The sequence below is a fragment of the Ranitomeya imitator genome, chromosome 7 (assembly GCF_032444005.1).
Source record: "Ranitomeya imitator isolate aRanImi1 chromosome 7, aRanImi1.pri, whole genome shotgun sequence".
Taxonomy (NCBI): domain Eukaryota; kingdom Metazoa; phylum Chordata; class Amphibia; order Anura; family Dendrobatidae; genus Ranitomeya; species Ranitomeya imitator.
The window spans coordinates 58,430,297-58,574,475 of record NC_091288.1 but is presented as its reverse complement, the minus strand read 5'-3'; the positions used below and the strand labels follow the sequence as shown (position 1 = coordinate 58,574,475).

The 144,179-nt window shown below is 48.1% G+C and overlaps 1 protein-coding gene and 1 long non-coding RNA gene across 2 annotated transcripts in view; one reads left to right on the top strand and one right to left on the bottom strand.

Moving 5' to 3' along the window:
- LOC138645854 (uncharacterized) overlaps positions 1–38,439 on the bottom strand; it is a 47,186-nt gene extending 8,747 nt beyond the window's left edge. Inside the window, exons 1-2 of the long non-coding RNA XR_011314781.1 lie at positions 38,306–38,439; positions 35,368–35,429 (exon numbers count right to left, since the gene is read on the bottom strand). This is a non-coding gene — a long non-coding RNA (uncharacterized lncRNA). The remainder of the gene's footprint in view (positions 1–35,367; positions 35,430–38,305) is intronic.
- Positions 38,440–77,015: 38,576 nt separating this feature from the next.
- TRAF3IP1 (TRAF3 interacting protein 1) lies at positions 77,016–140,802 on the top strand. The gene is made up of 15 exons (XM_069733300.1): positions 77,016–77,312; positions 86,341–86,409; positions 100,943–101,104; positions 102,102–102,245; positions 103,656–104,198; positions 106,642–106,719; positions 107,318–107,393; positions 109,167–109,187; positions 119,559–119,628; positions 120,403–120,486; positions 120,749–120,881; positions 120,965–121,001; positions 122,512–122,579; positions 134,112–134,335; positions 138,330–140,802. The coding sequence occupies exons 1-15, from the start codon at positions 77,190–77,192 to the stop codon at positions 138,493–138,495; spliced, it is 1,998 nt and encodes a 665-aa protein (XP_069589401.1). The 5' UTR covers positions 77,016–77,189; the 3' UTR covers positions 138,496–140,802.
- The last annotated feature ends 3,377 nt before the right edge of the window (positions 140,803–144,179 follow it).

Below are 144,179 nucleotides of genomic sequence, written 5' to 3'. Positions count from 1 at the left end.
AAAGTCGGGGACCCACACAGCGTCTGCGATTAGCGAAATGTTGAGCCTTCTCCTGGGACAAGGTCAAATTGTCCACTACATGAGTCCAAATCTGCTGCAACCTGTCCACCACAGTATCCACACCAGGACAGTCCGAAGACTCAACCTGCCCTGAAGAGAAACGAGGATGGAACCCAGAGTTGCAGAAAAACGGCGAAACCAAGGTAGCCGAGCTGGCCCGATTATTGAGGGCGAACTCAGCCAAAGGCAAAAAGGACACCCAGTCATCCTGATCAGCAGAAACAAAGCATCTCAGATATGTTTCCAAGGTCTGATTGGTTCGTTCGGTCTGGCCATTAGGCTGAGGATGGAAAGCTGAGGAAAAAGACAAGTCAATGCCCATCCTACCACAAAAGGCTCGCCAAAACCTCGAAACAAACTGGGAACCTCTGTCAGAAACGATATTCTCTGGAATGCCATGTAAACGAACCACATGCTGGAAGAACAATGGCACCAAATCAGAGGAGGAAGGTAATTTACACAAGGGTACCAAATGGACCATCTTAGAAAAGCGATCACAGACCACCCAAATGACTGACATCTTTTGAGAGACGGGAAGATCTGAAATAAAATCCATAGAGATATGTGTCCAAGGCCTCTTCGGGACCGGCAAGGGCAAAAGCAACCCACTGGCACGAGAACAGCAGGGCTTAGCCTGAGCACAAATCCCACAGGACTGCACAAAAGAACGCACATCCCGCGACAGAGATGGCCACCAAAAGGATCTAGCCACCAACTCTCTGGTACCAAAGATTCCAGGATAACCAGCCAACACCGAACAATGAACCTCAGAGATAACTTTATTCGTCCACCTATCAGGGACAAACAGTTTCTCCGCTGGGCAACGATCAGGTTTATTAGCCTGAAATTTTTGCAGCACCCGCCGCAAATCAGGGGAGATGGCAGACACAATTACTCCCTCTTTGAGGATACCCGCCGGCTCAGATAAACCCGGAGAGTCGGGCACAAAACTCCTAGACAGAGCATCCGCCTTTACATTTTTAGGGCCCAGAAGGTACGAAATCACAAAGTCAAAACGGGCAAAAAACAGCGACCAATGAGCCTGTCTAGGATTCAACCGCTTGGCAGACTCGAGATAAGTCAAGTTCTTATGATCAGTCAAGACCACAACGCCACGCTTAGCTCCTTCAAGCCAATGACACCACTCCTCGAATGCCCACTTCATGGCCAGCAACTCTCGATTGCCCACATCATAATTTCGCTCAGCAGGCGAAAACTTCCTGGAAAAGAAGGCGCATGGTTTCATCACCGAGCAATCAGAACTTCTCTGCGACAAAACAGCCCCTGCTCCAATCTCAGAAGCATCAACCTCGACCTGGAATGGAAGTGAAACATCTGGTTGACACAACACAGGGGCAGAAGAAAAACGACGCTTCAACTCTTGAAAAGCTTCCACAGCAGCAGAAGACCAATTGACCACATCAGCACCCTTCTTGGTCAAATCGGTCAATGGTTTAGCAATACTGGAAAAATTGCAGATGAAGCGACGATAAAAATTAGCAAAGCCCAGGAACTTTTGCAGACTTTTCAGAGATGTCGGCTGAGTCCAATCATGGATGGCTTGGACCTTAACAGGGTCCATCTCGATAGTAGAAGGGGAAAAGATGAACCCCAAAAATAAAACCTTCTGTACACCAAAGAGACACTTTGATCCCTTCACAAACAAAGAATTAGCACGCAGGACCTGAAACACCGTTCTGACCTGCTTCACATGAGACTCCCAATCATCCGAGAGGATCAAAATGTCATCCAAGTACACAATCAGGAATTATCCAGGTACTCTCGGAAGATGTCATGCATAAAGGACTGAAACACTGATGGAGCATTGGCAAGTCCGAATGGCATTACTAGATACTCAAAATGACCCTCGGGCGTATTAAATGCAGTTTTCCATTCATCGCCTTGCTTAATACGCACAAGATTATACGCACCACGAAGATCTATCTTGGTGAACCAACTGGCCCCCTTAATCCGAGCAAACAAATCAGATAACAACGGCAAGGGGTACTGAAATTTAACCGTGATCTTATTTAGAAGGCGGTAATCTATACAAGGTCTCAGCGAACCATCCTTCTTGGCTACAAAAAAGAACCCTGCTCCCAATGGCGACGACGATGGGCGAATATACCCCTTCTCCAAGGACTCCTTCACATAACTCCGCATAGCGGCATGCTCAGGCACAGACAAATTAAACAGTCGACCTTTTGGGAATTTACTACCAGGAATCAAATCGATAGCACAATCACAATCCCTATGCAGAGGTAGGGCATCGGACTTGGGCTCATCAAATACATCCCGGTAATCAGACAAGAACTCTGGAACCTCAGAAGGGGTGGATGACGAAATAGTCAGAAATGGGACATCACCATGTACCCCCTTACAACCCCAGCTGGACACAGACATGGATTTCCAATCTAATACTGGATTATGGACTTGTAGCCATGGCAACCCCAACACGACCACATCATGCAGATTATGCAACACCAGAAAGCGAATAACCTCCTGATGTGCAGGAGCCATGCACATGGTCAGCTGGGTCCAGTACTGAGGCTTATTCTTGGCCAAAGGCGTAGCATCAATTCCTCTCAATGGAATAGGACACTGCAAGGGCTCCAAGAAAAACCCACAACGCCTAGCATACTCCAAGTCCATCAAATTCAGGGCAGCGCCTGAATCCACAAATGCCATGACAGAATACGATGACAAAGAGCAGATCAAGGTAACGGACAAAATAAATTTTGACTGTACCGTACCAATGGTGGCAGACCTAGCGAACCGCTTAGTGCGCTTATGACAATCAGAGATAGCATGAGTGGAATCACCACAGTAGAAACACAGCCCATTCAGACGTCTGTGTTCTTGCCGTTCAACTCTGGTCAAAGTCCTATCGCACTGCATAGGCTCAGGTTTAAGCTCAGGTAATACCGCCAAATGGTGCACAGATTTACGCTCACGCAAGCGTCGACCGATCTGAATTGCCAAAGACATAGACTCATTCAAACCAGCAGGCATAGGAAATCCCACCATGACATCCTTAAGGGCTTCAGAGAGACCCTTTCTGAAAATAGCTGCGAGCGCACCTTCATTCCATTGAGTGAGTACGGACCACTTTCTAAATTTCTAACAATATACCTCTATATCATCCTGAGCCTGACACAGATCCAGCAAATTCTTCTCTGCCTGATCCACTGAATTAGGTTCATCGTACAGCAATCCGAGCGCCAGGAAAAACGCATCGATATTACTTAATGCAGGATCTCCTGGCGCAAGAGAAAATGCCCGGTCCTGAGGGTCGCCACGTAAAAAAGAAATAATGATCAAAACTTGTTGAACTGGGTCACCAGAGGAGCGAGGTTTCAAGGCCAGAAATAGTTTACAATTATTTTTGAAACTCAGAAATTTTGTTCTATCTCCAAAAAACAAATCAGGAATAAGAATTCTTGGTTCTAACATAAATTTCTGATCAATAGTGTCTTGAATCTTTTGTACTCTTGCCGAGAGCTGATCCACACATGAAGACAGACCTTTAATGTCCAACGCTACACCTGTGTACTGAACCACCCAAATGTCTAGGGGAAAAAAAAGGCAAAACACAGTGCAGAGAAAAAAAAATGGTCTCAGAACCTCTTTTTTCCCTCTATTGAGAATCATTAGTACTTTGGGCCTCCAGTACTGTTATGACGAGGTAATTCAGTACCACAATGGACATAGAAGTCAGAGCACATACAGTGATCTGACAATAACCCAAAAACATAGAACAAGCTCTGAGACGTGGGAACTCTGCTGACCGCAATCCCTAATCCTCTCCAACAACACTAGAGGCAGCCGTGGATTGCGCCTAACGCTCCCTATGCAACTCGGCACAGCCTGAGAAACTAGCTAGCCTGAAGAAAGAAAATAAGCCTACCTTGCCTCAGAGAAATACCCCAAAGGAAAAGGCAGCCCCCACATATAATGACTGTGAGTTAAGATGAACAGACAAACGTAGAGATGAAATAGATTTAGCAAAGTGAGGCCCGACTTACTAAACAGAGCGAGGATAGGAAAGGTAACTTTGCGGTCAACACAAAACCCTACAACAACCACGCAAAGGGGGCAAAAAGACCCTCCGTACCGAACTAACGGCACGGAGGTACACCCTCTGCGTCCCAGAGCTACCAGCAAGCAAGAAAAAACAAAATGACAAGCTGGACAGAAAAAAACAGCAAACAAAATAGCAAAGCGGAACTTAGCTATGCAGAGCAGCAGGCCACAGGAACGATCCAGGAGGAAACAGGTCCAATACTAGAACATTGACTGGAGGCCAGGATCAAAGCACTAGGTAGAGTTAAATAGAGCAGCACCTAACGACTTCACCACATCACCTGAGGAAGGAAACTCAGAAGCCGCAGTACCACTCTCCTCCACCAACGGAAGCTCACAGAGAGAATCAGCCGAAGTACCACTTGTGACCACAGGAGGGAGCTCTGCCACAGAATTCACAACAAAGGGGACTCTGGAATTGCCTTCAGACCGACCGGACGCTGCCTGCCCTGTCATCTGGCGCTCTGGGCTGAGGATACCATCTGAAGTCTGTTGTGAATTCAGCTTTTGGGCTCCCTCCGGTGGTTGTAGAGGGTAATGCAGTTGTGCCTGGACTGCAGGAGTGGACAGGTGTATCTACTAATTGCAAGGCTGACTGGGGTATATAGCTTTGCAGGATCCTTTAGTCAGTGCCAGTTGTTCATTGTTCTTGAAGGATTCACTTCCCTGCTGGTCTCTCCAGTTTGATGTGTTTTTCTACAAAGATAAGTCCTGGCTTTGTTTTTGCTGTCCACCTGCTGTGGACCTTGGAGTTCTGTGCATTTTCATGTTTTTGTCTTGTCCAGCTTAGTCTGTGAAGGATTTTTTGCAGCCTAGCTATTTCTCTGGAGATGCAGATATACCCCCATGTCTTTAGTCAGATGTGGTGATTCGTATTTTCTGCGGTGGATATTTTCTAGTATTTTTATACTGACCGCATAGTACTCTGTTCTATTCTTTCTTTTTAGCTAGTATGGCCTCCTATACTAAAATCTGATTTCATATCTGCGTATGTTATTTCCCTCTCCTCTCACAGTCAATATTTGTGGGGGGCTATCTATCCTTTGGGGATTTTCTCTGAGGCAAGATAGGTTTCCTGTTTCTGTCTTTAGGGGTAGTTAGATCTTAGGCTGTGCAGAGGGGTCTAGGGAGTGTTAGGTACCCCCCACGGCTACTTCTAGTTGCGCTGCTAGGTTCAGGGTTTGCGGTCAGTACAGGGACCACCTGCTCCAGAGTCTGTCTCATGCTGCTCCTAGGCCACCAGATCATAACAGTACAACTGGCCTACAATGAGTTAAACGCATCTTAGAAGAAGGGAAGGAAAGTGCTGAGCCATTTTTTTTTTCTGTAGTCTGTTGTGTCTTTCCTTTCCTCTTTACCTCTGGGTGGCTGCGGAGTCTAGTTTTAACATGAATGTTCAGGAGTTGGTTTTTCAGGTGGATCAGCTTGCTGCTAGGGTACAGGGTATTTCAGATTTCATTGTTCAGACTCCTGCCTTAGAACCTAAGATTCCCACTCCTGATTTATTCTTTGGTGACAGATCCAAATTTTTGAGTTTCAAAAATAACTGTAAACTGTTTTTTGCATTAAGATCCCGGTCTTCTGGTGATCCTATTCAGCAGGTTAAAATCATCATATCTCTGCTGCGTGGTGACCCACAGGATTGGGCATTTTCCCTGGAATCTGGCAGTCCTGCTTTGCTTAATGTTGATTCGTTCTTTCAGGCATTGGGGTTGTTGTATGATGAGCCTAATTCTGTGGATCAGGCTAAGAAAATCTTATTAGCCCTGTGTCAAGGTCAAGAAGCGGCAGAATTGTATTGCTAAAAATTTAGAAAATGGTCTGTACTGACTAAATGGAATGAGGATGCCTTGGTGGCAATTTTCAGAAAGGGTCTTTCTGAATCCGTTAAAGATGTTATGGTGGGGTTCCTCACGCCTGCTGGTCTGAGTGTTTCTATGTCTCTGGCCATTCAGATTGATCGGCGCCTGCGCGAGCGCAGAGTTGTACACACTGTGGCGTTGTCCTCTGAGCGGAGCCCTGAGCCTATGCAGTGTGATAGGATTTTGTCTAGAGCTGAACGTCAAACATTCAGGCGTCAGAATAGTTTGTGTTTTTACTGCGGCGATTCTGCTCATGTTATTTCTGATTGCCCTAAGCGTACTAAGAGAATTGCTAGTTCTGTTGCCATCAATACTATACAACCTAAATTTCTGTTATCTGTGACCTTGATCTGCTCATTATCATCATTTTCTGTCATGGCATTTGTGGATTCAGGCACCGCTCTGAACTTAATGGACTTAATGTGCCTCCAGTTTAGGAGCTTCCTATGTGGGCTGCGTGAATTGGTAGTCAAGGCTGGTTCTGTAGTGCCAGTAGGCCAAGCTCCCGCTGTAGGACTGTTGGGGTTCGGTAACTGCGGCTGCCTCGCGGCCTAGCTGTTCTCTCCTCTCCTGTGGACCTTCGAGTCCACCGCCTAGTTCCAGCACCGTCAGATGGTTCCGGGCAGAGCCTTTGGCTTAGGTGCCTCCTCCTGGGTATCCGAGTTCCGCCAACGCCAGGCAGTCCTCGGTAGTGCTTTTAAGCGCGGGCACCTACAGCTTAGTAACCGGGTTCCAGCACCGTCAGCTGGTCCTCGGTGCCATTGGCTCTTGCACACTGGGGCGACGCATCCGGGTTCCAGCACCGCCAGCTGGTTCCCGGCAGTGTTTTTGTCACGGGCACTCCCTCGTGCCCAGCCTGGTTCCAACACCGTCAGCTGTTTCCGGGTCCTGTCAAACTCACTGAGACACCTATGCGTTCCCCCGTCGTGTTGCGGTCGGGTTAGCCAACTCCAGGGTGCCTCCAGTTTAGGAGCTTCCTATGTGGGCTGCGTGAATTGGTAGTCAAGGCTGGTTCTGTAGTGCCAGTAGGCCAAGCTCCCACTGTAGGACTGTTGGGGTTCGGTAACTGCGGCTGCCTCGCGGCCTAGCTGTTCTCTCCTCTCCTGTGGACCTTCGGGTCCACCGCCTGGTTCCAGCACCGTCAGCTGGTTCCGGGCAGAGCCTTTGGCTTAGGTGCCTCCTCCTGGGTATCCGAGTTCCGCCAACGCCAGGCGGTCCTCGGTAGTGCTTTTAAGCGTGGGCACCTACAGCTTAGTAACCGGGTTCCAGCACCGTCAGCTGGTCCCCGGTCGTGCCATTGGCTCTTGCACACTGGGGCGACGCATCCGGGTTCCAGCACCGCCAGCTGGTTCCCGGCAGTGTTTTTGTCACGGGTACTCCCTCGTGCCCAGCCTGGTTGCAGCACCGTCAGCTGTTTCCGGGTCCTGTCAAACTCACTGAGACACCTATGCGTTCCCCCGTCATGTTGCGGTCGGGTTAGCCAACTCCAGGGTGCCTCCAGTTTAGGAGCTTCCTATGTGGGCTGCGTGAATTGGTAGTCAAGGCTGGTTCTGTAGTGCCAGTAGGCCAAGCTCCCGCTGTAGGACTGTTGGGGTTCGGTAACTGCGGCTGCCTCGCGGCCTAGCTGTTCTCTCCTCTCCTGTGGACCTTCGGGTCCACCGCCTGGTCCCAGCACCGTCAGCTGGTCCCGGGCAGAGCCTTTGGCTTAGGTGCCTCCTCCTGGGTATCCGAGTTCCGCCAACGCCAGGCGGTCCTCGGTAGTGCTTTTAAGCGCGGGCACCTACAGCTTAGTAACCGGGTTCCAGCACCGTCAGCTGGTCCCCGGTCGTGCCATTGGCTCTTGCACACTGGGGCGACGCATCTGGGTTCCAGCACCGCCAGCTGGTTCCCGGCAGTGTTTTTGTCACGGGTACTCCCTCGTGCCCAGCCTGGTTCCAGCACCGTCAGCTGTTTCCGGGTCCTGTCAAACTCACTGAGACACCTATGCGTTCCCCCGTCGTGTTGCAGTCGGGTTAGCCAACTCCAGGCTGCCTCCAGTTTAGGAGCTTCCTATGTGGGCTGCGTGAATTGGTAGTCAAGGCTGGTTCTGTAGTGCCAGTAGGCCAAGCTCCCGCTGTAGGACTGTTGGGGTTCGGTAACTGCGGCTGCCTCGCGGCCTAGCTGTTCTCTCCTCTCCTGTGGACCTTCGGGTCCACCGCCTGGTTCCAGCACCGTCAGCTGGTTCCGGGCAGAGCCTTTGGCTTAGGTGCCTCCTCCTGGGTATCCGAGTTCCGCCAACGCCAGGCGGTCCTCGGTAGTGCTTTTAAGCGTGGGCACCTACAGCTTCCCCCGTCGTGTTGCGTGTTATGCTAGCAATCAGGTAACACAGTGTGCAGTAATCAGCGCACATACAGTGATATGGCTATAACCCAAAAACAATAGAACAAGCTCTGAGACGTGGAATCTCTGTAGACTGCAATACCTGAACCTATCCTCACACAACTAAAAGCAGCAGTGGATTGCGCCTAACACTACCTATGCAACTCGGCACTGCCTGAGGAGCTGACTAGCCTGAAGATAGAAATACAAGCCTGACTTGCCTCAGAGAAATACCCCAAAGGAATAGGCAGCCCCCCACATATAATGACTGTTAGCAAGATGAAAAGACAAAACGTAGGAATGAAATAGATTCAGCAAAGTGAGGCCCGATATTCTAGACAGAGCGAGGATAGCAAAGAGAACTATGCAGTCTACAAAAAACCCTAAAGCAAAAACCACGCAAAGGGGGCACAAAGACCCACCGTGCCGAACTAACGGCACGGCGGTACACCCTTTGCGTCTCAGAGCTTCCAGCAAAAAAGAATAGACAAGCTGGACAGAAAAAACAGCAACAAAAAACAAAAAAGCACTTATCTAGCAGAGCAGCAGGCCAAAGGAAAGATGCAGAGCTCAGATCCAACACTGGAACATTGACAAGGAGCAAGGAAGATAGAATCAGGTGGAGTTAAATAGCAAGGCAGCCAACGAGCTCACCAGAACACCTGAGGGAAGAAGCCCAGAGGCTGCAGTACCACTTGTGACCACAGGAGTGAATTCAGCCACAGAATTCACAACAGTACCCCCCCCTTGAGGAGGGGCCACCGAACCCTCACCAGAACCCCCAGGCCGACCAGGATGAGCCACATGAAAGGCACGAACAAGATCTGGAGCATGGACATCAGAGGCAAAAACCCAGGAATTATCCTCCTGAGCATAACCCTTCCATTTGACCAGATACTGGAGTTTCCGTCTAGAGACACGAGAATCCAAAATTTTCTCCACAATATACTCCAATTCCCCCTCCACCAAAACAGGGGCAGGAGGCTCCACAGATGGAACCATAGGTGCCACGTATCTCCGCAACAACGACCTATGGAATACATTATGTATGGAAAAGGAGTCTGGGAGGGTCAGACGAAAAGTCACCGGATTGAGAATCTCAGAAATCCTATATGGACCAATAAAACGAGGTTTAAATTTAGGAGAGGAAACCTTCATAGGAATATGACGAGAAGATAACCAAACCAGATCCCCAACACGAAGTCGGGGACCCACACGGCGTCTGCGATTAGCGAAAAGTTGAGCTTTCTCCTGGGACAAGATCAAATTGTCCACTACCTGAGTCCAGATCTGCTGCAACCTATCCACCACAGAATCCACACCAGGACAGTCCGAAGACTCAACCTGTCCTGAAGAGAAACGAGGATGGAACCCAGAATTGCAGAAAAATGGAGAGACCAAGGTAGCCGAGCTGGCCCGATTATTAAGGGCGAACTCAGCCAACGGCAAAAATGACACCCAATCATCCTGGTCTGCAGAAACAAAACATCTCAGATATGTTTCCAAGGTCTGATTGGTTCGTTCGGTCTGGCCATTAGTCTGAGGATGGAAGGCCGAGGAAAAAGATAGGTCAATGCCCATCCTACCACAAAAGGCTCGCCAGAACCTCAAGACAAACTGGGAACCTCTGTCAGAAACAATATTCTCAGGAATGCCATGCAAACGAACCACATGCTGGAAGAACAAAGGCACCAAATCAGAGGAGGAAGGCAATTTAACCAAGGGCACCAGATGGACCATTTTAGAAAAGCGATCACAGACCACCCAAATGACCGACATCTTTTGAGAAACAGGAAGGTCAGAAATGAAATCCATCGAAATATGTGTCCAAGGCCTCTTCGGGACCGGCAAGGGCAAAAGCAACCCACTGGCACGTGAACAGCAGGGCTTAGCCCTAGCACAAATCCCACAGGACTGCACAAAAGCACGCACATCCCGTGACAGAGATGGCCACCAGAAGGATCTAGCCACTAACTCTCTGGTACCAAAGATTCCTGGATGACCAGCCAACACCGAACAATGAAGTTCAGAGACAACTTTACTAGTCCACCTATCAGGGACGAACAGTTTCTCGGCCGGACAACGATCAGGTTTATTAGCCTGAAATTTCTGCAACACTCTCCGCAAATCAGGGGAGATGGCAGACACAATGACTCCCTCCTTGAGGATACTCGCCGGCTCAGATAACCCCGGAGAGTCGGGCACAAAACTCCTAGACAGAGCATCCGCCTTCACATTTTTAGAGCCCGGAAGGTACGAAATCAAAATCAAAACGAGCAAAAAATAACGACCAACGGGCCTGTCTAGGATTCAAGCGCTTGGCAGACTCGAGATAAGTAAGGTTCTTATGATCAGTCAATACCACCACGCGATGCTTAGCTCCTTCAAGCCAATGACGCCACTCCTCGAATGCCCACTTCATGGCCAGCAACTCTCGGTTGCCCACATCATAATTACGCTCAGCAGCAGAAAACTTCCTGGAAAAGAAAGCACATGGTTTCAACACTGAGCAACCAGAACCTCTCTGTGACAAAACCGCCCCTGCTCCAATCTCAGAAGCATCAACCTCGACCTGGAACGGAAGAGAAACATCTGGTTGACACAACACAGGGGCAGAGCAAAAACGACGCTTCAACTCCTGAAAAGCTTCCACGGCAGCAGAAGACCAATTAACCAAATCAGCACCCTTCTTGGTCAAATCGGTCAATGGTCTGGCAATGCTAGAAAAATTACAGATGAAGCGACGATAAAAATTAGCAAAGCCCAGGAATTTCTGCAGACTTTTCAGAGATGTCGGCTGAGTCCAATCCTGGATGGCCTGGACCTTAACCGGATCCATCTCGATAGTAGAAGGGGAAAAGATGAACCCCAAAAATGAAACTTTCTGCACACCGAAGAGACACTTTGATCCCTTCACGAACAGGGAATTAGCACGCAGTACCTGGAAAACCATTCTGACTTGCTTCACATGAGACTCCCAATCATCAGAGAAGATCAAAATGTCATCCAAGTAAACAATCAGGAATTTATCCAGATACTCACGGAAAATGTCATGCATAAAAGACTGAAAAACAGATGGAGCATTGGCAAGTCCGAACGGCATCACTAGATACTCAAAATGACCCTCGGGCGTATTAAATGCCGTTTTCCATTCATCTCCCTGCCTGATTCTCACCAAATTATACGCACCACGAAGATCAATCTTAGTAAACCAACTAGCCCCCTTAATCCGAGCAAACAAGTCAGATATCAATGGCAAGGGATACTGAAACTTAACAGTGATCTTATTAAGAAGGCGGTAATCAATACACGGTCTTAGCGAACCATCCTTTTTGGCTACAAAAAAGAGCCCTGCTCCCAGTGGTGATGACGATGGGCGAATATGTCCCTTCTCCAGGGATTCTTTCACATAACTGCGCATAGCGGTGTGTTCAGGCACGGACAAATTAAATAAACGACCCTTAGGGAATTTACTACCAGGAATCAAATTGATAGCACAATCACAATTCCTATGCGGAGGTAGGGCATCAGACTTGGGCTCTTCAAATACATCCTGAAAGTCAGACAAGAACTCTGGGATGTCAGAAGGAATGGATGACGAAACAGACAAAAATGGAACATCACCATGTACCCCCTGACAACCCCAGCTGGACACCGACATAGAGTTCCAATCCAATACTGGATTATGGGTTTGTAGCCATGGCAACCCCAACATGACCACATCATGCAGATTATGCAGCACCAGAAAGCGAATAACTTCCTGATGTGCAGGAGCCATGCACATGGTCAGCTGGGCCCAGTACTGAGGCTTATTCTTGGCCAAAGGTGTAGCATCAATTCCTCTCAACGGAATAGGACACCGCAAAGGCTCCAAGAAAAATCCACAACGTTTAGCATAATCCAAATCCATCAGATTCAGGGCAGCGCCTGAATCCACAAACGCCATGACAGAATACGATGACAAAGAGCATATCAAGGTAATGGACAGAAGGAATTTGGACTGTACAGTACCAATGACGGCAGACCTATCGAACCGCCTAGTGCGCTTAGGACAATTAGAAATAGCATGAGTGGAATCACCACAGTAGAAACACAGCCTGTTCAGACGTCTGTGTTCTTGCCGTTCATCTTTAGTCATAGTCCTGTCGCACTGCATAGGCTCAGGTTTACTCTCAGACAATACCGCCAGATGGTTCACAGATTTACGCTCGCGCAAGCGACGACCGATCTGAATGGCCAAGGACATAGACTCATTCAAACCAGCAGGCATAGGAAATCCCACCATGACATCCTTAAGAGCTTCAGAGAGACCCTTTCTGAACAAAGCCGCCAGCGCAGATTCATTCCACAGAGTGAGTACTGACCACTTCCTAAATTTCTGACAATATACTTCTATATCATCCTGACCCTGGCACAAAGCCAGCAAATTTTTCTCAGCCTGATCCACTGAATTAGGCTCATCGTAAAGCAATCCGAGCGCCAGGAAAAACGCATCGACACCGCTCAATGCAGGGTCTCCTGGCGCAAGAGAAAATGCCCAGTCCTGAGGGTCGCCGCGCAAAAAAGAAATAATAATCAAAACCTGTTGAACTGAATTACCAGAAGAATGAGGTTTCAAGGCCAGAAATAGCTTACAATTATTTTTAAAGCTCAGAAACTTATTTCTATTACCAAAAAACAAATCAGGAATAGGAATTCTTGGTTCTAGCATAGATTTCTGATCAATTGTATCTTGAATCTTTTGTACATTTACAACGAGATTATCCATTGAAGAGCACAGAGCCTGAATATCCATGTCCATAGCTGTGTCCTGAAACACCCTAATGTCTAGGGGAAAAAAAAGACTGAAGACAGAGCTGAGAAAAAAAAATGATGTCAGAACTTCTTTTTTCCCTCTATTGAGAATCATTGGTTTGGCTCCTTGTACTGTTATGCTAGCAATCAGGTAACACAGTGTGCAGTAATCAGCGCACATACAGTGATATGGCTATAACCCAAAAACAATAGAACAAGCTCTGAGACGTGGAATCTCTGTAGACTGCAATACCTGAACCTATCCTCACACAACTAAAAGCAGCAGTGGATTGCGCCTAACACTACCTATGCAACTCGGCACTGCCTGAGGAGCTGACTAGCCTGAAGATAGAAATACAAGCCTGACTTGCCTCAGAGAAATACCCCAAAGGAATAGGCAGCCCCCCACATATAATGACTGTTAGCAAGATGAAAAGACAAAACGTAGGAATGAAATAGATTCAGCAAAGTGAGGCCCGATATTCTAGACAGAGCGAGGATAGCAAAGAGAACTATGCAGTCTACAAAAAACCCTAAAGCAAAAACCATGCAAAGGGGGCAAAAAGACCCACCGTGCCGAACTAACGGCACGGCGGTACACCCTTTGCGTCTCAGAGCTTCCAGCAAAAAAGAATAGACAAGCTGGACAGAAAAAACAGCAACAAAAAACAAAAAAGCACTTATCTAGCAGAGTAGCAGGCCAAAGGAAAGATGCAGAGCTCAGATCCAACACTGGAACATTGACAAGGAGCAAGGAAGATAGAATCAGGTGGAGTTAAATAGCAAGGCAGCCAACGAGCTCACCAGAACACCTGAGGGAAAAGCTCAGAGGCTGCAGTACCACTTGTGACCACAGGAGTGAATTCAGCCACAGAATTCACAACAGTTGCGGTCGGGTTAGCCAACTCCAGGGTGCCTCCAGTTTAGGAGCTTCCTATGTGGGCTGCGTGAATTGGTAGTCAAGGCTGGTTCTGTAGTGCCAGTAGGCCAAGCTCCCGCTGTAGGACTGTTGGGGTTCGATAACTGCGGCTGCCTCGCGGCCTAGCTGTTCTCTCCTCTCCTGTGGACCTTCGGGTCCACCGCCTGGTTCCAGCACCGTCAGCTGGTTCCGGGCAGAGCCTTTGGCTTAGGTGCCTCCTCCTGGGTATCCGAGTTCCGCCAACGCCAGGCGGTCCTCGGTAGTGCTTTTAAGCGCGGGCACCTACAGCTTAGTAACCGGGTTCCAGCACCGTCAGCTGGTCCCCAGTAGTTCCATTGGCTCTTGGACCTTCGGCTACCCATCCGGGTTCCAGTACCGTCAGCTGGTTCTCGGCAGTGTCTTTTGCTCTTGTACCTTCTGCTCCCCATCCTGGTTCCAGTACCGTCAGCTGGTTCCGGGCAGAGCCTTTGGCTTAGGTGCCTCCTTCTGGATATCCGAGTTCCACCAACGTCAGGTGGTCCTTGGTAGTGCTTTCAGGCACGGGTACCTCCTGCTTAGTAACTGGGTTCCAGTAATGTCAGCTGGTCCTCGGTAGTTCCATTGGCTCTTGGACCTTCGGCTACCCATCCGGGTTCCAGTACCGTCAGCTGGTTCTCGGCAGTGTCTTTTGCTCTTGTACCTTCTGCTCCCCATCCTGGTTCCAGTAACGTCAGCTGGTTCCGGGCAGAGCCTTTGGCTTAGGTGCCTCCTTCTGGGTATCCGAGTTCCGCCAACGTCAGGCGGTCTTTGGTAGTGCTTTTTAGCACGGGTACCTCCTGCTTAGTAACCGGGTTCCAGTAACGTCAGCTGGTCCTCGGTAGTTCCATTGGCTCTTGGACCTTCGGGTAGCCATCCGAGTTCCAGTTCCATCAGCTGGTTCTCGGCATTTTCTCAGCCTTCTTGTACCTTCTGCTACATTTCCAAGTTGAAGACCCTAAAGACGACGACCCGGAAGACCACCCCTAAGATGACGACGACAACCACTGAGATGACGACGACCCTGGAGATGACGACCCTGAAGACCACCCCGATGACGACGACGACGGCGGAGATGACGACGGCGGGACGACGACGGCGGAGAAAACGACGGCGGAGACAACGACGGCGGAGACGACGACGGCGGAGACGACGACCCTGGAGACGACGACATGGAAGACCGAGAAGCAGAAGAACAAGAGGCTGCAGAACAAAGAGCAGAAGAACATTAAGCATAACACTTAATATCAGAGCAAAATATATTATCTAAATTATATGCAGAAGAAGACTAAGCAGTGTATGGGGGTGAGTCCGTTCCTCCTCGTGGTGCCCCTGGATAAAGCCTGATGCTGCAGGCCAAACTGAACGCGGACAAATGTAACTTTTGTGACTGGCAGAACGGAAGGTGTAATCTTCAAACTTTTATAGATAACAACTACGGGAATGCCTGTCACAAATGTGAATATGATGAAAAAGTAGAATAGGAAGAATAATAATAGTTGGATAAAATGAATATGAAGAATGTAATTAAAAAAAAAATAGAAGATTTAGAAGAAGATGAATAAGGTGAAGAAGTTGATGTCAAAGATGCTGATGATAATGAAGATGAAAGTGGGAAAAGTAAAAAAAAAAAAAAAAAAGGGGGGGGGAAGGGCGTGGAATAGTGAAACATCAATATTTAAAAAAAAAAAAAAATAGTCAATATCTTTGTCAATCCTAACGTCTTTAAAAAAAATAAAATAATGCTATTCTATTTGATTGGGCTACGCCTCTATGACTTTAATGTCTCCGCCACCTCCCCAAATACATCCTGCATTATTCTTAGTTGTTTTCCTTCATGTAGAATGAACCTACAAGGAAAGAAAGGGTTTATTTTAATTCCGATATTTTGGTCCCATTGACTTGCATTGGGATCGGGTATCGGTATCGGCGATATCCGATATTTTTTGAATATCGGCCGATCCTTTCCGATACCGATACTTTCCGATATCGGAAGGTATCGCTCAACACTAGTTACAACCATTTATTTAATCCGTTCATCATGTACAGCACCATGTACATACTGGTGTTCTTTAAATTAAGTTCTGTAATAATTAACAAATTCATGTATAAAACTTCAAAGGAGTTAGGTACTGCTGTTTCACACGAAAATTAAATTACAAACATGAGTGTACTTACTTATTTGTCTCTGTGCCTCACGTGGCTGCTGCTCATAATGTGGGAATAGGGACTCACATACACTCCTCCATGCTGCCTCTTTTTGGGCCCTGTTGGCATAGTTGGGATCTCTCTGGTCCCAAATTACTGGCCTTTATTGCACCAAAATTAGAAGCATGTCCACATTGATAATGTGAGCCATGGTGAATCTCACTCCGTGGAGGCGTGCAGCAGACTTCCGGGTTCACTGTCTGGCTTTGTCAGCTAATTAGCATGTCTCACCTGCCTGATTGAGGCCTTTGGACATTTCTGGACATCTGCCAGAGTGTAGCGTATTTCTCGCAAGTCACACGCATGGTCCGTATGCATTCCGTATTTTGCGTGCCCCCATAGACTTACATTGGCGTATTTTTTGCGCAATACGCTGACAAACGCAGCATGCTGCGATTTTGTACGGCCGTAGAAAGCCGTATAATACGGTTGCGTAATATACGGCTGATAGGACCTGACCCATTGAGAATCATTGGGCCATGTGTAATGCGTGTTTTACGGATGTATTTTATGCGCTCATACGTCCGTAAAACTCGCTAGTGTGACGTCGGCCTTACTGGACACCCGAGGGCCATGGACTGGGTCAGCCATCGTGACATCCCCCAAACCACAGGACCCGGTGCCGAGTACCCCATTGCCCTACTCTGGGGGCGATTCATTTTGGCGTCATGAACAGGATGTACTCAAGCCTGAAAAATCTGGTCATGTGCGCCAAAGAACTGTGATTTGCTTAAAGACTGTGTGTTGCAAAAATTGCCGCCAAAATCCGCCATTGCCGCGCCGTGTGGAGCGTGAGGGGAGGAGTCATACCTTCGTGGGCGGAGCCAGCCAAAAAGAGCGCAAAGCAAGAAGATGGGTTCCTGTTATGGACCTGGTGGTTAGGAGCACCCGAAATGACCTGATGGTTAAACTGACACAGGACAAGCTCTGGGAAGTGGGAACTCTGCTGACCGCAACCCCTAATCCTATCACACACACTAGAAATAGCCGTGGAGCGTACCTAACTCTGCCTAGATGCCTCTTCACAGCCTAAGAGCTAACTAGCCCTAGAGATAGAAAATAAAGCCTACCTTGCCTCAGAGAAATTCCCCAAAGGAAAAGGCAGCCCCCCACAAATATTGATTGTGAGTTAAGATGAAAGTCACAAACACAGAAATGAAACAGATTTCAGCAAAGGAGGCCAGACTTACTAAACAGACAGAGGATAGGAAAGGTATCTTTGCGGTCAGCACAAAAAACTACAAAAAGACCACGCAGAGTGTGCAAGAAGACCCCCACACCGACTCACGGTGCGGAGGTGCCACTCTGCATCCCAGAGCTTCCAGCTAGCAAGGCAAAATCATGATAGCAAGCTGGACAAGAAAACAATGAACAAATAAATAACTAGCAGGGACTTAGCTTCTGCTGGAGAAGACAGGTCACCAGAAAGATCCAAGAGCGAACTGAACCAGTACAAGAACATTGACAGCTGGCATGGAGTATCGATCTGAGTGGAGTTAAATAGAGCAGCCAGCCAAAGAATAAACTAAGTCACCTGTGAAAGGCACCTCAGAACCAGCAGCTCCACTCACAGCCACCAGAGGGAGTCCATGGACAGAACTCGCCGAAGTACCATTCATGACCACAGGAGGGAGTTCGATAACAGAATTCACAACAGTACCCCCCCCTTGAGGAGGGGTCACTGAAGCCTCACCAGAGCCCCCAGGCCGATCAGGACAAGCCAAATGAAAGGCACGAACTAGATCGGCAGCATGAACATCAGAGGCAACAACCCAGGAATTATCTTCCTGACCATAACCCTTCCACTTGACCAGGTACTGGAGTTTCCGTCTCGAAATACGAGAATCCAAAATCTTCTCCACCACATACTCCAACTCCCCCTCGACCAACACCGGGGCAGGAAGGTCAACGGAGGGAACCATAGGCACCACCTATCTCCGCAATAACGACCTATGGAACACATTATGGATGGCAAAAGAAGCTGGAAGGGCCAAACGAAATGACACAGGATTGAGAACTTCAGAAATCTTATAAGGACCAATGAAACGAGGCTTAAACTTAGGAGAGGAAACCTTCATAGGAACATAACGAGACGACAACCAAACCAAATCCCCAACACGAATTCGGTGACCAACACAGCGCCGGCGGTTAGCGAAAAGTTGAGCCTTCTCCTGGGACAATGTCAAATTGTCCACTACATGAGTCCAAATTTGCTGCTACCTGTCCACCACAGAATCTACACCAGGACAGTCCGAAGGCTCAACCTGCCCTGAAGAGAAATGAGGATGGAAACCAGAATTACAGAAAAAAGGCGAAACCAAAGTAGCCGAGCTGGCCCGATTATTAAGGGCGAACTCAGCCAAAGGCAAGAAGGACACCCAATCATCCTGATCAGCAGAAACAAAGCATCTCAGATATGTTTCCAAAGTCTGATTGGTTCGTTCGGTTTGGCCATTTGTCTGAGGATGGAAAGCCGAAGAAAAAGACAAATCAATACCCATCTTAGCACAAAAGGACCGCCAAAACCTCGAAACAAACTGGGAACCTCTGTCCGAGACGATGTTCTCCGGAATGCCATGCAAACGAACCATATGCTGGAAAAATAATGGCACCAAATCAGAGGAGGAAGGCAATTTAGACAAGGGTACCAAATGGACCATCTTAGAGAAGCGATCACAAACCACCCAGATGACCGACATCCTTTGAGAGACAGGGAGATCTGAAATAAAATCCATGAAAATATGCGTCCAGGGCCTCTTCAGGACCGGCAAGGGCAAAAGCAACCCACTGGCACGAGAACAGCAGGGCTTAGCCCGAGCACAAGTCTCACAGGACTGCACAAAAGAACGCACATCCAGTGACAAGGAAGGCCACCAAAAGGATCTAGCCACCAAATCTCTGGTACCAAAGATTCCGGGATGACCAGCCAACACCAAACAATGAACCTCAGAGATAACTCTACTAGTCCATCTATCAGGGACAAACAGTTTCTCCGCTGGACAACGGTCAGGTCTATCAGCCTGAAACTTCTGCAGCACCTGCCGCAAATCAGGGGAGATGGCAGACAAAATTACCCCCTCTTTGAGAATACCCGCCTGCTCAGGAACACCCGGAGAGTCAGGCACAAAACTCCTTGAAAGGGCATCAGCCTTCACATTCTTAGAGCCCGGAAGGTACGAAACCACAAAATCAAAACGGGAGAAAAACAGCGACCATCGAGCCTGTCTAGGATTCAACCGTTTGGCAGACTTGAGATAAGTCAAATTCTTGTGATCCATCAAGACCACCACGCGATGCTTGGCTTCTTCAAGCCAATGTCGCCACTCCTCGAATGCCCACTTCATGGCCAACAACTCTCGATTGCCAACATCATAATTGCGCTCAGCAGGCGAGAACTTTCTAGAAAAAAAGGCACATGGTTTCATCACCGAGCCATCAGAACTTCTCTGAGACAAAACAGCCCCTGCTCCAATCTCAGAAGCATCAACCTCGACCTGAAACGGGAGCGAAACATCCGGCTGGCACAACACAGGGGCAGAAGAAAAACGACGCTTCAACTCCTGAAAAGCCTCTACGGCCGCAGAGGACCAATTGATCACATCAGCACCTTTCTTGGTCAAATCAGTCAACGGTTTAGCAACACTAGAAAAATTAGCAATGAAGCGACGGTAAAAATTAGCAAAGCCCAGGAACTTCTGCAGGCTCTTCACAGATGTCGGCTGAGTCCAATCATAAATGGCCTGAACTTTAACAGGGTCCATCTCGATAGTAGAAGGGGAAAAAATGAAACCCAAAAATGAAACCTTCTGAACTCCAAAGAGACATTTTGACCCCTTCACAAACAAGGAATTCGCACGAAGGACCTGGAACACCATTCTGACCTGCTTCACATGAGACTCCCAATCATCCGAAAAGACCAAAATATCATCCAAATATACAATCATAAATCTATCCAGGTACTCTCGGAAGATGTCATGCATAAAGGACTGAAACACAGATGGAGCATTAGAAAGCCCGAATGGCATCACCAGGTACTCAAAATGGCCCTCGGGCGTATTAAATGCTGTTTTCCATTCATCGCCCTGTTTAATACGCACAAGATTATACGCCCCTCGAAGATCTATCTTGGTGAACCAACTAGCCCCCTTAATCCGAGCAAACAAATCAGACAGCAGCGGCAAAGGGTACTGAAATTTGACCATGATCTTATTAAGAAGGCGGTAATCAATACAAGGTCTCAAAGACCCATCCTTCTTGGCCACAAAAAAGAACCCTGCTCCCAACGGTGATGACGACGGGCGAATATGCCCTTTCTCCAAGGATTCCTTTATATAACTCCGCATAGCGGCGTGTTCTGGCACAGATAAATTGAACAGTCGACCCTTAGGAAACTTACTACCAGGAATCAAATTAATAGCACAATCACAATCCCTATGAGGAGGTAGGGCACTGGATTTGGGCTCATCAAATACATCCCGGTAATCCGACAAAAACTCAGGGACTTCAGAAAGAGTGGAAGACGAAATTGACAGCAATGGAACATCACCATGTACCCCTTGACAACCCCAGCTGGACACAGACATTGATTTCCAATCCAATACTGGATTATGGACCTGCAGCCATGGCAACCCCAAAACGACCACATCATGCAGATTATGCAACACCAAAAAGCGAATATCCTCCTGATGTGCAGGAGCCATGCACATGGTCATTTGAGTCCAGTACTGAGGCTTATTCTTGGCCAAAGGCGTAGCATCAATTCCTCTCAATGGAATAGGATACTGCAAAGGCTCCAAGAAAAAACCACAGTGCCTGGCAAACTCTAAGTCCATCAAATTCAGGGCAGTGCCTGAATCCACAAATGCCATAACAGAATAGGACGACAAAGAGCAAATCAGAGTAACGGACAAAAGAAATTTAGGCTGCACCGTACCAATGGTGGCAGACCTAGCGAACCTCTTAGTGCGCTTAGGACAATCGGAGATAGCATGAGTGGAATCACCACAGTAAAAACACAGCCCATTCTGATGTCTGTGTTCTTGCCGTTCAGTTCTGGTCAAAGTCCTATCACATTGCATAGGCTCAGGCCTATGCTCAGAGAATACCGCCAAATGGTGTACAGCTTTGCGCTCACGCAAGCACCGATCGATCTGAATGGCCAAGGACATAGACTCATTCAGACCAGCAGGCTTGGGAAATCCCACCATGACATCCTTAAGGGCTTCAGAAAGACCTTTTCTGAAAATTGCCGCCAGGGCACACTCATTCCACTGAGTAAGCACAGACCACTTTCTAAACTTCTGACAATATACCTCCGCTTCATCCTGACCCTGACACAAAGCCAGCAAGATTTTCTCTGCCTGATCCACTGAATTTGGTTCATCATAAAGCAATCCAAGCGCCAGAAAAAACGCATCTACATCACGCAATGCAGGATCTCCTGGCGCAAGGGAAAATGCCCAGTCTTGAGGGTCGCCACGCAACAAAGAAATAATGATTTTTACTTGTTGAACGGGGTCACCAGAGGAGCGGGGTTTCAAAGCAAGAAACAGTTTACAATTATTTTTGAAATTCAGGAACTTAGATCTATCCCCAGAAAATAAATCAGGAATAGGAATTCTAGGCTCTAACATCGGATTCTGAACTACAAAATCTTGAATGCTTTGTACCCTTGCAGTGAGATGATCCACACAAGAGGACAGACCTTGAATGTCCATATCTACACCTGTGTCCTGAACCACCCAGAGGTTAAGGAGAAAAGAAAGACAAAACACACTGCAGAGAAAAAAAAATGGTCTCAGAACTTCTCTTATCCCTCTATTGAGATGCATTAACACTTTTGGGCCAGCTGTACTGTTATGGACCTGGTGGTTAGGAGCACCTGAAATGACCTGATGGTTAAACTGACACAGGACAAGCTCTGGGAAGTGGGAACTCTGCTGACCGCAACCCCTAATCCTATCACACACACACTAGAAATAGCCGTGGAGCGTACCTAACTCTGCCTAGACGCCTCTTCACAGCCTAAGAGCTAACTAGCCCTAGAGATAGAAAATAAAGCCTACCTTGCCTCAGAGAAATTCCCCAAAGGAAAAGGCAGCCCCCCACAAATATTGACTGTGAGTTAAGATGAAAGTCACAAACACAGAAATGAAACAGGTTTCAGCAAAGGAGGCCAGACTTACTAAACAGACAGAGGATAGGAAAGGTATCTTTGTGGTCAGCACAGAAAACTACAAAAAGACCACGCAGAGTGTGCAAGAAGACCCCCACACCGACTCACGGTGCGGAGGTGCCACTCTGCATCCCAGAGCTTCCAGCTAGCAAGGCAAAATCATGACAGCAAGCTGGACAAGAAAACAATGAACAAATAAATAACTAGCAGGTAGTGTTGAGCGATACCTTCCGATATCGGAATCGGATTGGATCGGCCGATATTCAAAAAATATCGGATATCGCCGATACCGATACCCGATCCCAATGCAAGTCAATGGGACCAAAATATCGGAATTAAAATAAACCCTTTCTTTCCTTGTAGGTTCATTCTACATGAAGGAAAACAACTAAGAATAATGCAGGATGTATTTGGGGAGTTGGCGGAGACATTAAAGTCATAGAGGTTTAGCCCAATCAAATAGAATAGCATAATTTTTTTTTTTTTAAAGACGTTCGGAGTGACAAAGATATTGACTATGTAAATTTTTTTTTTTTGTCAGATATTGATGTTTCACTATTCCACGCCCTTCCCTTTCTTTTTTTTTTACTTTTCCCACACTTTCATCTTCTTCATCATCAGCATCTTTGACATCAACTTCTTCACCTTATTCATCTTCTTCTTCATCTTCTACCTATTTTTTTTTTTTATTACATTCTTCATATTCATTTTATTCAACTATTATTATTCTTCCTATTCTACTTTTTCATCATATTCTCATTCGTGACAGGCATTCCCGTAGTTGTTATCTATAAAAGTTTGAAGATTACACCTTCCGTTCTGCCAGTCACAAAAGTTACATTTGTCCGCGTTCAGTTTGGCCTGCAGCATCAGGCTTTATCCAGGGGCACCACGAGGAGAAACGGACTCACCCCCATACACTGCTTAGTCTTCTTCTGCATATAATTTAGATAATATCTTTTGCTCTGATATTAAGTGTTATGCTTAATGTTCTTCTGCTCTTTGTTCTGCAGCCTCTTGTTCTTCTGCTTCTCGGTCTTCCATGTCGTCGTCTCCAGGGTCGTCGTCTCCAGGGTCGTCATCTCCGCCGTTGTCATCGTCATCGGGGTGGTCTTCAGGGTCGTCATCTCCAGGGTCGTCGTCATCTCAGTGGTTGTCGTCTCTGGTGTCGTCGTCATCTCAGGGGTGGTCTTCCGTGTCGTCGTCTTTAGGGTCTTCAACTTGGAAATGTAGCAGAACCGCAACATGACGGGGCAACGCATAGGCATCTCAGTGAGCTTGCCACTATCCGGGAACCAGCTGACGGTGCTGGAACCAGGCTGGGCACGAGGGAGTACCCGTGACAAAAACACTGCCGAGAACCAGCTGGCGGTGCTGGAACCCGGTTACTAAGCTGTAGGTACCCACGCTTAAAAGCACTACCAAGGACCACTGGCGTTGGCGGAACTCGGATACCCAGAAGGAGGCACCTAAGCCAAAGGCTCAGCCCGGAACCAGCTGACGGTGCTGGAACCAGGATGTGGACCAGAAGGTCCACAGGAGAGGAGAGAACAGCTAGGCCGCGAGGCAGCCGCAGTTACCGAACACCAACAGTCCTACAGGGGGAGCTTGGCCTACTGGCACTACAGAACCAGCCTTGACTGCCAATTCCCGCAGCCCACATAGGAAGCTCCTAAACTGGAGGCACCATGGAGTTGGCTAACCCGACCGCAACACGACCGGGCAACGCATAGGCGTCTCAGTGAGCTTGCCACTACCCGGAAACAGCTGACGGTGCTGGAACCAGGCTGGGCACGAGGGAGTACCCGTGACAAAAACACTGCCGAGAACCAGCTTGCGGTGCTGGAACACGGATGCCTTGCCCAAGTGTGTTAGAGCCAATGGCACCGAGGACCAGCTGACAGTGCTGGAACACGGTTACTAAGCTGTAGGTACCCGCGCTTAAAAGCACTACCAAGGACCGCCTGGCGTTGGCGGAACTCGGATACCCAGAAGGAGGCACCTAAGCCAAAGGCTCTGCCCGGAACCAGCTGATGGTGCTGGAATCAGGATGTGGACCAGAAGGTCCACAGGAGAGGAGAGAACAGCTAGGCCGCGAGGCAGCCGCAGTTACCGAACACCAACAGTCCTACAGGGGGAGCTTGGCCTACTGGCACTACAGAACCAGCCTTGACTGCCAATTCCCGCAGCCCACATAGGAAGCTCCTAAACTGGAGGCACCATGGAGTTGGCTAACCCGACCGCAACACGACCGGGCAACGCATAGGCGTCTCAGTGAGCTTGCCACTACCCGGAACCAGCTGACGGTGCTGGAACCAGGCTGGGCACGAGGGAGTACCCGTGACAAAAACACTGCCGAGAACCAGCTGGCGGTGCTGGAACACGGATGCGTTGCCCAAGTGTGTAAGAGCCAATGGCACCGAGGACCAGCTGACGGTGCTGGAACACGGTTATTAAGCTGTAGGTACCCGCGCTTAAAAGCACTACCAAGGACCGCCTGGCGTTGGCGGAACTCGGATACCCAGGAGGAGGCACCTAAGCCAAAGGCTCTGCCCGGAACCAGCTGACGGTGCTGGAACCAGGATGTGGACCAGAAGGTCCACAGGAGAGGAGAGAACAGCTAGGCCGCGAGGCAGCCGCAGTTACCGAACACCAACAGTCCTACAGGGGGAGCTTGGCCTACTGGCACTACAGAACCAGCCTTGACTGCCAATTCACGCAGCCCACATAGGAAGCTCCTAAACTGGAGGCACCATGGAGTTGGCTAACCCGACCGAAACACGACGGGGCAACGCATAGGCGTCTCAGTGAGCTTGACACTACCCGGAAACAGCGGACGGTGCTGGAACCAGGCTGGGCACGAGGGAGTACCCGTGACAAAAACACTGCCGAGAACCAGCTGGCGGTGCTGGAACACGGATGCCTTGCCCAAGTGTGTAAGAGCCAATGGCACCGAGGACCAGCTGACGGTGCTGGAACACGGTTACTAAGCTGTAGGTACCCGCGCTTAAAAGCACTACCAAGGACCGCCTGGCGTTGGCGGAACTCGGATACCCAGGAGGAGGCACCTAAGCCAAAGGCTCTGCCCGGAACCAGCTGACGGTGCTGGAACCAGGATGTGGACCAGAAGGTCCACAGGAGAGGAGAGAACAGCTAGGCCGCGAGGCAGCCGCAGTTACCGAACACCAACAGTCCTACAGGGGGAGCTTGGCCTACTGGCACTACAGAACCAGCCTTGACTGCCAATTCCCGCAGCCCACATAGGAAGCTCCTAAACTGGAGGCACCATGGAGTTGGCTAACCCGACCGCAACACGACGGGGCAACGCATAGGCGTCTCAGTGAGCTTGCCACTACCCGGAACCAGCTGACGGTGCTGGAACCAGGCTGGACACGAGGGAGTACCCGTGACAAAAACACTGCCGAGAACCAGCTTGCGGTGCTGGAACACGGATGCCTTGCCCAAGTGTGTAAGAGCCAATGGCACCGAGGACCAGCTGACGGTGCTGGAACACGGTTACTAAGCTGTAGGTACCCGCGCTTAAAAGCACTACCAAGGACCGCCTGGCGTTGGCGGAACTCGGATACCCAGGAGGAGGCACCTAAGCCAAAGGCTCTGCCCGGAACCAGCTGACGGTGCTGGAACCAGGATGTGGACCAGAAGGTCCACAGGAGAGGAGAGAACAGCTAGGCCGCGAGGCTGCCGCAGTTACCGAACACCAACAGTCCTACAGGGGGAGCTTGGCCTACTGGCACTACAGAACCAGCCTTGACTGCCAATTCACGCAGTCCACATAGGAAGCTCCTAAACTGGAGGCACCATGGAGTTGGCTAACCCAACCGCAACACGACGGGGCAACGCATAGGCGTCTCAGTGAGCTTGACACTACCCGGAAACAGCTGACGGTGCTGGAACCAGGCTGGGCAGGAGGGAGTACCCGTGACAAAGACACTGCCGAGAACCAGCTGACAGTGCTGGAACCCGGATGCGTTGCCTATCCAAGATTGTCTTCCTAGAGCCCCAACTAGCAGTGTTGGAGCAAAGGGTAAGCAGGGGGAGCAGAGTGTAGGCCGAAGCCTGCACTGGAGGCAGCTTTGTGTCTGCGTTGCGTTTGCAGGACACGTTGCCGGCTACACAGCGGGGGAACAGCTGGCGTTGCTGAACCCCTCTGACACATTGGCTGGTGTTTTTCTCTGTGCAGCTAGCACTTCCGGGCAAAAACTGGCGGTGTTAGAGCCCAGGGTCTGAAGGAGGAGCAGAGTGTAGGCCGAAGCCTAATTGAGCCAATTTCAAAGGTAACCTTTAACCCACCCTCAGGTGTTACAATGTAGAAGAGCCACACCTTGTGCAGCAGTAATGCTCCACAAGTGAAAGGTTGCTCTTTAAATTTTGCTCATTGCACACGCAGAATGAAAGACGTACACAATTTTTCCCATTGTACAGTAAAACTGTATTGGAGGCATGACTTGTTTTTTTAAGGAGACGCAGCACAGGTGTCCAAAATAACGCCTTGGTGCTGGGCGCATCATCCTGAGCGTTGTTATTTGCTGTACAGGAGTCTGCGCTCTTGTGTTAGCCCTTGGCCATGCCCTGTTGGCGCTGCCCGTCTTCTGACCTCATTTCATGTTGGCCGGTGCGGTTAACGATGGCCATGGTTTGCAGGACACGTTGCCGGCTACACAGCAGGGGAACAGCTGGCGGTGCTGAACCCCACCTACACATTGGCTGGTGTTTTTCTCTGTGCAGCTAGCACGTCTGGGCAAAAACTGGCGGTGTTAGAGCCCAGGGTCAGTAGGAGGAGGAGAGGAGCAGAGTGTAGGCCGAAGCCTGCACTGGTGGCAGCTTTTGGTCTGTTGTGCCAGCGTGGCTTGTGCTGGACACGATGCCGGCTACACAGCAGGGGAACAGCTGGCGGTGCTGAACCCCACTAACACATTGGCTGGTGTTTTTCTCTGTGCAGCTAGCACGTCCGGGCAAAAACTGGCGGTGTTAGAGCCCAGCGTCAGCAGGAGGAGGAGGGGAGCAGAGTGTAGGCCGCAGCCTAATTGAACCAATTTCAAAGGTAACCTTTAACCCACCCTCAGGTGTTACAATGTAGAAGAGCCACACCTTGTGAAGCAGTAATGCTACACAAGTGAAAGGTTGCTCTTTAAATTTAGCTCATTGCACACGCAGAATGAAAGACGTACACAATTTTGCCCGTTGTACAGAAAAACTGTATTGGAGGCGTGACTTGTCTTTTTAAGGAGATGCAGCACAGGTGTCCAAAAATTAAGCCTTGGTGCTGGGCGCAGCCTCCTGAGCGTTGTTATTTGCTGTACAGGAGTCTGCGCTCTTGTTATCCCTTGGCCATGCTCAGTTAGCGCTGCCCGTCTTATGACCTCATTTCATGTTGGCTGGTGCGGTTAACGATGGCCATGAATCCCAGACCCACAGTGTCTTTTCATAAAGTCACACTGCAGGGCTGGGATTCATGGCCTTGCGCAGTAAATATGTTTGCCGCTCACTCATGTCCTTACACCTGCTTCAGACTGGGCGGCCTCAGCTGATCCCTTATCGCATGCCGCGGCCATGAGGCCGCACAGTCTGAAGAAGGCGGAAGGAGGGGAGTGAAGACAGGCGAAGATATGCACTGCTCGTGCCCATCAATCACACCCTCGCAGTCAAAATATATCAGACAACGAGGAGCGTTGTGTCGGGCAGGGCTGACGCACAGGCACAGGCAGAGGCAGCCAACCAATGATGTCCGAAGACGGCCAGCGTTACCAAGGGGGGTGCTGCGTGTCATTTAAAAAGGAGAATCACACCTCAGGGATAGTGTAGTGGTCTCTAATGAGACACATTTTGTACGTGTTGAGTTCCACGTGGGCAAGGAGAAAAAGTCAGCCACCTTGTACAAATGCAGCATTACTGCTGTACAAGGTGGCTGTTATACATAGAAACACCTGGGGGGGGCAGGGTCCCTTAAATTTCAGTTCAGGTGCCTTCGTGGCGTTTGTAGGACACGTTGCCGGCTACACAGCAGGGGAACAGCTGGCGGTGCTGAACCCCACTGACAAATTGGCTGGTGTTTTTCTCTGTGCAGCTAGCACATCTGGGCCCCAACTGGCGGTGTTAGAGCCCAGGGTCAGCAGGAGGAGGAGAGGAGCAGAGTGTAGGCCGAAGCCTGCACTGGTGGCAGCTTTTGGTCTGTTGTGCCAGCGTGGCTTGTGCTGGACACGATGCCGGCTACACAGCAGGGAAACAGCTGGCGGTGCTGAACCCCACTAACACATTGGCTGGTGTTTTTCTCTGTGCAGCCAGCACGTCCGGGCAAAAACTGGCGGTGTTAGAGCCCAGGGTCAGCAGGAGGAGGAGAGGAGCAGAGTGTAAGCCGCAGCCTAATTGAACCAATTTCAAAGGTAACCTTTAACCCACCCTCAGGTCTTACAATGTAGAAGAGCCACACCTTGTGCAGCAGTAATGCTACACAAGTGAAAGGTTGCTCTTTAAATTTTGCTCATTGCACACGCAGAATGAAAGACGTACACAATTTTGCCCATTATACAGTAAGACTGTATTGGAGGCGTGACTTGTGTTTTTAAGGAGATGCAGCACAGGTGCACAAAAATAACGCCTTGGTGCTGGGCGCAGCCTCATGAGCGTTGTTATTTGCTGTACAGGAGTCTGCGCTATTGTGATCCCTTGGCCATGCGCTGTGAGTGCTGCCTGTCTTCTCACCTTATTTCATGTCGGCCGGTGCGGTTAGCGATGGCCAATGAATCCCAGACCCGCAGTGTCTTTTCATAAAGTCACACTGCAGAGCTGGGATTCATGGCCTTGCGCAGTAAATATGTTCGCCGCTCACTCATGTCCTTACACCTGCTTCAGACTGGGCGGCCTCAGCTGATCCCTTATCGCATGCCGCGGCCATGAGGCCGCACAGTCTGAAGAAGGCGGAAGGAGATGAGTTAAGACAGGTGAACATATGCACTGCACATGCCCATCAATCACACCCTCGCAGTCAAAATAGATCTGACAACGAGGGGCGTTGTGTCAGGGAGGGCGGACGCACAGGCACAGGCAGCCAACCAATGATGTCAGAAGACGGGCAGCGCTACCAAGGGGGGTGCTGCGTGTCGTTAAAAAGGAAAGTCACACCTCAGGGACACTGTAATGGTCTCTAATGAGACACATTTTGTACGTGTTTGTTGAGTTCGAAGTGGGCAAGGAGAAAAAGTCAGCCACCTTGTACAAATGCAGCATTACTGCTGTACAAGGTGGCTGTTATACATAGAAACACCTGGGGGGGGCAGGGTCCCTTTAATTTCAGTTCAGGTGCCTGCATGGCGTTTGCAGGACATGTTGCCGGCTACACAGCAGGGGAACAGCTGGCAGTGCTGAACCCCACTGACACATTGGCTGGTGTTTTTCTCTGTGCAGCTAGCACGTCCGGGCAAAAACTGGCGGTGTTAGAGCCCAGGGACAGCAGGAGGAGGAGAGGAGCAGAGTGTAGGCCGAAGCCTGCACTGGTGGCAGCTTTTGTTCTGTTGTGCCAGCGTGGCTTGTGCTGGACACGTTGCCGACTACACAGCAGGGGAACAGCTGGCGGTGCTGAACCCCATTGACACATCAGCGAGTGTTTTTTCTGTGTAGACAACACTTCCAGGTGACAACTGACAGTGTTGAAACCCAGGGAATCAAAGAGGAGCAGAGTGTAGGCCGAAGCCTGCACTGGTGGCAGCTTTTGGTCTGTTGTGCCAGCGTGGCTTGTGCTGGACACGATGCCGGCTACACAGCAGGGGAACAGCTGGCGGTGCTGAACCCCACTAACACATTGGCTGGTGTTTTTCTCTGTGCAGCTAGCACATCCGGGCAAAAACTGGCGGTGTTAGAGCCCAGGGACAGCAGGAGGAGGAGAGGAGCAGAGTGTAGGCCGAAGCCTGCACTGGTGGCAGCTTTTGTTCTGTTGTGCCAGCGTGGCTTGTGCTGGACACGTTGCCGACTACACAGCAGGGGAACAGCTGGCGGTGCTGAACCCCACTGACACATCAGCGAGTGTTTTTTCTGTGTAGACAACACTTCCAGGTGGCAACTGACAGTGTTGAAACCCAGGGAATCAAAGAGGAGCAGAGTGTAGGCCGAAGCCTGCAGTGGAGCAAGTTGAAAGGGAACCTTTAACCCCCCCCCCAGGCATTTGTTGCTGAAAGAGCCATCTTGTACAGCAGTAATACTGCACATGGAAAATGGTGGCTCCTAAAATTATGCTCCTTGCAAACGCTGAAGTACACACTCATATAATGTGTCCCCTCACACCGTTAAACCGTCCCGGAGGTGGGACTTTCCTTTGTAATGTGACACAGCACAGCCGTCATTCCAACCCCCTTGGTGCCGTGCGCCACCTCCTCAACGTTGTTTGGTTCTGTCACGGAGCCCGCGCTGTAATGTTATCCCTTGGCCATGCACAGTTAGCGGTGCCCATCTTCTGACATCATTTAGGTGTCAGGCTGGCAGTGCCTGTGCGTCCAAGCTGCCCGAGATCCAACCTCGCAGTGTCATCTAATGTAATCCCACTGCGGGCCTGGGATCCATGGGCATGCGCAGTGCATATCATCGCCTCTCACTCCCCTCCTTCCTGCTTCTTCAGACTGTGCGGCGTCACGGCCGTGGCATGCTATTAGGAATCAGCTGACGCCGCCTAGTCTGAAGAAGCGTGAAGAAGGGGAGTGAGAGGCTAGTATATGCACTGCGCATGGCCATGGATACCAGGCCCACTGTGGGATCACAGTAGACGACACTGCGAGGTGGGATTTCGGGCAGCGTGGATGCACAGGCGCAGCCAGGACAACAACAAATGATGTCAGAGGATGGGCAGCGCAAACTGTGCATGGCCAAGGGATAACATAACAGTGCAGGGTCCATGACAGAATCAAACAACGCTAAGGAGGCAGCGCACGGAGCCAAGGGGGTAGGAATGACGGCTGTGCTGCGTCACATTACAAAGGAAAGTCCCACCTCCTGGACGGTTTGACGGTGTGAGGGGACACATTACATGAGTGTGTAGTTCAGCGTTTCCAATGAGCATAATTTAAAGAGCGACCTTTTCCTTGTGCAGTATTAGTGCTGCACAAGGTGGCTCTTTCAGTAACAAACGCCTGGGGGGGGACAGGTTCCCTTACATTTTTGTTGTGCCAGCGTGGCGGTCGCATGACACGTTGCCGGATACACAGCTGGGGATCAGCTGACGTTACTGAACCCCAATAACAGAGGAGCGACTGTTGACTGTGCAGACAGCACTTCCAGGCACCAACTGGCGGTGTTAGAGCCCAGGGACAGCAGGAGAAGCAGATTGGAGGTATTGCCGCACACACAGCTGGGGATCAGCTGACGTTACTGAACCCCAATAACAGAGGAGCGACTGTTGACTGTGCAGACAGCACTTCCAGGCACCAACTGGCGGTGTTAGAGCCCAGGGACAGCAGGAGGAGCAGAGGAACAGAGTGTAGGCCGAAGCCTGATTGGAGCAAGTTGAAAGGGAACCTTTAACCCCCCCCAAGACGTTTGTAGCTGAAAGAGCCATCTTGTGCAGCACTAAGGATGCAAAAGGAAAAGGTTGCTCTTTTAATTATGCTCCTTGCAAACACAGAAGTAAACACTAAAAATGTGTCCCCTTATACCGTAAAAACCGTCCCGGAGGTGGGAATTTCCTTCGTAATGGGACGCAGCACAGCTGTCATTCCTATCCCCTTGGTGCCGTACGCTGCCTCCTCAGCCTTGTTTTAAGCTGTCACGGAGCCTGCGCTGTTCTGTTATCCCTTGGCCATGCCCAATTTGCGCTGCCTGTCTTCTGACATAATTTGGTGTCAGGCTGTCAGTGCCTGTGCGTCCACGCTGCTACAGATCCCACCTCGCAGTGTCGTCTAATGTATTCCCACTGCGGGCCTTGGATCCATGGGCATGCACAGTGCATATCCTCGACTCTCACTCCCCTCCTTCCCTCTTCTTCAGACTGTGCGGCGTCACGGCCGTGGCATGCTATTAGGGATCAGCTGACGGCGCACAGTCTAAAGAAGGCGGAGGGAGATGAGCGAGAGCCCGAGGGGAAGATATGCACTGCGCATGACCATGGATCCCAGGCTCGCAGTGTGATTCAATCAGAAGACACTGCGAGGCGGGATCTCGGGCAGCGCGGGCGCACAGGCGCAGCCAGCCTGACACCAAATTATGTCAGAAGACAGGCAGCGCAAATTGGGCATGGCCAAGGGATAACAGAACAGCGCAGGCTCCGTGACAGCTTAAAACAACGCTGAGGAGGCAGCGCATGGCACCAAGGGGGTAGGAATGACGGCTGTGCTGCGTCACATTACGAAGGAAAGTCCCAGCTCCGGGACGGTATAACGGTATCAGTGAACACATTTTATAAGTGTTAAGTTCTGCGTGTGCAAGGAGCTAAACTAAAAGAGCTACCTTTTCCTTGTGCAGCATAACTGCTGCACAAGGTGGCTCTTTCAGTAACAAACGCCGGCGGGGGGGACAGGTTCCCTTACATTTAGGCTGTTGTGCCAGCATGGCGGTCGCAGGACACATTGCCGGCTACACAGCTGGGGATCAGCTGACGTTACTGAACCCAATAACACTGGGTCGTATGTTTTGACTGTGCAGCCTGCACTTCTGAGCCGCAACTGGCGGTGTTGGAGCCCAGGAATAGCAGTTCAGGTGGTAGAAAGATGAACACATCAGGAGACCTGGATGACACCCAATTACTTAATCAGGCAGAGGAGTGGCAAATTCCTGCGAGATCCAGGCCTGGTTCATTTTCAGGAAAGTAAGCCGGTCAACGTTATCGGAGAATAGTCGCATGCGACGGTCTGTTAGTACACCACCTGCGGCACTAAAGACACATTCCGATAAGACACTAGCCGCAGGGCAAGCCAGCACCTCCAATGCATACTGGCTTAGCTCTGGCCATGTATCCAGCTTAGAGACCCAAAACTTGAACGGGGAAGAGCCGTCTGGGAGTACAGTAAGAGGGCAAGCCATGTAGTCTGTCACCATCTGACGGAACCGTTGCCTCCTGCTGACTGGAGCCGCCGGTGATGGTGTAGACATTTGGGGCGGGCACACAAAAGTTTGCCACAGTTGTGCCATACTGGGCTTGCCTTGGGCAGAGGCACTGCTTCTGCTCCCTCTTTGTGCAGAGCCTCCCCCACTGCCTCGACGCACTGAGCTGCTTTGTAAAGCACTAGCAGCACTCCTCTCAGTTGGACTGGAGAAGATGATGGAACTCTTTTTTTATTATAAAATATACAAAACATCAATAAATACACAATAACATTAAGAAACCAGGAAACAAAACTAATGTAAACATAAACCAGCTTTTAGAAACATTATTCCAATGTCCATCAATTCTCTTTACTAGAGTCCAAAGAGACTTATACAGCCTCAACAGGACCCCCAGCAGGAACCTACCTCTACATACCAAACTTATGAGATAAGAAAAAGAAAATATAACTCATTCACCCACATTCACACATCCCCCACACATGCATAATTTAAAAAAAAAATAAAAGTCTGGCCCATGCTGCCCAAAAAAGAAAAAGCCTCCTTGGCCATAACTACTAACTATACAGTACTAACTATACAAACTATACACTATACCACTGCAAAACACACAAAACGACTCCCACCAACGTTCCACGATCTACCCTCCTTAAGAAGGGATCAATCGCGAACACGTGTAGAAGTGGGCTCTGAGGACAGCCCTGACGGACCCCGGAGCTCACCTCAAAAGGGTGACCAACCCAACCGTTCACGAGCGGGAAAGTCTCAGCCCCCTCATACAAGGTCTTTAACCAATTGACAAACCTCCCCGGCAGACCATACCTCAGAAGGACAGACCAGAGGTACTCATGATCCACCCGGTCAAAAGCCTTTGCCTGGTCTAAGGACAGCAAGTATCCCTTCCAGCGGCCCGCAATGCCCTGCTCCACTGCCTCTCGGACACCGAGCACAGCACTAAATGTACTGCGGCCTGGAACAGAACAATGCTGAACCCCCGAAAGGAGCCGGGGTGCAAACTTCACCAGCCGATTAAACAACACCTTTGCCAGAATCTTTCGGTCCATATCAAGAAGCGCTATGGGACGCCAATTCTCGATACGGGACGGGTCCTTACCCTTTGACAAGATAATCAAGGCGGACTTCCTCATTGAACTGGGAAGAGCACCCGAGGAGAGGCACTCATTAAACACCTCAGTCAAGAGGGGGACCAATGAGTCCCTAAAAGTCTTGTAAAACTCGGATGTTAAGCCATCCGGACCTGGCGATTTTTTGGGCCGGAGCCCATCAATGGCCAGTCTCACTTCCTCTACCCTGATTAACTCTGCCAAAACATGAAGAGAGGGGTCATCCCTTGGCTCAGGAACGGTTTCAGCCAGGAAAGCCGACATCCCATCTCGATCCAGATCCCTCTTTCTCAAGAGGCTCGAGTAAAAGGACCTGACCACCTCCAGGATCCCTGATTTGGATCTGTTCAGGGAACCCGTACTATCGATCAGTCCTGTCACCACCTTACAATTCACTGACATCTTACAGTTTCTGTAAGGGTCGGGCGAGCGGTACTTCCCGAAGTCCCTCTCAAAAACTAAAGATGCGTGCCTATCATATTGACACCTCTTGAGCAAAGATTTCACTCTGGAGATTTCCTCTCGGTCACCTCCAGTCGAAACAAGCTGCTCGAGTTTCCTCCTCAGGTCTTGATACAAGCGATGCCTGTTCAGACTTCTGAGGCTCGAGAGCTGACGGAAGAACCCCGCCACCCTTTTCTTGAAAATCTCCCACCACTCAGACTTAGTACTACAGAGATCCAAAAGCGGTACCTGGCCCTGAAGAAAGGCCTCAAAAGATTGTCTCACCTCCGCTTCTTCCAGAAGGGATGAATTCAGCTTCCACAGCCCTCTTCCCATCCGGGGTGTCTCTGTAACATTCAGAGAAAAGAAAATTAAACAGTGATCGGAGAACTCCACCTCAACGGTGGACACTGCAGAAAAGATGGCGTCCTCCTTCAAAAAAAACCTGTCTATCCTAGACCTACTGCTACCCCTATGAAAGGTGAAACCCCCGTGACCTGGGGTGTGCCGAATGTGGACATCCACCAGGCGAGCCTCACTAGCTAAACTATTTAGGGCTGTACTATCATAAGCCAGGCGGCCTCCGGGACCCCCCCTATCACAGGATCTCGTAATGGTGTTGAAATCCCCACCGAAAACCACCTGCCGGCTCGTAAAAAGAAAGGGCTTGATCTTCATGAAGAGACATTTGCGGTCCCACTTGGACTGTGGGCCATAGATGTTTATGAGCCGGAGCTCCTGTCCCCTCATGAAGACGTCTAAGACCAGGCACCTCCCCATTTCTATCTCAATAACCCGTCGGCATTCCACCTCAGCGGTCTTAAAAAGGACTGCCACCCCGCTATACGGCTCGGCCGCAAGAGACCAGTATGAGGGCCCACACCTCCACTCCTTTCTAGCCTTGTGGATGACCCCCATGTCCGTTAGTCTGGTCTCCTGCAAAAACAAAATTTCAGCCTCAATTCGGGTGAAAAAATCAAAGGCCGCAAATCTAGCCGCATCAGACTTAATGCTGGCGACATTAATCGACGCCAGAGTCAACGGGGTGAGTTCCGCCATCATGGGTGATTAAGTTAGACGGCCCTCTTCTTCCCCACCCCATCTTCCTTACTTTTCCCCTCCGAAGAGGGGACTGGGTCTGACATGTTTTTCCTTTTTAAAGAAGATGAGGTATCCATTTTACCGGTGTCCTCGCCTCTGGGTTCCGGGTCAGTCCCCCCTCCAGAGGAAACAACGTCCCCCGGAGGACAGACTGCGCCGCCCCCCGAAAGCCCCCCAGGCGCCGCCCCCGGCCCCTCACCCTCGACCTCCGACTCAGCAGAGTCATCGAGGGCTTGGAACCGGTTGGAGAGGGCAATCAGAGGGGAGCCGGTGAGCCCTTCCGTTGGCACACCTACGGTCAGGGGAGGGGGCGAGGGACCAGAAGGCTTAGCAACCCTCTTTTTCCTCTTCCCCCTTTTTTTGGTACGATCTTTGTCCCCACCCTGCTTTAATGTCGGCTGATCCGTGACCTCCTCATCCACACTTTCATACTGGGAGGAGTTGTCGGAGTCAGCCCTGTTGTCCTCCCTCTCCATCCTCCTGATCTCCTCGCACACCTCCACCTCCCCCGGAGCCTCAGCGACAACAGCCGACACCCCAGAGGGGGGAGCAGACATTACCCCAGTTGCCTGAGGCTCTCCCTGCCCCCCACCCCCGTGGCGCACTTCCTGCCTCCTCTAGTGGGCAGGACCCCGGGCTTTGTCTTTCCTCACTGGCCCCTCAGCCCCTCCCCCTCCACCACCACCTACCACGGCAGAGGCCGAACCGCCAGAGGTTTCCCCCTCACGGCCTCCCCCCGACCGGCCAGCAGCAGCATTGGAGAAAGAGCGAGGGCAGCGGCTGTACGGGTGACCCAGATCACCACACAGGTTACACCTTATGTCCTTACAGGATGAAGCGAGATGGCCTACCCCGCCACACAAGGCTCATTTCTGCAGCTTGCGCTGAAGTGGCGGGGATCACCGCACCTGTGACAGACTTTCGGCTGCCCCTGGTAGAAGATCAGGATCCGGTCCCTTCCTATAAATGCCGAGGAAGGGATGTGGGTGACAGTACCCCCTGAGACCTTCAACTTCATCATGAAGGTCCAGCCCCCTGACCAAATGCCAAACTCGTCCAGATTTTTTTTAGGGACGTTCGTGACTTCCCCATACCGGGAAAGCCACGTTAAGATGTCAACACCAGAAAGTGACTCGTTGCATGTTATCACGGTCACTTTCTTCACGCCATTTTGGTGAGACACCGCTTGTACAGCGAAGTCTCGCCAGCCGGGCCCCTCTTTCACCAGCTCGTAATTTGACCAGAAGAGCTCAAGCCCCTCCGGCCGCACGAAACTGATGTCGAAGAAAATGGTGGCCGCAGGATGAATCAGGGCAAAGATGTCAACCACCCCAAAGACCATCTCCAGGAGGAGCTCCACCACCCTACTCCTGGGTGGGCAAGCTTCACTGCCCCTCCAGCGAAGACGGACTACATTCCTCCTCGCCACCCCCTGCCCGGCTGTCGGGAGGGACCATACGGTTTCCCCCTCCCTTCTATCTTGGAAGGCGGCCAGGCCATGTCTCTCCAGCCAGAAAGACAGGTCCACCTCTCTTCCCTCTACCAAGATCGACCGCTCTCCGCTTTTTAGGGCTTCCAGAAAACGGCGCTGCAAAACGCCGTCCCCGGAACCCAGAGGCGAGGAGAGCCCCCTGTGAACCCCCTGGAGCCCCAGCCACCACCCTCGCAAAAGAAAGGGGGAGGGGAGCGACTGGGGGGGCAGATGTGCCAGCCTCCCCCTCACCTCCTACATCCAGGCCACCATCTGCACCACCGACATTCGCACCGCCATCCGCACCATTCACACCTGCAACATTTGCGACACCACTCATACCCTCCCCCACATCCCCAACACACAGCACACCATCCATACCGTCATTCATATCCTCATTCGCCGCGGCCACATTCACCCTGACATCATTTTTATTTTTGTCAGTATGCTTTTTTTTACTGTTATCCTTCTCTCCTGCTGGGGGCCCCTGCTGTACACTGCCTGGTACAGCACCGCTCCTTTTTCCCAGGGGTGCCGCTGCCCCTTTAAGGGCCGTGGAGCAGTGCTCAGCAGTCATTCTGCTCTGCCCGGGCTCAGGAGCAGCAGCACCTCCTGAGCTCTTAGCAGACACCATTTTTTTTTCCTTCTTACTTGGAGCAGGGCTGGTCTCTGCCTCCGGACCCTGCTCCACACCGGGACCACGGGCAGATTTATCTTCAGGCACCAGAGCCCCCGCACCACCAGATGACGGTAAGTGGGCAGGGGACCCCGGCACCCCTTTGCCGGCTTTTACCGCCGGATTAATCTTCCTGCTTGCATTTTTTCCCTGAGTGGGCGGAGCCACTCGCGGCCGACCTGCCGAGGCCACGCCCCCACCGCCGGCCGCGATCACAGCGGGGGGGTCCCGCGATCACAGCGGGGGGGTCCCGCGATCACAGCGGGGGGGTCCCGCGAACACAGCGGGGGGGCCCCGCGTTCACAGCGGGGGTCCCGAGGCCACGCCCCCCCGCCGGCCGCAATCACAGCGGGCCAGGCAACATTCAGGGAAGCCACGCCCCCCTCACAGGCCCCAGACACGTGCATGGAGGGGACAACGGGGGCAGCAGCTGGGGAAGCCACGCCCCCCGACGCCACCCGCACTGGAGACCCCAGGGTACACCCAGGGCCCCCCACGGTACTGACGCCAAGAGGCATAGCCCCCGCACCAGCCGCCACCACCACCGCTGACCCCCTCAGCACAGGCCACTCCCCCTCGGCGTCCAGCGGCGGCGGGACCCTAGGCACAGACCCATCGCTGGATCTGCGCACGGGGGCACCCGACCTGGCCACGGACACCGCCAGAGGAGCGACCAGCACCCTGCACTGTGTCTTAGCCTTTGACGCGCCCTTTCCTGATCCTGATCGCCGGGCCCCCGAAAAAGATCCAGCCTTATGAGCGGATCCGCATGTGGGGGACCCGGACACCCCAGCTCTCGCCGCCAGAGATGCGGTCCTGGCTGCCATTTGCACACCAGGTGCCGGGCCAGCCCCCCCTGCCACAGAGGACTTAAGGTACCTTCACACATAACGATATCGTTAACGATATCGTTGCTATTTGTGACGTAGCAACGATATCGTTAATGAAATCGTTATGTGTGACAGCGACCAACGATCAGGCCCCTGCTGGGAGATCGTTGGTCGCTGAAGAAAGTCCAGAACTTTATTTCGTCGCTGGACTCCTGCTGACATCGCTGGATCGGCGTGTGTGACACCGATCCAGCGATGTCTTCACTGGTAACCAGGGTAAACATCGGGTAACTAAGCGCAGGGCCGCGCTTAGTAACCCGATGTTTACCCTGGTTACCATGCTAAAAGTAAAAAAAAACAAACACTAGATACTTACCTACCGCTGTCTGTCCTCCAGCGCTGTGCTCTGCTCTCCTCCTGTACTGGCTGTGAGCCGGAAAGCAGAGCGGTGACGTCACCGCTCTGCTTTCCGGCTCCCAGACAGTACAGGAGGAGAGCAGAGAAGCAGAGCGCAGCGCTGGAGGACAGACGGCTGTAGGTAAGTATCTAGTGTTTGTTTTTTTTTACTTTTAGCATGGTAACCAGGGTAAACATCGGGTTACTAAGCGCGGCCCTGCGCTTAGTTACCCGATGTTTACCCTGGTTACCGGCATCGTTGGTCGCTGGAGAGCGGTCTGTGTGACAGCTCTCCAGCGACCAAACAGCGACGCTGCAGCGATTCGGATCGTTGTCGGTATCGCTGCAGCGTCGCTAAATGTGAAGGGGCCTTTAGCCCGAGCACCACCACCATTAACTCCATTAACTCCGGCACCGCACTCCATATCACTGCCTGAATCCGAAGCACCACCACCAGGCATGGTGCCCCGATCCGGGCAGATTTTCCTCTCCCCGCTCCCTCGCTGTGGACCCACAACAGGGCCCGAGCCGGGGTGGGCAGCGGGTTCCGCACAACGGGACAGGGGGGCCCCGGGAAGGGGGGCATAGACAAACTTCTCCACCACCGACTCCTTTGCCTTCTTACGCTTTTTACGCTTTTTCCCCCTCCCGGTTGCCTCATCCTCGCAGACCTCATCCCCAAACAACAGCTCGCCAAACCGTGCTGGGGATTCGATCTGCCGCACCTGCTGCAGGATGAGGCAGCCCCCCTCACTGCTAGTACCACCACCATCCTCCCCCTCGCTCCCGCTTTCCTCCGAATTACTGGAGTCCGACGGGAGGGCCACTTGCTCAGGGGCTATCCCGCTATACGATACCTGGGTGCTCTCACCTCCCAGGCCTTCAGGTGGGTATGGCGCAGATGGATCGCCATCTTCCTCCTTTTCCTCTACCTGGTAGGGGTCTCCTGACCCCTCAGGAGACCCACCGGTCATGGCCCTAAACCGGTCATCATTCCTTAGCTTCTCTTCGAAGGGGCCGCTTCCCGCCAGAACCTGCGCCCTCCGATCTTCCAGGGATGTTATCGACCCCCTCAGCCTCTTTACCGTGGCGGCGACCTCTGCTCTCCTTGAGGAAGGGAGCCTGCATTTAGCAGTCACCCTAGCTCCCTTCAACTCCTGCCGGAGTATCCTCAGCTTTTTGGCGGCCTCCTCGTACTCGTAGAGGTGTGCGTGTACTCGGGAGCCAAAGGTGGTCATCGGCTCCCCTGCCGCCTTAGAGCCCCATATCAGGGGGCCCACCGCCGCACCTCTACTGGCCGCCTCTCCTCCACCTCCTCCGGGAGGAGGAACCGCCTCGGCCTTAGGGGTCCCGGTCTTCTGGGGCCTGCGGCCCCCCGAACTCCTGCCACTTTTTCCCATGCTCCTGGGACTGGCTGGATGACACACGGGGCTACCTGATGGTATGCAAGGCCTCCCACCCCCAGCCGGCTTGCACCGGGGGGTGGGAGCCAGGGGCTCAGCCCCGAAGCTCAGTCCCAGGAACAGTCCCTGCTTCCTGGGAAGGGGCAGGCAAAGACTCCCAGATGAAACATCTCCCTTCCCAGGAGCACACGATCCACAGCAGACCTCAGCCAACACCCCGCTAAGCAGCCCCGCCTCTTCCTCTTCCTGGGTGGAGCTCAGAAGATGATGGAATTCACCAGTGTGTCGTGGTACTCCCGCATTTTACGCTCCCGGGTCAATGCTGGGATGAGGTTTTGGACGTTGTCCCGGTAGCGAGGATCGAGGAGGGTGAACACCCAATAATCAGGCATGTTGAGAATGTGGTCGATGCGGCGGTCGTTTCTCAGGCACTGCAGCATGAAATCCACCATGTGCTGCAGACTGCCAACTGCCCCAGAAACGCTGTCCCCTGCTTGAGACATGATCTCTGCCCGCTCGTCATCACCCCACCCTCGCTGTACACACTGACCACTGGACAATTGTGTCACTCCCTCCTCTGGACGGAGCTCTTCCTCCTCCATTGACTCCTCCTCATCCTCCTCACAAAGTGGCCCCTGCGTACCCCTTTGTGAGGAACCACGTGGCGCTGACTCTCCAGAAGCTGATGGAAAAGGTGACTCCTCATCCTCCACCTCTTCCACAACATCATCCCTTAACGCTTGCAAAGTTTGTTGAAGCAGGCAGATAAGGGGGACAGTCATGCTGACTAGTGCATCATCTGCACTTGCCATCCGCGTGGAATAATCGAAAGGACGCAAAACCTGGCAGACGTCCTTCATAGTGGCCCACTCTGTGGTTGTGAAGTCTGATCGGCGCTGACTGCGACTTTTTAGCGCCTGATGCAGCTGGTACTCCATTACTGCTTGCTGCTGCTCACACAACCGCTCCAACATATGTAACGTGGAATTCCACCTGGTAGGTAGGTCACATATGATGCGGTGTTCCGGAAGGCGGAATCGGCGCTGCAGAGCAGCAATGCGGGATCTTGCCAAGCTGGAACGCCGCAAGTGAGCACACTCTAGGCGGACCTTGTGCAGCAGTGCATCAAGATCCGGATAGTCCCTCAGAAAACTCTGCACAACCAAATTGAGCACATGTGCCAGACATGGGATGTGAGTGAGGTTGCCAATGGCCAAAGCTGCCACCAGATTTCGGCCATTGTCACACACTACCATGCCTGGCTGGAGATTCGCTGGCACTAACCACACATCGCTCTCCTGCTTGATGGCATTCCAGAGCTCCTGCGCTGTGTGGCTTCGATTCCCCAAAGAAACTAGTTTCAAGACGACCTGTTGACGTTTGGCCACGGCTGTGCTCATGTCGGTTGTAACAGGTAAACGTTCACGGGTCCATGTGGAGGTGGACTGTGATGGCTCCTGCAGCGATGATTCTGAGGAACTTGTGTATGAGGAGGAGTCAATACATACAGACTGGATTCCTGCAATCCTTGGAGTGGGCAGGACACGTCCTGCGCCACTCGCACGATCTGTACCTGGCTCAACAACATTAACCCAATGGGCAGTGAGGGAAATGTATCGCCCCTGTCCATGTTGACTGGTCCACGCATCGGTGGTGAGGTGGACCTTGCTACTGACGGCGTTCAGTAGCGCATGTTTTATGTGTCCCTCCACATGCTTGTGCAGGGCAGGGACAGCTTGCCTGCTGAAGTAAAAGCGGCTGGGCACCTTGTTCTGTGGGACTGCCAATGCCATCAAGTCACGGAAGCTGTCAGTCTCCACCAGCCTGAATGAGAGCATTTCCAGTGACAGAAGTTTGGCAATGCCTGCATTCAGAGCCTGTGCTCGGGGGTGGTTGGCCGAGAATGCCCGCCTTTTCTCCCATGCCTGTACTACCGATGGCTGTAGAGTAGACTGGGAGTGTGAGGATGACTGGGAATGTGGTGCTGTGGGTGGAATTACACTAGGTCTCTGGACAACAGTCCCAGAGGTTCTTCCATGGCGATCCTGGGAGGAAGCCAAACCAGCTGTGCGTGAGCTGGAGGAAGAGGCAACACGAGCTGAAGAGGTGGTAGCTGCTGCTGTTGGTTGGCCTAGGTCTTCAGTGTGTTTTTGTAACTCCACCGCGTGCCTGGTCCGCACATGTTTCCACATATTTGTGGTATTGAGGTTGCTGACACTTTTACCTCTTTTGACTTTCTGATGACACAGCTTGCATTTGACAAAACAAATGTCATCTGCAACTGTGTCAAAAAAGGACCAGGCACTGCAAGTCTTGGGAGCACCCTTTTTGGCTTTTGAAAGAGACAGGCTCCTAACGGGTGCCAAAGTAGAGGCTACAGGCTCCGCAGTCTTCCCCCTCCCTCTCCTTCTTTGGCCCGTTAGGGGAATCTCTTCCTCAGAGCTGCTCCCACCACCTTCCTGTTCCTCACGCCACGATGGGTCAAGGACCTCATCATCTCCACTACCCTCTGCCACCAACTGCTCCTCCTGGGTAGTCTCGGCAGCACAGTACGCACCAGAAAGCGGCACCTGAGTTTCATCATCAGATGCGTACTGCGCTGTGGTCACCGCAGGCACTGGCCCACCCGCCTCTTCAGAGTCAGAGAGACAAAGCTGTTGGGCATCACTGCACACTGCCTCTTCTTCCATTTCTCCAATACTGCTTGGCTGGCCCCCTGTTTCCAAGCCAAGAGATTCAGAGAACAGAAGTAGAGACGGCTCCTGTCCTGGGCTCTCTGACTGCCTGGCCAATTTGGCAGGTGGTGAAGAGACAGATGGCTGCTCTCCAGTGGTCTGTGCCTGAGAGGATGTGGCACTACAACCGACAACGGCTTCAATTTGATCTTCACGCAGCAGCGGTGCACGGCGCTCTCCGACAAAGCTGCGCATGAAGGACTGTTCCCTGCTGAAACTGAGTGATGATGAGTCACCGGTGCCCGCAGCAGGCACAGAATCACCACGTCCTTTCCCTGCTCCTCTCCCTGCTCCGCGCCCACGCCCACGTGCCTTACTCCCTGCCTTCTTCATCTTGGTTGACAGATAAAGATAAGCAGAAAAGTACTAAGGCCTTAGTGTGCTTATTCCTGAAATGCTCCTCCTAACAGGTGTAAGAAACACTAATGTTGTAAAGTGTGGACTAGACTTTATTATTGATAAAATGTGGCCTACACAAGTGTTAAGTGGTGTTTGGTGAACTTTACTTTTTTTTTTTTCTGCAGATCGGGCTACAGAGCGACTTTAACTCACACGGGGACCGTGCAGACAGCCGTAAACGGCGCTGCAAGGCCCAAAAACACTCCTCTAGGTTATCCTATGTAGTGTTTTTCCACTATTTAGCTGGAGACGGGTGGAAAGACACTAATAGGAAATTTTTGTAAAAATTTTCAGCAGGCTGCACTATTTGAAAAAAAGGAAAAGTTTTTTCACGGTATGAGGCAGTGACGCACCCTGAGCTGAATACAACCGGCTGTGGCTGCACACAGACTACAGGGCGAGCTGCGCTCACACGGAGACCGTGCAGACAGCCGTAAACGGCGTTGCAAGGCCCAAAAAACCCCCTCTAGGTTATCCTATGTAGTGTTTTTCCACAATTTAGCTGGAGACGGGTGGAAAAACACTAATAGGAAATTTTAGAAAAAAAGTGCAGCAGGCTGCACTATGAGCAAAAAAGGACAATGGATAGAACTGTATGAGGCAGTGTGAACCCCCCCTGAGCTGAATACAACTGGGTATATGGCTGCACACAGACTACAGAGTGAGCTGCACACACACACACAGAGACCTTGCAGAACGCTGTTAAAACAGCGCTGCAAGGCAAGAGCAAGGTGAACAGTGAACAACACACAGCGTTTGCTAAATTAGCCTTGGAAAAGCAAAATAAAGCAATTAGCTATCTCAACTGGCCCTCAGTTAGAACACAGCGTCCTGTCCCTAACTGAAATCACAGCAGAGTGAGCGCAAAATGGCGGCAGCGTTTTTATAGTACATGGTGACATCATTTCAGCAGCCAATCACAGCCTTGCCAGTAGTTACATGCCCACCATGCTAAACCGGATGTGCCCACACTTCCATTCATTCCTCATTGGCTGCTGCGTGCAGTTTGAATTCTGGGAACTTCCGATTCCGGTATCCGATACGCGGGAAGTATCGGAATTCGGTATCAGAATTCCGATACCGCAAATATCGGCCGATACCCGATACTTGCGGTATCGGAATGCTCAACACTACTAGCAGGGACTTAGCTTCTGCTGGAGAAGACAGGTCACCAGAAAGATCCAAGAGCGAACTGAACCAGTACAAGAACATTGACAGCTGGCATGGAGTAATGATCTGAGTGGAGTTAAATAGAGCAGCCAGCCTAAGAATAAACTAAGTCACCTGTGGAAGGAACCTCCGAACCAGCAGCTCCACTCACAGCCACCAGAGGGAGTCCATGGACAGAACTCGCCGAAGTACCATTCATGACCACAGGAGGGAGTTCGATAACAGAATTCACAACAGGTTCCGTGCTGCTGCCTGAAAAGCTGGAAGTGGAGACGCCGTGCAGCAGAGCCGCTAGAAAAGACGCTGCAAAGTGCCGATTCCAGAGAGGAGCCCCGACTTCCACCAGGTTAGCAGAGGGGAGAAACGGCCATGTCCGATCCGGGAAGGGAAGTGGCGGTGGTCGCAGCCGCAGACCTGGAAGCGCCTCCAGGCCCCGCAATAGACGCAGCCGCAGGCCTTGTACCGCCGCCGGGTCCCGCAGAGCTTGCCGCTTCCATCAGCCAGCCGGACACCGCCATGGCTACAGCGGCCATAATGCCCTTCTCCATGCCATACATACCTGGGGCAGCCTGGCTCCGGCGATACTCTGGAGAATCGCATACATTAACTGACTTTAAAGAAGGGATCTGCAGCCTGCTTGAGTTCTATCCCCTGACAGAGCCTCAGAAGGTTCACATGGTAACGTACCAACTGTTTGGAGCGGCTAAGAGAGAGGTGAAGTCCTGGCCCGCTGCGGATAAAAAGACCGTGCAGCAGGTCTTTGCAAAGCTTAAAACCACCTTTGACACCCGCACCGCTACAGAAATTAAATTGATATTCTACGGTTGCAAACAGAGGCAGCAGGATAGCTTACGGGACTATGCCCTTAATCTCCAGGAGGCACTGCGGGCAATCAAACAGGATGATCCAAACAGCATGCAAGATGAGGATAAACTCTTAAAGGAGCGGTTCATCGAGGGACTCCTGTGCAATAACCAAAGGGCCCAACTGCACCTCCTGGTCATGCAGAATCCTGACCCGACCTTTGCGCAATTTAAAAACAAGGCCATCCAAGTGCTACAGGAGGAACAGCCCAGCCGTGCAGTACTTCCTAGGCGTCAAGCCCTCACGTACCACCAGGAGGTGGCGCCAGATCCTCAAGTTTCTGCTGAGGCTGATGCCCAGATCCTGGAAGACGATTCCCATGCAGGACTAAGCCTCCAGGTGCAGGAGCTGACCAAAAGCATTGCTGCCTTAGCTCGGACCATGCAGTCCCTACAGGAGGCCCCCAAGGAGAAGATCTAGCTGGCTTCCAGATCGGAGGATGTTCCCTGGCGACGACAGAGGAGGATCCTGCCGACCAGAGGCAGAGACGACAATCGCTTTCATCAGGACAGACGACCCATCTGCCGCCGCTGCAACCAGGCAGGCCACATTGCAAAGTACTGTCATTTAAACGAGCAACCCCTGGGGCAGAGGACCAAGCCCCAGGAGTAGGACAACCAGGCCCACAAAATTGGAGAGCCAAGTACATTGGAGGACGACCTGTTCTCCCCATTGTGATCAACGGTATCCCCATGAACGCTCTGTTGGACACCGGTTCTCAGGTGACAACTATGCCTTACATCCTTTATAAATGTTATTGGGAGGACACCGACATTACTCGTGGCCCTGATGATGATTTCACCATAGTAGCCAGTAACGGTCAGCCATTGCCACAAGTGGGGTACAAAGAGGTCACCATTAAAGTGGGGCGGGTAGAATTGAAGGCCCAAGGAATTGTGATTGTTGATATTGACGACGTGAATGTAACCCCATGATGACCATTGGTACTAATGTCATAGAAAATTGTCTTGCAGAGGTTATTGTCTTGTTGCAGCAGGTGGCCGACACAGCTGGTTACAGTGAACAACATGCCCTGCAGAAAGAGATCCGAGCTCTGATGCAGAGACAGCAGATAGAACTGACTGGTGGAGAAATTGGCCGTGTCACCATGAGTGATTCGATCCCCATTACAATACCCCCCAGGAGTGAAATGTTAATATGGTGTCGGGCAGCAATAGGCCTCAGAGGTAAAGACTATCAAGCCCTGGTAGAACCTGTGTATTCAGATAGTAGGCCCACCCTCCTGACATCCAGAGGGGTGGTTGAAGTCCGCAAGGGGAGGGTGCCAGTACGTGTCCTTAATTGTGGAGAGGAAGAGGTCCACCTAACGAGATATGCCACACTTGCCAAATTGTTTGCTGTTGATAATAATGTGATACAGGCAACAGAACCCTTGGTCCCGTCCAACCAGGTGGAGGACAATGGCTCTGCAGGACAAACGGAAGATTTGTGTCAGAAATTACACGTGGGCACTGACTCTACCCCATCGCACCAAAAACAAGGGGCCTACAGGGTGGTTCATGAGTATGAGCGGGTATTCAGCAAGCACCCCCTAGATTTTGGGCAGGTAAAAGGGATTCGACATCATATCCCCACAGGAAATCATCCACCCATTAAAGAGAGATACCGTCCTGTACCCCCAGCTCATTATCAGTGTGCCAAAGACATGTTGCAAGAGATGAAGTAAGCTGGGGTAGTTAGAGACAGTTGTAGCCCCTGGGCAGCTCCATTAGTCCTCATCAGGAAGAAGGATGGCACGATGAGGATGTGTGTTGATTATAGGCAGATAAACCGCATTACACACAAAGATGCATACCCACTGCCCAGAATAGAAGAGTCATTAGCTGCTTTAAAATCTGCTAACTACTTCTCCACCTTAGACCTCACCAGTGGGTACTGGCAGGTTCCCGTAGCGGAGGAGGACAAAGAAAAGACGGCCTTTACCACGCCAATGGGTCTCTGTGAGTTTAACTACATGCCGTTCAGACTGTGCAATGCCCCAGGAACATTCCAGAGGATGATGGAGTGTTGTCTGGGACACAAGAATTTTGAAACCATCCTGCTGTACTTGGACGATGTCATCGTCTTCTCCAAAACCTATGAGGACCACCTGAAGCACCTGGCAGAGGTGTTCGAAGCTCTGTCCAACTTTGGCCTAAAGGTAAAACCGTCCAAATGTCATCTATTAAAGCCCAAAGTGCAGTACCTGGGCCATGTGAGTGCCGAAGGAGTGGCCCCAGACCCTGACAAGGTCACTGTGATCAGAGACTGGCCGAAGCCCAGCAACCTCCATGAAGTCTGACAGTTCCTTGGGTTGGTAGGCTACTACAGAAGATTCATCAAGGACTTCACCAAGAAAGCCGCGCCATTGCAAGACCTGTTAGTGGGCCAATCCAAGAAAACCAAGGGTAAGAATACCCCATTTGACTGGAACGATGGACTAGAGGGATCCTTCACCTGTTTGAAGTTGGCGCTGACGGGAGAAGAGGTACTGGCCTACCCTGAATATGACCAACCGTTTGTGCTGTATATGGATGCCAGCAACATGGGACTGGGAGCTGTATTGTCCCAGGTCCAGAAAGGCAAAGAGAGGGTAATTGCTTACGCCAGCAGGAAACTTCGTCCCACTGAAAGGAACCCTGACAACTACAGTTCCTTTAAGCTGGAGTTCCTCGCCATTGTTTGGGCAGTGACGGAGAGGTTTAAGCACTACCTGGCCTCAGCAAAATTCACCGTCTTCACGGACAACAATCCACTGACACACTTGGACACAGCAAAACTTGGTGCCTTGGAGCAGCGGTGGATGGCCCGGTTGTCCAATTATAATTTCACCATCAAGTACCGGGCAGGGCACAAGAATGCGAATGCCGATGCATTTTCCAGGATGCCCAACTTGCCAGAAACGGGAGAAGACTCGGAAGCACTCGAAGAAATAGAGTTGCCAGCTTTCCATCGCCCCAAGGCCACTCAGTATTCCCATCATGTGAGGAACGGGCGCAGGAACAGGCAGGACGCCACGCTTAATCCCCTGCCCCACCATGGATGGGCAGAGACCCAGGACAGTGACCCCACGGTCCGTCGGGTGAAAGAGCTCCTGACGCAGGCAGGTTCACACCCTGGCCCGGATGATCCACAAGAGACGCAAGAACTGTGGAAGGGGAGAGGCAAGCTGTTTATCTACGATGGTAAGCTGTGCCAAAGAAGCATCGACCCACGCACCCATGAGTTGTTATGGCAAATAGTAGTCCCAAAGCGAGATGCGCCAATGGTTCTGGAAGCGTACCACGATGGAGCAGGACACTTCGGATCGAGGAAGTTGGAGAGTCTACTTCGTGGAAGGTTCTACTGGGTAGGCATGAAGAAAGCCATCGAAAAGTGGTGCAGAGAGTGTGGCCCATGTAGCCTATGCAGGAAGGACCGTGACAGCCAAAGGGCTCCTCTACAGCTCATCATCACCAAACGGCTCGAACTGGTCGCGCTAGATCATGTGAAGCTAACACCCAGCCGCTCAGGCTATGTCTACGCCCTAACCATCGTGGACCACTACTCTAGATTTCTGGTAGTTGTGCCTGTCAAAGATCTGACGGCAAGGACAGCAGCCAAAGCCTTCCAGCAGTACTTCTGTAGACCGCATGGGTACCCGGAAAAGGTACTGACTGATCAAGGACCAGCCTTTGAAGCGGAAGTGTTCCAGGAATTCTGCAATTTATATGGGTGTAAAAAGATCAGAACGACGCCGTATCACCCACAAACCAACGGAATGTGCGAAAAGATGAACCAAGTGGTAATCGACTTACTGAAGACCTTGCCTGTGGAGGAACGGAACTTATGGCCAGCAAAGTTGCCCGACTTGGTAGACATGTACAACCACATCCCAGTGAATGCCACCAACTGTACCCCAGCATACCTGATGAGAGGAAGATCCAGCAAATTACCTGTTGATCTAGACATGGGGGTCCTAACCCCGGAAGATACCTCGCCAGATGCAGATTGGGATACAGAAAGACAGCAAAGGTATTGCAACGTACAGGAATACGTGGAAAGAAGTCTAGCCCAAGCCAGACAAAAACAAGAAAGGGACTACAACCAGCATGCACCTGCAATTCCCTTGTCACCAGGTGAACAGGTGCTCAAACGGAAAAGGAGACTACACAAACTTGACGACCAATGGGAAGCAGAGCCATATACCATCCTGCCATCCAACTTTGACAATACAAAGGTCTGTCTCATCAGCAAAGATGGAGGAGAAACTTCGACAGCAGTATCCAGAGACCACCTCAAAGTATGCCCTGACAAGTTGAGAGATAAACAGATCCAAGAACATCTCCAACCGTGGAAGAGAAGATGATACACACTGTTCTTGGAGATTTTCCCCAGTCTAGGACTCAAATAAATCAGGCCATCGTGGTACCTGTTTTGACGTTTCATCAGCCGAAACCGCCACAACCAACTGTGATGCCAGATCATCTTGAGCCAAGAGAGATTCTGCACCAACAGATTCCAACAGCCGATGCGATCCCAGCCGTAGCTCAACACCAGCAGACTCCAACAGAGGATGCTATGCCAATAGTTGAATCGGCAAGTCCACCCTCTGCTATCGGTGAATCTGCCATGCCTACAGTTAGTAGAAGCAGTCCTGAGAGCTCCAGCATACCAGTGCTACCTAGACTCACTAGAAGTGTAGCCAAAAGACAGTGCACTACACCAGCGTTAGCAAGCACAGCAGACCCTGTTAGGTCATTAGCAACCCCTGTACTGCAGAGGTCTACACATAGCACCAAAAATCAAACCCCAATTCGCTACAAAACTTGGAAATATTAAAGGGCCACTGTCACCCCCCTCCAGCCGTTATAAACTAAAAGAGCCACCTTGTGCAGCAGTAATGCTGCATTCTAACAAGGTGGCTCTTTTAGTTTTTTGTTCATGTATTCCCAAAATAAAGCGCTTTGAAACTTATCTAAAATACTTGTCTTTCGCCAGGGAGGCAGGTCCTCACTCCCCAGCTTCAACCGCTACTCTGCCATCACTCCAATCTTCAGGGGCTTTCGGCGCCGCCCCCTCTGCGCTGTTTTAGCTTCAAAACCGGCGCCTGCGCTGTGTACAACTGTATGGGGCAGGCGCAGTAAGCTCTGGCCGTCTCACGTCCCAGCCAGGCTTGCAGACTGCGCCTGTGCGGGCAGTGCGGCCACCCACCTTGGGAATCCCAGCCCCGCAGTGTTATGCATTATGCACAGTGCGGGGCTAGGATTCCTGGGCATGTGCACTGCGTGTGTCAGCCTGTCACCCAGGTCCCCCGCCTTTCAGCGTCTGTATATTCAGCTGATCGTGCCGCCTCCTCCTAGCAATCGCCGGGAAAGAATTGCTAGGAGAAGGCATGATCAGCTGAATATACAGACGCTGAAAGGCGGGGCACCTGGGTGACAGGCTGACACACGCAGTGCGCATGCCCAGGAATCCTAGCCCCGCACTGTGCATAATGCATAACACTGCGGGGCTGGGATTCCCAAGGTGGGTGGCCGAACTGCCCGCACAGGCGCAGTCTGCAAGCCTGGCTGGGACGTGAGACGGCCAGAGCTTACTGCGCCTGCCCCACACAGTTGTACACAGCGCAGACGCCGGTTTTGAAGCTAAAAAACAGCGCAGAGGGGGCGGCGCCGAAAGCCCCTGAAGATTGGAGTGACGGCAGAGTATCGGTTCAAGCTGGGGAGTGAGGACCCGCCTCCCTGGCGAAAGACAAGTATTTTAGATATGTTTCAAAGCGCTTTATTTTGGGAATACATGAACAAAAAACTAAAAGAGCCACCTTGTTAGAATGCTGCATTACTGCTGCACAAGGTGGCTCTTTTAGTTTATAACGGCTGGAGGGGGGTGTCAGTGGCCCTTTAATGGTTGCTGCTGTTTGTTTGAAAATGTATATATATATATATATATATATATATATATATATCTTTGTTACAGGTTTAAAATGGACAGTGAATTACTCAAAAACTTTCATTATAATTTTAAAAGGGATCCCTTTGTTTACCCGGGATCCTTGTTGTTTCAAGTTTGCACTCACTGAACTGGGAGTCATGAACTGTGCATAACCAAGACTTTTGCAACATTCAAGTGTTCCTCACCTCCCATAAAGGGAAGCACCACTTTTGCACAAGTTGCTTATAGCATTTCAAAATTGTATGTATTTTGCTAACATGTATTGTTGTTCTTCTTTTCCCAGTCCCGGAGTACTGGATTTAACAGGGGGGAGTGCGGCGCCCCAGTGTCCTGGTCGTCGCAGTGATGTCATTATCCTTTCAGGGAAGAAGTGATGTTATGTCTGAAGGCAATGAAAGACAACCACATTCAGGTATCACACACATGCAACATGTTCACACTCCAGACCAGAAGGGGGAGCTCTAAGCCTGTTTAGGGTGAGCTTCCCTACTTACATCCTGATCTGGAGGGAAAAGAGTTCAGTTCCTGTCAGGAGACAGAAGGAGAGGAGCTCTGCTGGCATGACGTGCTGTAACTCCTGGGAAAAGACACTAAAAGGTGAACATACTGCAGAGAGTGTGCAGGAAAGCAGGGTACAGGAGAGAGAAATACCAGAGGGAGATCAGCCAGGAACAAGCTGCTCCTTTCTGAAGCGCAGGAGGCGGTAGCCAGGGACACCGAGGGAGCAACTGTCTCTAAGCCTTGCTCAAGAGACCAGCAGGGCAGTCAATTCCAAGTTGGCTGTCCGACCTTAATACCTAAGCAGACATGGTGGCAACTTGTGGGGGTCGGGGCATCTCTAGGGTCCCTATAAACAAGCCTCAGGCCATCAGTCATACGGGTTTGTCCTATCCACACCATCTGGGGGACAGAGAGGAAGAAATAACATCTAGAATATCTACAAGAGTTGTGAGGACCTTACCAAGAAGCTCAGCAGGGAGGTACTACAACACACAGGTGCTAGAAGGAAGGCTACTGATTTCCACCTGGATAAGGGGACTCTGGAATTGCCTTCAGACCGACCGGACTCTGCCTGCCCTGTCATCTGGCGCTCTGGGCAGAGGATACCATCTGAAGTCTTCAGTAAACAAGGTAAAAGACTGCAAACCTGTCTCATCATTCTTTACTGCACCTTGCCCATATATAAACTCTTTTACTGGACACCCCTGAGGGCCACGGACTGGGTCAGCCACCGTGACATCCCCTGAACCGCAGGACCCGGTGCCGAGTACCCCATTGCCCTACTCTGGGGGCGATTCATATATATATATATATCAGGGGAAGATACTATTAGAGCATTAACTTAGGGTGCCTCACTGTCCTGTAAACGCACACACACCCGACGCATGTTTCGGAAATCACTTCCTTCGTCAGGGGGTGGCGTTCATGCAGGCTTACCGTGTTTATATAGTGTACGTCGCTAATGATGAGAGCCAAGACATCTGCGGCGCATGTGCAGCCAAGAGGACCCAGGAACTCCTGCCCACACATCACGTGACTGGACGCACAGGAATGAGTTGCCTGGCGTTTCCAAGGTACCCGCAATGCGAGAAGCAGGAGCGTCCTGAGCGCAAGCCCCGCATGCGCACTAGTCAAGCAGTACATCATGGGCAGCAAAAAAGTGTGTGGGCGCTATTGACTAATAGAAAAAAGGGGGGGGAGGGGGCATATATGCAATGCACAAAAAATTCATAACCTCAATGCACTGAACAAATATGACCGCTGCTCAGTATAATATAACAATAGTTATAGAGATTACAGACATGGCAGGAATTACATAAGGCTATAACAATGCCAAATAATAGAAAAGAAAGATATGAAATACATATAAATCACCACAAAATCTACAAAAGAATAATGTGAAATATATATTAAATAATGGAAAAAATAAATAATAAATAAAAAATAGTAAAAAAAAATGTATGATAAAAAAATGTAAACATGCATCAGAAATTGCAGACTGTGTAATTGCTCAATCAGTGAATAATAAACATATTTTTATATATAGTGCACTGGCCAGTGAGAACAGACACTGATAGTGATAAAAAATAAAACAAAATATACATGCACCAGAGACAGCAGGCTGTGTAATTGCTCAATCAGTGAATACTAAACATATTTTTATAGTGCACAAACCAGTGGGAACAGACAAGCATATGCAAATAATTAAATAAACAAACCTAAAAGTAAGAGAGAGACAATTATATAGCAATCAATATACAGAAAAATCTATATAATTATTCATATCTTTCTATGTCTCACAGAACTATACATTACTAGACAAAATATATAAACATATACTATAACCGTGCCAATATAAAAATATATAAAAAGTGCCAAATCATCTCTTTCTCTTCTTTATATGGTAGGGACCAGAAGTAGGTCCATCCTATTGTGGCGACCACGTCATAATCCCTCCTTTTGCCAATCCATATCCATAGCTATGACATCATTATAATAGGAACGACGGACCACAGGCTAATTCCATTCACGGTTCACTATATCAGGTACGTATACAAGTATACCCTAAAATAAAAATCACAAAATAAAATTATTAAAATCTATTGACTATTTAATATGCAATAAAACCGCCTAAAAATTAATGATACCAGAAAAAAATAAAGATAAAAAGATGAATAACGATAGAATATTTACAAAAAAGGGGCAAAGCTTATATTTTCGTTTAAACCATAAGGAGAGATGGTTTCTAATGTCCAGATCCATTTAGATTCCAATTGGGCTAGGGGTACACTAATTTTACCTCCCCTCTCCCTAGGTTCAATTAAATCTATGCCAATCACTTTTAGTAGGGTAGCATCACAATCATGATAGATTTTAAAATGCTTAGGAATCGTTTTTAAAAGGGAAACATCATCCACTTCCCTTGCCGCTTGTATTCCTAAGACACATTCCCTATGTACATGTGAGGATTAATTAATTGTAATTAATTTTACAGCAGGAGCCTGCTAATGCAGCTGGGCTCCTGCCTGTAAAAAGTGGGGAATGAATGGAAAGCAGGGGAATGTAGCTACCTGGCATAACCTCATATGAACTAGAGTGTGAGAAAATATTCTGAAAAATTCCCACGCTCTAGTTCATATGAGTTTATGCCAGCAGGGGGCACAGCACTGCAAGTCTAGATAGCTCCGTTCCCCTGCTTTCCATTTATTCCCTAGTTTTTACACTCAGGAGCACAACTACATTAACAGAGCTCCTGCTTGTAAAATTATTTAACCCCTTCTGATGGATTTACATCATGGGACTTAACTGTAATGCCGGAGAGGTATGGGATATTGTTGTTTTTTTATTTTAACTTTGTTTCAGGTGAAAAGGGTCTTCGATTGGATTGAGTGTTTAATAAACTATTACAACACCATGTGTCTTTATTTCATTAAAATACTTTTTTACTAATGTGTGTGTGCTTTTTTAACCCTCTATGAACATAAGATTAATAATGGATAGGTGTCTTATTGACACCTCTCCATTATTAACCTGGCTTAATGTCACCTTACAAAAGCAAGGTGACATTAACCCTTTATTACCCCATATCCCACCACTACACGGGAGTGGGAAGAGAGAGGTTGAGTGCCGGAATCTTTCAGATGCGCCTTTTCTGGGGTGGCTGGGGGCAGATGTTTTTAGCCGGGGGGCCAATGACCATGGTCCCTCTCTAGGCTATTAATATCTGCCCTCAGCAACTGGCTTTCCCACTCTGGTGGAGAAAATTGTGCGGGAGCCCACGCCATTTTTTTCCGTGATTTAACCCTTTATTTTAACAACTAGAGCTCCCAAATTTTGCACACAGACACTTCTAAAATTAGTAGTGCGGAATATGTAAAAATATAAGGGATATGAAATGGTTTACTGTATGTAAACCATGTCTCATATGTCGGGTTTGGGAAGGAGATAGCAAAAGCCGGCAATTGAATCACCGGCTTTTCTGCTATCTAGCGCTGTATTAAATATAAATATATGTACAGTGCCTACAATTAGTATTCAACCCCCTGCAGATTTAGCAGGTTTACACATTTGGAATTAACTTGGCATTGTGACATTTGGACTGTAGATCAGCCTGGAAGTGTGAAATGCACTGCAGCAAAAAAGAATGTTATTTCTTTGGTTTTTTTTTAAATTGGGAAAAGTTTTTTCAGAGGGTCATTTATTATTCAACCCCTCAACCCACCAGAATTCTGTTTGGTTCCCCTAAAGTATTAAGAAGTAGTTCAGGCACAAAGAACAATGAGCTTCACATGTTTGGATTAATTATCTCTTTTTCCAGCCTTTTCTGACTATTTAAGACCCTCCCCAAACTTGTGAACAGCACTCAAACATGGTTAACATGGGAAAGACAAAGGAGCATTCCAAGGCCATCAGAGACAATATCGTGGAGAGTCACAAGGCTGGCAAGGGGTACAAAACCCTTTCCAAGGAGTTGGGCCTACCTGTCTCCACTGTTGGGAGCATCATCCGGAAGTGGAAGGCTTATGGAACTACTGTTAGCCTTCCACGGCCTGGACAGCCTTTGAAAGTTTCCTCCCATGCCGAGGCCAGGCTTGTCCGAAGAGTCAAGGCTAACCCAAGGACAACAAGGAAGGAGCTCCGGGAAGATCTCATGGCAGTGGGGACTGTTATGTTTGCTAATGACAGGTGTTATGAAGGCAATCCAGAAACACAGTGTGCTTAGCGATCAGAGCGCACACAGTGATCTGACAAATACCCAAAAATACAAGAACGAGCTCTGAGACGTGGAAACTCTGTAGACTGCACACCTGATCCTATCCTAAACACAACTAAAAGCGGCTGTGGATTGCGCCTAACAACTACCTAGGCAACTCGGCACAGCCTAAGAAACTAGCTAGCCTGAAGATAGAAAAATAGGCCTGACTTGCCCCAGAGAAATTCCCCAAAGGAAAAGGCAGCCCCCCACATATAATGACTGTGAGTAAGATGAAAAGACAAAACGTAGGGATGAAATAGATTCAGCAAAGTGGGGCCCGATATTCTAGGACAGAGCGAGGACAGTAAAGCGAACTTTGCAGTCTACAAAAAACCCTAAAGCAAAACCACGCAAAGGGGGCAAAAAAAAACCACCGTGCCGAACTAACGGCACGGCGGTACACCCTTTGCGTCTCAGAGCTTCCAGCAAAACAAAAGACAAGCTGGACAGAAAAAAAGCAACAAAAAAGCAAAAAGCACTTAGCTATACAGAGCAGCAGGTCACAGGAACAATCAGGAGAAGCTCAGATCCAACACTGAAACATTGACAAGGAGCAAGGATAGCAGCATCAGGCGGAGTTAAGTAATGAAGCAGTTAACGAGCTCACCAGAACACCTGAGGGAGGAAGCTCAGAAGCTGCAGTACCACTTGTGACCACAGGAGTGAATTCAGCCACAGAATTCACAACAGTACCCCCCCCCTTGAGGAGGGGTCACCGAACCCTCACCAGAGCCCCCAGGCCGACCAGGATGAGCCGCATGAAAGGCACGAACAAGATCGGAAGCATGAACATCAGAGGCAAAAACCCAGGAATTATCTTCCTGAGCATAACCCTTCCATTTAACCAGATACTGGAGTTTCCGTCTAGAAACACGAGAATCCAAAATCTTCTCCACAATATACTCCAATTCCCCCTCCACCAAAACCGGGGCAGGAGGCTCAACAGATGGAACCATAGGTGCCACGTATCTCCGCAACAACGACCTATGGAATACATTATGTATGGAAAAGGAGTCTGGGAGGGTCAAACGAAAAGACACAGGATTGAGAACCTCAGAAATCCTATACGGACCAATAAAACGAGGTTTAAATTTAGGAGAGGAAACCTTCATAGGAATATGACGAGAAGATAACCAAACCAGATCCCCAAAACGAAGTCGGGGACCCACACGGCGTCTGCGATTAGCGAAAAGTTGAGCTTTCTCCTGGGACAAGATCAAATTGTCCACTACCTGAGTCCAGATCTGCTGCAACCTATCCACCACAGAATCCACACCAGGACAGTCCGAAGACTCAACCTGTCCTGAAGAGAAACGAAGATGGAACCCAGAATTGCAAAAAAATGGAGAAACCAAGGTAGCCGAGCTGGCCCGATTATTAAGGGCGAACTCAGCCAACGGCAAAAAGGACACCCAATCATCCTGGTCTGCAGAAACAAAACATCTCAGATATGTTTCCAAGGTCTGATTGGTTCGTTCGGTCTGGCCATTAGTCTGAGGATGGAAAGCCGAGGAAAAGGATAGGTCAATGCCCATCCTACCACAAAAGGCTCGCCAAAACCTTGAAACAAACTGGGAACCTCTGTCAGAAACAATATTCTCAGGAATGCCATGCAACCGAACCACATGCTGAAAGAACAAAGGTACCAAATCAGAGGAGGAAGGCAATTTAGCCAAGGGCACCAGATGGACCATTTTAGAAAAGCGATCACAGACCACCCAAATGACTGACATCTTTTGAGAAACGGGAAGGTCAGAAATGAAATCCATCGAAATATGTGTCCAAGGCCTCTTTGGGACCGGCAAGGGCAAAAGCAACCCACTGGCACGAGAACAGCAGGGCTTAGCCCTAGCACAAATCCCACAGGACTGCACAAAAGTACGTACATCCCGTGACAGAGATGGCCACCAGAAGGATCTAGCCACTAACTCTCTGGTACCAAAGATTCCAGGATGACCAGCCAACACCGAACAATGAAGTTCAGAGATAAGTTTATTAGTCCACCTATCAGGGACGAACAGTTTCTCTGCTGGACAACGATCAGGTTTATTCGCCTGAAATTTTTGCAGCACCCGCCGCAAATCAGGGGAGATGGCAGACACAATGACTCCTTCCTTGAGGATACCCGCTGGCTCAGATAAACCCGGAGAGTCGGGCACAAAACTCCTAGACAGAGCATCCGCCTTCACATTTTTAGAGCCCGGAAGGTACGAAATCACAAAGTCGAAGCGGGCAAAAAATAACGACCAATGGGCCTGTCTAGGATTCAAGCGCTTGGCAGACTCGAGATAAGTCAAGTTCTTATGATCAGTCAATACCACCACGCGATGCTTAGCTCCTTCAAGCCAATGACGCCACTCCTCGAATGCCCACTTCATGGCCAGCAACTCTCGATTGCCCACATCATAATTACGCTCAGCGGGCGAAAACTTCCTGGAAAAGAAAGCACATGGTTTCATCACTGAGCAATCAGAACCTCTCTGTGACAAAACCGCCCCTGCTCCAATCTCAGAAGCATCAACCTCGACCTGGAACGGAAGAGAAACATCTGGCTGACACAACACAGGGGCAGAACAAAAACGACGCTTCAACTCCTGAAAAGCTTCCACAGCAGCAGAAGACCAATTAACCAAATCAGCACCCTTCTTGGTCAAATCGGTCAATGGTTTGGCAATGCTAGAAAAATTACAGATGAAGCGACGATAAAAATTAGCAAAGCCCAGGAACTTTTGCAGACTTTTCAGAGATGTCGGCTGAATCCAATCCTGGATGGCTTGGACCTTAACTGGATCCATCTCGATAGTAGAAGGGGTAAAGATGAACCCCAAAAATGAAACTTTCTGCACACCGAAGAGACACTTTGATCCCTTCACAAACAAAGAGTTAGCACGCAGGACCTGAAAAACCATTCTGACCTGCTTCACATGAGACTCCCAATCATCTGAGAAGATCAAAATGTCATCCAAGTAAACAATCAGGAATTTATCCAGATACTCACAGAAGATGTCATGCATAAAAGACTGAAACACAGATGGAGCATTGGCAAGTCCGAACGGCATCACTAGATACTCAAAATGACCCTCGGGCGTATTGAATGCAGTTTTCCATTCATCTCCTTGCCTGATTCTCACCAGATTATACGCACCACGAAGATCTATCTTAGTGAACCAACTAGCCCCCTTAATCCGAGCAAACAAGTCAGATAACAACGGCAAGGGATACTGAAATTTAACAGTGATCTTATTAAGAAGGCGGTAATCAATACACGGTCTCAGCGAACCATCCTTCTTGGCTACAAAGAAGAACCCTGCTCCCAGTGGTGATGACGATGGGCGAATATGTCCCTTCTCCAGGGATTCCTTCACATAACTGCGCATAGCGGCGTGTTCGGGCACGGATAAATTAAATAATCGACCTTTAGGGAATTTACTACCAGGAATCAAATTGATAGCACAATCACAATCCCTATGCGGAGGTAGAGCATCGGACTTGGGCTCTTCAAATACATCCTGATAATCAGACAAGAACTCTGGGACCTCAGAAGGGGTGGATGACGAAATCGACAAAAATGGAACATCACCATGTACCCCCTGACAACCCCAGCTGGATACCGACATGGAATTCCAATCCAATACTGGATTATGGGTTTGTAGCCATGGCAACCCCAACACGACCACATCATGCAGATTATGCAACACCAGAAAGCGAATAACTTCCTGATGTGCAGGAGCCATGCACATGGTCAGCTGGGCCCAGTATTGAGGTTTATTCTTGGCCAAAGGTGTAGCATCTATTCCTCTCAATGGAATAGGACACCGCAAAGGCTCCAAGAAAAACCCACAACGTTTAGCATAATCCAAATCCATCAGATTCAGGGCAGCGCCCGAATCCACAAACGCCATGACAGAAAACGACGACAAAGAGCATATCAAGGTAATGGACAGAAGGAATTTGGACTGTACAGTACCAATGACGGTAGACCTAGCGGACCGCTTAGTGCGCTTAGGACAATCAGAAATAGCATGAGTGGAATCACCACAGTAGAAACACAGACCATTCAGACGTCTGTATTCCTGCCGTTCAACTCTAGTCATAGTCCTATCGCACTGCATAGGCTCAGGTTTAACCTCAGGCAGTACCGCCAAATGGTGCACAGATTTACGCTCGCGCAAGCGTCGACCGATCTGAATGGCCAAAGACTCATTCAAACCAGCAGGCATAGGAAATCCCACCATGACATCCTTAAGAGCCTCAGAGAGACCCTTTCTGAACAAAGCTGCCAGCGCAGATTCATTCCACTGAGTGAGTACTGACCATTTCCTAAATTTCTGACAATATACTTCTATATCATCCTGACCCTGGCACAAAGCCAGCAAATTTTTCTCAGCCTGATCCACTGAATTAGGCTCATCGTACAGCAATCCGAGCGCCAGGAAAAACGCATCGACACTACTCAATGCAGGGTCTCCTGGCGCAAGAGAAAATGCCCAGTCTTGAGGGTCGCCGCGCAAAAAAGCAATAATAATCAAAACCTGTTGAATAGGATTACCAGAAGAATGAGGTTTCAAGGCCAGAAATAGCTTACAATTATTTTTGAAACTTAGAAACTTAGTTCTATCTCCAAAAAACAAATCAGGAATAGGAATTCTTGGTTCTAACATAGATTTCTGATCAATAGTATCTTGAATTTTTTGTACATTTATAACGAGATTATCCATTGAAGAGCACAGACCCTGAATATCCATGTCCACACCTGTGTCCAGAATCACCCAAATGTCTAGGGGAAAAAAAAAAAGTGAACACAGAGCTGAGAAAAAAAAAAAAAAAATGATGTCAGAACTTTTTCTTTCCCTCTATTGAGAATCATTAGTTGGGCTCCTTGTACTGTTATGTTTGCTAATGACAGGTGTTATGAAGGCAATCCAGAAACACAGTGTGCTTAGCGATCAGAGCGCACACAGTGATCTGACAAATACCCAAAAATACAAGAACGAGCTCAGACGTGGAAACTCTGTAGACTGCACACCTGATCCTATCCTAAACACAACTAAAAGCGGCTGTGGATTGCGCCTAACAACTACCTAGGCAACTCGGCACAGCCTAAGAAACTAGCTAGCCTGAAGATAGAAAAATAGGCCTGACTTGCCCCAGAGAAATTCCCCAAAGGAAAAGGCAGCCCCCCACATATAATGACTGTGAGTAAGATGAAAAGACAAAACGTAGGGATGAAATAGATTCAGCCAAGTGGGGCCCGATATTACATAGTAACATAGTAACATAGTAACATAGTTAGTAAGGCCGAAAAAAGACATTTGTCCATCCAGTTCAGCCTATATTCCATCATAATAAATACCCAGATCTACGTCCTTCTACAGAACCTAATAATTGTATGATACAATATTGTTCTGCTCCAGGAAGACATCCAGGCCTCTCTTGAACCCCTCGACTGAGTTCGCCATCACCACCTCCTCAGGCAAGCAATTCCAGATTCTCACTGCCCTAACAGTAAAGAATCCTCTTCTATGTTGGTGGAAAAACCTTCTCCAAGGAAGGTGACGGGCACAAGGGGGCATTCTTTGCGTCTGGAGGAGAGAAGGTTTTTCCACCAACATAGAATAGGATTCTTTACTGTTAGGGCAGTGAGAATCTGGAATTGCTTGCCTGAGGAGGTGGTGATGGCGAACTCAGTCGAGGGGTTCAAGAGGGGCCTGGATGTCTTCCTGGAGCAGAACAATATTGTATCATACAATTATTAAGTTCTGTAGAAGGACGTAGATCTGGGTATTTATTATGATGGAATATAGGCTGAACTGGATGGACAAATGTCTTTTTTCGGCCTTACTAACTATGTTACTATGTTACTATGTATGTTCTCTCCTCCAGACGCAAAGAATGCCCCCTTGTGCCCGTCACCTTCCTTGGTATAAACAGATCCTCAGCGAGATATTTGTATTGTCCCCTTATATACTTATACATGGTTATTAGATCGCCCCTCAGTCGTCTTTTTTCTAGACTAAATAATCCTAATTTCGCTAATCTATCTGGGTATTGTAGTTCTCCCATCCCCTTTATTAATTTTGTTGCCCTCCTTTGTACTCTCTCTAGTTCCATTACTGTATATCCTTCCTGAGCACCGGTGCCCAAAACTGGACACAGTACTCCATGTGCGGTCTAACTAGGGATTTGTACAGAGGCAGTATAATGCTCTCATCATGTGTATCCAGACCTCTTTTAATGCACCCCATGATCCTGTTTGCCTTGGCAGCTGCTGCCTGGCACTGGCTGCTCCAGGTAAGTTTATCATTAACTAGGATCCCCAAGTCCTTCTCCCTGTCAGATTTACCCAGTGGTTTCCCATTCAGTGTGTAATGGTGACATTGATTCCTTATTCCCATGTGTATAACCTTACATTTATCATTGTTAAACCTCATCTGCCACCTTTCAGCCCAAGTTTCCAACTTATCCAGATCCATCTGTAGCAGAATACTATCTTCTCTTGTATTAACTGCTTTACATAGTTTTGTGTCATCTGCAAATATCGATATTTTACTGTGTAAACCTTCTACCAGATCATTAATGAATATGTTGAAGAGAACAGGTCCCAATACTGACCCCTGCGGTACCCCACTGGTCACAGCGACCCAGTTAGAGACTATACCATTTATAACCACCCTCTGCTTTCTATCACTAAGCCAGTTACTAACCCATTTACACACATTTTCCCCCAGACCAAGCATTCTCATTTTGTGTACCAACCTCTTGTGCGGCACGGTATCAAACGCTTTGGAAAAATCGAGATATACCACGTCCAATGACTCACCGTGGTCCAGTCTATAGCTTACCTCTTCATAAAAACTGATTAGATTGGTTTGACAGGAGCGATTTCTCATAAACCCATGCTGATATGGAGTTAAACAGTTATTCTCATTGAGATAATCCAGAATAACATCCCTCAGAAACCCTTCAAATATTTTACCAACAATAGAGGTTAGACTTACTGGCCTATAATTTCCAGGTTCACTTTTAGAGCCCTTTTTGAATATTGGCACCACATTTGCTATGCGCCAGTCCTGCGGAACAGACCCTGTCGCTATAGAGTCACTAAAAATAAGAAATAATGGTTTATCTATTACATTACTTAGTTCTCTTAGTACTCGTGGGTGTATGCCATCCGGACCCGGAGATTTATCTATTTTAATCTTATTTAGCCGGTTTCGCACCTCTTCTTGGGTTAGATTGGTGACCCTTAATATAGGGTTTTCATTGTTTCTTGGGATTTCACCTAGCATTTCATTTTCCACCGTGAATACCGTGGAGAAGAAGGTGTTTAATATGTTAGCTTTTTCCTCGTCATCTACAACCATTCTTTCCTCACTATTTTTTAAGGGGCCTACATTTTCAGTTTTTATTCTTTTACTATTGATATAGTTGAAGAACAGTTTGGGATTAGTTTTACTCTCCTTAGCAATGTGCTTCTCTGTTTCCTTTTTGGCAGCTTTAATTAGTTTTTTAGATAAAGTATTTTTCTCCCTATAGTTTTTTAGAGCTTTAATGGTGCCATCCTGCTTTAGTAGTGCAAATGCTTTCTTTTTACTGTTAATTGCCTGTCTTACTTCTTTGTTTAGCCACATTGGGTTTTTCCTATTTCTAGTCCTTTTATTCCCACAAGGTATAAACCGCTTACACTGCCTATTTAGGATGTTCTTAAACATTTCCCATTTATTATCTGTATTCTCATTTCTGAGGATATTGTCCCAGTCTACCAGATTAAGGGCATCTCTAAGCTGTTCAAACTTTGCCTTCCTAAAGTTCAATGTTTTTGTGACTCCCTGACAAGTCCCCCTAGTGAAAGACAGGTGAAACTGCACAATATTGTGGTCGCTATTTCCTAAATGCCCAACCACCTGCAGATTTGTTATTCTGTCAGGTCTATTAGATAGTATTAGGTCTAAAAGTGCTGCTCCTCTGGTTGGATTCTGCACCAATTGTGAAAGATAATTTTTCTTGGTTATTAGCAGAAACCTGTTGCCTTTATGGGTTTCACAGGTTTCTGTTTCCCAGTTAATATCCGGGTAGTTAAAGTCCCCCATAACCAGGACCTCATTATGGGTTGCAGCTTCATCTATCTGCTTTAGAAGTAGACTTTCCATGGTTTCTGTTATATTTGGGGGTTTGTAACAGACCCCAATGAGAATTTTGTTACCATTTTTCCCTCCATGAATTTCAACCCATATGGACTCGACATCCTCATTCCCTTCGCTAATATCCTCCCTTAAAGTGGACTTTAGACAAGACTTTACATAGAGACAAACCCCTCCTCCTCTCCGATTTTTACGATCCTTTCTAAACAGACTGTAACCCTCTAAGTTAACTGCCCAGTCATAGCTTTCATCTAACCATGTCTCGGTTATTCCCACTATGTCAAAGTTACCTGTAGATATTTCTGCTTCTAGTTCTTCCATCTTGTTTGTCAGGCTTCTGGCGTTTGCGAGCATGCAGTTTAGAGGATTTTGTTTTGTTCCAATCTCCTCACATATTCTAGGACAGAGCGAGGACAGTAAAGCGAACTTTGCAGTCTACAAAAAACCCTAAAGCAAAACCACGCAAAGGGGGCAAAAAAAACCCACCGTGCCGAACTAACGGCACGGCGGTACACCCTTTGCGTCTCAGAGCTTCCAGCAAAACAAAAGACAAGCTGGACAGAAAAAAAGCAACAAAAAAGCAAAAAGCACTTAGCTATACAGAGCAGCAGGTCACAGGAACAATCAGGAGAAGCTCAGATCCAACACTGAAACATTGACAAGGAGCAAGGATAGCAGCATCAGGCGGAGTTAAATAATGAAGCAGTTAACGAGCTCACCAGAACACCTGAGGGAGGAAGCTCAGAAGCTGCAGTACCACTTGTGACCACAGGAGTGAATTCAGCCACAGAATTCACAACAGGGGACATTGGTTTCAGTCAATACCATAAGTAACGTACTCCACCGCAATGGTCTCCGTTCCAGACGAGCCCGTAAGGTACCTTTACTTTCAAAGCGTCATGTCAAGGCTCGTCTACAGTTTGCTCATGATCACTTGGAGGACTCTGAGACTGACTGGTTCAAGGTTCTCAGGTCTGATGAGACCAAGATCGAGATCTTTGGTGCCAACCACACACGTGACGTTTGGAGACTGGATGGCACTGCATATGACACCAAGAATACCATCCTTACAGTCAAGCATGGTGGTGGCAGCATCATGCTGTGGGGCTGTTTCTAAGCCAAGGGGCCTGGCCATCTGGTCCGCATCCATGGGAAGATGGATAGCACGGCCTACCTGGAGATTTTGGCCAAGAACCTCTGCTCCTCCATCAAGGATCTTAAGATGGGTCGTCATTTCATCTTCCAACAAGACAACAACCCAAAGCACACAGCCAAGAAAACCATGGCCTGGTTCAAGAGGCAAAAAATCAAGGTGTTGCAGTGGCCTAGTCAGTCTCCTGACCTTAACCCAATTGAAAACTTGTGGAAGGAGCTCAAGATTAAAGTCCACATGAGACACCCAAAGAACCTAGATAACTTGGAGAAGATCTGCATGGAGGAGTGGGCCAAGATAACTCCAGAGACCTGTGCTGGCCTGATCAGGTCTTATAAAAGACGATTATTAGCTGTAATTGCAAACAAAGGTTATTCCACAAAATATTAAACCTAGGGGTTGAATAATAATTGACCCACACTTTTATGTTTAAAATTTATAAAAATTTAACTGAGCAACAAAACTTTTTGGTTTGTAAGATTTATGCATCTGTTAATAAATCCTGCTCGTTTGAAGTTTGAAGGCTCTAACTTATTTGCATCTTATTAAACCTGCTAAATCTGCAGGGGGTTGAATACTACTTGTAGGCACTGTATATATATATATATGTGTCTCACTGACATATATACTGTGCATATATATATATATATATATATATATATATAGACTATATATGTTCTTAAGAATATTTGAGGCCATGGATCAATTCTATGTCCATTTTGCAAGCCGGCGAGAAAATCTCGCCATACGGATGACACACGGATAATTTTTGGAGAAAAAATTGTATCCTCGCATTGAATACGGATAACTGTTCAGGAAATTTTCTGCGTATCTCGGCCGTCAAAAACGGACTGTATTTTTATATGTTGTGTGTGACTCCGGCCTTATACATACCCTACCAAAAATTAAATGAGTCAACACATCTCCAAACATTTAATAAAGAAAAAATAGATTTTTTTCTATTTACAAACACTAATAAAAAAAATACATGCTAAGAGCACTGGTATTTCAGAAAAATGTTTTCCATATATGTAAAGCAACTAAGGTTACCAGATGAAGCTCAAAGGAAAAGGCACAGAGCATGGTGTTAGGGCTAGCGGAACGCACCAAATAATAAGACAGATAGAGTATGGTGCGTCCGCAGCCCGGGGTCCACCGTGCAGAGATGAAACCTGCTGCCAAGTAATGACGGACTATATGGCGGTACAAAGTGAATACACACAGGGTGTGCGGTACCGAAACCCTGTGACTTAACAGGGTTCGCTTCCTTCCACAGGGTGAAGTTAACCCGTGTGTGTATTCACAGTGTACCGCCATATAGTCCGTCATTACTTGGCAGCAGGTTCCATCTCTGCACGGTGGACCCCGGGCTGCGAACGCACCTTAATCTATCTTATTATTTGGTGCGTTCCGCTAGCCCTAACATAAAGGCTATTTGTTTTCTGTTTTGCTATGTGGTTTATGATGCAATAAACCCTGTGAACTTTTAATGGTACATGCCTCCTGAGTGTCAGCCGTCGCACCTGAGCGAGTGAAACCCCTACAATTGGTGGAGAATGCGGGCAGCGTTCCCAGTGGAGATGTAAGTCTATTATTGATTGTCCTGGGTCAAGTCTGTTGCAAGCCAGCAAGCATTGCCGGGGAAAATGGAGGACCTGCTGAAACACTTGGTCCAGTCGCAGTCACAGCAGCAAGAGACCAACAGGCTGTTGATGCTGCAGATACAACAGAGCCAGCAGGAGCAACGGCAGCAGTTACAACAGTACCAGCAGGAGCAATGGCAGCAGATGCAGCTTCTGGCAGCCGCCATCCAGGGCAGGATGAGCACCCCAACCCCAGGTCTGGCTGATGACACCCACGTCCGGAAGACTGTAAGATGCGCATTGCAGAAAATGACCCCCGGGGATGATGTTGATGCCTTCCTGACGGTGTTTGAGAGGGTCGCTGGGAGGGAAAAACTTCCGCCAGAGCAGTGGGCAGAGGTACTGGTGCCATACCTGATGGGAGAACCTCAGAAGGCGTACTATGACTTGACATTGCAGGATGCCAAGGAGTATCACAAATTGAAAGCCGAGATTCTCGCACGTTTGGGGGTGACACTGACTGTTAGGGCACAGCGAATTCACTGCTGGGCCTATCACCGGGACAAACCGCCTCGCTCCCAAACGTTTGACCTGTTGCACCTGGTCCAGAAATGGCTGCAGCCAGAGTCCTCTACGCCTGCACAGATGGTAGAACGAGTGATGAAGGATCGGTTTGTGCATTCCCTCCCGAGGCCCATACAGACTTGGGTTGCCCAGGGTGATCCCCAGAATGCTGACGAACTGATCGGACTGGTCGAGAGATACCAAGGGATGGAAGGCTCCTTCGGGAGGCAGCCCATGCTGTACTGGGGGTCCCAGAAAGGCGATGAGTCCCAAAAGGGGTGAGGAATCCAAGGTTACAAAGGGCGGTGGAGGTGGTGCCCAAGGTCCCTACGGGTGATATTATTTGCTGGAGGTGCCATGGGCCAGGACATATCATATAGCTGCCCGTTGTTCCCAGACCACTGAGCAGATGGACTGTAGCATGGGATGCCGTAGTTCATACTATGCATATCCAGCCTGGAATGTGAACTCTCCGCCCAACGAGGGGCCTCAAGCTTGTCCCGTAATGGTGAACGGTCGAGCAGTAACGGCGCTGTTAGGCTCGGGGAGCTTAGTGACCCTGGTGAGGGCCACTTTTCCTCTCCACCTGCTCCCGGGAAAGAAGGTCGGCGTGCGGTGCATAAATGGTGATGCAAAGGACTACCCTATGGCAAAGGGTGGACATTGAAACGGCGTGTGGCACTGTGTCCCATGAAGTCGGCGTCGTTTGGGACTTGTTGCACCCTATAATTATTGGCCGGGATTTCTGTTTGTTTTGGGATTTGTGGGGAAAGGGTTCTGAGGTCGCTAGCAAGAGTAGGGAACCAATGAACCCTAAAAAGGTATCGCCACACCCAGAGACAGACAGATTTCTTTTTTGTGTCCTGGTTGGGGATGAGGAGGAAGTGTCCCCTGCATCTGACATTCTGGAGTTAGAGGTAACCGGTGAAAATTTTGGGTCTGCCCAACATAGGGACCCCACTCTGAGGGAAGCCTTTAATAATGTTACAGTTATTAATGGGGTTGTACAGGAGCCGGGGCAGACACAAGATTTCCCTATTTTCTGATGAGTGAGGAGTTGTTGTTCCGGGTCTCGAAAATAAGGGAGGAGTTGGTAGAGCAGTTGGTAGTGCCGGGCCCATATAGACGGAAGGTGTTGGACATGGCCCATTCACACATCTTGGGTGGACACCTAGGGGTGGAAAAAACGCAGGATCGGGTTGTGCAGAGGTTCTATTGGCCTGGGTGTCACCAGGAAATAGTGAACTATTGCAGGTTCTGCCCTACATGTCAGCTAACTGCCCCACTCCTCATTTCCAGAGCCACCTTGTGCCATTGCCCATTATTGAGGTGCCATTCGAGAGAATTGCCATGGACTTGGTTGGTCCCTTAGTTAAATCAGCCCGGGGCCATCAGTATATATTAGTCATCCTGGACTATGCCACACGCTATCCTGAGGCAATTCCCCTGAGAAATTCTTCCTCAAAGAGTATAGCCCGTGAGTTGGTCCATGTGTTTTCCCGGACAGGTCTGCCGAAGGAGATCCTGACTGACCAGGGGACAACTTTCATGAGCAAGGTGATGAGGGTGTTATGCAAAGTCCTGAAAATCTCCCAGTTGAGGACCTCGGTGTACCATCCCCAGTCAGATGGCCTTGTTGAGAGATTTAACAACTTAACTCAAAAATATTTCACGAATCCGTTCATTCCTCAACCAAGAATCTGCAAAAACCCTAGTCCATGCCCTCATCATCTCTCGCCTTGACTACTGCAACCTCCTGCTCTGTGGCCTCCCCTCGAACACTCTCGCACCCCTCCTCTATTCTAAACTCTGCTGCCCGACTAATCCACCTGTCCCCCCGCTATTCCCCGGCCTCTCCCCTCTGTCAATCCCTTCACTGGCTCCCCATTGCCCAGAGACTCCAGTACAAAACCCTAACCATGACGTACAAAGCCATCCACAACCTGTCTCCTCCATACATCTGTGACCTCGTCTCCCGGTACCTACCTACACGCAACCTCCGATCCTCACAAGAGCTCCTTCTCTACTCCCCTCTTATCTCCTCTTCCCACAATCGTATATAAGATTTCTCTCGCATATCACCCCTACTCTGGAACCCTCTACCACAACACATCAGACTCTCGCCTACCATCGAAACCGTCAAAAAGAACCTGAAGACCCACCTCTTCCGACAAGCCTACAACCTGCAGTAACCACCGATCGACCAAACCGCTGCATGACCAGCTCTATCCTCACCTACTGTATTCTCACCCATCCCTTGTAGATTGTGGGCCTTCGCGGGCATTGTCCTCACTCCTCCTGTACCAGTTATGACTTGTATTGTTTAAGATTATTGTACTTGTTTTTATTATGTATACCCATCCTCACATGTAAAGTGCCATGGAATAAATGGCGCTATAACAATAAATAATAATAATTTAACAAGACACTGAAGAGCATGCTGAGAAAAGCTATAGAGAAAGATGGTAGAGACTGGGACTGTCTCTTACCATATCTGATGTTTTCCATTCGTGAAGTTCCACAGGCCTCCACAGGGTTCTCACCGTTTGAGCTTCTATATGGCTGACATCCGCGAGGACTTCTGGATATAGCCAAGGAAACCTGGGAAGCCGAAGTCACGCCCCACAGAAGCGTCATTGAGCATGTGGCACTGATGCAGCAGAGGATTGCAAAGGTGATGCCTATCGTGAAAGAACACCTCCAGGCACAAGAAGCTCAGGCCAGGGTCTACAACCGGTTTGCAAGAGTTAGGCAGTTCAATCCGGAAGACTGAGTTCTTGTGTTATTTCCGACGGTGGACAGCAAGTTCTTGGCCAAATGGCAAGGGCCATATGAGGTCGTTGAGAAGCTTGGTGAGGTAAACTATAAAATTCACCAACCAGGAAAGACAGAAACCAATCCAAGTCTACCATGTCAACCTCATCAAGCCATGGCAAGATAGAGAGCCAGCAGTAACCCCATCTTTGCTAAGCAACCCAGAAGGTGAGGTTGGAGGGGTTACTATAGCGGAGACGCTATCGAAGGCCCGGAAACAGCAGTGCTGTGAGTTACTCCAGAAGAACAGGGACCTGTTTTCAGAGTTGCCAGGATACACGAAGGTCATAGTGCACGAGGTCCTGACAGAGCCACATGTGCGGGTGAACGTGAAGCCCTACCGAATTCCTGAGGCCCGTCGAGAAGTAATCTCCAAGGAGGTGGAGCGTATGTTGAAGCTTGGAGTCATTGAGGAATCCAAGAGCGGTTGGTCGAGCCCAATTGTCCTGGTCCCAAAACCTGATGGGGAGTGGAGATTTTGCAACGACTCCAAGTTCAACGCATATCCCATGCCCCGCGTTGATGAGCTCATCGAAATACTTGGGCCCACCAGGTATATTACCACCTTGGATTTGACGAAGGGGTATTGGCAGATCCCCATGGCACAGGAAGCCAAGGAGAAGACAGCGTTTTCTACACCAGATGGATGCTTCCAGTATGTTTGGATGCCGTTTGGCCTACAGGGAGCTACGGCGACCTTCCAGAGGGCTATGGATAGAATCCTTGCACCCCATAAGCCATACGCTGCTGCGTACCTGGATGATATCGTCATCTTTAGCCCGGACAGGGAGAGTCATCTGGAAAAAATCCAATCGGTGTTTGATGCTCTAAGGGAGGCGGGGTTTACAATAAACCCAAAGAAGTGTGCCTTGGGTAAGGAAGAAGCTAAGTACCTAGGATATGTAGTGGGCCGTGGAGAAATAAAACCCCAAATCAGTAAAGTGGAGGCAATTCAAACATGGCCAAAACCACTCTCCAAAAAGCAAGTTAAAGCCTTTCTGGGGATCGTGGGATATTACAGGAGGTTCATCCCAAACTTCGCCACGGTGGCTGCGCCTCTGACTGATCTGCTAAAGGGGATGAAATCAGTAATGGTTAAATGGTCCGAAGAGACAGAGTCAGCCTTCCAAGAAATGAAAGAGGCTCTGTGAAAGCAACCCATGATGATGGCCCGAAACTTTAAGAAAGAGTTTATTCTTCAAACAGATGCCTCAGATGTTGGTGTAGGAGCAGTCCTTTCCCAAGAGTTACATGGGGAGGAGCATCCTGTTCTCTATCTGAGTAGAAAGCTGTCCTCGTCTGAAAAGAATTAGTTGTAGAGAAGGAGTGTTTGGCCATAAAGTGGGCGGTGGACACGTTACGGTACTATCTGCTGGGACGTAAATTTAGACTGATATCCGACCATGCCCCACTTAGATGGATGAGGGAAATGAAGGGTAGAAATGCTAGGGTCACCCGTTGGTTCTTAGCCCTGCAGGACTTCAGTTTCCATGTAGAACATAGGGCCGGGAAGCTGCATGGTAATGCTGATGCCCTATCAAGAATCCCTTGTCTAGTGGGGGAAAGTGCCAAGCCCCACAGCTTTAGGCAGAGGGGGAGGTATGTAGCGTGGCTAAAGGTTGTATAGTCGACGTGAGATATGTGTCACATAGGTGGCTTGTCGCTTTGACATAACCATGCCTATCTATGTGTGTTTCAGGACCTGTGGTGACGTCATAACCACATGTCTAATCATGTGATGGGTTCTTGGGTGTTGTTAGACCTATAAAAGAAAGGCTAATGCTTAACACAGGAGGTGTATGTGTGGAGGTGTTAGCCTCCAGAGTGTGTTAAGGCTCCAGGACTGAGCCTGAAGGACTTGACACTTGTTTTTTCTTTTCCTGAGCTAAAGGCTATTTGTTTTCTGTTTTGCTATGTGGTTTATGGAGCAATAAACCCTGTGAACTTTTAATGGAACGTGCCTCCTGAGTGTTAGCCATCGCACCTGAGCGAGTGAAACCCCTACAATGTTTATATATTATTAGTACCAGGTGTGTCAATAAAATCTGCTTTGATGCGGCGCATGACCATCGATATCTGCGTTGTTTAGTGTGATGCGTCTGGCCCATCTGACGATGAACACAGGTCAGAGGGTGCAATTGCTGTGACATGTCAGCGCGAGCGTTGCAAGATAACCGGTGGTAGACCACCAGCATACAGATCTAATGCACATGGACACAATCGACTCCATATTATTAGAGTTCAAAGGGGACGCCATATCTGTGTAGAGCCTGACAATAAAGAAGTGCAAGGAAGAAATGATAATCATTAGTGATGAGCGAATATACTCGGTACTCGAGATTTCTCGAGCACGCTCGGGGGTCCTCCGAGTATTTTTTAGTGCTCGGAGTTTTAGTTTTTCTTGCCACAGCTGAATGATTTACATCTGATAGCCAGCATAAGTACATGTGGGGGTATCCTGAATGATGGTGAAAGAATGATGCTACTCTACGTATAGCCTCCCTGGCCTCTACTAAGCAGGCGACACGGCTGCCATGTTCTGTCTATTTAAGCCTACACTAGGCCCTGACATGCACAAAACAGGAACAAACTGACGGTGATGTTGGGGACTCAGATCCAGTACTGGGGGCCCCCAACAGTCTAGTATGGTGATGCGCACGGCTCTCTGCGAGCTCCGTGAAACATAGTCTTCTCCTTGCTTCTGGGTCCTGGAGGTGCTCCTGGAAACTGTGAATCCCTTTCTCAGTATCTTCGTGGCTTCTCAAACTAACACAGGACAGCCACCCTTGCTGCACCCTAAGGCCTCTTTCACACTTCCGTCTTTAGCTGTGTGTCATAATGCAGTGAAATGACGTATCGACGGACGTCGTGAAAAAGTGGAAAACGTGTGTAACGCATCCAGTGTAATGACGGATGCGTTGAATGAGTTCCTGCCTGAATTTAAGGTATAAAATTCTGGAGAGAGGGAGAGAGAGAGAGATTTTTCCGTGAATGAAAATTCTTCTGGGCATGCTCAGAAGGAAAAACATGATACGTCACTGGATTCCAGTGTTTCACAGTCAGCGATGGATCCTGCGCCCATAGGCTATTTTCCGACAGATCCAGTGCACGACGGAGGAAACAGATGGCCATCCGTCACAATCCGTCGTTAATACAAGTCTATGGGATAAAACAGGATCCTGCAAAAAAAATTGCAGGATCCTGTGTTTTCAAAACTTGATGGATTTCGATGGGAGACAAAATATGGAAGTGTGAAAGAGGCCTAAGAGTCCGTCCAATTTCACGAGTCCACTCTGTCCCAGGCTGTGGGACCTCTTTTGCAGCTACAAGCTTAGCACAGATGTCCTCTGCAACAGCTTCTGCTCACACACTCTCAAGGCTCAACTCCTCCCCTTAGCACAGGGCAGTTCATTTACAGAGTCTATTGCAGGGGGAAGCAGAACATTCTATCACACCAGACAAGGGGGTTCTGTCTCTTAAAGTGGCAGCGTGTTCCTTACTGTCCAGCACCACCACCCTATATATGCATGGTGCCCAAACTGGTATTGGTGGCCCGCTCATCCCTATCCTGGTATGTGTGGCATACATCCCCATCCTGGTGTGCATGGTCCCCTCATCCCCATTCTGGTATGCATGGCCTCCTCATCCCTATCCTGGTATACATGGCCAGCTCATCCCTATCCTGGTGTGCATGGCCTCCTCATCCCTATTTTGGTGTGCTTGGCCTCCTCATCCCTATCCTGGTGTACATCCACCTCATCCCTATCCTGGTATGCATGGCCTCCTCATCCCTATCCTGGTGTGCATGGCCTTATCATCCCTATCCCGGTATGCATGGCCTCATCAAAAAAACATAAAAAAACCATAAACCATTATGCGTACCTTCCCTGTGCTCTCTCGCAGCGTCCTGTTGTTATGCCAACAGCTGATTTTTTGCTTGTAAGCAGCGCATGGCAGTAACGTCATGTGCTGCTTGCAAGCAGAGGACACCTGCCAGAATACTCACTGCTCTCCACACCGGGACTATGTGCGTGGAGAGCAGTGACTATTCATTGCTCTTTAATAGCGGGCATAGTAGCCAGCTTCCTGGTGATAACATGCCCGCTACTTAAGGGAATGAATATTCACTGCACTCCACTCCCATAGGCGTAGACAGCAGTGAATATTCATTCTCTTTAGTAGCAGGTACACGTGATCGCCCTGCCGGCTGTTGCGCTTACTGTGCTATTAAAGAGAAATTAAAATTCACTGTTCTCTCCTATGGGCATGGAGAGCAGTGAATACTCATTTCTCTTTAGCAGCGGGCACAGGGGTTAGCCGTGGCAGCCGACTCCTGCCTTCTGTGACCCACAGCTCCCCCAGCTCTCCATCCACAGCCTACTGTAGGTATATAATTTCAATTGAATGTCTGTCTAAGGACGCACATTCAGCTAAAATAAAATGCTACCGTCGGCAGAGCCCCTGAACCGGGCAGGGATGCCAAGGGGTCTACAGTGCCTGCTGGCAGCATGAAGCAGCCTCAGGGGACGTGTGTTTAAGATCCCTGCTATAACGAATCCATAGTCTAAGTAAGGAGAGAATGCTGCCCTTTGACTGTCGGACAGCAGGGTGTTTTTTGTGGGCCTCGTCACCCCATTTGATGCCACCAATCAGAGGCCTTTCATGGCCTGCAGTGTGCACATCTCCCTCAGATGTCCAAGATTCAACAGAAGGAAGTGAGAACAACCGCTGATTGGCTACAGGGCTCATGTGACAAAACAATATCACGGGAGTCTCGGAGCCTGTATGGAAAGTATGTAGAAATTTTATTCTGCAGGTGGAATTGCAGTATTTAGGAACCCTGCTGACAGAATCCACTATATGGTTGAGTGCTATCAGGTTTTCATCATTTTCCGCATGGTGCAGTGCTCTGTTTGAGAGACTTTTTCCCGGGTTGGAATATGCATCCAGGCATGCTCAGATGGAAAAACTGCATCCATCACTGGATTCCTGCGTTTCACAGTGTGCGCAGGATCCAGTGCCCATAGGCTCCCGTTCTGTAGAATGACGTATGCCGCAGGAGGTGTCGGGGAACATTTTTCCACTGCAGACAAAAAAGTTTCATGAAACGTTTTTTGCAAAAGACGGGCCATCAAATTCCAAAGGATCCAGTGCACAATGGACGAAACTTGTGTCCATCCGTCGTGATACGTCGCTAATACAAGTCTATGGAAATGCATCCTGAATTTTCAAAAATCGACGTATCTTGATGGGAGATGAAAGATGGAAGTGTGAGGCCTAAGGGCTCCTTTTCACTTGCAATACATACGGCCGAGTCTCGCAGCTTAAAACCCTCCTCTGGCGCCTGCACTTTGGAGCGGAGCGTGCGGCTCCATGTGTTGCTGTGCTGCCGCACGCTCCGCTCCGGAGTGCCGACGCCAGAGGAGGGATTTCACCTGCGATTTGCTGCGAGTCTCGCCAATGCAAGTCAATGGGTGCGAGAAAAAAACCACTTGGAATACGGACCATTCATATTCCGTCCGTTTTTTTACGGATACGTTACCATTTCTGTGGCATAGAACACTGTAAATAGTCCTGTAAATGACTGTATAAAAATAGTTGCAGAAAAAAACCCCGCATTGCATACGGATGTCATACGGATGTAAAACGGATGGTGCGATTAAAAAATTGCATTGAACTCGCATGACAATCGCATACTTTTCATCCCTTTTTTTCGGTCCAGATTACGGACCGTTTTTTTTTTTTTTCTCGCAAGAGGAAATGATAAGTCTGACAGACACTCTGTAGTTCACTTATAAAAGCTGGCCCAGGTCACGTGTCTTGGTTACTGACGTGTAGACACGTGACTAGAAGTAGTTTTGGCCCCGCCCCAGAATGTGTTACGTTTTGTTGCCATGGTCGCGAACGCTTGGTAACGGCGGAGGCGGCTCATGCGCAGAACAGTGATCGCTATGGATTGTGGGAAAGGAAAGGCTTGTCGGTCCTGAGTATACGGTACCGGAGCCTTGGAGACGGGTGTAAACGGAAAGCAGGGCTGAGCGGGGGGAGCAGCAGGCGCACAGCACGGTTCTGCCCTTGTCCTCTGCCGCTGAGCAGTGACGTCTCCCGGTGTCCGGAATGGACCCTGCGCTTGTGCGGCGCACACAGGAATCACTGGGAAAGGTGATCAGGAAACCGCCTCTGACCGATAAACTACTCGGGAAGCCTCCATTCCGGTACCTGCACGACATCCTGACAGAGGTGAGGACGGGGCCAGACATGAGGAGGGCAACCTGTATGTGTGAGAACCACAACTCCCAGAATCTCCTCACCGAGCATGCTGAGACTTGTAGTACTGTGGGAGTTTTAAATATAATGTCTACTATGAATCTGTGCTGGAGGAAGAAAGGCAGATACGGGGAGCTTGTTACGGGGCGCCTGATACGATGAGCATTGTAAAAGGTGCATGATACGGGGAGCTTGTTACAGAGCGTCTGATACGGGGAGCTTATTACAGGGCGTCTGATACGGGGAGCTTATTACAGGGCGTCTGATACCGGGAGCTTATTACAGGGCGTCTGATACGGGGAGCTTATTACAGAGCGTCTGATACCGGGAGCTTATTACAGGGCGTCTGATACGGGGAGCTTGTTACAGGGCGCCTGATACCGGGAGCTTATTACAGGGCGTCTGATACGGGGAGCTTGTTACAGAGCGTCTGATACGGGGAGCTTGTTACAGGGCGCCTGATACCGGGAGCTTATTACAGAGCGTCTGATACGGGGAGCTTGTTACAGGGCGCCTGATACCGGGAGCTTATTACAGGGCGTCTGATACGGGGAGCTTATTACAGGGCGTCTGATACCGGGAGCTTATTACAGAGCGTCTGATACGGGGAGCTTATTACGGGGCGCCTGATACCGGGAGCTTATTACAGGGCGCCTGATACGGGGAGCTTGTTATGGGGAGCTTGTTACAGAGCGCCTGATACAGGGAGCTTATTACAGAGCGTCTGATACGGGGAGCTTATTACGGGGCGCCTGATACGGGGAGCTTATTACGGGGCGCCTGATACGGGGAGCTTGTTACAGGGCGCCTGATACCGGGAGCTTATTACGGGGTGGCTGATACGATGAGCATTGTAAAAGGTGCATGATACGGGGAGCTTATTACAGAGCGTCTGATACGGGGAGCTTATTACAGAGCGTCTGATACGGGGAGCTTATTACAGAGCGTCTGATACGGGGAGCTTGTTACAGGGCGCCTGATACCGGGAGCTTGTTACGGGGCGCCTGATACGGGGAGCTTGTTACGGGGCGCCTGATACGATGAGCATTGTAAAAGGTGCATGATACGGGGAGCTTATTACAGAGCGTCTGATACGGGGAGCTTATTACAGAGCGTCTGATACGGGGAGCTTATTACAGAGCGTCTGATACGGGGAGCTTGTTACAGGGCGCCTGATACCGGGAGCTTGTTACGGGGTGGCTGATACGGGGAGCTTGTTACAGGGCGCCTGATACCGGGAGCTTGTTACGGGGTGGCTGATACGGGGAGCTTGTTACGGGGTGCCTGATACGATGAGCATTGTAAAAGGTGCATGATACGGGGAGCTTATTACGGGGCGCCTGATACGGGGAGCTTATTACAGAGCGTCTGATACGGGGAGCTTGTTACAGGGCGCCTGATACCGGGAGCTTATTACAGAGCGTCTGATACGGGGAGCTTGTTACAGGGCGCCTGATACGGGGAGCTTATTACAGAGCGCCTGATACGGGGAGCTTGTTACAGGGCGCCTGATACGGGGAGCTTATTACGGGGTGGCTGATACGGGGAGCTTATTACAGAGCGTCTGATACCGGGAGCTTATTACAGAGCGTCTGATACGGGGAGCTTATTACGGGGTGCCTGATACGATGAGCATTGTAAAAGGTGCATGATACGGGGAGCTTATTACGGGGCGCCTGATACGGGGAGCTTATTACAGAGCGTCTGATACGGGGAGCTTGTTACAGGGCGCCTGATACGGGGAGCTTATTACAGAGCGCCTGATACGGGGAGCTTGTTACAGGGCGCCTGATACGGGGAGCTTATTACGGGGTGGCTGATACGGGGAGCTTATTACAGAGCGTCTGATACCGGGAGCTTATTACAGAGCGTCTGATACGGGGAGCTTGTTACGGGGTGCCTGATACGATGAGCATTGTAAAAGGTGCATGATACGGGGAGCTTATTACGGGGCGCCTGATACGGGGAGCTTATTACAGAGCGTCTGATACGGGGAGCTTGTTACAGGGCGCCTGATACGGGGAGCTTATTACGGGGCGCCTGATACGGGGAGCTTATTACAGAGCGTCTGATACGGGGAGCTTGTTACAGGGCGCCTGATACCGGGAGCTTATTACAGAGCGTCTGATACGGGGAGCTTGTTACAGGGCGCCTGATACGGGGAGCTTATTACAGAGCGCCTGATACGGGGAGCTTGTTACAGGGCGCCTGATACGGGGAGCTTATTACGGGGTGGCTGATACGGGGAGCTTATTACAGAGCGTCTGATACCGGGAGCTTATTACAGAGCGTCTGATACGGGGAGCTTATTACGGGGTGCCTGATACGATGAGCATTGTAAAAGGTGCATGATACGGGGAGCTTATTACGGGGCGCCTGATACGGGGAGCTTATTACAGAGCGTCTGATACGGGGAGCTTGTTACAGGGCGCCTGATACGGGGAGCTTATTACAGAGCGCCTGATACGGGGAGCTTGTTACAGGGCGCCTGATACGGGGAGCTTATTACGGGGTGGCTGATACGGGGAGCTTATTACAGAGCGTCTGATACCGGGAGCTTATTACAGAGCGTCTGATACGGGGAGCTTGTTACGGGGTGCCTGATACGATGAGCATTGTAAAAGGTGCATGATACGGGGAGCTTATTACGGGGCGCCTGATACGGGGAGCTTATTACAGAGCGTCTGATACGGGGAGCTTGTTACAGGGCGCCTGATACGGGGAGCTTATTACAGAGCGTCTGATACGGGGAGCTTATTACAGAGCGTCTGATACGGGGAGCTTATTACGGGGCGCCTGATACGGGGAGCTTATTACAGAGCGTCTGATACGGGGAGCTTGTTACAGGGCGCCTGATACGGGGAGCTTATTACAGAGCGTCTGATACGGGGAGCTTATTACAGAGCGTCTGATACCGGGAGCTTATTACGGGGCGCCTGATACGGGGAGCTTATTACAGAGCGTCTGATACGGGGAGCTTATTACAGAGCGTCTGATACGGGGAGCTTATTACGGGGCGCCTGATACGGGGAGCTTATTACAGAGCGTCTGATACGGGGAGCTTGTTACAGGGCGCCTGATACGGGGAGCTTATTACAGAGCGTCTGATACGGGGAGCTTATTACAGAGCGTCTGATACCGGGAGCTTATTACGGGGCGCCTGATACGGGGAGCTTATTACAGAGCGTCTGATACGGGGAGCTTATTACAGAGCGTCTGATACGGGGAGCTTATTACGGGGCGCCTGATACGGGGAGCTTATTACAGAGCGTCTGATACGGGGAGCTTGTTACAGGGCGCCTGATACGGGGAGCTTATTACAGAGCGTCTGATACGGGGAGCTTATTACAGAGCGTCTGATACCGGGAGCTTATTACGGGGCGCCTGATACGGGGAGCTTATTACAGAGCGTCTGATACGGGGAGCTTATTACAGAGCGTCTGATACGGGAAGCTTGTTACAGGGCGCCTGATACCGGGAGCTTATTACGGGGTGGCTGATACGGGGAGCTTATTACGGGGCGCCTGATACGGGGAGCTTATTACAGAGCGTCTGATACGGGGAGAGCTTGTTACAGGGCGCCTGATACGGGGAGCTTGTTACAGGGCGCCTGATACCGGGAGCTTGTTACAGGGCGCCTGATACGGGGAGCTTGTTACAGGGCGCCTGATACCGGGAGCTTGTTACAGGGCGCCTGATACGGGGAGCTTGTTACAGGGCACCTGATACAGGGAGCTTGTTAGAGAGCGTCTGATACGGGGAGCTTGTTACAGGGCGCCTGATACGGGGAGCTTGTTACAGAGCGTCTGATACGGGGAGCTTGTTACAGGGCGCCTGATACGGGGAGCTTGTTACAGGGCACCTGATACAGGGAGCTTGTTACAGAGCGTCTGATACGGGGAGCTTGTTACAGGGCGCCTGATACGGGGAGCTCTTTACAGAGCGCCTGATACGGGGAGCTTGTTACAGAGCGCCTGATACAGGGAGCTTGTTACAGAGCGCCTGATACGGGGAACTTGTTACAGAGCGCCTGATAAGGGGAGCTTGTTACGGGGTGGCTGATACGGGGAGCTTGTTACGGGGTGGCTGATACGGGGAGCTTGTTACGGGGTGCCTGATACGGGGAGCTTATTACGGGGTGCCTGATACGGGGAGCTTGTTACGGGGTGCCTGATACGGGGAGCTTGTTACGGGGTGCCTGATACGGGGAGCTTGTTACAGAGCGCCTGATACGGGGAACTTACAGAGCGCCTGATGTGGGGAGCTTATTACGGGGTGCCTGATACGGGGAGCTTGTTACGGAGTGGCTGATACGGGGAGCTTATTACGGGGTGCCTGATACGGGGAGCTTGTTACGGGGTGCCTGATACGGGGAGCTTGTTACGGGGTGCCTGATACGGGGAGCTTGTTACAGAGCGCCTGATACGGGGAACTGTATAAGGGGCCGGCGCCTGAACTCTCTGGTTCTTATAGGAATCAGGTGCACCTGTCCAATCAGTTCCTGACCAATTACCGAGAGGCCTCCTGTATATAGTGCAGCTCCACCCTGTGGTCTGGGCCTGTGCAATGTGTTTGCTCAGTTAGGCTACGTTCACATTAGCGTTTCCCGACGCTGCGTCGGGAAACGCAGCGGCGACGCACGCGTCATGCGCCCCTATGTTTAACATGGGGGACGCATGCGTTTTTTTTGTTGCGTTTTCCGACACGTGCGTCGTTTCCGACGCTAGCGTCGGACGCAAGAAAATGCAACAAGTTGCATTTTTCGTGCGTCCGATTTTCATCAAAAAACGACGCACGCGTCGCAAAGCGCAGCGTTTTTGCGTGTTTTTGCGTGCGCTTTTTTGTGCGTTGCGTCGCCGACGCAGCGGCGCGCAACGCTAATGTGAACGTAGCCTAAGTGTTTTGCTTCTGAGTTTGCCAGGTCTAGCTCTATGTTACTCCCTCTCTGGAGGCTTTTCTCTGTGCATTTGCCTTGATCTTTGTCCGCCCTCCAGGAGGCAGAATATCCTGGTCCCTGTGTCTTTGTCCCTGTGTCTTTGTCCCTGTGTCTTTGTCCCTGTGTCTTTGTCCCTGTGTCTTGTTCCATTGCCTTGTCTGTACTTAAGGTACCTTCACACATAACGATATTGTTAACGATATCGTTGCTATTTGTGACGTAGCAACGATATCGTTAAGGAAATCGTTATGTGTGACAGCGACCAACGATCAGGCCCCTGCTGGGAGATCGTTGGTCGCTGAATAAAGTCCAGAACTTTATTTCGTCGCTGGACTCCTGCTGACATCGCTGGATCGGCGTGTGTGACGCCGATTCAGCGATGTCTTCACTGGTAACCAGGGTAAACATCGGGTAACTAAGCGCAGGCTTAGTAACCCGATGTTTACCCTGGATACCATGCTAAAAGTAAAAAAAAACAAACACTAGATACTTACCTACCGCTGCCTGTACTGGCTGTGAGCCGGAAAGCAGAGCGGTGACGTCACTGCTCTGCTTTCCGGCTCACAGCCAGTACAGGAGGAGAGCAGAGAAGCAGAGCGCAGCGCTGGAGGACAGACAGCGGTAGGTAAGTATCTAGTGTTTGTTTTTTTTTACTTTTAGCATGGTATCCAGGGTAAACATCGGGTTACTAAGCGCGGCCCTGCGCTTAGTTACCCGATATTTACCCTGGTTACCGGCATCGTTGGTCGCTGGAGAGCGGTCTGTGTGACAGCTCTCCAGCGACCAAACAGCGACGCTGCAGCGATCCGGATCGTTGTCGGTATCGCTGCAGCGTCGCTTAATGTGAAGGGGCCTTTAGTCTTATCTCAGTCTCCTTGTGTGTGGCTTCCTTCCCTGCTGTGTCTTTCCTTGTGTTCCCAGTCTTCTTACACTCCGCACTCTTGCGGCTCTGCCTGCTCTGCATCTTGGTGGCTTTACCGCTGCTCCGCACTTCTGCGGTTCTGGTCCGTCTTACTCTGCTCCGCTCCCGTTGCTGCAGAAACCTCTTGCTGCAGTTCCTCTCTGCAATCCTTGCGGTTCCACTTTGCTTAGCTTCTGCAGTATCTCTTGCTGCAGCTTCTCTCCACATTCTTTGTGGCTCTGCTCAGCTTTTATCGCTACGCTACCGCTTGCTGCTTTTCCATTCCTATCTGCAGTCTTTCACTCCTCTCCTGTGTGAACAGGTCCCTACCTGTTCCTCCAAACTATATATCCCTACCTGTTCCTTCATCTCACTCACAATTGGACTGCACTCGGGTGTCATCTGAGTGCAGCCTGATTCTAATATCTCATCAGCTAGTCCTGTGTTTCCTGCCGTCCTAGCCAGTCCTGTCTCCTGCCGTCCTAAGTCAGTCCTGTGTCTCCTGCCGTCCTAGCAAGCCCTGTGTTCTCTGCCGTGTCTCTGCCAGCCCTGTGTTCCAAACTACATATCTGTACCTGCACGTCCAGTGTGAACAGGCCCTTACCTGTTCCTTCATAAACCACATCAACCAGTCCTGTGTTCTCTGCCGTGCCTCCCAATCCTGTGTTCCTGCCAGTCCTGCCGTTCCTGCCCTGCCTTCCAGTCCTGTGTTCCTGCTGTCCTAGCCAGTCCTGTTTCCTGCCGTGTCTCTGCCAGCCCTGTGTTCTCTGCCGTATCTCTGCCAGCCCTGTCTCAGCCGTGCCAGCCTACTCGTCTGTGTTCCAGCCGTGCTCTTCTGCCAGTCCTGCCTAATGCCCGGACCAATCCTGGTGTTCCTGTCTCCCAAGTGGGATCAGCAGCCACAGCCAGACACCACCCTGGAGTAGCACCTGGCAGCTGCCTGCTGCACAAGCCTGTCCTCACCATCAGAGGCTCCAGTGAAAACCCAGGCAGCTGTTATAGTCACGCCCCTTCCAGGGTAGTCTGGTTTGTGGCACAGTGGGGCCACAAAACCCCCGAGCTCACGCCCACCAGTCAGGGCGTGAGCGTAACACGGGGTGCCTGATACGGGGAGCTTGTTACGGGGTGCCTAATACCGGGAGCTTGTTACAGAGCGCCTGGTACGGGGAGCTTGTTATGGGGAGCTTGTTACAGAGCGCCTGATACGGGGAGCTTGTTACGGGGCGCCTGATACCGGGAGCTTGTTACAGAGCGCCTGATACAGGGAGCTTATTACGGGGCGCCTGATACGGGGAGCTTGTTACGGGGCGCCTGATACGGGGAGCTTGTTACAGAGCGCCTGATACAGGGAGCTTGTTACAGGGCGCCTGATACGGGGAGCTTGTTACGGGGTGCCTGATACGGGGAGCTTGTTACCGGGCGCCTGATACGGGGAGCTTATTACGGGGTGCCTGATACAGGGAGCTTATTACGGGGTGCCTGATACCGGGAGCTTGTTACAGGGTGCCTGATACGGGGAGCTTGTTACGGGGTGCCTGATACGGGGAGCTTGTTACGGGGTGCCTGATACGGGGAGCTTGTTACTGGGCGCCTGATACGGGGAGCTTGTTACAGAGCACCTGATTCAGGGAGGTTGTTACAGTGCGCTTGTTACAGAGCGCCTGATGTGGGGAGCGCTGTACGAGGCGCCTGATACGGGGAGCGCTGTACGAGGCGCCTGATACGGGGAGCGCTGTACGAGGCGCCTGATACGGGGAGCTTGTTATAGAGTGCCTGATACGGGGAGCTTGTTACAGAGTGCCTGATACGGGGAGCTTATTACGGGGTGCCTGATACAGGGAGCTTGTTACGGGGCGCCTGATACCGGGAGCTTGTTACGGGGCGCCTGATGTGGGGAGCTTATTACGGGGTGCCTGATACGGGGAGCTTATTACGGGGTGCCTGATACAAGGAGCTTGTTACGGGGCGCCTGATACGGGGAGCTTGTTACGGGGCGCCTGATGCGGGGAGCTTATTACGGGGTGCCTGATACGGGGAGCTTATTACGGGGTGCCTGATACCGGGAGCTTGTTACGGGGCGCCTGATACAGGGAGCTTGTTACGGGGCGCCTGATACGGGGAGCTTGTTACGGGGTGCCTGATACGGGGAGCTTGTTACTGGGCGCCTGATACGGGGAGTGTTGTACTGGGAACTCGATACAGGTCATGTGATGGGGGAGTGTGATAAGGTGACTTTGATTCGGGGCGTCTGATATGAGGAGTGTGATGCGGGGAGCGCAATGTGTACAGTTCGTTCAGCACATATGACACAAGCCTTTTGCCTCATATTCACGTGTTACATGCGAGTTTTGCCGCTAATCAGGTGGGTGGCATCACTGTTAACTGCAGGGCTGGAGTCCACAGGGAATTCTGCACAATGAATTGACACGCTGCGGATTGTGAGTCAATTTCCATGTAAATAATATTTTCACTGTGTGGATGAGTTTTGTTATGGATTGCTGGCACTGCATTATGCAGTGGATTTGCCCCTGGAAATTCCGCACCGCAGATTGTCAGGTAATAAGTTCTGTGGGCGCTCGGCCTTAGGACTCGTGCAAGCGACTGATTTTCTTGGACGCCTGTCATCTGTGGTGTTCACGGATAGCACGCGCACCTATGATATTCTATGGGGCTGTGCACATGTCCATTTTTTTTCGCGCACCTATGATATTCTATGGGGCTGTGCACATGTCCATTTTTTTTCGCGCACCTATGATATTCTATGGGGCTGTGCACATGTCCATTTTTTTTCGCGCACCTATGATATTCTATGGGGCTGTGCACATGTCCATTTTTTCTCTCCTTGAACTGAGTGGTCCGTGGAAAAGATTGAAGACATGTCCGATTACAATCTGGGTAGGCCGGGTTATCAGCGGTAATGCAAGTCAATGGTTCCTTGGAAATCATATAAAATCAGTCACCTTAGAAATCATGCACGAGAAAAGCAGACCGAGTTTCATCAGATCTTCATTGGAATGTCATCTGAGTTATCAGAATTTGTTCGATTCTCATCAGATTCCTCTTATATGAGAAGAAAAACTAAAAGTTACCGCCACAATAAGTCATGTGTAAATGTGCCCTATTATAATGTCTGGGCCATAATATGTTCTGCTTTTATGTTTCAGGTTATTAGAACAACAGGGTTTTTTAAGGGCTTATACACCGAATCTGAACTGAAATCGGATAATGTGAAGGTAAGGACCCGTACTCCCAACATCATTCTTCATCTATTTCTTATTACTCCCTATTAAACCTTAACGGAATTATTTTGTGTCCTCACAAAAAAAAAAAAAATGTTTTCATTAGTGTTCTGGATCTTTTTTTTTCCATCTGCTTTGGGTCCTTGTTTCCGTTTTTACCATCCAAGTGTCATGCGCTTTTCATGACCCATTTACTTTAATGGCTCAGGTTTGACCTGCAAATTGGTCCAAAATAGAGACGTGTCTGTTTTTTGTGTGCAGACCTATGATCAGCAAATAAAATGCTGAAATGTGAATACCCCACAGGATATAATAGGTCCGTGTGCTATCTATTATAAAAGCAGACGCCATTGATGGAGGACCTGTCAGAAGGGCCTAGTCCAAACAGTGCCAGATATATGGGCCTTTTTATGTAATGCTTGTTTTGATAGTCTTTACTAAGGGGGCGGTGTTTCTGGAACTATTTTGAGAAGTTAAAAAAAAAAAGGGAAAACATTACTCTTGACCCATTGACAGGTCCTCTTTAAAGGGAACCTGTCTTCAGGATTTTGTATGGTTGAAATACTTTTTTATGACAATTCTGGTGCCATCATTCCATTACCTTCCATGGGCACCATTTATTCTAGGAAGAAAACCTAAGTGGATGGGGAAATTTTGCTTTTATGTATTTCCAGAAGCAAATCTCCATATTGTGCCTTATAACCTCACATATCAATGTAAGTTCTTGTCAGATGTAGGTTTTTAGGGAGTCATATAGAGGCATCGTTTCATATAACTGCTATCACATTTAGGATCTTTGACATTCATTTCTGTAAATAGGACACAAAGGATGACCCCTAAACCCTCTCCTAAATTCTGCAGATAAGACTCCTCTTATGTGAAATTTTTTTGAAGATGACTTGCACTTTCTAATGCTATAATGACATTGATAACCTTGATAATTTTTTCCAGTACTTTAAAGGTGTTTTCTGGCTCTTTGAAAAAAAAAAGTAAAAAAGCAGTGAATACACTGAAATAACTTAAAAAAAAGTCCCCCGCTGATTCAGTGCAGGTGACCCGGGAGTCACCACGTGTCTTTGTTTGCAAGCTGCTAGCACAAGTGGTGGTGATATCTTGCAGGATGTGGCCCATGATTGACGGCAGCAGTGACATGGGCCAGGAGGGTCTGATTGGCCGCAGCAGTGACATGGGCCAGGAGGGTCTGATTGGCCGCAGCAGTGACATGGGCCAGGAGGGACTGATTGGCTGCAGCAGTGACATGGGCCAGAAGGAACTTTTTGGCTGCAGCAGTGACATGAGCCAGGAGGGACTGATTGGCTGCAGCAGTGACATAGGCAAGGAGGGACTGATTGGCTGCAGCAGTGACATAGGCAAGGAGGGACTGATTGGCTGCAGCAGTGACATGGGTCAGAAGGAACTTATTGGCTGCAGCAGTGACATGAGCCAGGAGGGACTGATTGGCTGCAGCAGTGACATAGGCAAGGAGAGACTGGCTGCAGCAGTGACTTGGGCCAGGAGGGACTGATTGGCTGCAGCAGTGACATGGGCTAGGAGGGACTGATTGGCTGCAGCAGTGACATGGGCCAGGAGGGACTGATTGGCTGCAGCAGTGACATGGGCCAGGAGGGACTTATTGGCTGCAGCAGTGACATGGGCCAGGAGGGACTTAGACTTATTGGCTGCAGCAGTGACATGAGCCAGGTGGGACTGATTGGCTGCAGCAGTGACATGGGCCAGGAGGGACTTATTGGCTGCAGCAGTGACATGGCCAAGGAGGGACTGATTGGCTGCAGCAGTGACATGGGCCAGGAGGGACTGATTGGCTGCAGCAGTGACATGGGCCAGGAGGGACTGATTGGCTGCAGCAGTGACATGGGCCAGGAGGGACTGATTGGCTGCAGCAGTAACATGGGCCAGGAGGGACTGATTGGCTGCAGCAGTGACATGGGACAGGAGAGACTTGTTGGCTGCAGCAGTGACATGGGCCAGGAGGGACTGATAGGCTGCAGCAGTGACATGGGCCAGGAGAGACTTGTTGGCTGCAGCAGTGACATGGGCCAGGAGGGACTGATTGACTGCAGCAGTGACATGGGCCAGGAGGGACTGATTGGCTGCAGCAGTGACATGGGCCAGGAGGGACTGATTGGCTGCAGCAGTGACATGGGCCAGGAGGGACTGATTGGCTGCAGCAGTGACATGGGACAGCAGGGACTGATTGGCTGCAGCAGTTACATGCTGACAGTTTGTAATCAAAGTGTGATGGCGACTAATGCAACCCCTACACTGGTGGGAATTCGTTTCCATTGATCCTGTTTATCCCCGTGGGCTCTGTGATGTCGTGGGGTCACGTCCTTGGATACCAGCGGACAGGTCCACATTTTTGTCCATGGGAATTGGATATCTCTGGCATGTATTGGAGGATTTTGCTGCATGACCTGATGCCATGTAGACAAAATGTTACAGAGATCAATGGAACCATTAGGCTGTGTTCACACGTTGCGGTTTTTTCGCGGTTTTTCCCGATAAAACCGCAAAAAAAACCCGCATACAATAAGCATCCCATCATTTAGAATGAATTCCGCATGTTTTGTGCACATGATGCGTTTTTTTCCGCGAAAAAAACGCATCGCGGCAAAAAACGCAGCATGTTCATTAATTTTCCGTTTTTTTTGCGGATTTCCCACTCCAAAATGCATTGGGAAGTGTCCGGAAAAAACCGCGGCAAAAACGCATGCGTTTTTCTTGCGGATTTCTTGCAGAAAATGTCCGGAATTCTCAGGAATTTTCTGCAAGAAATCCTGAACGTGTGCACATAGCCTTAGAAGAAATAAGGCGAATTAAGATTTGTCATATTTCAGAATTTTCTGTTTTGTTTTTTTAAAAACGGGTTCCTTTTTTTTTTCAGACGGGAAAACCTGGAGCCTTTAAAAATGTAGACTGTGCCTTTAAAAAAGAGTCTTGATACGATATGAACATCCCATCACATAAAATCTGACCCTGTCCCTTTTGCTCTGTGTCCCCACCATTTTCTTAGCTATGTAAATGTATGATGGTATCCAGTGGAACCGAATGAATTATTTCACGCCTGTAAACATGGCACATTCCCGAGATATCACTTACATGGCAACTGCCTTATAAACTGTCCTGGGGTTGCCCAGTTACACTTGACTTCAAGGGCAAGATACAATGGCTGATGTTAATGGGAGGCTGCCAGGGTGGAACGACTGTAGAAGCCGTGCGTAGCTCCAAGAGTGCGGAGCGTTATATGTGACCTGTGTGACTGCCGGCACCGTAATCTGCAGACCGTGCGATGTTCACACCTCAACATTGATATTGCAGCACCAAGATAGAAAAGTTGTGTTATTATGGAAATCACAGGATGGATAGACGCGACTAATAATACGCAACAGATAAAAAATGGATATAAAATAAAAAATCTCAATTTATTCAGTATCGAGTATGAGCGCCACAAGCAAAAATCCCAGCAGTTACACATCTTGGCTATTATCAATGATTGAGAAATGTTCGGCCACGCTGAATGCACTTGTCCTTTTAATTTGTGCTTAGGATACATGAAACTGCAATGCTTGTGTATTACACCCACCGTCAGGGCTTCATGGGTGTACCAACATGGCAGATGGCATAGAGGCCTGTCCCCGTGCTAGCCTCTTAAATGTTACTGTTGTGGTTGAAGCAAGCTCAGATCACAATCATTGCTCTCAGATGCCTGCAGTGTAAAGGCTCATTCACATGTCCATTTTCTTCGTGTGGGAGTCTTGTCTGTGTTTTTCACAAATACCACTCATACCTACAATAGTGAATGGGGCTGTCACATGTCCGTGATTTTTTCATATACTGAGCGATCCACTCAAAATCGCCGAGATATGTCCAATGTTGATCTGAATGTCAGAACAAAATCGGCAATGTGAAAGAATGTGTGGGTATGTGAAAGAAATCTGACAACACTCTGATGCAATTCGAGTGCTGTCCATTTTTTTTTTCGGACTACTACCATGTTTTCCTGAAACTAAAACTGGGTCCTGTATTTTTTGCTCCGAAAGTTGGGATAAGGCTTATTTTTAGGGGATGTCTTATTTTTTTTCCGTGAACAAAAATCCACTTTTAATCTTGAACAAAAAAAAAAAAAAAATCAACAAAAATAATCATGTCAATACACACCCCCCCCCCCAGCACATACGTACACGTGAATGTACACACTGTATATACGTACACATGAATATACAGTTATATGAAAAAGTTTGGGCACCCCTATTAATCTTAAGCTTAATGTTTTATAAAAATTGTTGTTGTTTTTTTGCAACAGCTATTTTAGTTTCATATATCTAATAACTGTTGGACACAGTAATGTTTCTGCCTTGAAATGAGGTTTATTGTACTAACAGAAAATGTGCAATCTGCATTCAAACAAAATTTGACAGGTGCATAAGTATGGGCAATCCACCAGAAAACTAACATTAATATTTAGTAGATCCTCCTTTTGCAAAAATAACAGCTTCTAGCAGGCCTCTCTGACCTTTCCAGCGCCTGCGCACTGCAGTACTTTCCTCTGCCCTCAACAGGGCAGACAAAGTACGCCTGCGCCGGAGCCGCGGCGTGGAGACCAGAAGAGGTGGAATGAAGATGGGAGGCACCGGAGCGGACCTGAGACACCCATTTGACCAGACCGCAGCAGGACCGCCCCTGGGTGAATATAATATAACCTCTTTTTCTCCTATTTCAGGTAACATCGGCGGCTTATCTACAGCATTACAGGTACCTGTGTTCTTCCATTTCCTTACTATGTTCTTCACAGTGGAGATTGACAGGTTAAATCTCTGAGACAGCTTTTTGTATCCTTCCCCTGAACAACTATGTTGAATAATCTTTGTTTTCAGATCATTAGACAGTTGTTTTGAGGAGCCCATGATGCCACTCTTCAGAGGAGATTCAAACAGGAGAACAACTTGCAAGTGGCCACTTTAAGTAGCTTTTCTCATGATTGCATACACCTGGCTATGAAGTTCAAAGCTCAATGAGGTTAGACAACCAAAAAAAGTGCTTTAGTGAGGGTATGTGCACACGTCCGGATTTTTAGCGTTTTTTTTGCGGAATTTCGCAATAAAAATGCTATAAATCCGGTAAAAAAAAACGCTAACATTATGCATCCTATCTTTTAGAATGCATTCCGCATTTTTTGTGCATATGTTAGCGTTTTTTTCCGCAAAAAAAACGCATTCCGCAAAATAAATGGACATGCTCATTCTTTTTGCGGATTTTTTGCGGATTTCTATGCCAAAATGACATTCAGGAAAAAAAAAAAATCCGCAAAAAATCAGCGCAAAAAACGCGCAATTTCCGCGAGAAATCCGCGTGGAAAAAAAACGCGAATTTCTGGCAGAAGTGTCAGGATTTTGTCAGGAAAAAATCCTGACGTGTGCACATAGCCTAAGTCAGTAAAAAGTAGGTAGGAGTATTTAAAACAAGAAAATGATAAGGGTGCCCATACTTATGCACCTGTCAAATTTTGTTTGAATGCAGATTGCACATTTTCTGTTAGTACAATAAACCTCATTTCAAGGCAGAAACATTACTGTGTCCAACAGTTATTAGATATATGAAACTGAAATAGCTGTTGCAAAAAAAACCAACAATTTTTATAAAACATTAAGCTTAAGATTAATAGGGGTGCCCAAACTTTTTCATATAACTGTACATGCATTGCACATACATACACATGAATATGCACACACTGCACATGCATACACGAATATATACACACTGCACATACATACACGTGACTATACACACACACTGCACATACACACATACATACACGTGACTATACACACACTGCACTTACATACACGTGACTATACACACACTGCACATACATACACGTGACTATACACACTCTGCACTTACATACACGTGACTATACACACACTGCACTTACATACACGTGACTATACACACACTGCACATACACACATACATACACGTGACTATACACACACACTGCACATACACACATACATACACGTGACTATACACACACTGCACATACATACACGTGACTATACACACACTGCACTTACATACACGTGACTATACACACTCTGCACTTACATACACGTGACTATACACACACTGCACTTACATACACGTGACTATACACACACTGCACATACACACATACATACACGTGACTATACACACACTGCACATACACACATACATACACGTGACTATACACACACTGCACATACATACACGTGACTATACACACTCTGCACTTACATACACGTGACTATACACACACTGCACTTACATACATGTGACTATACACACACTGCACATACACACATACATACACGTGACTATACACACACTGCACATACACACATACATACACGTGACTATACACACACTGCACATACACACATACATACACGTGACTATACACACACTGCACATACATACACGTGACTATACACACACTGCACTTACATACACGTGACTATACACACACTGCACATACACACATACATACACGTGACTATACACACACACTGCACATACACACATACACGTGACTATACACACACTGCACATACATACACGTGACTACACACACTGCACTTACATACACGTGACTATACACACACACTGTACATACACACATACATACACGTGACTATACACACTGCACTTACATACACGTGACTATACACACGCTGCACATACATACACGTGACTATACACACTCTGCACTTACATACACGTGACTATACACACGCTGCACATACATACACGTGACTATACACACTCTGCACTTACATACACGTGACTATACACACGCTGCACATACATACACGTGACTATACACACGCTGCACTTACATACACGTGACTATACACACGCTGCACATACATACACGTGACTATACACACTCTGCACTTACATACACGTGACTATACACACACTGCACATACATACACGTGACTATACACACTCTGCACTTACATACACGTGACTATACACACACTGCACATACATACACGTGACTATACACACTCTGCACTTACATACACGTGACTATACACACACTGCACATACATACACGTGACTATACACACACTGCACTTACATACACGTGACTATACACACATACATACACGTGACTATACACACACTGCACATACACACATACATACACGAATATATACATACTGCACATACATACACGTGACTATACACACACTGCACTTCCATACACGTGACTATACACACACACTGCACATACACACATACATACACGTGACTATACACACACTGCACATATGGTACATAACAGCCTGTGTCCTCTTCAGTTTTTCTACTCTCTAAGTTAATAGGACCTGTTGTGACTTCATGGTCACATGACCTTGATGTCCCTAAAGATCATTAAGCAGGCTTAACCTTGGAATAGAAACACTGGGGACCCCGGGAAATTACCCAGTTTGTCATCCCACACACCTGCCCCCTGCCTAACTCTGGCACTGAGTGTATCTAGGGCTTGTTTTTGGAGTAGGGCTTATATTTCAAGCATACTTCAAAAATCCTGTAAAATCATGGCAGGACTTATTTTCAAAGTACCGTATGTTTTATTTTTGGAGAAACACAGTAGATAAGAAAAGGCGAAGAATCTTTTTTTTCCCCTTCCCCCATGACGGCACACCTGAGAGAGGGGATCCGCCCAGCCAGGACAGGAAACCCTACTGAAAATAAAAGGGCGGTACCTCTCGGTCGCTTCAGTTGGGTTTCCTGTCCTGACAGGGACCCTCATACTGAAACACGGCGGTGATTCCACTTACCCAGGTCCCGTCCCGGCGTGGAAGAATCAGGCAGTGCCTGTGTGTTGGGTTCGGGAGTCTGGAAGCGCCGTCCGCAGATCCCCCGGGTCTCTGCGTCCGAGCGGGCGTTGTTGCAGCACGGTCGGAGGTTCCAGCTCCTTCCGTGGCTGCCGCACCGCCCTCCTCCCTCTGCCGGCGTCTAGGTGCGGCGGCCGCTTCCGGGTCGCCCGTCTGACGTCACGCTGGGAATGGGCGTGCCCGTGTGACGTCGGGGGAGGGCGCCGGATCCAAGATGGCGGCGCCCATGAAGAAATGCCGGCCGGTGGAATGGGACTCCGGCGACGCGGCAGAGGAGGGGAGGGATCACTATTGGGCACCGGAGGAGGCGGGGAGTGCAGTGGTCCCCCATAAAAGGGTGTCTGACCACAGAAGACGCGCTCATGTCCACAAGCTTCAACATGGAAGTGGGACAACAGGAGCAGCAGCAGCAGCAGCCGCCGCCATTATAGCAGCAGCAGCGTCAGGAGCTCTCATCAGATGCCTTGCCGAGCCACCAGCACAGGAGCAGCCGCTCAAGTGGTAGGAGTGGCGGCCGTCCCGTCTGGCAAGACTCTTCAGCGTCCAGGAAGGACACTACACGTGCATCTGTCTAGCCTCCAAAATCGGTACCCTTAACGGTCGGCGGTGGTGAGTGATCTTCGTGAATGTCACCCTTATGGTAACAGGGTCCATTTTTTCTGTTTGATCACTAGGGGTCAAGGAAATCTAGCGGCAAAACAAAGAACCGTGAATGTGCCCTTTGTAAAGCCCCGCTTGCAGTTCAGTGGCAGAAGGACCTCTGCGCTGACTGTATTAATAAAACTATTCAGGAAGAGACCCCTAATTTTGCCACGAGCCTCAAAGCCATAATTCAGGCAGAGATAAAAGACTCCTTAAAATTGGCCCTCAAAAAAGCTGGGAGGAAAAGCCGTAAAGTGTCTACGGATTCGGAGGCCTCTCAGAAACAAGGGAGTCAAATATCATCCCGGTCTCCCTCTACCTCTTCCGCCTCTGTCCAGTCCTCAGATTCCTCCTCAGATAGTGATACAGGGGGGCGTCCATGTTTCCCAACTGAGGATGTAGAAAAATTAGTTAAAGCGGTCAGAACTGCTATGGGTCTTAAAGAGGAAAAAACGCCTAGGTCACTTGAGGATGTCATGTTTGGCGGTTAAGATGAAAAAAGGAAGCGAACATTTCCGGTCAATGCAAAAATTAAGGCATTGATCGAAAAAGAATGGAAGAAACCTGAAAAAATGGGTACCCTACCTTCTTCATCAAAAAGGAGATATCCTTTTGAAGAAAAAGACTCAGAATCATGGGAGAAAATCCCTAAGATTGACGGTGCGGTAGCCAAATCCTTGAGGAGATCATCCCTTTCGTTAGAAGATTCAGGGGTCCTAAAAGATCCACTAGACAAAAAAGCAGATGGGTTCTTGAAACACATCTGGGAAGCTGCAGCAGGAGGCCTGAAACCAGCTGTAGCTGGAACTTGTACAGCTCGCACCCTTATGGTCTGGTTACAACAAATTGAAGACCAGCTAAGGAATAAAGTTCCTAGGAATGACATTCTTGCAAACATATCCCTAGTTCAAGGGGCAGCAGCCTTCTTGGCAGATTCCTCCATAGACTCTGCAAAGTTAACGGCTAGAGCAGCGGGCCTGTCCAACGCGGCCAGGAGAGCCTTATGGCTCAAAGGGTGTCCGGGAGACTTGCCATCAAAACATAAGCTTTGCTCCATCCCATGCGACGGTCAACTCCTCTTTGGGAAAAAGTTAGAAGAGATATTGGAACAGGCAGGAGACAAAAATAAAGCCTTTCCAACCTTCCCTAAGGATCCTAAAAAACCTTTTTTTTGGAGAAGATATAATAGAGGCAGACCTCCAGGACATAGGAGAAATTGGGAGTTCAAAGATAAAAGGAGATCGGGCTATATGTTCAAAGGGCCCTCTACCTCGGCAAAAAAATCCCCCCAATGACATTACATCACAGGTTGGAGGAAGACTTTCCCTCTTCTATCCAGCCTGGATAAACATCTCCCCGAGCACCTGGGTTCTAAATATTATAAAAGACGGCCTAAAAATAAAATTTATCCATCCACCCAGGCACAATTTTGTAATAACTCCTCGGAGGAAAATCCAGCAGGAACAACTAGCTCTAGAAACAGAAGTCCTTGGTCTAATTAAAAAAAATGTCTTGCAAGAAGTCCCGGTTCAGGAAATAGGAAGGGGGTTTTACTCCCCCCTCTTTCTGATACAAAAACCCGATATTTCATGGAGAACCATAATCAACCTAAGAAAACTCAACCATTCAATAGACAATCACTCCTTCAAGATGGAGTCCATCAATACAACCACAAAGCTTTTGTTTCCTCACTGCTTCATGGCAGTAATAGACTTGAAGGAGGCGTATTACCATATTCCAATACATCGCGGATACTGGAGATACTTGAGAGTGGCTCTCTACATACAAAACCAAGTGAAACATTACCAATATACAGCCCTTCCATTTGGCCTATCTACAGCTCCCAGGGTCTTCACCAAGGTGATGGCAGAGGTAATGTCATATCTCCGTTCCCGGAATGTCGTGATTGTCCCGTATTTGGACGATTTTCTTGTGATAGGGAAGACAGAGGCCGATTGCTCCCATCAGATAATGGTAAGGACATCAACTCTAATAGAGCTGGGTTGGATGATAAATGTTCCCAAATCGAAATTAGTTCCAGTGAAGGTACAGTCCTTCCTAGGGTTAATACTAGATTCAGAACGTCAGCTCTGCCTCCTCCCGGAAAACAAAGTAGCCAAAATAATCAACTTGACCACTGCAGCAATACACCAACCCGAGATGACCCTAAGAAAAGCGATGTCCCTAATAGGCTCGTTAACATCTTGCATTCCGGCCGTAGGGTGGGCACAATTCCACCTGAGACAACTACAGTGGGAAGTTTTGTCAGCCCAAAGACTGTTAAAAGGGCGTTTGGAAGGAAATCTATGTCTTCATCGGGATGTAAGAGATTCCTTAGTCTGGTGGACCATAGAGGAACATCTCACTATGGGAGTCCAGTGGCAGAAACCGGTCGAGGACATCATCACGACCGATGCAAGCGGTTTAGGTTGGGGAGCTCACTTAAGATCCCATTCAGTTCAAGGAACTTGGTCCTCCCAAGAAAAGAACTATGGCTCAAACGTAAAAGAACTATGGGCAGTAGAAAAGTCCTTGAAACATTTTCTTCCCCTGCTCCAGGGCCGCCATGCTCGAATTATGACAGACAATCGAGCAGTAGTGGCCTACATCAATCACCAAGGGGGGACGAGGTCTTGGAACCTCATGGAGGTGTCAAATTTACTATTTCATTGGGCGGAACAACACCTATCTTCCCTAACAGCACTACACATAAGGGGTGTAGAGAACTCACGGGCAGATTTTCTGAGTCGCAGAATTCTGAGACAAGGGGAGTGGTCCCTGAATCCTGGAGTATTTCAACAAATAGTACAGGCCTGGGGTACACCAGAGATAGACCTATTTGCCACCTCACACAACAAGAAAGTAAAAAAGTTCTGATCACTGAACCCAAAGGAACATCCTTTCGCGGTAGATGCCCTACTAATACCGTGGAAATTCTCTCTGGCTTACGCATTTCCCCCGATAGTGATGATTCCAACAGTAGTCCGGAAAATCAGAGAAGACCGAGCGAAAATAATACTCATCGCTCCATTCTGGCCAAGAAGACCATGGTTCTCCCTTCTAATCCAGATGTCGCTAACAGACCCGTGGATCCTGCCAGAGCGGACCTGTTAACCCAGTGACCCACTCTCAGGTGAAGGGCTTCCATCTGGCAGCCTGGAATTTGAGAGGGCGTTACTGAGTCTCCAGGGATTCTCCCCAGGGTTAATCTCCACCCTGTTAAAAAGCAGGAAGCCTATAACATCCAGAATCTACGGTAGGACCTGGAAGAAATTTTTAGACTTGTTGGGTGAACCGTTAGGGGATGTAGCTCCAGTGGGTCCCATCCTAGAATTTCTACAAGCGGGTTTACAACTAGGGTTAGCAACTAGCACCCTTAAGGTTCAGGTTTCAGCCCTAGGGGCCCTATATAATTGCAACCTAGCATCTAATAGGTGGGTTTCACGATTTATAAAATCCTGTGGCAGGTCTAGACCGGTTATTATCCCCAAAATTCCTTCTTGGGATCTAAATCTGGTCTTGGAGGCTTTAACCAAAGATCCTTTTGAGCCTTTGCAGGACATATCACCTAAATTGCTCACCCTAAAAAACAGTCCTACTAGTAGCCCTAACATCGGCCCGTAGGGTAGGTGATTTACAAGCTCTATCAATATGCCCTCCTTACACTCAGATTCTTGATGACAGGATAATCCTAAGACCAGATCCAGCGTATCTCCCCAGAGTAGTCCAAAAATTTCATAGGAGTCAGGAGATTACGTTACCATCATTTTGTAATAATCCTAAAAATCTGGGGGAACAAAAGTTCCATATGTTAGATGTGAGGAGATCCATGTTACAATACATGACCATGACTAGTCAGTGGAGGAAAGATCAAACCCTATTTGTAGCCTTTCAGGGTAGTAAAAAGGGGTGTGGGGTAGCTAAAAGTACCATTGCTAGATGGATCAGGGAGGCCATTAGTCTGTCCTATTCTGCAAGTGGCACTCCGGTTCCTGACGGCATCAAGGCTCACTCCACCAGAGCTATGGCTACCTCCTGGGCAGAGAAGGCTGAGGTATCAAATGACCAAATTTGCAAGGCCACTACCTGGTCCTCACCCTCGACTTTTTTCAAACACTGCCGGCCAGACCTTTCCTCCTCTGCTGACCTAACCTTTGGTAGAAGGGTACTCCAAGCGGTGGTCCCTCCCTAAGGTTTTTTCTTTCTACAAAAGTCCCTCAGGTGTGCCGTCATGGGGGAAGGGAAAACACCAAGGTTACTTACTGGTAGCCAGTTTTTCCGGAACCCATGATGGCACCCGTATATTCCCCCCCTTTATCACCCTTTCGGTGTGCACTAGTGTTTTGGGTGTTTTTAGTTAATATGATGTGGTGTTGGATTGCCATGTGTACTAACCAGGGGGGCCTCTCATGCTCTGAAAACCAACTGAAGCGACCGAGAGGTACCGCCCTTTTATTTTCAGTAGGGTTTCCTGTCCTGGCTGGGCGGATCCCCTCTCTCAGGTGTGCCGTCATGGGTTCTGGAAAAACCGGCTACCAGTAAGTAACCTTGGTGTATCTTCTTTGTTTCTCATCTGACAAAAACTAAAACTCAGACCAATGTCATCTGGGGAAGCGCTTTTTACCTACAGGTATAAGGTCAATCTGTAGGTAATGGTGTTATAATCATGCCTGCCTTGCTGGAAGCGCAGCTATAGGGAAATAAGGGATTGATATTCTCCCTGTAACTGATAAATTGCAGTCATTGGGGCGGTGCAGGGACCTGTTGCTGTCACCGCTCAGTATACAATGAGCAGGCTTTAATCACTCCTTGAATCTTTGATTAACAGCCTTTTCTCCACCATGTCTGCAGAGCAAGCTGTCAATCACAAGTGCCAAAAAGTGATGACAGTGCGCTCTCTTTGTCCGGTAACGGCTTCCTGCACTGCCCCGATGACTGTAAGCCAACTGCTGCTGAGGGGTCGTTTATTAAGGCAGGCATAATTTTAAGACTGTTCACCTACAGATTAACCCTATATCTGCAGGTAATTAGCATTTCTTGACATGACAGGTGGTTCACTTTAAGCAGAGGTTAAAATACAGTATGGCTTTTGCCATAAATGAGCGACTGTGAGTGACCCTGGGAACGCTGCTGGCTTTATTCTCAGCCATGTACCCATGATGCAATTTGTCGTCATCTTCTTTATCATTATTGTCCATGCAACAAAGTTGCAGCCAGGGTCTGTGTTGCTGCAACAAATGGTCTAGAAATGATGATGTCTAATCCTTTCCAGTGTAAATGCAGGTCAGTCAGCGCAGATTTAAGCTGTACTAATCTGAAGACCGGTAAGACTAAGGTCTTTACAGAGTTTGTCCGTCATCCATTCTGTGCTCCAGTCTATTAGTGTGTAGCGCCTGCCATCTCTGCTCTTGTGGGCCGTCCTGCCAGGTAACGGGCCAGCTTAGATTTTCCAGAGTGCATTATCCGGACTCTTATGTGGATTCTTCCAGTACTTTTGACTGTCCTTTAAAGAGGTTTTCCACTACTAATTTCACTCGCTTTCCTATGTCCTAACCCTTCCTAACCATCGGTTTTCTTACATACACCCACCTGCCCTGTGCCTATCATCCCTACGTGGGTCATCTAGTCTGCTGTGATTCCAGCTCTGCTACTTCTGGTCTGGAAATCTGAATCGGACGTACTGAGTAGCGTATGTCATTAGTGGGGGCAGGGATCCATCTGTGAGTGACAGCAGTCTGCTCAGATTTTCAGTCTCCTCTGCCTGCATCCTGCGGGGTGTCGTACCCTCAACTGACAAGCTGGGCTGAGCCCCCTAGCCGAGTCCTGGCCGGGAGTATGCATATCGCATCCTTGACCGCCGTTCCCAGTGCAGACACTAGCGAATACTCACAATGCATGCGTTGGAAGTATTCACAAATCTGCAGTCACATTCTAGAAGGACAACCCTTTATTTTTTCTGTGTTCTTCATTCTTAGGATAAAGACGCCAAAATCAGCTTCTTACAGAAGGCAATAGATGTCGTCATTCTGGTCTCCGGGGAGCCGCTTTCGGTCAAGCCAGCTCGTATTGTGGCGGGACATGAACCAGACAAGACCAATGAGTTCCTACAAGCCATAGGAAAATGCTGCCTGAGTAAAGTAAGTGCTGATGTCACCCGAGAACTCTGCTAGTTTACATGAACATGGATTTCCGCCTGCAAAATTGATCACTTATCTACTAGGTAGATTTAGCTGCCTGCCCCTCCTGATTTGCCAAAATGGGATTCATGTCCATGTCGCCTCCTGGAGGAGTTGAATGTAGTGACCAGGTTCACATGTGCTACCACTTGTCTGTGGGAGTGACAATGATTGCCAACCTCTTCTGGTTGGATCGGTAGGGTTAAAGTAGTTGCTCCCTCTTGTTTTATTTCTCTGCAGCACCTCTAAAGGAGAAATTACGCATTATATGACGCCTATTGTGGTCTAGTAGGTAATATTTCTCCTTATGGAGAATGACATGCCTAACCTGCCAGGGAAATGAGGTTTATAGACTGTCCAATGCTCTTCTGAGAATTAAATATGCAGATTGTCTCTCCATAAAGGAAGAGGACTTGAACTCTAGCTCCATCAATTGGAAGTAGCAATCCTAAAAATCAATATCGGCCATAACGAGCCTTGCGCCATGTCTTAGGACAAAAGCCCAACCAGAATCTCAGTTTGCAGACATGTGTTTCATGGTGTTGCCCATCTTCAGTGCAAAGCATGAGATATGTGTTTCGCACTGAGGAGAGGCAACACCCCATAACACGTGTCTGCATATTGAGATTCTGGTTTGGCTTTTATCCTTAGTCATGTGGCAAGGCTGGGTAAAGGTTCAATGTAGACTTTTGAGATTGCTACTTACAATAGTTGGCGCTAGAGTTTTTCTTCTCTGAAGAGGCAGTTTGCATATGAAACCCATTAGAATGAATGAGAAATAGGATGTCCATGCAATGAGTGGGGACAGAAGATACCCTTACCCGCCACTCTACACTATGGCTATTACATGAGGGTTCAGAAATAATAATCTACATGTATACATCCCATGTACGATCAGCAGTTTTTTGGCAGCATTATGCTGTGGTCACACCATGTACCCTACATTCTTTTTAACCAGCTGTCCAGTGATGATGCCGTAAAGCGGATATTATCAGGAGAAAAAGTAGACCCGAAAGGCAAGCCCCCATCAAGTTCCAAATCTCAAGATAAAGAGAACAGAGAAGCAAAGGATGAAGAGAGGCGAAGTCACAAGGAGAAAGAAGTAGGTTAGAGTCACTGATGGGAATTTGCTGTGCAGGGCAGAAACTTTGATACAGTCATTTATGAAGTGATAGACATGAAGTCCTAAGGATTGATAAAATATGTACTAACATTGTATGTCAATTAAAAGAGGCCATGCAACCAAGACTACCGATAAGTGACTTTTTAAATGAGGTTATTCAGCTTCCTGTTTTAATGTGAGTGCAAAAAAACATGAAACTCACAAATGGCTTGCATAAATTAAAGGGAATCTGTCACCACATTTGACCTATCTAAATTATTAATATGGGCATAGAGGTTATAGATTGCTGAAAAAAACACTTACATGATTGCCTCACATCAGATGTCTTGTTGCTGAGAAATTCATCTTTTATCACTTTAAATAAATGACCTCTTCCAGGCTATGGGGCGGACGCTGCCTGGAAGATAACTCTTCCCCCAGAGCTTATTTTACATGAAGGGGGAGTTACCAGTGTGATGGTTACTTGTGTGATGGCCGCTCTCTGCTCTCCTGATCTTATTGCAGAGTGTGTGTGATTATACCTGACACATCTGCAGGTTCCTCTCAGCTTCAACTTCTATCTCACAGGCAGACAGGGTTGTGACATTGTTGAAATACAGCAGAGCGTAGAGGGAAGCAAAAATGTGTTTTCAAGAACACAAGATTCATTTCTCCTTTTCTACATTAGTCACTTGACTCACACTGGTAACTCTCCTTCATGTATAATTAGCTCTGGAGGCAGAGTTATCTTCCAGGTAACGTCCTCCCCAGAGCCTGGAAGAGATCATTTATATAAATTGATAAAAGATTATTTATTCACAACAAGACATGTGATATGACACCTACAGGTAGAACTTTTTTTCAGAGGTCTATAACCTGTATTTCCCATATTTAATAGTTTATATAGCTCAAATGTGGTGACAGATTCCCTTTAAGAAAACTACCCCTTTCTCAAGATGTTAACGATCCTAGGACCTTCACTTTCAGCATTGTTTTGACAGAGGAAGAGTTTCCTGAATTGACATGTGACTAGTGGTGTGTTTGAAGGGGGCTGGCTGGCTTATTTCAGTAGCGAAGTCCAAGTCATTGACTGAGAAGGCTGACTTAGCTATTGGATGAGCCAGTCAGCCAACCCTCCTCCCTCCATCTCTCTGAAGTAATGTACTTGTAAATGGAGTGAAGTTGACTTCTAGTCGTTACGTCACATGGTTTGAAGGGGTTGTCCATGACCCCCATCAATCCCACATTGATGGCCTATTCAATGGCTACGTCATTAATACGTTAGTCCCAGAGAACCCTTTTAATGGGCGTCACTTTTAAATAGATCTGAATTTCAGACAAATCATTTGCCATATAATGTTCATGATATAATGCCTTTTGTTACCATTTTTCTTTTGTTCCACTTTTTAGGACAAAAGAGAAACTGAAATCAGAGAAAGAAGTGGAAGCAGAGATAGGAAGGACAGGCAACAACTGAAAGAGGAAGAGAAAAAAGAACGGGAAAGACGGAAAGAAAGGGAGAGAAATGGGGAGACGGAGAGAGATGGTTTAAGAGAGGGAGAGAAAAATGAGAAGGAAAAGAACAGAGCGCGTGAGTCCCGATCAGATACTGATAAAGATAGAAGTAAAGACAAGTCTGAGCGAGAGAAGGGCAAGGAAAGGGAGAGACGTAGTGAAGGGAGTCATGGAAAAGAGAAGGACAGAGCGAGAGAGAAAGTGAGAGAGCGAGACAGAGACCAGGAACGGAGTCTGGTCAAAGAGAAGGATTCAGATCATCGCAATCGTGAGCGGGACAGTGATCATGGGGAGCGTAGTAGGGAACGGGAGCAAGAAAAGACGCGGAACCGAGATAGGGAAAAAGAGCGCAAAAGGGAGAGAGACCCTGAGAGGGAAAGAAGGAAGGAACGTGGAAGAGATGACAAGCTGCAAGATGAGGAAAGGACAGAACGAAAGGTATGCACATGAATATGTTTAAATGTCCACGTTAAACTAGACACACGATGCTAAAAGAAACAAAAACCCATTGTGCTCTGATAATGCCTTTTATTGTATGACCAGCAGGGGTTAACAAGGTTGCATTAGTGTTACAGCAGTTCTCTGCCAGGATTGGTTTCCTTCTGATTCTTCAGATTTGCAGTAGCACATTGATTGGTTAGGTATGCCTGTACTGGGGAGCGGCAGCCTAATTTACCGCCCCTCTCTGGTGCTGGAGAGCAAGTCTGGTCATGTGTATCTATATGCACAGCTGGCTCAATGAGTAAGCCGTCCAGATTTACACCCGAGTTTGGCGGTCGACCTGCATTTCTCACTAATTGCAGTGTGTTACTAAGCAGCAGACCAAACGTATTCAGGCCACAGCTTCGCAAACATCAGAGTCAGAAAATAATTAATTGTGGAGTGTGACAGTGCGCTGAGTCATATCTATAGGAAACTCTAGTTTTCACTAATTGTTAAATATCAAGTACGGCAGAATGCTGGGGCTCAGCGGCATGCTTTGTATCATAGCAGATGCTCACTGTCTCAATAGTCCCTTTATTACAACTCTTTTAGGCCTAATTGTGCACATTTCTCCTTATACCCAATGTATATCTTGTTCTACCAGAGACTGCAGACTTCATATGGCATTTAATAAATAAGTGCATTAATATGCATAGAAGCAAAGCGGTGAGATTTACCGATAATCGTTCATGTTTTTTTTCTTTAATCTTCATTGCTGAGTAATATTAGAGATTCCAGTGTCAGAGCTTCTATTCTGATTTTTGCTCCACCTTTATCACGTATTCGCCATTATTCAAGATGTTGGTTTTCATTCCACACAAGTGATCAGGAGTTGGCACTCAGCAGTTAAGTCAACAGCAATGCAGTCTTCTAGGATCTGTCATCCAGGCGAAAGTCCTCTGTTCTGGCTCACCTTGAGTAGTCATTATTTTTTTTTTTTATCCAGAAGTTTTGGCCTATTGTTTATGGTCATTACCAACAGAGTGTTGGCAAACATGCCTCTTTAGTGAAAAAAATAGCTAAATAAAAAGGTCCATATCTCTGGGACCGTGTGGACTCTTTCCCCATAAAATAAGGACCTATCCCGAAAATAAGTCCTAGCATGATCTTACAGGATTTTTGGAGTATTCTTGAGATATAAGCCCCACGTAACAAATAAACCCTAATTACAGTCAGGGCCGCTGTTGGGTCAGAGGTTAACTGGGCTATTGCCCTGGACCCCCACTCTCATAGGGACCACCAGCGTTTCTGGTCCAAGGTTAAGATTGTTCCAGGACCTTTAGGGTATGTGTCCACGTTCAGGATTGCATCAGGATTTGGTCAGGCTTTTATGCAGGTAAAATCCTGACCAGATCTGCATCTGAGGTCCCTGGCAGGTCACCTGTGCTGTCCTTGCGTTGTTTCTGCAATGTAAGGACATGCTGCGTTCTTAAGACCCGCCACATGTCCGTTTTCGCGGGTCTGCCGCATACGTCTTTTAATGCATAGTGGAGACAGGATTTCATGAAATCCCCTCCACTATGCTGTAACATCTGGACGCTGCGTTTTTGACGCTGCGGCTCAACGCTGCGTCAAAAACTCAGCGTTTCCTGAACGTGGAAACATACCCTAAGTGGCATCATGGATTTTAAGTGTGTGTATGTGTGTGTTTTGATATGTTTATATCTGAATAAATGTTTTTGTTTTGTTTTTTTATTCAAGATTAAATTCAAGTTGTTGTTTTTTGGGGAAAAAATAAGACCTCCCCTGAATTAAGCCCTAAGGCTAGTTTCACATTTGCGGTTGAGTCCGCAGCGTTTTGTCCGCAACCGCGTGCCAACGCAGCATTTTTTACCCACATCAGCTTACGCATGACGGGAAAAAAAACGCTGCGTTTGCATGCATTTTTTGCATGCGTTTGCGCTTTTTATGCGCATGCGTTCAATATTTTCAGGAGGGCGTGTCTAAATAAGTTTCTGGACATGTGCAGTCCGAAGTACGGAAGCGCATCGAACGCATGCTCCCATAGACAGTTATGCGATTTTTTTATGCACTCCTCTGCATGCACATGCCTGCGCATATTTGACGGAAATTTGCCACCTCAAAAATTGCAACATGGTGCGCTAGCCGCTCCCTGTCGCACACCGCGAAAAGACGCATGCGTAAGCACACGTGGGCAAACGGATGCACCTGCATCTACAATGTTAAACATGAAATCAAGACGCATGTGGATGTATGCATCAGAAATGCTGCGGACACAACCGCAAATGTGTAACCAGCCGAACCCATCTTTTGGAGAAAAATAATAATCTAAGACCCTTATTTTGGGGAAAACACGGTATGTTTGCTTGTTCTAAGTGGGATTTCTCCAAATTATCCATAAGCTCTGTTACTAACTTCTCAGAGATCTGTCTTCCAGCATAAAGAATCCCAGGAATCTATAAGGAAAACCTCAGAGGTCGTCACAGGGGAAGACAAAGTCATCTCAGATAAAGAGGTAGATGTAGCCTAGTGCTGCCTCCACCATGTTCACTTATAATGTGCATAGAGGGCTGCACAATTGTCCGCAGCCCTCCAGAGACTTGGGGTAAGATTAGCTGTATTGGCCTTAAGCAGGTCCCTCAGTCTCCAAGAAATAAAAGTTTATTACAGCATAAATATTCAGCTCTAGTTAAAGGATAGTTTACATGTACTGATTTTAGATTTTCATTAAAAATTGATGTTAATTAGGAAAAGGGAAACGGTGCAACTCCATATTGAAAAACAGCTTGTCGGGTCCAGTGCAATAAGCCGGCTCATAGTGGTGCGGTTAGTAAGGAATAGATGTTATTGCTTTGCTGCTCATCTGATGGCAGTGTGCGTGTACTTCATTGTATCCTATAGTTTGTAATTGTTGTGTTTTGTTTTTTCATTGTCCGTGGAGCCCTCTCCGGCTGGAGAAGAGGTAGATTAATTATCAAGATTCTCTCGGCAAATCTAGATCATAGTTTACATATTTGCAGTTTCCCAGTTCCCCTATGTTTGTACGTAAATTATAGTTGTAAGGTTTTTGCATTTCAACAGTTTTCAATAATTTTTTTTTTATTATTATTTAGAAGCACCTTGCACAATCCAAAACTTCACGACCATCAGCCTCAAAACTTCGAGAGAGAAGACCAGCAAAACCTAGCGGTGAGGGTTGCTCTAATAGTAGCAAATAAGTTATTGAAAATACTATAAGATTGGTGGGGGTCCAACACTCGTTATTATTGTTATTATTATTATTATTTATATAGCACCATTAATTCCATGGTGCTGTACATGAGAAAGGGATTACATACAGGGTTATAGATATCGTTAACAGTAAACAAATTTACAATGACAGACTGGTACAGAGGGGAGAGGACCCTGTCCTTGCGGACTTGCATTCTATGGGATAATGGGGAAGAGACAGGAGGTCTGGGTGCTGCAGCTCTGGTGGTTGGTGAGGCGGCAGCTTGGGCGGTTGGTGAGGCGGCAGCTCGGGTGGTTGGTGAGGCGGCAGCTCGGGTGGTTGGTGAGGCGGCAGCTCGGGTGGTTGGTGAGGCGGCAGCTCGGGTGGTTGGTGAGGCGGCAGCTCGGGTGGTTGGTGAGGCGGCAGCTCGGGTGGTTGGTGAGGCGGCAGCTCGGTGGTTGGTGAGGTGGCAGCTCGTTGGTTGGTGAGGCGGCAGCTCTGGCAGCTGGTGACGTGGCAGCTCTGGCGCTTGGTAACACGGCAGAATGGTTATTGCAGGCTGTAGGGTTTCCTGAAGAGATGGGTTTTCATGTTCCGTCTGAAGGATCCGAGGGTGGTGGATAATCGGACGGGTTGAGGCGTGGTATTCCAGAGGATGGGGGATATTCGGGAGAAATCTTGGAGGCGGTTGTGTGAGGAACGAATAAGTGTGGAGGAGAGTAGGAGGTCTTGGGAGGATCAGAGATTACGTGAGGGAAGATATTGGGATATCCCGATATTTGGGATATCCCACGCGATCAGGTGTTCTCAATTTGAATTAATAGGAACAAGTGGTGAGCGAGTGTGCTGGGATAAGGTGTTTTCCGAGCATGCTCGGGTGCTAACAGAGTGACTTTGGCGTGCTTGAAACATTTGTTTGAGTCCCCGTGGCTGCATGTCTCGCGGTTGTTCGACAGCCGCAACATATGCAGGGATTGCCTAACAAACAGGTAATCCCATCATGTGTTGCGGCTGTTGAACAGCCTCAAGACCTACAGTCGCGGGGACTCAAACAAATGTTTCGAGCACGCCGAAGACCCTTATCTGAGCACTTTTGGGGCAGCACGGTGGCGCAGTGGTTAGCACAGCAGCCTTGCAGCGCTGGAGTCCTGGGTTCAAGCCCCACTAAGGACAACATCTGCAAAGAGTTTGTATGTTCTCTCCGTGTTTGCGTGGGTTTCCTCCGGGCACTCTGGTTTCCTCCCACATTCCAAAGACAGGGAATTTAGATTGTGAGCCCCAATGGGGACAGCAATGATAATGTGTGTAAAGCGCTGCGGAATATGTTAGCGCTATATAAAAATAAAGATTATTATTATTATTATTATTATTACTTTTGTTCACCAATATTAGGATCAAATCTGCAGTACCGAACAGCCGCCACTACACAGTAAATGGCACTGTGCTGTTTAGCTCCATAAATGTTCACAACCCTCATCCACAGCACAGTAAACAGCTGACTGGTGGGGCTGCGGTGTGCTGGACCCCCACCAATATGATATTGATAACTTATCTTAAGGATAAATCCTCTATATAAAAGTAGTGGAACAACCTTTTAAATGTTTACATTGCTGCAGCAATAATATATGTTTGGATTTCCAATTTTTTATTAATTATTAAATATACACCACCACTTCTAATGATCCAACTAGTTTTTCAAACTTAGCGCAAAGTTACAGGATTGTAATAGTTACTTTTTATTCACTTTACAGGAGATGCTGGCAGTGATGAAGGTAAGACCCTTCAGTAGTTATAACTCGTCCAATATTCAAATAAAGAAAACCTGCCACATCCCCTTCATTACATAAAGATATTAGGAGGAGAGGGTTTAGGGGAACAAAGACTCAAGTTAGGAGAGTCTGATCACATTGATTTATCGATGGCAATCATTAGATAAGAAAAAGAGCAGTGTCGTAGAGCTGCTGTCACCAACGTATACCGCAGACATATATCCTACAAAATACAGCCACTACCAGAATAGATCAAAACACATTTTATTTTACATATTTAATGCAAACAATTACAATGATTGGAAATGGAACACTCCAAACAAAATAATCTTAACCCCTTTCTGACATGGGACGTACTATCCCGTCGAGGTGGGGTGGGCCCCCATGACCACGGACGGGATAGTACGTCCAGCGCGATCGGCGGCGCTCATGGGGGGAGCGCCGCCGATCGCGGCCGGGTGTCAGCTGTTTATCGCAGCTGACATCCGGCACTATGTGCCAGGAGCGGTCACGGACCGGCCCCGGCACATTAACCCCTGGCACACCACGATCAAAGATGATCGCGATGTGCCGGCGGTATAGGGAAGCTTCCCGCAGGGAGGGGGCTCCCTGCGGGCTTCCCTGAGCCCCCCGCAGCAACGCGATGTGATCGCGTTGCTGCGAGGGTCTTACCTCCCTCCCTGCTTCCTCCAGCCCCGGATCCAAGATGGCCGCGGATCCGGGTCCTGCAGGGAGGGAGGTGGCTTCACACAGCCTGCTCAGAGCAGGCACTGTGAAGGCTGCAGCGCTGCATGTCAGATCAGTGATCTGACAGAGTGCTGTGCACACTGTCAGATCACTGATCTGTGATGTCCACCCCTGGGACAATGTAAAAAAGTAAAAAAAAAAATTTTCAAAATGTGTAAAAAAAAAAATAAAAAAAAATATTCCTAAATAATGAAAAAAAAAAAAATATTATTCCCCTAAATACATTTCTTTATCTAAATAAAAAAAACAAACAATAAAAGTACACATATTTAGTATCGCCGCGTCCGTAACGGCCCGACCTATAAAACTGGCCCACTAGTTAACCCCTTCAGTAAACACCGTAAGGAAAAAAAAAAAAAGAGGCAAAAAACAACGCTTTATTATCATACCGCCGAACAAAAAGTGGAATAACACGCGATCAAAAAGACAGATATAAATAACCATGATACCGCTGAAAGCGTCATCTTGTCCCGCAAAAAACGAGCCTCCATACAGCATCATCAGCAAAAAAAAAAAAAAAAGTTATAGTCCTGAGAATAAAGCGATGCAAAAATAATTATTTTTTCTATAAAATAGTTTTTATCGTATAAGAGCGCCAAAACATAAAAAAAGATATAAATGAGGTGTCGCTGTAATCGTACTGACCCGAAGAATAAAACAGATTTATCAATTTTACCAAACGCGGAACGGTATAAACGCCTCCCCCAAAAGAAATTCATGAATAGCTGGTTTTTGGTCATTCTGCCTCGCAAAAATCAGAATAAAAAGCGATCAAAAAATGTAACGTGCCCGAAAATGTTACCAATAAAAACGTCAACTCGTCCCGCAAAAAACAAGACCTCACATGACTCTGTGAACCAAAATATGGAAAAATTATAGCTCTCAAAATGTGGTAACGCAAAAAATATTTTTTGCAATAAAAAGCGTCTTTCAGTGTGTGACGACTGCCAATCATAAAAATCCGCTAAAAAACCCGCTATAAAAGTAAATCAAACCCCCCTTCATCACCCCCTTAGTTAGGGAAAAATTAAAAAAATGTATTTATTTCCATTTTTCCATTAGGGCTAGGGTTAGGGCTAGGGTTAGGGTTAGGGCTAGGGCTAGGGTTAGGGCTAGGGTTAGGGCTACAGTTAGGGTTGGGGCTAAAGTTAGGGTTAGGGTTAGGGCTATGGTTAGGGCTAGGGTTAGGGCTACAGTTTGGGTAGGGGCTAAAGTTAGGGTTGGGGCTAGGGTTAAGGCTACAGTTAGGGTTGGGGCTAAAGTTACGGTTAGGGTTTAGATTACATTTACAGTTGGGAATAGGGTTGGGATTAGGGTTAGAGGTGTGGTTAGGGTTACTGTTGGGATTAGGGTTAGGGGTGTGTTTGGATTAGGGTTTCAGTTATAATTGGGGGGTTTCCACTGTTTAGGCACATCAGGGGCTCTCCAAACGCGACATGGCGTCCGATCTCAATTCCAGCCAATTCTGCGTTGAAAAAGTAAAACAGTGCTTCTTCCCTTCCGAGCTCTCCCGTGTGCCCAAACAGGGGTTTACCCCAACATATGGAGTATCAGCGTACTCAGGACAAATTGGACAACAACTTTTGGGGTCCAATTTCTCCTGTTACCCCTGGGAAAATACAAAACTGGGGGCTAAAAAATAATTTTTGTGGGGAAAAAAAAAGATTTTTTATTTTTACGGCTCTGCGTTATAAACTGTAGTGAAACACGTGGGGGTTCAAAGTTCTCACAACACATATAGATAAGTTCCATGGGGGTCTAGTTTCCAATATGGGGTCACTTGTGGGGGATTTCTACTGTTTAGGTACATTAGGGGTTCTGCAAACGCAATGTGACGCCTGCAGACCATTCCATCTAAGTCTGCATTCCAAATGGCACTCCTTCCCTTCCGAGCCCTCCCATGTGCCCAAACGGTGGTTCCCCCCAACATATGGGGTATCAGCGTACTCAGGACAAATTGGACAACAACTTTTGGGGTCAAATTTCTCCTCTTACCCTCGGGAAAATACAAAACTGGGGGCTAAAAAATAATTTTTGGGGGAAAGATTTTTTTTTTTCAATTTTCACGGCTCTGCGTTACAAACTGTAGTGAAACACTTGGGGGTTCAAAGCTCTCACAACACATCTAGATGAGTTCCTTAGGGGGTCTAGTTTCCAAAATGGTGTCACTTGTGGGGGGTTTCTACTGTTTCGGTACATTAGGGGCTCTGCAAATGCAATGTGACACCTGCAAACCATTCCATCTAAGCCTGCATTCCAAATGGAGCTCCTTCCCTTCCGAGCCCTCCCATGCGCCCAAACAGTGGTTCCCCCCCACATATGGGGTATCAGCGCACTCAGGACAAATTGGACAACAAATTTTGGGGTCCAATTTCTCCTGTTACCCTCGGGAAAATACAAAACTGGGGGCTAAAAAATAATTTTTGTGGGAAAAAATTTTTGTTTTATTTTTACGGCTCTGCATTATAAACTTCTGTGAAGCACTTGGTGGGTCAAAGTGCTCACCACACCTCTAGATAAGTTCCTTAGGGGGTCTACTTTCCAAAATGGTGTCACTTGTGGGGGGTTTCAATGTTTAGGCACATCAGTGGCTCTCCAAACGCAACATGGCGTCCCATCTCAATTCCTGTCAATTTTGCATTGAAAAGTCAAATGGCGCTCCTTCCCTTCCGAGCTCTCCCATCCGCCCAAACAGTGGTTTACCCCCACATATGGGCTATCAGCGTACTCAGGACAAATTGTACAACAACTTTTGGGGTCCAATTTCTTCTCTTACCCTTGGGAAAATAAAAAATTGGGGGCGGAAAGTTAATTTTTGTGAAAAAATATGATTTTTTATTTTTACGGTTCTACATTATAAACTTCTGTGAAGGACTTGGTGGGTCAAAGTGCTCACCACACATCTAGATAAGTTCCATAAGGGGTCTACTTTCCAAAATGGTGTCACTTGTGGTGGGTTTCAATGTTTAGGCACATCAGGGGCTCTCCAAACGAAACATGGCGTCCCATCTCAATTCCAGTCAATTTTGCATTGAAAAGTCAAATGGCGCTTCTTCGCTTCCGAGCTCTGCCATGCGCCCAAACAGTGGTTTACCCCCACATGTGGGGTATTGTCGTGCTCAGGACAAATTGTACAACAATGTTTGGGGTCTATTTTCTCCTGTTACCCTTGGTAAAATTAAACAAATTGGAGCTGAATTAAATTTTTTGTGAAAAAAAGTTAAATGTTCATTTTTATTTAAACATTCAAAAAATTCCTGTGAAGCACCAGAAGGGTTAATAAACTTCTTGAATATGGTTTTGAGCACCTTGAGGGGTGTAGTTTTTAGAATGGTGTCACACTTGGGTATTTTCTATCATATAGACCCCTCAAAATGACTTCAAATGAGATGTGGTCCCTAAAAAAAAATGGTGTTGTAGAAATGAGAAATTGCTGGTCAACTTTTAACCCTTATAACTCCCTAACAAAAAAAAATTTGGGTTCCAAAATTGTGCTGATGTAAAGTAGACATGTGGGAAATGTTACTTAAGTATTTTGTGTGACATATCTCTGTTATTTAATTGCATAAAAATTCAAAGTTGGAAAATTGCGAAATTTTCATAATTTTCGCCAAATTTCCGTTTTTTTCACAAATAAACGCAGGTACTATCAAAGAATTTTTACCATTGTCATGAAGTACAATATGTCACGAGAAAACAATGTCAGAATCACTGGGATCCGTTGAAGCGTTCCAGAGTTATAACCTCACAAAGGGACAGTGGTCAGAATTGTAAAAATTGGCCCGGTCATTAACGTGCAAACCACCCTTGGGGGTAAAGGGGTTAAAGGGAACGAGATCCATATGTACAGTTTTATGCACAAAACACTCACAATAGAAGTAGTTTCACAGGTTCATTAATTGTTAAATCCCATTTTAAATAAGGTGCATTGTACAAGGTAAAAAAAAAATCTGACATTTATAATGAATATAGCAAATGCATTTATACAAAGAATAGTTAATACATACATAAGGTACCTCTATTAAATATATAGAGCCATTAGGCCCATAATTGCGTAGTTCATTATTTCCTGAGACATTGTGAGATTAGTTCTTATAATAACGTGTAGTATTTTAGACCATATTAAGAATGAGCTGATGCTTACCAGACCAGTACTCTTCTGCTGTTTCACCTCTGCCTTCTGCAGAGTTGTAGTGTCTCCTATGTGATGTATTTACATTAGTCCCAGTGTTTTCTGTTATCAATACACCGCAGTATCAGTGAATCCTATGTGATGTATATACTGCGCCTGTGCGGCCGCCCTCCCTGTGAATCCCAGCCCCGCAGTGTGAATAAATCAGAAGACACTGAGGGGCTGGGATTCACAGGCAGGGCGGCCGCACAGGCGAAGTCAGCTAGACTGCATATGAGGACAGAGGACGGGCAGCGCTCACTGCGCCTGCAGAAGGCATGACGTATACAGCCCTGGCAAAAATTAAGAGACCACCACATCAAAGCCCTGTCATGGGCAGCCCAATCTCCAGAACTGAACCCCATTGAAAACCTCTGGAATGTAATCAAGAGGATGATGGATAGTCACAAGCCATCAAACAAAGAAGAACTGCTTACGTTTTTGCGCCGGAAGCAGTGTGAAAGACTGGGGGAAAGCATGCCAAGACGCATCAAAGCTGTGATTATAAATCATGGCATGACAAAAGAGCGCAGGCGCCGGCTGATTTCAAAACAGCGCTGAGGAGGCGGCGCCCGGCGCCAAGAAGACTTGAGTGACGGCTGTATGGCGTCTGCAGCAGGGGGGGAAAGGCCTCCAGGACTGAAGAAAGGTATTTAGGACAAATTACAAAACGGATTATTTCTGCAGTTACAGCACCAATAACTAAAAGAGCCACCTTGTCAGAATGCAGCATTACTGCTGCACAAGGTGGCTGTTTTAGTGTCAAACGCCTGGGGGGGGGGGGGGGGGGTGTCAGGTTCCCTTTAAAGATGAAAAAGCACTTACAGTTCTCTGATATCATGGCAGGCCATGCAGCTGCGGGAAGGGCGACACATCCCAATGCATCAGCAGTTTGCAGAGTTTCTGTTAGCTGACGTCCTGGCAAAAGCCACTCCTAAAATGAGGCTAAATCTCTTATACCCTCTGCTTGTGACATCACTGAGTGGGCTGCGCCCTGGAATTCCCTCCCCTTATGTCAACTCTTCTATTTCTCACACCTCTTGAGGAGGGGCTTGTGGAAGGACGACGAACATATTGATCTTGTTTTGAGATTAGAGTTCTATTAAGTCTAAACACGAGGTATCTTTATGACCCGGTTAAGTAGTAATCCATTTCTCGGATACTGCTGGTACAGGAAATTAGAAAACGCACTGGTGTGTAGCTCTACTGATGCACATTCCAAAAATGTAAGATTCACACCTATACCACTACTTGGAGTCGAGTTATACCATCTTGAATAACTCTCATACACAAATGGAAGCACATGGCTGCAAATAAAGAACTGGTTTCTGGTAACCAACACATTCTTGAGGGAGGGGGGAAATGGTGGTATAGAATTACACAGACAGTGAGAAGGAGAGCTATCTAGGCAGGGAGGAGGGGCTGTCGGGGGAACCACAGCTGCAGTGTGTGTCTTACCCAGACCTAATGGATGTAGCAGAGCTCAGTGTGCGTGATAATATAGAATCAAATACGTCATATTTCCTGACACCATTTTTTTTTTGTTCTGGTCAGTGATGCACATCACTTGATAGGTCTCAGGTAGTTTTTATTTTTTGTGTATGAAAAAAATAATTTAGATTAGTTGCTATGACTAGATTAGCATCTAATACAGTATTTTTTACTTAATTTAGTCAGGGTTAGTGTCAGATAGCAAAGCATTTAAAAAATAATCATATCCGTGCATGCGTCCTACAGCCGTCGAGCGCTGATCAGCGACACATCACTGATCAACGACACATCACTGATCAGCATACAGTTGTTGTTTTTTTCTTTTGATGTGAATAAAGAATAAAAAAAACCTTGTACATGAAGGTGAAAGCAGGCTCGGGGCTGAAGGGGTTAGAGGTGCTGTAATAGGAATAAAGTCCATCATGTTTTTTTATATAGGGGTCAGGGCTCTATTTTACTTTAAGGCCAGGTGTTCACGATCCACAACTAGGAGCACTTTGGATGCAGTGCACGTTCACTGTGTCCAAATCGTTGCCTTCTATTGAAAGCAGGAGAATCCGCATGTGTTAACTGAACCGTGTGGATTTACCACATCCTATACATGGAAAGACACACCGCATGTCTGTCTCCGCGGGTGATCCGCAGGTATCTGTGGACGCATATTGGACATAGAATTTCTTGAAATCCCATTCACTATGCTGTCACGGCTGGCTGCTGCGGGTTTGATGCTGCATAAATACCCACAGTAGTTCCTGATCGTGGGCACATACCCTTACAGAGGAAATATTAGTCACCTGACATGAGGCAACTCTCAATTTGACACTGGAGTTTTATATTACGGTCTATAAACAAAAAATCAGATCATTGGAATGAAATTGAATAAAAAGTATATGCCTCTTAATAAATTTAGTGCATTTTGGGCTGTTCTAAAGTCAGAAAATGAAATCTTTGTCTGATATCAGTATGTGTTTTCATCTTCTTGGGTTTACTGCTATGTGGCCCATGTGTATTTCTTTGTGAGCAGAGTTTATGAACTGGCTTTCCAGGTTCAAAATCTGGATATTCTACATTAGGGATAGGCTAACCTTATCAGATCAGTGGAGGTCCAGCTCTAGGCGCCCACACCGAGCAGCTGGTCATAGTAGGTAGGGCGCTCACCGGGCTCTGCCGTCTCTTCTGTTCTGTTCACCTGCATACTCATTACATTGCAGGAATGAGACCACGTTGCAGTACCCCGCACAACTGCTACTACATAGATGACTGTAGAAGAGGGCACTGCTGCTCATTAAAGGGAACCTGTCACCCCGTTTTTTCAGTAGGAGATAAAAATACCGTTAAATAGGGCCTGAGCTGTGCTTTACAATAGGGTATTTTTTGTCCCCTGATTCCCTACCTATGCTGCAGAAATACCTTACAAAAGTGTCCTTTTTCGCCTGTCAATCAGGCTGGTCAGGTCAGATGGGCGTGGTCACAGCACTGTTTCTCCCCCACATCTTGCTTAAGTTCCCGTTGGTGGCGTAGTGCTTCTCGCATGCGCAAGTGCCGAATGCACTGCGCAGCTGTAGAAAAAGAGCACGCTCGCCGCTATTCAGCGGTTTCTCGGTGGGCGCGGCCATCTTCCTGAGGCCGCGCGTGCGCAGATGGAGTCTCCTGCTTCCCGGGGCTTCAGGAAAATGGCCGCGGGATGCCGCGCGTGCGCAGATGGACATCGCGGCGGCCATTTTCCTGAAGCCGAGTTCGAATCTCGGCTTCAGGAAAATGGCCGCCGCGATGTCCATCTGCGCACGCGCGGCATCCTGCGGCCATTTTCCTGAAGCCCCGGGAAGCAGGAGACTCCATCTGCGCACGTGCGGCCTCAGGAAGATGGCCGCGCCCACCGAGAAACCGCTGAATAGCGGCGAGCGCGCTCTTTTTCTACAGCTGCGCAGTGCATTCGGCACTTGCGCATGCGAGAAGCACTACGCCACCAACGGGAACTTAAGCAAGATGTGGGGGAGAAACAGTGCTGTGACCACGCCCATCTGACCTGACCAGCCTGATTGACAGGCGAAAAAAGGACACTTTTGTAAGGTATTTCGGCAGCATAGGTAGGGAATCAGGGGACAAAAAATACCCTATTGTAAAGCACAGCTCAGGCCCTATTTAACGGTATTTTTATCTCCTACTGAAAAAACGGGGTGACAGGTTCCCATTAAGTGTCACATACCCTACTAACAAGTCATCATTTGGAATGTCAAATGTCAGACCCCATCCGATTAGATATTGAGGGCCAATGGTTGATTCTCTATAGCTTATTATTATCATCATTTAGGGATGTCCACTTCAGTCGTTTGTGGCAGCCAGACTAGGGCCATGTTCTCACCTAGGCCAATAATCTTCCACCTGGCATCTTGGACTCCTATGCCCTTTACTAGGGTCCTGCAACATCATGTTATTGTGGGGATTTGTAAGTGGCAGAGGCCAAAAGGGGCAAGCACAGAAATGACCGCTGCCATGGAGGATCCAGGTGGACGCCGGACCTGGGTAGTGTGACATTTGGGGCTTATCTCTATTGTCATTGCGTCTATTTCTATGAAGAGGTAAGTTCTGGACTGGACCAAGGGAACCCAGTGGACGTAGTGTATATGGACTTTTTAAAAGCTTTTGATACGGTGCCACACAAAAGGTTGATACATAAAATGAGAATAATGGGTATAGGGGAAAATATGTGTAAGTGGGTTAACAGCTGTCTCAGGGATAGGAAACAAAGGGTGGTTATTAATGAAGCACACTCGGACTGGGTCGCGGTTAGCAGTGGGGTACCACAGGGGTCAGTATTGGGCCCTCTTTTTTTTAACATATTTATTAATGACCTTGTAGGGGGCATTCAGAGTAGAATTTCAATATTTGCAGATGACACTAAACTCTGCAGGGTAATCAATACAGAGGAGGACAATTTTATATTACAATATGATTTATGTAAACTAGAAGCTTGGGCTGATAAATGGCAAATGAGCTTTAATGGGGATAAATGTAAGGTCATGCACTTGGGTAGAAGTAATAAGATGTATAATTATGTGCTTAATTCTAAAACTCTGGGCAAAACCGTCAATGAAAAAGACCTGGGTGTATGGGTGGATGACAAACTCATATTCATATTCAGTGGCCAGTGTCAGGCAGCTGCTACAAAGGCAAATAAAATAATGGGATGCATTAAAAGAGGCATAGATGCTCATGAGGAGGACATAATTTTACCTCTATACAAGTCACTAGTTCGACCACACTTAGAATACTGTGCACAGTTCTGGTCTCCGGTGTATAAGAAAGACATAGCTGAACTGGAGCGGGTGCAGAGAAGAGCGAGCAAGGTTATTAGAGGACTGGGGGGTCTGCAATACCAAGATAGGTTATTACACTTGGGGCTATTTAGTTTGGAAAAATGAAGGCTAAGGGGTGATCTTATTTTAATGTATAAATATATGAGGGGACAGTACAAGGACCTTTTTTAATGATCATTTTACTTGTAGACCCAAGTTGGGGACAAGGAGGCATCCTCTACGTCTGGAGGAAAGGTTTAAGCATAATAACAGACGCGGATTCTTTACTGTAAGAGCAGTGAGACTGTGGAACTCTCTGCCGTATGATGTTGTAATGAGTTATTCATTACTTAAATTTAAGAGGGGACTGGATGCCTTTCTGGAAAAGTATAATGTTACAGGGTATATATACTAGATTCCTTGATAGGGCGTTGATCCAGGGAACTAGTCTGATTGCCGTATGTGGAGTCGGGAAGGAATTTTTTCCCCAATGTGGAGCTTACTCTTTGCCACATGGTTTTTTTTTGCCTTCCTCTGGATCAACATGTTAGGGCATGTTAGGTTAGGCTATGGGTTGTACTAGATAGACTTAAAGTCTTCCTTCAACCTTAATTACTATGTTACTATTACCATGTAACATTCTGCACTTGTTGATTTCCTTTTCTTTAGAAGTTGGAGTTTCAGAGTTGCACAATTCGGAAAGTCATGATATTGCGGAGACAAGTGTTGCTGCACAAAGGTAAATCCCCGGACTTGTAATCTATTCATCATAAGGCCTTTTTCACACTTCCGTCGGAATGTGAACGTCGCAATGCGTCGTTCTGTGAAAAAAAACCCTCCTGCAAAGTTGACCGCAGGATGCGTTTTTTGCACATAAACTTGTATTACCGACGCATCGCGACGTATGGACACATGTTCCATACGTCGTGCACTGGATGCGTCTGTAATTGGCGGACTGTCGTCACAAAAAAAGTTCAATGTAACGTTTTTTTTTGTGTGACGCGTCCGCCATTTTCGACTGCTCATGCGCGGCCGAAACTCCGTCCCCTCCTCCCCGGAACTCATAATGTGCAGCGGATGCGTCTGAAAACTGCATCCGCTGCCCATGTTGTGCACTATTTTGCACAACGTCCGTTGGTACGTCGGGCCGACGGTTTGCGACGGTCCCGTACCGACGGAAGTGTGAAAGCGGCCTTAGTATGTCTATTTAGCACAGCAGCTCAGTACTTAGAACTGTTTCTTTGCCGCCTCAGGGTCCTGGGTTGATATCCCACTTAGACATCTGCAAGGAGTTTGTATGTTCTCCCCATGTTTGCGTGGGTTTCCTCCGGGTTTTCCGGTTTCCTCCCACACTCCAAAGACATACCGATAGGGAATGTAGATTGTGAGCCCCAATGGGGACAGCGATGATCATGTCTAAAGCGCTGCAGAATATGATGGTGCTATATAAGCATAATAAATAATTATCAGTGATACAAGTGTCTTCTTGCTGCTTATATCTTATTTGTTGTAGAAAAATCCCACGACCTGGAAGTGCCCGACCTGCACCACCAAGAGTCAGACGTCAAGCCAGTGCAGAAGTCGTCGCTCCAGAAAGGTGGGTAGGTGACCAGTGCATCACAGTTCTTGGTCTCTGGTTCAGAAGCTTTGCCTTGGTCTGCGTTCTGCCATATGCAAATAACCTGTATTGTATAGTAACTATAGACAGCCCTGCTTCTCGATGCCAGCCTTCAGGAACCCTCTACACGTCGAGGGGAGACCACCTACAGAAGCACCTGATGAACTGACAATAATTCTGTGCATTCATGAAAACAGGATGAGTATAGGGCTTGTTATTGACATATATTATTATTGCATAGGGTCAGCAGTGGAAAAGGTGTATCCAATGTGATTGTCGACAAGCAGAAAGATGACGGTGGTGATGATGATGACGACAATGAGTTTGTGGTGGAAGAAGCTTCTCAGTTGTCAGAGATGCCTAAAATGGATCTGGTAGGTGTCAGACCATAACACTGTGTGCTGTGATACATCCTCTATCTACACGAAGACAAATCTTACCTGGTTTCTCTTTTCAGGAGGCAGAACTGGATCTCCCAGGAGATGAGAAGCACGGTGAGTTGTAGTTCAGACATGTGGAAGATATAGATATGATTATAGATATTTCATCACCAGCTTAAACCATGATGTTAATCAGGTTTTCTGTCTTTGATGACTTTTTTTTTTACTTAAATGCATGTATTTGAGGGCTAAAAAAACACATTTAGGCAATTGGATTTCATTAAAAATGTTGCACTGTTTGCCTTTTACAGGCGCTTTGTTATCCTGCACATTCAACCTTGATGTGGTCTGTGGCTATAAATCAGTTGAGTTGACAGAAAAACGACTGGCACATCCAAACTAGTGTGAATAGGTGCATACCAGGAGCAGCTACCTCCATATACAAAATACAAAAAAGGTTGCACTCTATCGTGCCAAAGCATGTCAAATATGAAATACATGAAATATGAATAGTAAAATGGCTTTTGAACATTAGGAAAATATTTGAGAGACGCTTTGCACAAAATTTGATCAAATAGTGTGAGCCCATCAACCATCGTCAAGGTGATCTCATTAAAACTGATGGGTCCCTGACCTCCCTGTCCAAATGTGAACACTTACTGAAGGCCAATGTCTGTATGCCTGGGTGAATGTGGACACCTCTGTCAGCAAAGGACACCTCTGTCAGCAAAATAAATCAGTTGAGTCCAGAAAAAAATACAGATAAAGATCTAAAAACTCTCCTGTAAGATTGTCATAACGAGATCACTGATGGATTCTCAGTTAACTCTTTCTACAGCCATCAATAGACATAACAACACAGACTCTAGAAGAAAAACAGTGCAAAGTTGTTAATGAAGCTCAACTGCAAAAAACGAAAAGAAATGTAGCAACAAATACATGCATTTAAGTGGAAAATAAAAATTCTCCCCAAAGTGGAAAATCCCTTTTTAAATTATAAAATAAAATTATTAATGCCTCCATCAGGGGGAATTTAATTAAATCCAGTTCTCACTGAGCTTAAACGGGGTGTCTCGTCATAAGATAATGATGAGCTATCCATAAGATAGGTCATCAATATCAGGTCAGTGGAGGTCCGACACCCACCAGTGCCTCCAATTAGCTGTTATTTGCTCCGTATGTGAAATGCATTCGATGGAGCTGCACTGCACGACTCCATTCAGTATGTAGCAGCTGCTGCTTGGTTCTGCACTATATACTCTTTATATAAGAGATGTTCTGCAGTATCCGGCAGTGGCCACTACACATTGAATAGGCCTGCACATTGCAGCTTGGACCAACATGTTTACATCTGGCCATTACCAGTGCTGATTGGTGGGGCTGCTGGATGATGGACCTCCACCACTCTGATATTGATGGTCTCTGTCGTGGAGTAGTAATACAGCGCAAGGAATTACTACTAATCAGTCGTGACCTATTTGAGAATATTCTGTGACTTTAGTGCTGTTCAATCAGGAAATAATGGAGTCAAAATGCCACGTGGAAACTGACGGACGTTAACAGTTTAAATTCTCGTTTTACGTTCATTCTGTAAATGCTGACATTTTCATTCCATGTTTTTCAGGTAGTCTTGTTAAGAAAATCTTAGAAACCAAGAAAGACTATGAGACCCAGCATGATGCTGCCAGTAAGGTGGGAACCACAACCCAATTTCATGTTAAAACGGCCTAATCCCATTTATTCTGATTTCTACATTTTATATGACTTGCAGAATCTTTAGGATCTTCTGATATACCGTTTTATAAGGAATACATTTTCATAAGTAAAACTGTGTTTCTTTATCGCCTCTCATTGGGGGACACAGGAACCATGGGTGTATGCTGCTGCCACTAGGAGGCTGACACTATGCAAATAAAAAAGTTAGCTCCTCCTCTGCAGTGTACACCCCACCGACTGGCATTAAACTCTTCAGTTTAGCTTAGTGTCAGTAGGAGGTGGACATGGGTCTTTCATTAGACCCTTATCTACCTCAATATGCGTTTTCTTTTCAGGTTTTCCGGAGGGATACAGGGTGAACAGTCACACCTGTAGTCCCACAATTCGGACTATGAGTACGGTGTGTACTGCCACCCCGTATCCTCACAGATCCCTCACCAGGACCAAGATCCTAGCACACAAGCGTGCTCAGAAGTCCGGTCCTGGCTCCGTCCCCCACCCACTCGCCCACCAGAGCCTGTCGGTCGGAGGAGACGAGGACGTCCATCAGCAGCTCCTATGGACATCTGATACCTTCTCAAGGTTAGTAGCAGACGACGTGGGATTTTACTAGGTGAGTATTCTAAAGGGGTTCCCAGGACGCAGCGCTTTCTCTGTTCCCTGCGCGGTGGCTCTTTCTGACGTGGCGGGGTAACTTTTCCATGCACCACCGCGTTCCTCCAGCGCCCCGGCCTCCCGGGGCCTGCTTGCGGTCCCTGGCTCCTAATTTATGCCCCGGGGCCTACTTGCGGCGTACCTCCTACCCTCCTCAGCGTTCTATACAGCGGCCTCACAGGCGTCGCTCACCTCCACAGCCAGCACCGTTGCTTCTGGCGGTCACCGGCTCCCAATTTAGGCCCCGGCTTTTCCGGGGCCTACTCCGGCGACTCTTCTCCGGCGGCAGCACTCTTTCATGCGGCGGCTGCCACGCCGCTCTGCCGGGCAGCGTCTGCGCCGCGGGGGTTCTTCTCAGCGGTCACCGGCTCCTAATTTAGGCCCCGGCTTTTCCGGGGCCTACTCCGGCGACTCTTAACCGGCTGCAGCGCTCTCTTCATGCGGCGGCTGCCGCGCCGCTCTGCCGGGCAGCGTCTGCGCCGCGGGGGTTCGCAGCGGGCACCGGCTTTTCCCGGGGCCTACTTCCGGTTTGCGCGCTCCCTCTCTTCCGGTCTGCGGGCGGGCTTTTTTCCCGCCCGACATATTTTTGTCCTGCCCACCGGCGCCTCCGTGGCTGGCTCCTCCCACTTCCTCCAGGGAATGAGTCACTCTTCTGGCGTGCACTCCGCAGCAGCAGCAGCAGCACCAGCTCAGCCCCGCACGTGTTTTTTTCTGTGAGCTCAGCGATCTGCACAGAATACGGCCCCTCAGGACAGGAGTTCTCAGCTGACAAGTGGGACATTTTCCAGGACCGGGTCCGTGAGTAGCTGCACTGCAGACTGACACCCTTCTCTGCCCCACTGTCCCCTAACCCACTGGCATCTTCAGGGATCTCTCAAAATGTCTTCTAAAGGGGGCTGCGCTCGCCCCCCTACCTCTTCATCTTCTGCCCTAGTCACGTACTTTGCATGTTCGTCCTGTAACAGCACACTTCCCTCAGGTCAGTCCTCTCCGCTGTGTCAGTCCTGCAGCAACCCGATTGTTCCCACCGCCCAGGACCCCCCGACTGTTCCGCCCGAGAGTGATCCCCCCATCCCAGGCTGGGCCGCCTCTCTGTCACAATCGGTGGCCGATTTTAACACGGGTATCTCAAACCTTGGTGTCCGCGCTGGATCGGTTACCCCTGCAGACCCCTGCCGTGGCCAGCGGGTCGCAGGAACCGCCACCCGAGACCTCCTTGCCAAGCTACAAAAGGTCCAGACAGGAACGTCGGTCTGAGTCCTCTTCGCGTTCCATCTCGCCGCCCGGTCCTCCCCCGCGGTTGGTGTCGCACCGTTCCTCCTCCCCTGAGTCAGGCGAGGCTTTATCTGATGCGCCCTCAGAGGAGATTTCGGAGCTGGATCCTAGCCAAATCGCCACCATGAGTGAGTCGGTCCAGAACCTCATTCGGGCTATAAACCAAACATGTGGCATTAAGGATCCCTCTACGGAACCCGCAGATCAGGCGGTTTCGTTTAGACGGGCCAAACCACCTTCAAAATTTTTTGCTCCTCATCCTGAATTCGAGGAAATCCTGGCCAGAGAGAGAGAGAATCCGACCAGACGTTTTCAGAGGGGAAAACGCCTGGGGGTGTTATATCCTTTTTCACCAGATCTTACCGCCAATTGGACGGTCTCTCCCTCGGTGGATCCCCCTGTTTCCAGGCTGTCCACCAACACGGTACTTCCACTGTCCGGTGGAGCGTCTCTGAAGGATTCTAACGACAGAGTTATAGAATCCTTCGCGAAATCTGCCTTTGAAGCGGCTTCAGCAGCGCTATGCCCAGCCTTTGCTTCCACTTGGGCTTCAAAATCCATCTCAAAATGGGCCAAGGATCTACGGCGAGGTATCCTGGACGGGGCTCCTCCAGCGCAATTAGCGGAACTTGCCAACCAGATTTCCCACGCTGGTGAATACCTGGTTTCCGCCTCCCTGAATGTCGCCTCTTGTGCGGCTCAGGCTTCCAGCAATGCCGTTGCCATCCGCCGGACCGTTTGGCTCAAGGCCTGGCAGGCGGACTTGTCCTCCAAAAAGTCCCTCACTAGTCTGCCCTTCCAGGGCTCTCGTCTCTTTGGTTCCCAGCTGGACCAGATCATTAAGGACGCCACTGGGGGCACAAGTTCCCTTCTTCCCCAGGCTAAACCTCGTCGCCCCCCTCCTAGACGACAGTTTCGCTCGTTTCGGCCTTTTCGTCGCTTCGCTGCATCAAACGCCTTTTCCCAGCAGCAACAGAGGCCACAGGCACGTCAAGAGAAGAAGGCGGTGTCCTTCAGGCCCACTCCGTCCTGGCGTCCTCGCTATTCCCAGGGTAGATCGTCCAGGCCCAGGACTGGAAGATCCACCTCCGCATGACTCTCTGCAAGACTCCAGCCCAACTCCCAGTTTGGGCGGCCGTCTTCTCCGTTTCAGGGACATCTGGATTTCCGCAGTAGAGGATGCATGGGTCAGGGAAGTTGTATCCTCGGGATACAAAATAGAGTTCGCCTCCCGACCCAGGGATCGCTTCTTCCAATCCCGTCCTCCAAAAGATCCCGCTCTGGTTCCGGGCTTCTTCGCAGCCATCGCTTCTCTGCTCAAATCCGGGGTAATCGTTCCCGTCCCAGAAAAGGAACGGTACACGGGTTTCTACTCGAACCTCTTTGTGGTACCGAAAAAAGACGGCAAGGTTCGTCCCATTCTGGACCTCAAATTGCTGAACAGGAGGGTTCGCCTGAGACACTTCAGGATGGAATCCCTTCGTTCAGTAATTGCTTCCATGGAGGCTCAGGAATTTCTATGCTCTATAGATATCCAGGACGCCTACCTACATGTTCCAATATTTCCCGGACATCACCGTTTCCTGCGCTTCGCAGTGCAACAAGACCATTTTCAGTTCGTCGCCCTGCCGTTCGGTCTCGCAACAGCGCCAAGGGTGTTCACAAAGATCATGGCGGCGCTGATGGCCATCTTGAGAGTCAGAGGCTTGGTCCTATTTCCATATCTCGACGACATTCTCATCAAGGCTCCGTCCTTTGCTCAGGCCCACGAAAGCCTGTCCATTGTTCTCGACACCTTAGCCCGTTTCGGGTGGCTGGTCAACCGGAAGAAGTCCTGCCTTATTCCTTCTCAGCGCATCATCTTTCTGGGCATGCTCTTCGACACTCGTCAGTCCAGAGTCTTCCTTCCCAAGGACAAGAGATCCACCCTTTGTCGGGACATACTCTTGCTCCAGGGTCCTCGGCCTCCCTCCCTCCGATCGGCCATGAGGGTTCTGGGGAGGATGGTAGCTACCTTGGAAGCGATTCCCTTCGCCCAATTCCATTCTCGACCCCTTCAGCAAGCCATTCTGTCTCAGTGGGACAGGTCGGTCTTCTCCCTGGATCGGCCGATCAGACTCTCCTTTCGGTTCAAGCGGTCTCTCAACTGGTGGCTGACGTCTCCTCTCATCTCCCAGGGCAGGTCCTTCCTTCCGGTTCACTGGCAGGTGGTGACAACGGATGCCAGCCTGATCGGCTGGGGTGCGGTTTTTCGCCACCTGACGGTTCAGGGCCGTTGGTCGCCGCAGGAGCCTGCGCTGCCGATCAACGTCCTCGAGATTCGGGCCATCTTTCTGTCCCTCCGCCACTGGGAAAGGATCCTCAGGGGCCTTCCAGTCCGGATCCAGACGGACAACGCCACGGCTGTGGCATATGTCAACCATCAGGGGGGGACTCGGAGCTCCTTGGCCCTTGCCGAGGTATCCAAGATCCTCCTTTGGGCAGAGGCTACGGTTCCGGTGATATCCGCGGTGCATATCCCCGGCGTAGAAAACTGGGCCGCCGACTTCCTCAGCCGCGAGGGTCTCGCGGCAGGGGAATGGTCCCTGCATCCGGAGGTCTTCCATCAGATTTGTCTTCGATGGGGAACTCCGGATGTGGATCTCACGGCGTCTCGAATCAACAGGAAGGTTCCGCAATTCGTCTCCAGGTCACGCGATCCTCTCGCAGTGGGCGTCGATGCTCTGGCCATTCCTTGGTCACAGTTCGAGCTGCCCTACCTGTTCCCACCCCTTCCATTACTTCCCAAACTGTTGAAGAAGATCAAAGCGGAAGGGGTGCCGGTCATCCTGATCGCCCCGGATTGGCCCAGGAGAGCTTGGTTCGCGGAGCTCGTCAACCTTCTCGCGGACGCTCCCTGGCGCCTTCCAGACAGGCCCGATCTGCTGTCCCAGGGTCCGATCTGCCACCCGAATTCTCGGTCGCTCAGTTTAACGGCGTGGCTGTTGAGACCGCGGTTCTAAGGGCGTCCGGCCTTTCGGACCGGGTGATTCACACCATGATTCAGGCTCGGAAGCCTTCGTCTTCCAGGATCTACTACCGCACCTGGAAGGCTTACTTCCGCTGGTGCGAGTCCAACCGTGTTCCGCCTATGGTTTTTTCCCTGCCTTCTCTTTTGGCCTTCCTTCAGGCAGGACTGGATTCGGGTCTGGCCCTTAGCTCCCTGAAGGGTCAGGTCTCTGCGCTTTCCATCCTCTTTCAGAAGACCTTGGCCTCTCGACCACAGGTTAAGACCTTCTTTCAGGGGGTAGCACACGCCGTCCCGCCGTACAGGGCCCCTGTGGAGGCATGGGACCTAAACCTGGTACTGGACGTTTTGAAGGTTTCTCCCTTTGAACCTCTTAGGGAGATTCCTCTATCAGTTTTATCTTGGAAGGTGGCCTTTCTCGTGGCCATCACGTCCATTCGCCGCGTTTCCGAGCTGGCGGCACTTTCTTGCCGCCCTCCGTTTTTGGTCATTCACCAGGACAAGGTGGTCTTCCGACCCCCACCTTCTTTTCTTCCTAAGGTGGTTTCCACCTTCCACCTCAACGAGGACATCGTTCTACCTTCCTTTTGTCCTGCTCCGACTCATCCTCTGGAGCGATCGTTGAACAAGCTCGACCTCGTCAGGACAGTGAGGATTTATCTGGATAGAACATCCTCTTTCCGGAAGACGGATTCTTTTTTCGTCATTCCTGATGGCACGCGTAGAGGCCAGCCGGCTTCTAAAGCGACACTTGCTTGATGGATCAGAATGGCAATTTTGGAGGCTTACCGGGTCAAGAACAGAGTGCCCCCTCCTGGGATTAAGGCTCACTCTACCCGGGCAGTTGGCGCCTCCTGGGCGGTGCACCACAGGGCTTCCGCCCTACAGCTGTGCAAAGCGGCAACTTGGTCTTCCATCCACACGTTCGCCAAATTTTACAAGGTCCATACCTACGCTTCAGCGGACGCCAGCCTAGGCAGAAGGATCCTGCAGGCGGCAGTGGTGAGTCCTCTGACCTGATGGAAGTCTGTTTTTCCCGCCCTTGGGACTGCTTTGGGACGTCCCATGGTTCCTGTGTCCCCCAATGAGAGGCGATAAAGAAAACAGGATTTTTGGTTGCTTACCGTAAAATCTGTTTCTTGAAGCCTCCATTGGGGGACACAGCTCCCTCCCAATGTTTTCTGTTGTTATCTGTTCTATGACTGTTCTCACGTTACAGTTCTCAAGTTTGTAGTTATGGTTTTTCAACCTTGTTTTATTATCTCCTACTGCTTTCTCACTAACTGAAGAGTTTAATGCCAGTCGGTGGGGTGTACACTGCAGAGGAGGAGCTAATTTTGTTATTTGCATAGTGTCAGCCTCCTAGTGGCAGCAGCATACACCCATGGTTCCTGTGTCCCCCAATGGAGGCTTCAAGAAACAGATTTTACGGTAAGCAACCAAAAATCCTGTTTTCATATTTACGACTATGAATCTAACATATCTTTTTATGGTATAAGGTTGGTGTTTTTTTCCGTGATCCAATCAGTTTTGCGCAGATATGAATACATAAAGGAATGCATGACATGTCTGTTCCCTGGGCATTATACAGGAACAGTGGTTGGATCCGCTCAGGAAGAGTTGTCTTGTTCAGATCACCTCCAGGAGCGATTCGTTAGACCATTTGTGTGTTTTTCTTTTTCCTGAGAGACATCTACTGGATAGGGCTGCTGAGGATCGAATATCTAAGGAGCAGAAGCATATATTTATGATTTATGGAGAGACGATCTATATCTTATGTATGGAGGCAGGTTGGTTTAATGAATTTTCATAGAGCAAATGCAAAAGACTTGTAACCCTTTCAGCCACGCTTCTTGAAGTCAGATTTTCTGTATTTATTATAATTATTATGTATGTACCGTATATACTCGAGTATAAGCCGAGATTTTCAGCCCACTTTTTTGGGCTGAAAGTCCCCCTCTCGGCTTATACTCGAGTCATATACCCGGGGGTCGGCAGGTGAGGGGGAGCGGGGGCTGTGTAGTTATACTTACCTGCTGCAGCGCGGTCCCTGGCTTCCCCGGCGCTGCAGATTCTTCCTGTACTGAGCGGTCACATGACACCGCTCATTACAGAAATGAATAGGCGGCTCCACCTCCCATAGGGGAGGAGCCGCATATTCATTGCTGTAAATGATCGGTAACTGTGACCGCTCAATTACAGGCAGAAGCCGCAGCGCCGGGGAAGCCAGGGACTGCAGGGACCGCGCCGGGAGCAAGTAAGGGGAGCGCAGCGCTGCGCGATATTTACCTGCTCCTCGCTCCGGTGCGGCTCCGTCTGCAGCGTCTCCTGGCAGTGACACTCAGGTTAGAGGGCGCGATGACGTAGTCAGTGCGCGCCCTCTGCTGAGCGTCAGTGCTGGAGACGGAGCCGCACGAGGAGCAGGTAAATATTGAAAGCGCCGGCACCCTGAGCAAGAGAGGTGAGTATGTGATTTTTTTTATTTTTATGGCAGCACCAGCAGCATTATATAAGGAGCATCTATGGGGCCATAAAGAACGGTGCAGAGCATATACTGTATATATATGGGGCACAGCTTTATAAGGAGCATCTATGGGGCCATAATCAAAGGTGCAGAACATTCTATATGGCACAGCATTATAAGGAGCATCTATGGGGCCATAATCAAAGGTGCAGAGTATATATGGCACAGCATTATAAGGAGCATCTATGGGGCCATAATCAAAGGTGCAGAACATTCTATATGGGGCACAGCTTTATAAGGAGCATCTATGGGGCCATAATCAACGGTGCAGAGCAATATATATGGGGCACAGCTTTATAAGGAGCATCTATGAGGCCATAATGAATGGTGCAGAGCATTATATGTGGCACAGCTTTATATGGAGCATCTATGGGGCCATAATGAACGGTATAGAGCATTATATATAGCACAGTTGTATATGGAGCATCTATGGGGCCATAATGAACGGTATGGAGCATTATATATAGCACAGTTGTATATGGAGCATCTATGGGGCAATAATGAACGGTATGGAGCATCTATTTTTATTTTTGAAATTTACGTGTAGCTACTGCATTTTCCACCCTAGGCTTATACTCGAGTCAATAAGTTTTCCCAGTTTTTTGTGGCAAAATTAGGGGGGTCGGCTTATACTCGGGTCGGCTTATACTCGAGTATATACGGGTATGTATATTACATTACCTCCCGGAAAATCTGCCTTCAATAAGAGTCTTGAACAGTACAGATGTCAGGTTTTATTAACCTTATATATACAGGAACCCTTCAAAATAAGTGCTGGTTGTTAACAATAAAATATAATAAGCTTAGAGTGAACATTATTTTATGCGCTCCACGAGACTAAGGAGTTAAGATCTTGGTTGTGCGACGAAAATTCTCAGGGTTTTCGAAATGCATAATAAAGCTTGGTGATATCTGTCCCCCTTACCAGCATCTATCCCTTATCCATAGACTAACTCGGGTCCTAGAAGCAAATATTAGCAACAAGTCTGAGTACAAGAAATGTGTAATAATAGGAACGTACGCTAGAATATAGGGCTGTTTATTGAGGTTAAGCACCAAAACATACAACATTAAATTAAAAAAAGTGTGCCATAAAAGGAAGTTAGAAAAAGGGTTTTTATTTATTTAAAATATACAAATTAGGCTGTCGATGGAACCAAATAGCAGCACTAGGGAAAGAACATCAGTGATTCGGTGAAATCTGCTTTGTTGTTCTTCTTTAATCGTCATTTGAAGTTCTCTGTTAATTTTGGTGCACAGGGGCTGAGCTGTGCACGGAGTTTTCTCCTCCCTGCCTGTGGTCTCCCAGCCCCTTTACATGCCAGCAATGACCTGTCATTTGCAAACAAGAGGCAGGTGGAGGAACTGGGAATCACAGACAGGGAGGAGAAGACCCAGGGAACAGTTCAGCCCCTGTGCACTGAAATCTAGCAGAAATCCTCAAATGGTGATTAAAGGGGTTGTCCACTACTCAGACAACCCTTTCTGTATCCCTATACTTCACTCTGGTGTTGGCGCTGTTCCAGCGGTATCACCACTGGCTCTCCTGAGGATCGCATGACATTATGTCATGTAATCCCTGTGGCCAGTCTGTGCTGGCTTCAATGTCCTCTCTTTTGGGCAAAGCAAGTCATTCTAAAGAAGTGAGGGGAGCGTCTGCAGGTCTTGCTTTCTCCGGATGTCAATTGCATCCATAGGAGAGTAGGAAAAGCAGCCTCTGATTGGCCGCAGTGATTCTGTGGTATACATAACAATGTCACGTGATCCCTTAGAGATCCGGTACTGAAACTGCTGGAACAGCGCCGGCACCAGAGGGGACTCTAGGTGTTATTATTTTACAAGGGGGGAAATATAGGGATTCAGAAGGAGTTGTCCGAGTAGTGGACAGCCCCTTGAAAGAAGAACAACAAAGCAGATTTCTTCACCAAAGGTATCAATTTAATGTTCTTTACATCCATGTCTTTACTTTTACATTACCAAATGGTGCAGACAGGTCTCACCGGACATCTGCATAACTGCATCCTAGCTTATCTTCTATCCATCACATGATATTGTCTCGTAGCGGAGACAATCCACCTGTGCTCAGTTTGCAGTTGGAAATCATTACATCCATGGTCTTCGTGGGGTTTGTAGCAATAGCAAGTGTTGCTTCTTTGGCAGCTTGACTCCGTTTAGTATATGAACCCTATGAGACCTGCAGATCTTCAGCTGTAGAACAGAAATTATAGTTTTAATAAGCCTCCGGTTAGTGGCCTCTGATGACCGTGAGCACTGGAGATGTAAAGCCTGTGTAGTCGGTTATACTCCTCCTGATACTTGTTTTATGATGCTCATTAATCATTGATAAAAGCTTAGCGTATGGAGCAGGACTGGTGACAAGCTTCATTTTATAGAACTTTATAGAAGCACTTCAATTTGGTGCTTACTACTATGTATACTCTGCAAGAGTGTGTGTGTGTGTGTGTGTGTGTGTGTGTGTGTGTGTGTGTGTGTGTGTGTGTACACACGTATACATATATACCATTGACACTGGTGACATAAGACATGACTCTGAGAAGGGGCAGTTAGAGGAGATACCTTGTGCTGTATATATTGGAATTAATTAGTGCCGATGATGTACGATCCCTCACACCTGCTGAGAAGTGCACAATGAACAGGTGTAATGGTCTGATGTAAGTGGCGTGAGACCACTGAGTGATTGACTGCAGAGGTGTCACCGCTGCAGCTTGTAGACACAGATCGTGGGTAGCGATGGAGAGATATTGCTGGATCTTCGGAGGGCGAGTATAGCTGAGTTTGTCATTTTTACACTTTTAAGCCTATGGTGGATAGGAAATCGGTGACTGAAAACCCCTTTTACACTAGCACTCGTCATTTTCAGCTTGCTCTGAATAGATGTTTCCCTGCCCCTTTCCTTAGTACGATCAGTTCACTTTGGGGTTTTTTTTAGATAGTTCCACCCTTAAATTCCCCAAAAAATGATATTCAGAACAAAATTTAATTTTGGGCGAAAGGAAAGCTATTTCTTCAATTAAAAATAATTCATTCTTAAACAAGGAGGCCAGTATAGGGGATAATGTGGTCCTCTGGCCGGTCACCATGCTCTTGGAGGAGGTCCATGGACAGCGTCTATCAAAAGTTGGACCTCAGACCCCACCTCTGTCTTCTGTAGTAAACCATGAAGGTTTCTTGATTCCACTCTTGCACATGACATTATTACATCCAAAGAGAAGAGTTATCTGTGGGTTACTCCACCTGTCCTTCCAACATTCTTATCCCTATGGACCATGGACAACATATATTTTCAGACTACCTGTATTGCAGTAGATTTCTTTTTTACAGCCACCAGTTCCTAATTTGCCTTCTTTTGTTAAGGATATCTTTGAGACTCTCTAGATCTAACCCTCTCTGCCTGACGCCATTTTGGAACTTTCTATACCTGACCCTCTTCTATCAAATCCAGAGATAATCCACTAAGGAATCAAGAAAATGGGCTCAATAGCAGTTCTCTTATTTAATCTAGTTGCAATGGATCATAGATAAAAACACTTATTATTTTGATTCTGTATTTTCTCGATGCAAATAATATTAACATTGGGTATTTTTCACTATAACACATTCATATGGGCATTTTGTTTGACCTATTGGCTTTGCACTTATCTCATTCAACACTTATTTTATTAGATTTGTGTTCTGTGTGGCTTTTCTACCCATACGGAAATTATATGCAGCGTGTATTTATTTTATTTATCACTTCTATTATCAGGTGCACAGTTTATATTTGATATATATATATAATTTGTTTTATTTTCTTAAATCTTGGAGCTATATGGTGTTTAATAAAATGTATTTGCTTTTGTATTTGTAGGCATGCACCTTTTATGTATTGCTTTTTATCTTTTCACTAGATAGGTGTTGTGGCTATGTCTTACTTAAGTGGTTCTCTGGGTGCAGTGCAGAGATGTGCATATATATACCAGCATATAAATATAATCCGGTGGGAGCTCACTTTGCTTATATTCCATTTTTTATATTTAATGTTTTTAAGGACAAACTTCTCTTGACTGATACTGGAAGGAAAAAAGAAAAGGATTTGGTGACAAAAGAGATAGAGAAACTCAGGGGCTCCATCCAGATCTTGTGTCGCAGTGCTTTACCACTGGGTAAAATGATGGACTACATCCAAGAGGACATGGACACAATGAAAAATGAATTGCAGATGTGGAGGACGGAGAACCGAGAGCACGCCGAAGTTCTTCTGAGGGAGCAAAGGTACCCATAAAGCTTAGGCTATAGTTTGTGCAAAGAAATGTCGGGGAAAAAAAGCTGCAGATTTTGCAGTGATACGGTTGTAAATCCTGATGATGGACAGACTCTATTCATTTATGGCACTTGGTCCTGTGCTTTAACCCCATACTATTGTAAATATACAGCACGGGGTTAAAGCTTCTTCTCATAGGAGCAGATCCTATCCACGACTGTCAGAAGCAGCCATGGGCTTTTGGGAGAAGACAGAAGTGGTTTATTACTGCTTCTGTCTTTAATTTCACAAGATACATAGCGCTGTATATAGTGTATAGAAGCGCTGGCACGACTGACGTCTCGGTAGGACCCCGTGATAACATGATTGCAGGGTGTTGTCCAGCATGGCAGGGGTGCTGCGTCCTAGCAGACCCCAATCAGCTCTGGAAATGATGGGAGTATAACAGGAGGCTGTTTTCACCGGTAATTGGGGCTCATATGGATGCCCCATTTTCAGTGGAAATACTGAATAATAAAGGAACAACAATATGTTCCCAGAGATCATTCATGTAATAAGTATGTATTTACAGTATTGTGCAAACCTCTTAGGCAGGTGTGAACAATCATTACACATAGTAAGAATGCTTAAGAAACAAATAGAAGCGTTAGTCATTTATTGTAATCAATTAACAAAATGCAACATGAATGAGCAAAACCGAAATGTAACATCTAAGGCTACGTTCAGACTAGCGTTGTGCTAGTGTGCGTCGGGTTAGCGTCGGGCGACGCAGCGGCGACGCACGCGTTATGCGCCCCTATGTTTAACATGGGGGACGCATGCGTTTTTGTTTGTTGCGTTTTGCGACTCATGCGTCTTTTTTGCCGCAAGCATCGGACCAAGATAACGCAACAAGTTGCATTTTTCTTGCGTCCGATTTTCGGCAAAAAACGACGCACGCGTCGCAAAACGCAGCGTTTTTGCATGCGTTTTGCAGCGTTTTTGCGTGCGTTGTGCGTTGCAGCGGCGCACAACGCTAGTCTGAACGTAGCCTAATCGATATTTGGTGTGACCGAGTTTTTCACCCTTTGTCTTGAAATCTTAGCTTGGATCTGTTGGGGCCAGGTCATCACTTCCAGGACCCCTTGTTCTTTCTTCATAGCTTTCTTCTCTCTCACCTTTGCACACGAACATCTGGCCGAGCTGAGCGTTCCTGTGTATGGAGGAGTATAGCCGTCTGCTGAATGAGCACTCAGCCGTCAGCCATCATATGTGCATAGCCACCTTAGGGAAGCGGCGTCATAGCGTCAAGTACTCTGCAAGGATGTCTGAAAGGATGCTCCAGCCATTAAAACACAACTATTGTCCGACTTTACAATACAAACTGCATACAGATCTTTGGATTTACAAAGTAAGGACACCAGCCTCATCAGCTCGACAAGATCTATTTAGCAATGTATGCAGCTTGTATTTTAAAATCTAGTGACAAATCTGCTTTAAAGAGAGTCTGTGAGCTTATACTGTAGTTATTTTCCAAACCACGCACATGCACTGAGTGCACCCTTGGCATGGCCCAACACCGCGGTGTGCCCCCTAATTCCCATTTTCTCTGCTCCCCTTTTTCGATGATGACAGGAGCCGTAGAAGGGTGGAGCTGGGTGCAAAACAAGTAGGTGGGAAGGAGCACTGAACTATATTGCTGTACCGTTGGGGCATTGAGCGTCTGTGCTTGGTTTGCACAGTCATTCTGTGCTGACGGAATCTCTTATAATGCTCGATACAACTCCTCCCCAATGCCAGCTCAGGATCGAAATCCTCCAGTCTAGTAATTACTGATTAACCCCTCTCTGTTATCAGACTTATGTGCACACAATAAGTATTTGGTGCAGAAATTTTTGCACCACATATACATGTCTTGGTAGGAAAAATATTAGGTAAAATAGGTTTTTTTTCCATGCGTTTTTGGTGCAGATTTTTTAGTATGAGTGAAAATAGTATAGTTGAAATCTGCGGCAAAAACGCTGAAAAAAATAACATGCTGCAGATTTAAATCTGCACGGAAAAAATAAGCACCGTGTGCATGAGACGTCAGGATTCTCTTTCACTTTGCTGGAATCAGGAAACACTTCAGGTTTTGTGATAAATCTGCACAGAAAACAATGCAAAAATCTGATACATGGACACAGGACCTTAGTGAAAGATTTTGGCTCATGGTGCGAGATAACCCGTAACACCCCTGCGGTGTGCACGGTAGTAGTTTGGGGTCTGTACATGGTCTTGAAGGCTCCACATTAGGTCTATCAGTGGCTCTAGCACTTGATAGTACATCGTATATACAGTTAGGGCCAGAAATATTTGGACAGTGACACAATTTTCGCGAGTTGGGCTCTGCATGCCACCACATTGGATTTGAAATGAAACCTCTACAACAGAATTCAAGTGCAGATTGTAACGTTTAATTTGAAGGGTTGAACAAAAATATCTGATATAAAATGTAGGACTTGTACACATTTCTTTACAAACACTCCACATTTTAGGAGGTCAAAAGTAATTGGACAAATAAACATAACCCAAACAAAATATTTTTATTTTCAATATTTTGTTGCAAATCCTTTGGAGGCAATCACTGCCTTAAGTCTGGAACCCATGGACATCACCAAACGCTGGGTTTCCTCCTTCTTAATGCTTTGCCAGGCCTTTACAGCCGCAGCCTTCAGGTCTTGCTTGTTTGTGGGTCTTTCCGTCTTAAGTCTGGATTTGAGCAAGTGAAATGCATGCTCAATTGGGTTTAGATCTGGAGATTGACTTGGCCATTGCAGAATCTTCCACTTTTTGGCACTCATGAACTCCTGGGTAGCTTTGGCTGTATGCTTGGGGTCATTGTCCATCTGTACTATGAAGCGCCGTCCAATCAACTTTGCAGCATTTGGCTGAATCTGGGCTGAAAGTATATCCCGGTACACTTCAGAATTCATCCGGCTACTCTTGTCTGCTCTTATGTCATCAATAAACACAAGTGACCCAGTGCCATTGAAAGCCATGCATGCCCATGCCATCACGTTGCCTCCACCATGTTTTACAGAGGATGTGGTGTGCCTTGGATCATGTGCCGTTCCCTTTCTTCTCCAAACTTTTTTCTTCCCATCATTCTGGTACAGGTTGATCTTTGTCTCATCTGTCCATAGAATACTTTTCCAGGTCTGAGCTGGCTTCTTGAGGTGTTTTTCAGCAAATTTAACTCTGGCCTGTCTATTTTTGGTATTGATGAATGGTTTGCATCTAGATGTGAACCCTTTGTATTTACTGTCATGGAGTCTTCTCTTTACTGTTGACTTAGAGACAGATACACCTACTTCACTGAGAGTGTTCTGGACTTCAGTTGATGTTGTGATCGGGTTCTTCTTCACCAAATTAAGTATGCGGCGATCATCCACCACTGTTGTCATCTGTGGACGCCCAGGCCTTTTTGAGTTCCCAAGCTCACCAGTCAATTCCTTTTTTCTCAGAATGTACCCAACTGTTGATTTTGCTACTCCAAGCATGTCTGCTATCTCTCTGATGGATTTTTTCTTTTTTTTCAGCCTCAGGATGTTCTGCTTCACCTCAATTGAGAGTTCCTTTGACCGCATGTTGTCTGCTCACAGCAACAGCTTCCAAATGCAAAACCACACACCTGGAATCCACCCCTGACCTTTTAACTACTTCATTGATTACAGGTTAACGAGGGAGACGCCTTCAGAGTTAATTGCAGCCCTTAGAGTCCATTGTCCAATTACTTTTGGTCCCTTGAAAAAGAGGACGCTATGCATTACAGAGCTATGATTCCTAAACCCTTTCTCCGATTTGGATGTGGAAACTATCATATTGCAGCTGGGAGTGTGCACTTTCAGCCCATATTATATATATAATTGTATTTCTGAACATGTTTTTGTAAACAGCTAAAATAACAAAACTTGTGTCACTGTCCAAATATTTCTGGCCCTAACTGTACATTATAGGTGATGATGTCTCTCCCTGTATTCTCAGCGTCACTGACACCGCTGTGGATCCTCTCAAGGCAGAACTGGCTGAACTGGAGCAACTGATCAAAGACCAGCGAGATAAGATATGTACAGTCAAGGGGAACATACTGCGGAATGACGAGAAGATCCAGAAGATGGTTCAGAGCATTGGAGCGTCCGGCAGAGACTGAATTATGGACCGACCTTCTCATTTCATCACTCACTGACAAACCTTCTATGTTTCCCCTGACATAAAATATCCATTTATTTGGCTTTTGTTCAGGGTGAGTGTTTATATTCTATGCATCGCTTGGGAGGCTTTATGCCATTTTCTTTGTAAATGGCATCTTCCATTTGGAAGCTGATCTCCATGATTATGGGACAGATTGATCCTTACAGTGGACATAAATTAAAGGGCACCTGTCAGTTGATTCATGGTGCTAGAACCGTGAGCCGCGTGGATCCGAGACCATATCAGAGGAAAACGGTCATCCTGCCCCAAATCGTACCTTGAATTCTAACCCAAGAGCAGGTCTCATCCAGCTTTCACCCGTCCGATCAGGTGAACGGACATGTAGTCTAGCTGAGCGGTGCGTAGAAGCTGACGAGGACCTGCTTCTTAGCTGTGTTTGGACAAGATAATTAGTGTATTTGTAAGTAGGAGCCGGTCTCTGAGTCATGCAATGCGGTAGTTGGGGCAGCAAGAATCGGCTGTCATGTTCCCTTGTTTTACTAGACCCCCCCAATGGCATGGTCCTACTCTAAACATCTTTGTAAAGAAATGTTAGGATCACCACCGCAGCCTGGATAGACTGTACGGCCCAGATCACCCTCGAAGCCTCCTGCAGAGTAGATAATCCTGCCCTCTCCATGATTGGTGTGAATGATGTCCCTCTACATCATCCATACAGAATAGTGAACGTTCAACCAAAGATTATCTATACACGTATGGTCCCAGTCTTGGCCGTTGGACGATTTGGGGGGCATTTATTTCTTTCTATTTTTGCAGGTATTCCAAGCTGCTGTGGTGAACTACACCTTCTTTTGGAGGGGTTCTTAAAGGAAGAACACACTGTTTGGGGCCATTAAGAGCAGGGAACCTGATGGACAGGTTCCCTGTAGCTTCTTACAATGCATTAATCTAAGGAAAAGCCTCATTTTTTAGCTTTTCTTCAGAAAGTTACATCCCTCCATATTTGCTTTTAGTCCTAGATGATATTTTAATTTCTGCGGTATAATTTAGATATCAGATTGTTGACTTGGCTTGATCTGGCTGCACAGCTACACTGTAAAGTGAATGTCAACTATGGTGTAATTTTATACTACCTAGATAAATAAAAATGGTACTCAGAGAAGATCTAAAACTCAACCCCCGCGCTGCCTGGAGTCACCACTAGAGGGAGCAACAGCATACTGTTACATTCGGAAATTAATAATCAGACCGTATGCAGTGAGCTCCCTCTAGTGGCAGCTGCAGGGAACTTACATGTAAAATTAGCAGATTAACTCCTTTGATGCTGCAGATGCAAACCTTTCTCTGTTTGCACCAGTGAAGATTGCATAGCCCGAGCCTACGGTTCTGTCATCCCGTACTACCAATCATTCAGGAGCGCAGAAGATAAAATTGATTAAATGCTGTAAAAATATATATATTATCCTGTGCAGGATGGCTGGGCACCAGCTAAACTTAATCTGCTAGAGACAGATACTTGTAGCATATGTAATATAGCAAGATGTGAAGCACATTAATTTTTTTTAAAGGGGTTGTCCACTATCAGACAACCCTAGCATAATTAGTTAAGGAGCTGAACTAAAATAAAAACAATGTATACTCACCTACAGCAGTGGGGCCGTTCCCAGAGAGTGACGTTACTTGTTTTGTTACTCGTCGGCTGCATTCAATGAATGGCCGCTCGTCAGCTACGTCTCATCAATATTAGGTCAGGGCGGACCTCTGGTCTGATGAACAGCCGCTCATTAGCTGCGGCCTACAAGTTACACAACAAGTCATGTCACTCTCTGGATTGGCGCCACTGCACTGACCGCTCTGGAACGGCGCCAGTGCAGAAGATGAAATACACTGTATTTTATATGGGGTGTTTAATTAAGCTGTGGTTGTCTGGTAGTGGAGAACTCTTTAATGTTGACGACTTCTGAATATTTTTCTCAGATTTCATTTATCTGATGTTGGCCCCGGGCTCAGAGATGGCAGCAACCAGTTCTTGTATTGTACCTTCTGATACTTCATCTATGGTTATCATCCAATAGGTCCTCGTTTATACACAGACTGCTGCTAAATGAAGTCAGGACCGTCTGTCGCACAGATGACTGATCAGTCGTAGAGATACTGACCGCAGATTTTATATTTTGTTGTGTACAAATTATTTATATTCCTATTAATCACATGAAAAAAACTTGTGTGAACATTTTGTAAAACTTGAAACATTACATTCTCTCAAATTATGTTTTAATGTTTTCTATAAAATCTATCAAAAATGTCTTGTGTCTCTAGTCTATTTTGTGATCCTGCATGTGGATCGCCCCCACGTAAGGGCAATGGGGTACTCGGTACCGGGTCCTTCAGTTCCCTCAGCGAGGATGTCACTGTGGCCCGACCCGGACCGTGGCCCTATGAGGGGCGCCCAATAAAAGGCAGAGTTCGTAGATAACGGTAGTGTTCGTGATGCCACCTGTGGTATTCGGTCAGAGTGACCGATGCTGCTCAGGGGTCCGCTGGGGTGAGGTTATGGCAGCTAGGTGGTGTACGTTCCCACAGGTGAAGTGTATCCCCAGGGCTTCCCAGTAGTGTAGATGTTGATGGTGGGTGGTGCAAGGCGCGGCGAATAACGAGGAGACAATGGGTGCAGTCTCTTTACCTTTACTGAAGGCTTCAGCATCCACAGTCCAGAGTGCCGGATGACAGGGTAGCAGGGTCCGGCCGGTCTGATGGCAATTCCAGAGTCCCCTTATCCAGGTGGCAATCAGTAGCCTTCCTTCTAGCGCTCGTGCGTTGTAGTACCCCCCCTGCTGAGCAACTCGGTAAGGTCCTCACAACTTTTGTGGATGTTATGTCTTTCTCTCTCTCTGTCTCCCAGATGAATAGGACAAACCCGTATGACGGTGATGGCCTGAGGCTATTTTATAGGGACCCTAGAGACGCCCCTCCTCCGCAATTGCCACAGTGTCTGCTTAGGAGTTTAGGTCGGACAGCCAACTTGGAATTGACTGCCCTGCCGGTCTCTGAAGTAAAGCGTAGAGTCTATTACTCCGTCGGTGTTCCGGCCACTGGCCCGCGCTCCAGAAGGAGGCAGCCTCTCTTAGGACTGGACTCCTGGTTTTTGTTCTCCTTTTGCTGTGACTTCGTGGCTCACTCCCTACAACACAGTTCTCTTCGTGTCCTTTCTTAGGATGCTGCCGCATGGGTTGCAGGCGCAGCTCCGTGTCTTTCTGTCTTACTGAGCCTCTGATGTTCTTCCTTTCCCCTCTGCCTGACAGGTATTCCCTGGGCCGAGCCCTGTCTGCTTCGCCTTTTTTACTCCTACTCCCTCCAGTCAGCTTCTGCCTTCTCCTAGGTGTTACTTGGGCAAAGCCCAGTCTGCTTCTCTCTAACTTCCTATCCAACCCACCAGTTTTATCCAAGTGTGAGGAGTGGCCTAGTAGATAGAACCTTTTGCTCCCCCTGGTGGACTGGAGTGTGAAGTGTGCTGTGTGTTTTGTGATACCTGGCAGGGTGAACTCCTTTGGTGCCATCAGACGTAACATCACTCCCCCTGGTGGAAGAACGACATTACAGCAACGACCAGGAATCTGGGGCGCTGCACATGCGCATACAATTACAATCAAAACTATTCAGCCTCAAATTACTAATTAGATTTATTAGGGTTTTGCAATAAACTAACCAAAAGGAACAATTTAAATTTCTTCCCCCACAAAATAATATACCGGTAATTAGTGGTTTCTCCAAATGAAACATAAAATGCCACTTTTCATGCTAATGCAGAATTTATTGAACCTCCTCAATAAGAATCTCATACATTTGTAAATCAAGAGAAGAACCAATCATGAGATAAAACATCAATTACTGGCTAGGCCTTTGGTTTGTTGGCTGTGACTCTTCATTGCATGTTAGTCAAGTGTGTTCCTGAAAAGTTGAGATCACTGCCTCACACAAACAAGGAAAAGCATGTAAAAATGTATAAATGACCTTGGTGATAAGTGATCGTGCTTGGATACTAACCCGAGTGTCTACAGCGTGCTTGGAAAAAAAAAAAGTTCAAATCCCCGCTCCTGCATGTCTCGCGGCTGTTCGACAGCCGTGCCACATGCAGGGATTGCCTATTTGTTAGGCAATCCTTGCATGCAACAGCGGCGAGACATGCAGGCGCCGGGACTCGAACATATTTTACAAGCACGCCATAGTCACTCAGCACATGAGTGTGCTTGGATGACTCCTTATTCAAGCACATTCGCTCATCACTAATCTTAGAGATGCAGCTGAAAGCAGAGTTCTAAATTCACATCCTGGAGGTGGCAGAAAGAGGAAGCTGTCACCAGATTCCTGAGAGGTAGATGGTCAAAGACCATCGAGTGACTGGAAAAGACTTGCAGCAAGATTTGGTGACTAGAGCAACTAAGGTTTCAGATCTTACACTAAAGCCGGCCATCTCGGGCCGTGTCTCCTATACCCAAGTGCTCGGCCAAATAAACTCTCCTCTGTGTTCTCTATTAGCGATTAGTGAGCTCAAGTGCTCATTACTCGAGTTTGCCTCGAAACCCAAGTAATGAGCACTTTCACTCATCACTATTCTCTTTGAGAAAGCCACCGACTGACGTCACCTGGTGCCTTATCTCAGGGAGAACAATACGATTGACAGTCCGAAATAGGACATGACTGTCGGAGGAATTTGTTAATATTGATGAGTCCAATGTGTATGGCCAGCTTAAGGAACATTCCAAACACTTAGTGTAGCCGTTGTTTTAATTTTTATTTAACCTATAATACACATGAAAATAGCAACTTTTTAATTTTGAGAAATCGTCTTCTTTCGCCTCTTGGATTGATCTTTCATTCTCACATCATGGGTAATAGCTGTATCGATGAAGAGAGCAGTGGGTGATTATTCTCAGAACATTTACATTGTAAATGCAGATTTCTGACTAAATCACAGAAAATGTAATTAATTTATGAACTGTTTTACCATTTGCCATTCAATATGATTTAAAGTCATAACCTGGTTCACAAAAAAAAAAAATACAATATTAGTTCTAAGATTTGGGGTTTCCTCTTTCTGGTGCGGTTGTCTCTGATTTCCAGTCCCTGTCTCTGCTTCTCAGACTACTCTAATAGACATGCTGGGCAGTTGTAGTCTGCCATCCGTTTTACAGAAGTGACAAGGAGGCATGAAGTCTAAGAAACCCTCTAAAGCAGGGGTGGGGAACGTCCGGCTGGCAGCCACTTTGCCCGTTATTGGCTGTGGGGCCTTTAATTCTGCAGAGATGCATGCAGACGGCCGCTCTGGGGCCTGGCGCCGCCCCCATCGCTCATTCAACTTTTCAGCATCATAGACGCCGATACAGTTGAAAGTCATGATGGAGGAGAGCGCATCAGCTGGCACTCCCTCTCTCCCTCTGCTTGTGACTCAATGGGCACACAATGACATCAATTCATCGTGAGCCACGCTACTGTACCAACACTGGAGCTGATGAGATCAGAGCAGAGCCTGGAGCAGCGCGGGGAACAAAGAGCAGGGGTGAGTATTGTGTGTGTGTGCAGAGGCTTCACTATGCTATGTGTGTGTGCACTATGCTGTGTATTGGGGAAGCTGCGCCTGCACTATACTGTATGTTGGTGGGGAGCTGCACTGTGCTGTTTGTG

Bases quoted from the DNA above. Each gene is read 5' to 3' on its own strand.
- TRAF3IP1 (XM_069733300.1), top strand. From the start codon at position 77,190: ATGGACCCTGCGCTTGTGCGGCGCACACAGGAATCACTGGGAAAGGTG. The intron at 120,487-120,748 runs GTGGGTAGGTGA...ATTATTGCATAG, and splicing joins GAAGTCGTCGCTCCAGAAAG to GGTCAGCAGTGGAAAAGGTG. The intron at 134,336-138,329 runs GTACCCATAAAG...CTGTATTCTCAG, and splicing joins GTTCTTCTGAGGGAGCAAAG to CGTCACTGACACCGCTGTGG.